Genomic DNA, 125387 nt, shown 5'->3' with positions numbered 1-125387 from the left:
CTTCTATCTGCACTATTTTCAAAGATACATATTTTATGTTCCTGGCAGATTTATACACAAACCGAGTCAAACAAGGGATGAAAAGTGTCAAGGCCAGCAGTAGAGACATTAAGTTTCTCTGTTCGATCCTTTGATGTTAACATCATCCCATTGTATTTGATGTCAGGTATCCCAGGGACTCTCAGGAGATGGTATCCATTTCCATTCATCACATAATGTAGTTGATAACATGTGTTCAGTGAGGTGGTCTGAATGGCTTGCTCTTTTAACTTCATCCCGTAAGCATAACATATTCACGTAGTTTCCTCTCTATGGGCGCAGATGGAATTTATATCTGATATGTTCTCATCAACGGGGGGGGGGGCTACCGGCATCATAGCATCTGGCTCCGAGGATCATCATCCCTTAGAGACGAGGTCCCTCCCCAAACTATTTTAATAAACGTTCATACTTTCATTTAGTCTTTGTTGTTCATTCAGTTAGCCTGTCATTGATTGAAATTATGTTAAACATGTAGAGGTGGGTATTGGATACTGTCTGCTTAGTAGAGGTGAGGGGAATTATTTACTTGTGTTAGGTAGGTCATAATTTACATGTAGTAAATGTTATTCAAGTATTTGTAAGGTGGTAACTGTATAATTGATGCGTGTACATCAGTGGCGTGCCGTGGGCCTGGGGCCTAGGCCTTCAGTGAGGTACTACACAGTCCCACCCGAATTAATCCACCTCTTATTATCATCAATTATGCCATGGCTCTAGACACTATACATTTAGACAGAAACGCAGTATAACCAGGCGTTGCGTCACCTTGAAATTGACAAATTGAAATTTTTGGGTAAACAGTGTTTAACAGACAACTCAAGTTTGCAAAGCCAGTGTGGCTCCAAACACCAAATCGATCACTTGCAAATAATAGGCATTCCCAGCAGTACAGTTTGCAGTGCTTCTCGGAGCCATTGACAGCGCTCGTAGTTGAAACTTTGAAAGTGGCGAGCGAACGAACCCCTTTCCCGCCTGTGACAGGCTTTGTGGCGTCGGGCGACCTCTCCTTACAATGTCTAACTTTTCTTGAAAAGTTCGTCTTGAGAATGGCGTTATAATTATATCCTCGACGAAATCGATATCTTCTCCTCCTTCCGCCATTGTGGGTTCAAAAAACAGCTTAGTTGAGTTTCCTAGATCTGCATAGACCTGCCCATAGGACCTGCCTCTCAATATTGGTAATCCAATCAAAAGACGTGGACGCCCTACGCCTGCTAGCTGGCTCCTGTGTAACACTGGAGCCAGCCAGCAGGCGTACAATAGCCAACTCTAAAGCTGATTGGTTGACACAAAATTTTAATTTCCATTCACTTTAAGCTACAAGCGCCCGCACTGTTGATTCTGAAGGCCTAAGAGCAGATTTTAGACCCCTGGCAACACGTGATGGCTGAATATGATTGGATAAAAGATCTAACATAAAGACCAGCCCTCCAAATCTCAACCTGGGGCTGGAAGCAATGCAACCAAGAGGAAAGCTATGAAATGAAGAGTATAACTCTAACTCTGGGGAATAATTTAATACATATTTGTGGGAAAATATATTTAAAAAAAATATATATTCTGATGATGTTTAGGCCAGCAGAGAAGGCCTTGCAGGCCCTGACGGCCCACCACTGGTGTACATAGCTCTGAAAGGAATGCTGTGAAGTTGTAGGACCTAACCAGGCCAGTGGAAGTCACAGTGCTACTGTGGCTTCTTTAAACATCTGCTTTTACATCTGATTGGTTCCTCAAAATAAATATTTCAAGACACTAAATGCACAGTGCGGAGGTACAGCCTGTCAGAATATGCTAAATGTTTTCTCTCCCCCCTGTTTACCTTACTATCTAACCAAGGAGCCAGTTATTCAATTGTTTTTCCTAGGGAAAAGGAAGATCCCGGTAATTTCTCACTTAATCACTTAACTCACCACCAGTGGTTGAAGGAACACGCACCACAAAACACCTCCCACCCTGCCCCATACAGCTCTGTTTTCATGTTGTGCTGATGAGATCTTTGCTTTGAAGACTGTTGGCTACACAGTATGTGACGAAAGGTGTGATTCATATTGCATCTTCTAGATCAAACTTGTGCTCACCGTGACTACTGGCATATGCTTATGCTGCTGTTTCACTGACAGACTTCAGAGTCTAGTTCCCTAGCAGCTGTAGACATGATCCCCAGAATACGCCTCTATGTTGTGGGGTGGAGTTTGACTCAATTAAAGCTGCTACATCATGACTCCAATTAATTATGTATTGTATTCTGACTGGCACAGGGAAGCATGTAAGTCTTTAATACAGACCCACAGACTAGTAGCAGTGTAATTAGCACTAATGAGAAGACATGATATTTGGCAGGTTGCTCTCAAGTAGCACATCCAGTGACAGCTTGCGGCTCAATCTGAAAATTCTCGGTTGTAGTCCTATCAAAGTAGTGATGTTTACAATTGCAGCTGAAGGAAATACGTTTGAAATGCCATGAACTATGTTGTTATTCAAGGAGCGACGATCTGCGGTATCTGGCACACACACACTTTACAGCGAGGAAGCAGAGACATGGGTCATCTGTACACATTGTTTGGAGCACATCTCTTACTGACTAATGCAGCAATTTAGACCCATTCAGACTCTGAGGGCATAAATGGCAATACTACAGAGAGAATAGTCAAGTTAAACAGTTTGTCTTTCTGATCAATTTACTACACCTACTTTCTGAACTGTTCAGGGAAACCGTTGCATCTTGGGACGTGGGCATTGACTTCTCAATTGAATTGTTTTTCATGGTCTATTTTAGCTTTGATGGAGCTGCTGGCACTCCAGTAGAAGGAAGCAGAAGGGGCCTTGATATCCAATCCTCCTTTTAGCCCAGAAAGGACCAACGAGGGGACCATGGAACAGCTTAATTAATTCTCAGATCAATGAGGAAGAATGGAGACAGATTTCACCAGATGTGCTGCATTGATTATGGGAGAAGTTTGATATTTTTTCCCAGTCCCCAAATGAGGCATCAATGTCATCTGCTTTTTGTTTGAATTTGTCTGACATTTACAGCTTGTATAATACAATCGAGGGAATCTTGAATCTCTCACACCTGGAAGGGATTTCTAGAACAATGTTTCTCGCTTAATTCATATCTTCCTGACTGTGGTCGGATAACTTTGTGCTTTGTGTGCAGCTTCCTCCTGGGGAGGACAATGATAAGTCCAGAAATACATTTCTCAGGCACTTACAGTACACGGATGTATGCCTTGTTGTGTGAGTGGACTTTCAAAGATTTTTTTGACTCTTCCCACTGAACAATGTTGAATCCTGTTGAATGCTGATTGGGTGTAATTGGTGGTTAGTGAGGCATGGTAATTAGTGTGATTACAGTAATCAAGTCCCTGCAGAGATGTCCAAGTGCCCGACACATGTGCCTCTGCACTCTCCCCAGCTTTTTCAATTCCGTTCACTGTAAGAAACTTTTATCAAAAAAGTGTTACATCGGAGTCAAGAGGTAGAGTTGAATAAATAGTGCATATTCGGTAAGAGGTGGATTTTTAATCTGGATTTTCCTTGTTTCTCCTGACAGGTTCTTACTGTCTTGCTTATATCTTACAGTGACGTTTGGACTCCTCTCCACCTCAATCACATGTCAACGTCTCAGAGCCACTCAGAATTGACTTGAGAGCTGAGAGCTGGCTATGCAGCATGTTCAGCTGCATGGTGGTGGCACACATTTCATTTCTGAGTAATAGGGTTGAAGAGATGATCCATTCCTGTACGACTGCCTGCCTGTGAACAGGATCCTAGGTCTATTAGTATTACAACTCAGGAAGGCAGCTGTCCAACCTGCACTGTCACATATGTCTGATACTCTGTGATGCAAGTGGGCCAATTAGAGACGTCCTGTGGGAACACTTGGCAGTGCACACACTCCCACCCCTACCCGCTTTCTCACACATATTTATTTGGATATCTCTTCTGAAGTGCTTCTGCTTCTGACATTCTGTTTGACAGATTGAAGATATTCAGGCGTCTGCTGTTGAACAGACAGGGGATTTCTATGAAGATGTATATAGCCTTTGTAGCCTATAATAGAATGAAAAAAATTGGCATAAACCTTTTAGTTTGCCCTGTATGTATTTTATATTCAGCCTGAGCCATATTGAAAGACCAACCTGCGTCATGGCATGAAAAACAGAAACAAAACACTGTCACACTGACTGTCACAAGTGACAGTCCATACAGTGCAAGTCCCTTATGCAACACCTGTTGCAGTTATGTGTTTCTTGGTGGGGGACTCAGTTCCCCTGGGTCCTATTACCAAGTACCAATTGGGGACTCAGTAGATACAAGACTTCTAATGTGTTTTCTGCGTTCACTGGAGATGACTCACCGTTTCAAAGCAGTCTTCTCAGTCAACACAATCCAATGTCTCTTAGATCATCTTCATAACATCTATTAAGTTGTTTACACTGTATTGTCTGGGCTCCCGAGTGGCGCAGCGGTCTAAGGAACTGGGAGCCCCAAAGGGCTGCGCACAATTGACCCAGCGTTGTCCGGGTTTAGCCGGGGTAGGCTGTCATTGTCAATAAGAATTTCTTCCTAACTGACTTGCCTAGTTAAATAAAATAAAAATGTTTTTGTCTAGTTTGCCTATTTAACGTTCTCGACATGGAGGCACATTGTTTTGTGGATATGTTGCAGTAATTGTTTGAAAAGGTGTCAGCGCGTCAGTGAAAATAGTTCGCCAAAAAGCAAGTGTGTTAACCGTTTCCCCCTGCATACTGGGAAACCTAGATGTACACCGCAGAGATCCCCCGACGCCTATATTAAGGAGCGTGTTGTGTGTGGTGATACGCATGCGTTATCACACCCCGGGAGCCTGCAGAATGCAGCGCTTCGGAGGCGCGCGTCTGTGCCACAGTGCGCTCTCAGCAGCTGAAGCGCAGTGTTACAATGAGCTTCTCCATCCCACCGGCTAATACCCACCCACACTGCCGTCCTCCGATAAGCAGCATCAAAACCGCCAACCACCTCACAACCACCGCCTGGCCCCAGGATGCCCGGGGGAAAGAGAGGGCTTGTGGCACCGCAGAATACTTTTTTGGAAAACATTGTCCGGCGCTCAAGTGGTAAGCAATGTACCTGTTCGTGGGTTTCCATAACAAACAGCTTTAAATAGTTTGGATGATTGCCTTCCTTTTTTTTTTCAAAAGATAATTCTAGTCTATTCATAGTCTAATCATTGTTTTTTATATGACTTGCCTTTATTGTTAAAATTATCTGGTAGTTTGTTTACAAAGTTTAATCGATGACGTCATGCCAAGGCGATTTGGTGTTCATCATGGTAGTGCATAGGCTGCTGAATTTGATATACTGCCAGTCATGTTGCACGGAAATTATATTTCATTGAGGTCAATATAAAATATATTTATTTTCAGATATCATGTAAATTGTTTTAGTGATTATTTGTAAGTTCATTTGTAGGCCATATCAAAAATAGATAACAATAGCTTAATTTGCAATCCATTTAGCAATCATTAGACTACTCTCTTATATTTATTTGGCTATTTGTGGTGTGTGTATATCACTTCTTGGCAAAGTGTTCAGCTATAGGCTTTATACATTTGCAGTAAAAAGAATCAGCATGCAGGATGCAGTAAAATTTATGTCATTACTTAAAGGGGCAATCTGCAATTGCTACATACATTTTGGGATTTATAAATGAATGATTTGTACTCATTGATTCTTGAAGAATATAACTTATAAATGCCGCATGAGCTTAGTTCAACTGTTGTACCCCATCACAACCCAAAATATAAGCTTGTTTTACTCCAATGTTTCTAAACAAAGTAAATGTAAACAAACATTTACAAAGTAAATGTAGCCTCAAAACATGGTTAAAACTATAATTATGAAATCATGGATGATCAGTCCTCGCATGCTTTGCTCTGTCTATAAATTGTTATTTCTCTCCAAGTTTCTGCGTACAGAAACGTGATGATCCATATTGTGCTATTAACAACCTGAGAAATGAATCACTCTCTTGTCTATCAGCGAAACCCCAGTGAAACTGCAGCAGCTGAGGTATAGAATCTCTAATGCAGAGAAGCTGCTGTGGACTTGGCAGCAGAGTTAAGACATATGTGCTGTAAACTCTCCCTCTCTGATTAACTTATGGTTGTTGTTGTGGACGTAGGACAAGCTACTGAGTGTAGTGTCATAATTATATGGACCACAAAAGAGCGAGACATTTGATGGACACGTCATCACTGTGTTAGGCTTCATTGTGTGGGGTCACTCTCATCACGCATCGCCAATGGGTTGTGACAGACCATCTGAGTGTTTGCAGACATTTTACACCAGAGCCATCCCCCTCACCACACACCTGTTTACTTCGACCTTTCCTCACAGAGACCAGCTTCCTCCTGGGGAACGCCCAGATCGTGGGGTGGCCTGTAGTATACAGTAATGATGGATTCTGCAAGCTCTCTGGGTTCCACAGGGCTGAGGTTATGCAAAAGAGCAGCACTTGCAGGTAAGGATGGTTGTTGTATGGTAATATAGTAATTATTTTATTATGCCCCTTTGTATGTGTACTGTATCTGCCGTTATAGATGACCACTAAACCACTGTAGAATACTTTGAAAAGTGCCTTCATTAAAGTGAAGTAAGTCAGTTTATCACCTGAGCTGTCTGAACATCACATTGCAAGAGACTCACTGAATCTGGTGTTCCACTAGTACTGAATGAGTCCATGTACTGCCTGCTGCTTATAGAAAGAGTTTCAAATGGAACAAATGACTGTTGCAAAGGGAAACCAGTCAGTCCCCCCAAGGTGAGGCCATCTTTAAAATACAACTCCAAAAGCTTCACTTGAGGTTTTCCTGGCCTTCGACCAGGGCTAAGGGCTTGTTAAGCCTGGGGCTAAAGTCGTCCTTAACATGTGATTCTATGGGAGTGGAGGAGCATTGGCCTTAAAGGGTAGGTAGCATAAATGTAACCACATGTAACATATGGATTTTCATTAGAATACACATCAAAGGACCTCCCGAGTGGCGCAGTGGTCTAAGGCACTGCTTCACAGTGCTACAGACCCGGTGTCATTCCCGGGCTGTGTCACAACCAGCTGTGATCGGGAGTCCCATAGGGCGGCGCACAATTGGCCCAGCATCATACGGCTTAGGGGAGGGTTTGGTCATTTATTTGGCTCATCGCGCTCTAGCGACTCCTTGTGCCGGGCCGGGCGCCTGCAGGCCGACCATGGTTGTCAGTTGAAAAGTGTTTCCTCCGACACATTGGTGCGGCTGGCTTCCGGGTTAAGCTGCAGGTGTTAAGAAGCGATGTTTGGCGGTTCATGTTTCAGAGGACGCATGACTTGACCTTCGCCTACGATCCTGTTAGGGAGTTGTAGCAATGAGACAAGATCGAAAAAGGGGGTACATTTAAAAAAAGAATAATTTAAAAAAGAATTTGCATCAAAAGTCCCAGCGCAAAGTTACACCTCACTTTTTTTACCCCTTCTAGTTATTACATAAAACTGATCCGAATGATGAAGAATGACGAAATCAGTCTGGAAAAAACATTTGTGGGGTGTGATGTAATATGGAGGTCCTGGCAAGCCAGCCTATTCCCTATAATGTGAACTCCAACATAAATAACTTTGTTTGCACTCTACAGCCAACTTAAAAGCAAATATTGTATGAATACATTGTTACAAGTCAGCTTGTAAGATTTCTAACCAACTAGCCTGCTAACATTAGCCCTACTAGCCTTCTAACGTTATCCCTACCAGCCTCCTAACATTAGCCCTACTAGCCTTCTAACGTTATCCCTACCACCCTGCTAACATTAGCCCTACTAGCTTTCTAACGTTATCCCTACCACCCTGCTAACATTAGCCCTACTAGCCTTCTAACGTTATCCCTACCACCCTGCTAACATTAGCCCTACTAGCCTTCTAACGTTATCCCTACCACCCTGCTAACATTAGCCCTACTAGCTTTCTAACGTTATTCCTACCAGCCTGCTAACGTTACATTAGCACTTCCTGAGTCAGCAAGTTGCTATCAACAACTAGCTCACAGATACATTAAAATAAAACCAATGTTTTTGTAATACATAACCACAGCTAACCAGTTATCAGAGAATTGTAAGGGAGTGTGTACGCTTATTACTATGAAATTATTAACGGGGCTATAAATCAGCATGAAACTGTAAAATAGTTACAATTATAACTACGATCAACTTATGGGCAATTAAGTTCTCAAAATATCAGGCAATGTATTCTTAGAGACAGTAGATATCTTTACAAAACAAAGATATATTTGTTTGCAAGTGCATCGGTCATGTTGTACCGACGGTGACTATTAAAACCTTCCCCAACCAGAAACCATGGATTGATTGAACTGACAGCGTGAACCACTGCTTTTAATCATGGCAAGGTGACCGGAAACATGCCCGAATACAAACAGTGTAGCTATTCACTCCGCAAGGCAATCAAACAAGCTAAGCGTCAATATAGAGAGAAAGTAGAGTCGCAATTCAATGGCTCAGACACGAGACATGTGGCAGGGTCGACAGTCAATCACGGATTACAAAAAGAAAACCAGCCCCATCGCAGACCGATGTCTTGCTCCCAGACAAACTTAACAACTTCTTTGCTCACTTTGAGGACAGTACAGTGCCACTGACACGGCCCGCTGCCAAAACCTGCGGGCTCTCCTTCACCGCAGCCAATGTGAGTAAAACATTTAAACGTGTTAACCCTCGCAAGGCTGCCGGCCCAGACGGCATCCCGAGCCGCGTCCTCAGAGCATGCGCAGACCAGCTGGCTGGTGTGTTTACTGACATATTCAATCAATCCCTATCCCAGTCTGCTGTTCCTACATGCTTCAAGAGGGCCACCATTGTTCCTGTTCCCAAGAAAGCTAAGGTAACTGAGCTAAACGACTATCGCCCCGTAGCACTCACTTCCGTCATCATAAAGTGCTTTGAGAGACTAGTCAAGGATCATATCACCTCCACCCTACCTGACACCCTAGACCCACTCCAATTTGCTTACCGCCCCAATAGGTTCACAAACAACGCAATCGCTATCACGCTGCACTCTGCCCTAACCTGTCTGGACAAGAGGAATTCCAAATGTTCATTGATGACAGCTCAGCATTTAACACCATAGTACCCTCCAAACTCGTCATTAAGCTCGAGATCCTGGGTCTCGACCCTGCCCTGTGCAACTGGGTCCTGGACTTTCTGACGGGCTGCCCCCAGGTGGTGAGTGTAGAAAACAACATCTCCACCCCGCTGATCCTCCGCACTGGAGCTCCACAAGGGTGTGTTCTCAGCCCTCTCCTGTACTCCCTGTTCACTCATGACTGCGTGGCCATGCATGCCTCCAACTCAATCATGAAGTTTGCAGACGACACTACAGTGGTAGGCTTAATTACCATCAACGACGAGACGGCCTACAGGGAGGAGGTGAGGGCCCTCGGAGTGTGGTGTCAGGAAAATAACCTCACAGTCAACGTCAACAAAACAAAGGAAATGATTGTGGACTTCAGGAAACAGCAGAAGGAGCACCCCCCCCCCTATCCACATCGACGGGACAGTAGTGGAGAAGGTGGAAAGTTTTAAACTCCTCGGCGTACACATCACGGACAAACTGAAATGGTCCACCAACACAGACAGCGTGGTGAAGAAGGCGCAACAGCACCTCTTCAACCTCAGGAGGCTGAAGAAATTTGGCTTGTCACCAAAAACACTCACAAACTTTTACAGATGCACAATCGAGAGAATCCTGTCGGGCTGTATCACCGCCTGGTACGGCAACTGCTCCGTCCACAACCGTAAGGCTCTCCAGTGGGTAGTGAGGTCTGCACAACGCATCACCGGGGGCAAACTACCTGCCCTCCAGGACACCTACACCACTTGATGTCACAGGAAGGCCAGAAAGATCATCAAGGACAACAACCACCCGAGCCACTGCCTGTTCACCCCGCTATCATCCAGAAGGCGAGGTCAGTACATATGCATCAAAGCTGGGGCCGAGAGACTGAAAAACAGCTTCTATCTCAAGGCCATCAGACTGTTAAACAGCCATCACTAATATTGAGTGGCTGCTGCCAACATACTGACTCAAATCTCTAGCCACTTTAATAATTAAAAAGTGGATGTAAGAAATATATCACTAGTCACTTTAAACAATGGCACTTTATATTTGGCTCATCGCGCTCCAGCGAGTCCTTGTGGCGGGCCGGGAGCCTGCAGGCTGACTTCGGTTCTTAGTTGAACGGTGTTTCCTTCGACACATTGGTGCAGCTGGCTTCCCGGTTAAGCCAGCGGGTGTTAAGAAGCGCGGCTTGGCGTGTCATGTTTTGGAGGACACATGACTTGACCTTCACCTCTCCCGAGCCAGTTGGGGATTTGCAGCGATGAGACAAGATCAGAAATCACAAAATTGATTACGTTGGATTATGTTGGAGAGGCTTCCATTGTGGGGTATGCATGGATGTCCGAGCTGTTTGCTACTGGTTTAAAAAGACAGCTCGGTGCATTCGGCGTGTCAATACTTCTTACAAAAACAAGTAGTTATGTTCTGTTCTGTTAGACAGGTAACTCTTTATCCACAATATAGCATGGGGATGTAAAGCCATAACACATACTTTTTTCCAGCAGTAGACTATGATCGATAATGTCAAAAGCTGCACTGAAGTCTAACAAAACTGCTCCCACAATCTTTTACTATCAATTTCTCTCAGCCAATCGTCAGTCATTTGTGTTTGTGCCGTGCATTTTGAATGTCCTTCCCTATAAGCATGCTGAAAGTCTGTTGTCAATTTGTTAACTGTAAAATAGCATTGTATCTGGTCAAACACAATTTTTTCAAGAAGTTTACTAAGGTTTGGGACAGGCTGATTGGTCGGCTATTTGATTAACTTAGGCCAGGGCAATTGTTCACACACAGTGCATTCCAAAAGTATTCAGACTTCTAAAAACCTGGTTTTGCTTTGCCATTATTGGGTATTGTGTGTAGATATATGAGGGGGAAAAAACAATTGAATCCATTTTAGAATAAGGCTGTAACAACAAAATGTGGAAAAATTCAAAGGGTCTGAATACTTTCCAAATGCACTGTATTGTGCACATAAATGGAGGGTACTTTGTACACTCTCATAACATCTTCCACTGCATGTGTGAAGATTGTGATCGCACAGATCAAATCAAATCAAAGTTTATTTGTCACGTGGGCCGAATACAACAGGTACAGTGAAATGCTTACTTACAGGCTCTAACCAATAGTGCGGAAAAAAAGGTGTGTGTGTGTGTAGGTAAGTAAAGAAATAAAACAACAGTAAAAATACATTTGAAAATAACAGTAGCAAGGCTATATACAGACACCTGTTAGTCAGGCTTATTGAGGTAGTATGTACATGTAGGTATGGTTAAAGTGACTATGCATATTTGATGAACAGAGAGTAGCAGTAGTGTAAAAAGAGGGGTTGGCGGGTGGTGGGACACAATGCAGATAGCCCGGTTAGCCAATGTGTGGGAGCACTGGTTGGTCGGGCCAATTGAGGTAGTATGTACATGAATGTTTAGTTAAAGTGACTATGTATATATGATAAACAGAGAGTAGCAGCAGCGTAAAAGAGGGGTTGGGGGGGGGGGACACACAATGCAAATAGTACGGGTAACCATTTGGTTACCTGTTCAGGAGTCTTATGGCTTGGGGGTAAAAACTGTTGAGAAGCCTTTTTGTCCTAGACTTGGCACTCCGGTACCGCTTGCCATGCGGTAGTAGAGAGAACAGTCTATGACTGGGGTGGCTGGGGTCTTTGACATTTGACATTTTTAGGGCCTTCCTCTGACACCGCCTGGTGTAGAGGTCCTGGATGGCAGGCAGCTTTGCCCCAGTGATGTACTGGGCCGTACGCACTACCCGCTGAAGTGCCTTGCGGTCGGAGGCCGAGCAATTGCCGTACCAGGCAGTGATGCAACCGGTCAGGATGCTCTCGATGTTGCAGTTGTAGAACCTTTTAAGGATCTCAGGACCATTGCCAAATCTTTTTAGTTTCCTGAGGGGGAATAGGCTTTGTCGTGCCCTCTTCTCGACTGTCTTGGTGTGTTTGGACCATTCTAGTTTGTTGTTGATGTGGACACCAAGGAACTTGAAGCTCTCAACCAGCTCCACTACAGCCCCGTCGATGAGAATGGGGGCGTGCTCGGTGCTCCTTTTCCTGTAGTCCACAATCATCTCCTTAGTCTTGGTTACATTGAGGGATAGGTTGTTATTCTGGCACCACCCGGCCAGGTCTCTGACCTCCTCCCTATAGGCGGTCAGTTGACTGTTGTGTCATCAGGAAACTTAATGATGGTGTTGGAGTCGTGCAGTCATGAGTGAACAGGGAGTACAGGAGGGGACTGAGCAAGCACCCCTGCACACACCCCCGTGTTGAGAATCAACGTGGCGGATGTGTTGTTACCTACCCTTACCACCTGGGGGCAGCCCGTCAGGAAGTCTAGGATCCAGTTGCAGAGGGAGGTGTTTAGTCCCAGGTTCCTTAGCTTAGTGATGAGCTTTGAGGGTACTATGGTGTTGAACGCTGAGCTGTAGTCAATGAATAGCATTCTCACGAAGTGTTCCTTTTGTCCAGGTGGGAAAGGGCAGTGTGGAGTGCAATAGAGATTGCATCATCTGTGGATCTGTTTGGGCGTTATGCAAATTGGAGTGGGTCTAGGGTTTCTGGGATAATGGTGTTGATGTGAGCCATTACCAGCCTTTCAAAGCACTTCATGGCTACGAATGTGAGTGCTACGGGTCTGTAGTCATTTAGGCAGGTTGCCTTTGTGTTCTTGGGCACAGGGACTATGGTGGTCTGCTTGAAACATGTTGGTATTACAGACTCAATCAGGGACATGTTGAAAATGTCAGTGAAGACACCTGCCAGTTGGTCAGCACATGCCCGGAGCACACGTCCTGGTAATCCGTCTGGCCCCGCAGCCTTGTGTATGTTGACCTGTTTAAAGGTCTTACTCACGTCGGCTACGGAGAGCGTGATCACACAGTCGTCCGGAACAGCTGATGCTCTCATGCATGCCTCAGTGTTGCTTGCCTCGAAGCGAGCATAGAAAAGATTTAGCTCGTCTGGTAGGCTCGTGTCACTGGGCAGCTCGCGGCTGTGCTTCCCTTTGTAGTCTGTAATAGTTTGCAAACCCTGCCACATCCGACGAGCGTCAGAGCCGGTGTAGTATGATTCAATCTTAGCCCTGTATTGACGCTTTGCATGTTTGATGGTTCGTCGCAGGGCATAGCTGGATTTCTTGTAAGCTTCCGGGTTAGAGTCCCGCACCTTGAAAGCGGTAGCTCTACCCTTTAGCTCAGTGCGAATGTTGCCTGTAATCCATGGCTTCTGGTTGAGGTATGTACGTACAGTCAGTGTGGGGACGACGTCCTCGATGCACTTATTGATAAAGCCAGTGACTGATGTGGTGTATTCCTCAATGTCATCGTAAGAATCTCGGAACATGTTCCAGTCTGTGATAGCAAAACAGTCCTGTAGTTTAGCATCTGCTTCATCTGACCACTTTTTTATAGACCGAGTCACTGGTGCTTCCTGCTTTAATTTTAGCTTGTAAGCAGGAATCAGGATGATAGAGTTGTGGTCGGATTTACCAAATGGAGGCCGAGGGAGAGCTTTGTATGCGTCTCTGTGTGTGGAGTAGAGGTGATCTAGAATTTTTTCCCCTCTGGTTGCACATTTAACATGTTGATAGAGATTTGGTAGAACTGATTTAAGTTTTCCTGCATTAAAGTCTCCGGCCATTAGGAGCGACGCCTCTGGGTGAGTGGTTTCCTGTTTGCTTATTTCCTTATACAGCTGACTGAGTGTGGTCTTAGTGCCAGCATCTGTTTGTGGTGGTAAATAAATATCCACGAAAAGTATGGCTGAGAACTCTCTAGGCAAGTAGTGTGGCCTGCAATTTATCACAATATACTCTACTTCAGGCGAGCAAAATCTAGAGACTTCCTTAGATTTCGTGGACCAGCTGTTGTTTACAAATATGCACAGACCGCCCCCCCCTCGTCTTACCGGAGTGTGCTGTTCTATCCTGCCGGTGCAGCGTATATCCCGCTAGCTGAATATCCATGTCGTCATTCAGCCACGATTCCGTGAAACATAGAACATTACAGTTTTTGATGTCCCGTTGGTAGGATATTCGTGATCGTACCTCGTCTAATTTATTGTCCACTGATTGCACGTTGGCAAGTAATATTGACGGTAACGGCAGCTTTCCTACTCGCCTTCTGCGGGTCCTGACGAGGCATCCGGCTCTTCGTCCTCTGTACCTGCGTCGCTTCCTCTTGCGAATAACTGGGATGTCGGCCCTGCCGGGTGTTTGGAGAATATCATGTGAGTCTTGCTTGTTGTTGAAAAAATCTTTGTCTAATCCAAGGTGAGTGATCGCTGTCCTGATATCCAGAAGCTCTTTTCTGCCGTAAGATACGGTTGCAGAAACATTATGTTCAAAATAAGTTACAAATAATGCGAAAAACCCCCCACATAATAGCATAATTGGTTGGGCGCCCGTAAAACTGCAGCCATTTCTCCAGCGCCATTTTAGCGATATCAAACAGTATCCTTTTTGTGGATACATTTTTGGTAATAACTGTACACACACATCTCAACATATTTAACCATGTCATTTTCAGTCCGTTTACGCTGTTTGCTTCATCAGAATCCTGCTCTGTCCATGTCTCCAGCAAAAGTTGGAGTGCTCTTTGGTTCAAACCTGCCACCCTTGTTGCTGATAGTAGAAGCTTTGATGAAGACTAGAGGCACAGATAGAACAATGAGACAATGAGATATTTCACCAGATGTATAAATGTGAAGCATCCGCTTGGCGTTTCCACTCACTACCAAATATGGTGGTGAGAAGAAGCCTAGTGGCTGGCAGTTGGAGAAGATGGAATGATATGGATTTTGGTTGACATTCTGCAAATGTTCTCATCGATGAAACATTTGATCTCAATACAGTTTTCTGTTCCCAAAAGTATAATCTATTATGAACAGAGTGGACTACGTTTGGTAGAATTTTTACTCTTTGCCAAAGTTTCCAAAAATTGCTTGTCTAGAAGGAGTACAAGGGCGAATTTAGTTATTGCACACGCTCACTTCAGAGTAGGTGTTCCCTACGGAAATATGCAAATAAATGCTAGAACGTGCCAATAGGATCTCGCTAGCTCGTGCTTAGCTCTGCCCCCCTCCTTGCTTGTTCTGCCCACTATGACCAATTTGTTCCTATTGGAAACGACAGGCTGTGGTCTTTCTTGGGTTAGTTATAAACATCTTTGCTAGAGGTGTGAGATGAGCAAAAGAGGAGAAGGCCGACTCCTGCTGTGAGCTTGCTGAGAGTGGCCCTCCATCTTCCTTTGTTCTCTGGCCAGTGAAGAGAGGGAATCCTTGTGTATTGTTATTGTGGTTGGCATCTGGCCTGGATGTGTTAATTTGACGCTTCTCTACAGAACTGTATATGCAGTTAACGTTATCTTAGCCAGCGAACTAGCCAGCCAGTTAACATTATAAAAATGAAGACCAGCGAGCACAGGCAGTAACCCACAGAACATGACTAAAACAAAACCCGTCAACAGATAAAAAAAAATAAAAAAAAGCTAAGACAGAGTGGAGACTTACATATTGACGGCTGTGGCCCATCATGGCAAGGACTGTAGGCTGAGTTAGCAAAAACAAAGAGAGAGCCAGCGAGAGAGAGGCACTTCTGGTGTGATAAGTCTAGCTAGCTTTTTAGCCAGCTAACTAGTCTTGCCAGCTAGCATATCCCTGCAGAGGAAACTTCCACCAGATATGAAATGTCAAGATGTCTGACAAAAGCAGCGACTCCGAGCATAGCAGGAACTCTGTTTCCCTTGGGCCTGACCATTTTGGAGAACCTGATGAAGATGAGGTGGTGGCAGAGCAGGCAGGGATCACTTTCCTGTTTCGATTTGACCCTGAAGCATGGCACAGAGAGCTTGCTGGTGCTGAACTTGTAGTGCGCGATGCGGCTCCACGTGTAGGGAATGTTGATTGGTAATATGGCTTGCTAGTTTGCTACTGAGAATACACCCTATAATATCACTTATTACGTAACTCCTAGTGGGTGGTATAATGCAACATTCTGGCTTCCCCACAATCTACTTGGATGTCAATGTGCTGCGCACGGCCTACAATACTTATTGGCAGGACCATATGCTGACACCGAGTCCATACTCAACACGAGTTAGCTAATCTTTAAATAAAATCATCAATCGAATGCAATCAAGTAATGTTACACCACTCCCCCTACCAATAGTAATAAACTTTTTCCCTTTATTTTTAGAAAGTTCAGACACAGGCAGTTGATCAGCTGGATTTGGAGCTATCTGGGGCGGCACAACCGTGTGCCACTTCCAGCGTGTGCAGTCAATGGGATAAGAAATAGGTTCACAAAATGAGGAGAACATGTCCTACACAGGCTTCAAGTGCCCCCCACTTGGGGCTCCCGAGTGGTGCAGCAGAAATCAGCTTAGGGCTAGATGCAGGTGTGTTGATGGCAGCGTGACATTAGAAGGCTGATGTTGGACTGAGGTGGTAATCAGTTTCCTAGAGAAAGAGACAGGGAGAAAGACAGAAAATTATTCTGAAGTTACTCAAACATTTAGACTTTGAATCAACTCCACATCAAGTAACTGATGCAAGCAGTAAAATTAGATTTAGAAAAACACCTTATGGAACAGAGGGGACTGTGAAGCAACACAAACATAGGCACAGACACATGCATACAAACACACACACAATAGCATATGTACTATACACATGGATTTAGTACTGTAGATATGTGGTAGTGGTGGAGTAGGGGCCTGAGGGCACAGTGTGTTGTGAAATCTGTGAATGTATTGTAATGTTTTTAACATTGTATAAGCTGCCTTAATATACAAATATTACGACACAGTATTTTACCAATGAGATAACAATACTTGCTGCATGAGTACTGTCTCAAGTCATTCCAGAGCAGGCTGGAGAAGCTGAGGCACGAGGAGAGCCACCCGCATGTAAAAAAAAAGAACCCAAAACATTATATAATCCCTCATTGCCTGGTCCTTCGTGGGATGCTGAAACTGGCTACAGAGTGGTGGAGGTGATTCCAGGATCCTGGTGTCTGACTCGTCCTCCGGGAGTAGGGGGGGACAAACCACAGCTTTCACTATTTTGGCAGCGTAGTCTGTAAATACACAAATAATAACAGGCATTTCAACATTTATATAATTTGACTTAGGTAGTTTTGGTCTTCATTGGCCTAATTGTGTATCCAAAATTCTTGGCCATTGGGAAGGAGAGGGAGTACCTCAGCAGGTTGTCTTTTGTCACTGCCTGCATCCGTCCACTGTTCTCATTTTAACGCAAGGCTGGGGCGGCAGGTAGACTAGTGGTTAGAGCGTTGGACTAGTAACCAAAAAGTTGCAAGATCAAATCCTCGAGCTGACAAGGTGAAAATCTGTCATTCTGCCCCTGAACAAGGCACTGTTCCTAGGGCATCATTGTAAATAAGAATTTGTTCTTAACTGACTTGCCTCGTTAAATAAAGGTTCAAAAAAAGAAAAAAGGCTGCAAGAGCTAAAACAAAAAAGGATAAAAAAAGAAGCACAGGAAACATTTGAGTTGGGTTCCAACTGAGAGACACAAACAATGGAAAGGGTTTTGATACACTTGACTGTAATAATGACAGATTCAGTAGTATTGCTTTACCAACACTGCATGCATTCCCTTGTGGGAGAAGGTAGCGCTTCGACAGGAAGTGTAGCATCAGAGAGTGGTACTCCTCTAGCCCTGATGTCTGGTAGTCAGTGGATAGTTGCGAGATGTCCTTCAGGATCAAGGCCACATGTAGAATTTTCTCCAAACCCATTGAGGTCCCAGAGTCTGGAATTTGATTTAAAAACAGAATGAACTATTATATTGTAAGATCATAAGGTGAATGCAAATGTAAGATTGGCTGTTCTGTAAAAATCCATGTACTACACGTAGGATATGTACACTGACTTAGTTCCAGCCACTCGTTTGTCCGTTCCTCTGCTTGCAGTGGTGTATGATGACACAAAGGCATGAGTGGCATCAGTAGGTTGGTATGCTGGTTCTGAATGTGGTACAGCGTAACGTTTCCATTTTGGCACAATAATTCCCCTGCTTTCTTCAGGAGTCATGACCAGTAGGGGTGGTTGATAGTGGAGTTCCGCCACTGCCCAACATCAGCACACCCTCTCGAGTGGTGTCAATTTTCTTGTATAGAGCTAATCACAGTAGAAAACGGGTAATAAAAATGTACACATGGATGAGTAGAATAGTCATACCCACTTATACAGTATAATGACACAAAGTTAAATATTTCTTACATTTAGCCAAATATCAAAGCGATGCTTTAGGTGCCTTTTTGCAAACTCCAGCGGGCTGTCATGTGCCTTTTACTGAGGAGGGTTTTCCGTCTGGCCACTCTACCATAAAGATCTGATTGGTGGAGTGCTGCAGAGATGGTTGTTCTTCTGGAAGGTTCTCCCATCTCCACAGAGGAAATCTGGAGCGCTTTCAAAGTGACCATCGGGTCACCTCACTGATCAAGGCCCTTCTCCACCAATTGCTCAGTTTGGCTGGGCGGCCAGCTCTAGGAAGAGTCTTGGTTGTTCCAAACTTCTTCCATTTAAGAATATTGGAGGCCACTGTGTTCTTGGGGACCTTCAATGCTGCAGATATACCCTTGACACAATCCTGTGTCTGCGCTCTAAGGACAATTCCTTCCACTTGGTTTGGCTTGGTTTTTGCTCTGACATGCACTGTCAACTGTGGGACCTTATATAGACAGGTGTGTGCCTTTTGAAATTATGTCTAATCAATTGAATTTACCACAGGTGGACTCCAATCAAGTTGTAGAAACATCTCAAGGATGATCAATTGAAACAGGATGCATCTGAGCTCAATTTCGAGTCTCATAGCAAAGGGTTAGAATACTTTTGTAAATAAGGTATTTCTGTTTTTTATATTTAATACATTTGCGAATGTGTCTAAAAACCTGTTTTCGCTTTGCCATTATGGGGTATTGTGCGTAGATTGATGAAGGGGAAACAAAATATTTAATACATTTTAGAATAAGGCTGTAACGTAGCAAAATGTGGAAAAAGTCAAGGGGTCTGAATACTTTCCGAATGCACTGTAAATGTATTAGATTAAAACCTCTTAGGGCTAGGGGGCAGTGTTTGGAAGTTCGGATGAATGATGTGCCCAAAGTAAACTGTCTGTTACTCAGGCCCAGAAGCTAGGATATGCATATAATTGGTAGCATTGGATAGAAAACCCTCTGAAGTTTCTAGAACTGTTAAAATAATGTCTGTGAGTATAAAATAACTGATATGGCAGGCGAAAACCCGAGGAAAATCCATCTGGAATTTTCTTTTTAGGTCTGTCACGTAGAGTAGGCCAGAAGGCTAAACTGGAAAACCTAACCTCTATCAAAATAAAAAGATGGCGGAGCCACAAAGTTCTTCTGTGCAAAGGTGTTAATTTACAAGGTGATTCCGGAACAAAAACAACAGTACTGCCATCAAACGTCTACCTTATGGTACAGCTTAAAAACAATGCTGCCCCATCCACAGCTCGATCCAAAATGCCTCTCCATGAACTGAAAGAGAGGCTCCTTTTGTAGGGCTAGCCCCTCCCCTCAGAACAATTAACACTGATTAATTAAGCAATTAACTATACAAACCTACATTTTCCATGAACTAAACATTCTAAAGGATATACATTGCAACACGGTTTTAAACAATATCACAACATAACATTTACAACATTACATCACTACTGACAGTATCTTTCAATATGCCCATATGCCCATTTACATTAATGAGCCATTTGGGACAGGCACTATAAAGTCAGCCCAATCCCTTAGCTCGGGTCCTTTTCCAGCATACCCGGAAGCTACAGAGATGGAAAGAGAGAGGAACAGAACGAACAAACAAAGCGCTCATCCACAACATTGATAAGTATAATAAATATTGCATATCTTAAATATGAACACTGACAAGTATGAAATGTATGTACCAAGACAGAAGTTAATTTATGTGTCGACCCACATTGTTAACTTATCTTATAACGGAGCAGGGAGGAGTGATGAATGTGTGCGTGCGTTAAAGAACCAAATGCTGCCCGCGGCCAGTGACGGACTTCTACGTCACAAGGTCACAGGCCATTTCAATGCTAGTCTATGGGATACACAAATAAATAGCTCCCAGATTGCAGTTCCTATGGCTTCCACTAGATGTCAACAGTCTTTAGAAAGGGTTTCAGGCTTGTTTTTTGAAAAACGAATGAGTAGTTGTAGTTTTTCCCAAGGTGTCTCTCATTAGAAAAGTAGTCTTGTTGCGCGTGTGATTGAGGTGCGCGCTCTTCGTTATTTAGCTTCCCCGTTGAACATACTATTCTCCGTCTTAAATTTGATCGTTTATTTAAATATTAGAGTACCTGAGGATTAATTAGAAACATCGTTTGACTTGTTTGGATGAACTTTACTGGTAACTTTTTGGATTCGTTTGTATGCATGTTGAACAAGTGGATTACTGAATCAAGCGCGCCAACTAAACGGAAAGTTTTGGGATATGAAGAAGGACTTTATCGAACAGAACGACCATTCATTGTGTAGCTGGGACACTTGTGATTGCAAACAGAGGAAGATCTTCAAACGTAAGTGATTTATTTTATTGCTATTTGGGATTTTGTGACGCCTGTGCTGATTTGAAAAAGTATTTTGATGTGAGGCGCTGTCCTCAGATAATGGCATGGTATGCTTTCGCCGTAAAGCCTTTTTACAAATCTGACAACGCGGTTGGATTAACAAGAAGTTAAGCTTTTAAATGATGTCAGACACTTGTATGTTCATGAATGTTTAATATTACAATTTTGTAATTTGAATTTGGCGCGCTCCAGCTTCACCGGATGTTGTCAATTTTGATCCCGATAGCGGGATCCGTGCGCTAAGAGGTTTTAACAATTTATATATTCAGGATCTTGTTGATTCTCTTTTCAACAGCAGTGAATGTCCCAAACTTTGGAGAGTGGCCAGACTATCACTCCGGGACTATCCCTCCATATGTTGCCAAGAACAGATCTCCACCCATTTCTTTGAGGATTTCGATGGTGCCACTCTGCTCGACATCCCATGTCTTGAAGACTGCTGGCTCAAGGTGGCTATGCTGGTGACAGAAGAATGTGCTGAGATGAATGGTGGCCACTCCCATCATGCAAAGCATTTGGAGGACATTGGTCGGCATACAACTTGACACCAAAATGGCAGCAAAAAGGAGCAGATTGCCTGCTGGCACCCTCCCAATCATAGGCTGGCTGGATCATTCTCTCACATGGTTGCGCGAACTGCAGATCTGTGTGATGTTGAGCGCTGTTCGTCTGGCTGTTGACGTAGTCTCTGGAATCTCCACTCCCAACACAGACTTGGAAAAGCTTCATCAGTTGGGACTGGAACACAAAACAAGTATTTCCTCGTCCAGACTGGCTGAAGCTTTGGGCTCCCTAGAGTGAATAAAATATATGTCAGACCTTATTAGAATGGCAGACATTTTTACAGATGCTGTAGGGCAAACCAAGTTGTGTTCACAATTTACAATATCCACGTCACTACTCACCCAATGATCACATCATCTTCCTCTTCCTCAGCTTTTATTCTAATCAATTGTTAGTATTGACAGCTGGTTCACAATAACTGCCTGGTCATGACGTGAGGTGAGAACTATAAATGTGACATACGAGAAGACAAAACAACATATCAAATCCAAAGTAACTAGGGCAGATATATAAGATGATGACTCACCAATGCTTCTTGTATGTGGCATTACAAATGACACCTGTGTGCCTTTATGACACATTCCAGTTACATGCTAGCATGGCCAGCAGCTAACTGGAACTAGCCTGCTGGAACTAGCTAAGTAGCACCGGTTGTCCATATGACGTTGACAAATAGTGCATTGTGAATAGTTCAGAAGATCTCTTGGAAATAAGTTAAGAAATACAGTTGAAGTCGGAAGTTTCCATACACTTAGGTTGGAGTCATTAAAACTCGTTTTTCAACCACTCCACAAATTTCTTGTTAACAAACTATAGTTTTGGCAAGTTGGTTAGGACATCTACTTTGTGCATGACACAAGTCATTTTTCCAACAATTGTTTACAGACAGATTATTTCACTTATAATTCACTGTATCAGAAGTTTACATACACTAAGTTGACTGTGCCTTTAAACAGCTTGGAAAATTCCAGAAAATAATGTCATGGCTTTAGAAGCTTCTGATAGGCTAATTAACATAATCTGAGTCAATTGGAGGTGTACCTGTGGATGTATTTCAAGGCCTACCTTCAAACTCAGTGCCTCTTTGCTTGACATCATGGAAAAATCTAAAGAAATCAGCCAAGAACTCAGAAATAAAATTGTAGACCTCCACAAGTCTGGTTCATACTTGGGAGCAATTTCCAAACGCCTGACGGTACCACGTTCATCTGTACAAACAATAGTACGCAAGTATAAACACCAGCCGTCATACCGCTCAGGAAGGGGACGCATTCTGTCTTTTAGAGATGAACGTACTTTGGTGCGAAAAGTGCCAATCAATCCCAGAACAACAGCAAAGGACCTTGTGAAGATGCTAGAGGAAACTGGTACAAAAGTATCTATATCCACAGTAAAACAAGTCCTATATCGACATAACCTGAAAGTCCGCTCACCAAGGAAGAAGCCACTGCTCATGGGGACAAAGATCGTACTTTTTGGGAGGAGGCTTCGGGAGGAGGAGGCTTGTCGGGAGGAGGAGGCTTGCAAGCCAAAGAACACCATCCCAACCGTGAAGCACGGGGGTGGCAACATCATATTGTGGGGGTGCTTTGCTGCAGGAGGGACTGGTGCACTTCACAAAATAGATGGCATCATGAGGCAGGAAAATTATGTGGATATATTGAAGCAACATCTCAAGACATCAGTCAGGAAGTTAAAGCTTGGTCACAAATGGGTCTTCCAAATGGACAATGACCCCCAAGCATGCTTCCAAAGTTGTGGCAAAATGGCATAAGGACAACAAAGTCAAGGTATTGGCGTTGCCATCACAAAGCCCTGACCTCAATCCTATAGAGAATTTGTGGGCAGAACTGAAAAAGCGTGTGCAAGCAAGGAGGCCTACAAACCTGACTCAGTTACACCAGCTCTGTCAGGAGGAATGGGCCAAAATTCACCCAACTTATTGTGGGAAGCTTGTGGAAGGCTACCCTAAACATTTGACCCAAGTTGAACAATTTAAAGGCAATGCTACCAAATACTAATTGAGTGTATGTAAACTTCTGACCCACTGGGAATGTGATGAAAGAAATAAAAGCTGAAATAAATCATTCTCTCTACTATTATTCTGATATTTCACATTTCTTAAATAAAATGGTGATCCTAACTGACCTAAACAGGGTATTTTTACTAGGATTAAATGTCAGGAATTGTGAAAAACTTAGCCAAATAAATGTATTTGGCTAAGGTGTATGTAAACTTCCGACTTCAACTGTATGTAAAAATGCTAAACATAACTATGTTTGTAGTTATAGGTAACCAGATCATGACTACAAATAAGTTACTAATTGTTTGACCACACTTTGATGTTACTCTGGTGAGTAAAAACTAATGCCTCCTACCCTTTACCCTCAGGCTATCTAAACTCAGCCTTGATCAGGGAAGGGTAGACTAGTGGTTAGTGGTAAGCTCAGGAACCACAGCAGCAGGTGTTCCAAAGGCACAGTCATTTTCTTAACTGGTCCCACACCAGTATTAGGAATAACATTCAGAGCCTATGAAGAGGAGTAGAGCTTTTATGAGTTAGATCATTAATTGATTAATAACTGTCATAATTGATGCCGTATGACATCTGGCATGTAGACCTGTGGTTAGGATCAAATGACTAATCCTTTTGATTTTATTCGTCACTTTTCTTCCAGTTTTATGTATGGAGAGCTGACGGACAAGAAGACAATAGACAAAGTCAGAGAGACATTTGATAATTATGAGTCCAACTGCTTTGAGGTCTTGCTATACAGGAAGAACAGTGAGTGTTCACATTTAATTGTTCACATTGTATATGTACTGTATATTCTATTCTATTGTATAAAAAGGAAAATGTAAACAAAATGCACCTTATGAGAAAAGCAACTGTTACTACTACATTGTAAAGAATCCATTCTGTCTGCAGGGGCGCCAGTGTGGTTCTATATGCAGGTGGCCCCCATCAGGAATGAGAATGACAAAGTGGTTCTCTTCCTGTGCACCTTCAAAGACATCACTGTCTTCAAGCAGCCCATCGAGGACGAGTCCACTAAGGGTAAGGACGAGTCCACTTCGGGTAAGTCTCTCTGTGGGTCTCGATCATGCTGAACTGTGGCTGTTTGCTTGTTATGAAGAGCCAGTCTATGAATTACTGGAGATAAAAAGGTCTTGTGATTGTTGTGGGCAGAACCTACAGAAGATGTGGATGTTTTTACCCTCTCCTCCTAGATGAGTGATGCACGTTGTCAGGACTTTGCCCTGGGTTCTGTTCTTAGCAGTGTTAAGCGGGTGTGTTTGCCCTTTGACAAGAAGAATGCTGTACCCCTGAGGGACCACTCCCCCCCGCGGTGCAGACTCCCCATCACCATGCCTCGTCAGAGACTTACTTACTGGTGGGAAAACCAAGCTCATGGGATTGGAAGATGACTAACACATGATGATCAACACATGATGATTAATATGGGCTTTACATGCTGTTAATGTTGGGAGCAGGTTGACCAGAAACAATACCATGACAGTCAGGGATATTGTCAAAAGATGACGTTTTGTTGAACATTTTACAGGACATGCAACTTGTTGTTTTTAGTCAAGTTAAGGGACTTTCATCTTTTGTAAAAAAAAACAAAAAAACAAATACGATTCAATTTACATGTATACATTCCATTCATACATTTTACAAATAAAATTATACAGTCTCAATTTACAATGTAACATTAAAAGTTCAGTATGTAAACTACTAACATGAAGCCATTGAAATCCTCCGGGGTGAAATGAGCACCGCATTCAGTGCCCGCGGTTCCCTTAACGTTACTCTAATCCGTTTATATTTTCCACTATTTTGTATTTTATTAGGAGCTTATTAGCATCTGTCCTCTAATTGCTTGTGATGACCTTACCATAGAATGACTGCTGTGTGTCCAGACCTTGTCAAGGGGTCACTGATTAGGAGTGTACCCAGAGCAGAGCTGTAGTGTGGACTGTCCAGTGTTATGGGATGGGATGGCAGACATGGATGGGTCTGAAGGGTATGGAAGCTGAATGCTGACACTATAGAAACACAACCTCCTCATGCTATAGCTCAAGCTGCTCCCACAGCTCAACACCCATTCACATCAGCTGAGGAGGAGACACTCCATCTAGACTGATTAGCCTTTCCACACGTATTCGTCCACGCTTTGAATTCAAAAGTGTTAAGTATTCACTGTCAGTGTTTCCCCTGGGATTTTTGTTCAGTAGTGGTGGCAAGGGTAGCGTGCGGAGGGGGGGGGGGGTTGCATTGCTACTAGTGTTAGGGCAATGACATGCTAGCTGTTCCCATAGACTTCCAGTCATTGAGCCGACGACTATCTCATATTGTTTGCATTGGTGGCAACAATTCAGCAGCCACTGCTGCTAAAGATTTCGAGGGGGTACTCTGACTGTATTTGAGCAGAAATTATTTGATCATCATATGCAGTTTGTTCGGGGGTGATGCTTCGCCACATTGTATTAGGTTGTTCTGGTCGGGTTGTTTTCTTTTTGTTTTCTCGAGGGCTAGCAGAATGCACATTAGCCTTTTTTACAAGGCTATTTTGGGATATTACAGTAAAGATTGGGGGCTCTTTACATGGTCGGTGTGGAGTGCTGCTTTGCCCTGGCGGTATACAATGAGTTACACAACTCCTAACACTCTCTTCATCCGAGGGGAGGTCAGTTGTATCTGTTGCAGTGCCATTTTGAGTAGGCTGCCGCTGTGGCCTGTGTGGGTCTCTGCCACTGGTCTCCTTTCACCTTGCTGCCCTTTGGGAAAAATAGCTGAATTAACCTACTTTTGAAAGGAAGTGAAAGAGGATATGAGGTTAGAGACCCTGGAGCTGAGGGCTATTTCAGATCCCTGTTTCTCTCTGTGGTAATGGCACCTGAAAGGGTTTGACTGGTCTTATATTTCATCCTGTACAGTCCTCACATTATTATGGTTTATACAGCCAGCGTGAGAGTGGGGCTGTAGTTATAATATATGCAATTTAGCAGACACTTTTATCCAAAGCAACTTAGTCATGCGTGCATACTGGGTCCACGGATTCAAACCCACTATCCTGGCGTTGCAAGTGCCATGCTCTACCAATTGAGCTACAGAGGACCCAGACCTTTGCTGTGCATGCCTAGTGCCTACATCATCACTGTGACTTTGAATCCATAGCTGCTGGTTTTACAACAAGATAAAGTCATCTTTAGATGAAGTCATGTATTAATGTATGGTTAACAGTGGATGCTTTCAGTGTTTCTCAAAGTGTATATCATTTATGTACCCTTTCCATATGACCAAGCTGTGCTAACTGTGTCAATGTCTTTTATGTCTGCAGGATGGACCAAGTTTGCACGGCTGACACGGGCACTGACACATAATAACCGTAACACCAGCCACCATACCACACCACAGCAGCTCACTCCTATGAGCAGCCATGAGGTCAGCCAACCCAAGCAATCCCGTCTGGCAGAGGTAAGTGCTGTGTCACATGTAGAGCTGGGAGTAAACCAGGTTAGGGCTGTGGTGTAGGGAGTTAGACAGACAATCATCATCCTGATCACCTCTTCGATCACATTCAGGTCCTGGGCATAATGCAGAGAGAGAGGACAGACTATTAACACACAGGGGCTAAACAGAGAGAAAAACAGAGATGGCCAAAACGTTTTATTTTATTTTATAACAAACAGAAGAGAAGATACAAGAGAGGACGTTTAGGTAGAAAATTGATTGACCTAATGTTCGACTGTACACACATACAAACACACACACATACACACCTCCCCATACATACTGTACGTTCAAGTTTTATTACTCGTATGTATGGGATACTCTTGCTATACACCATAAGCATAACATAAGAAGGCACAATTTATAGTCCAATATTTACATGTGTTTTGAAGAAGAGGGGGATTGCGGGTCAAGTGTTTAAATTGTGAAGTATTTAGCTATTATAATAAGTCTGTTGGCAGCAGTTGTGATGTGTGTGTAGCATAAATGTATATGAGTGGATGTGTGGATGTCTGTGTGGGTGTGTGCGTGAGTGAGTGCGTGTGTGTGTGCTAAGGTGTGGAAAAGAGCAGGTGGTCAGTCCAGTGAAGGGTGTTCCGCAGTCTGATGGTTTGTAGATAGAAACTGGCTCAGAGCCTGTTTGCATCAGACCTCATGCTCCAATACTATCTGCCAGATGGTAAGGAAGTGAACAGCTCATGACTGGGGTGTGGGGGGTCCTTGATAATGCTGCGGGCCTTCCTCAGGCACCATTTTGAGTAGATGTCCTGGATGGGTGAGAGCACGATCCAAGTGAGGTGCTGGGCCTTGCGGTCATGGACGGAGTAATTTCCGTACCAGGCCGTGATGGAACCTGTCAGGACTCTCTCAATGGTGCAGCGGTAGTATTTGGAGAGGAACCGGGGTGCCATGCCAAATTTCTTCAGCCGCCTCAGGAAGTAGAGACGCTGTTGCACATTTTTGACAAGAATGGTGGTGTTGTTGGTCCATGTCAAGTAGTCGGTGATGTAGATGCTAAGGAACTTAAGTCTCTCTACTGCAGTCCCGTTGACAATCAACTCCTTTGTTTTGCTGACATTGAGAGAGAGTTTGTTGTCCTGGCACCACAATGCCAGTTCACTTACCTCCTCCCTATAGGCTGACTCGTTGTTATTGGTTATCAGGCCTACAACTAAGCTGTCGTCAGGAAACTTGATGATGGAGTTGGTGTCGTGCAAAGCCACAGTCGTGGTCGAACAGGGAGTACAGCAGAAAGTTGAGGAAACACCCCTGGGGGACCCCTGTGTTAAGAGAAGGTGTTTTTAAAAAAAAATTCTTTTTTAATTTTCTCCCCTTTTCTCCCCAATTTTCGTGGTATCCAATCGCTAGTAATTACTATCTTGTCTCATCGCTACAACTCCCGTACGGGCTCGGGAGAGACGAAGGTCGAAAGTCATGCGTCCTCCGAAGCACAACCCAACCAAGCCGCACTGCTTCTTAACACAGCGCGCCTCCAACCCGGAAGCCAGCCGCACCAATGTGTCGGAGGAAACACCGTGCACCCGCCCCCCTCGGTTAGCGCGCACTGCGCCCGGCCCGCCACAGGAGTCGCTGGAGCGCGATGAGACAAGGATATCCCTACCGGCCAAACCCTCCCTAACCCGGACGACGCTAAGCCAATTGTGCGTCGCCCCACGGACCTCCCGGTCGCGGCCGGCTGCGACAGAGCCTGGGCGCGAACCCAGACTCTGGTGGCGCAGCATAGCACTGCGATGCAGTGCTCTAGACCACTGCGCCACCCGGGAGGCCCGAGAAGGTGTTGTTGCCAATCCTCACAGCCTGTGGTCAGCCCGTCAGGAAGTACAGAATTCAGTTGCAGAGGCTGGTGTCCAGACCCAGGGCTCTGAGCTTGGTGTTGAGCTTGGAGCGGGCAATAGTCTTGAATGCTGGACTGTAGTCAATGAACAGCATTCTCAGATGTGTTACGGCCGTTTGAGTAGCGATGGAAATGGCATCTTCCGTGGATCTGTTGGAGCAGTAGGCAAATTGGAGTGGGTCCAGTGTGCCTGGCATGCTGGCCTTGATGTGGGCCATGACCAGCTTCTCGAAGCACTTCATGATGACGGGGGTGAGTGGGAAGGCGTGATAGTCATTTGGGCATGTCACCTTATTTTTCTTGGGCACTGGGGTGATGGTGGTTGAAGTAGCCTGGGACAGGTACAGGTTAAAGATGTCAGAGAAGACAGCTGGTCAGCACACACTCTGAGGACGTGGACAGGGATGCCATCTGGGCCGGCGACTTCGTGAGTATTTACTCTTTTGAGAGCTTTCCTCTTGTCAGCCTTGGAAAGCGAAAGCACCTGGTTGTCCGGAGCAGCGAGATTGTTCCTGGATGGCTCGGTATTGTCTGCCTCGAAGCGAGCATAGAATGTGTTAAGCTCGTCTGGAGCATAGAATGTGTTAAGCTCGTCTGGGAGGGAGGCTTCGGTGGGCAACGCACAGCTGGATTTGCCTTTGTAGTCTGTGATAATCTGTAGTCCTTGCTACATGCGTTGCGAGTCTGAGTTGTTAAACATCAATTCAAGTTTAATCCTGCAGTATGGGCTCCCAGCAAGGTACGGATATCTTTGTTCATCCAGGGTTTTTGGTTAGGGTATGTCCGGATTGTTATTGTGGGTACAACATCATCAACACATTTACTAATGAAGCCTGTGACTGACAATGTATATTCCTTAATGTTGATGGATGAGTCCTGGGTGGGGGAATCTTTGAAAATATTCCAATCACTATTCTCAAAACGGTCCTGCAGCATTGAGTCTGCCTTCTCTGTCCTCTGTCGTCCGCGACAATAAAGAATGCTTCCGGATGAGAGGATTCTTGCTGGCTAATGTTCTTGTACAGTTCGCTGTGGGCTGCGGCTGTACTGGGCATCATTAATATTGCATGCATAGCAGCGAGACGGAGGCAGTGTGCCGCAAGCACTTTCACTCTCTCTGTCTGCTGGAAACTCAGATGACTTGTTTTGGGACGAGCCATGTTCAATTTACCTGATCTTTTCCCTAGCTAAGTGACCTTACCTGGCTGGCTAAACATCTATTGATGTTTCAGGGCAGTGGATTATTTGACATAAACCTTAGTGTTGGATTTTCAATCCTGCCCCTTTGGTAAGTAACGATGAACAACATCTACATTGCATTCGGAAAGTATTCAGACCCCTTGACTTTTTCCACCTTTTCTTATGTCACAGGCCTATTCTAAAATTGATTTTAAAAATAAATCTACACACAATACACCATAATGACAAAGCGAAAACAGGTTTTTAGAACTTTTAGCAAATGTATAAAAAAACGAACTGAAATACCTTATTTATATAAGTATTCAGACCCTTTTCTATGAGACTTGAAATTGAGCTCAGGTGCATCCTGTTTCCATTGATCATCCTTGAGATGTTTCGACAACTTGAATTGAGTCCATCTGTGGTAAATTCAATTGATTGGACATGATTTGGAAAGGCACACACCTGTCTGTATAAGGTCCCATAGTTGACAGTGCATGTCAGAGCAAAAACCAAACCATGAGGTTGAAGGAATTGTCCGTAGAGCTCCGAGACAGGATTGTGTTGAGGCACAGATCTGGGGGAGGGTACCAAAACATTTCTGCAGCATTGAAGGTCCCCAAGAACACAGCGGCCTCCATCATTCTTAAATGGAAGAAATTTGGAACCACCAAGACTATTCCTAGAGCTGGCCAAACTGAGCAATCGGGGGAGAAGGGCCTTGGTCAGGGAGGTAGCAGGGACTGAGAAACTAGTCAGGATAGAGGGAAAGATAAACGGAGCAAAGTACAGAAAGTTCCTTGAATGAAACCTGCTCCAGAGCGCTCAGTACCTCAGACTGGGCCGAAGGTTCACCTTCCAACAGGACAACAACCCTAAGCACACAGCCAAGACAATGGACGAGTGGTTTCGGGGCAAGTCTCTGAATGTCCTTGAGTGGCCCAGCCAGAGCCCGGACTTGAACCCGATCTAACATATCTGGAGAGACCTGAAAATAGCTGTGCAGCGACGCTCCCCATCCAACCTGACAGAGCTTGAGAGGATCTGCAGAGATTAATGGGAGAAACTCCCCAAATACAGGTGTGCCAAGCTTGTAGCGTCATACCCAAGAATACTTAACCCTGTAATTGCTGTCAAAGGTGCTTCAACAAAGTACTGAGTAAAGGGTCTGAATACTTATGTAAATGTGATATTTCAGTTGCAAACATTTCCAAAAACGTGTTTTTGTTTGTCATTATGGGGTATTGTGTGTAGATTGATGAGGGGGAAAAACAATTGAATCAATTTCAGAATAAGGCTGTAACGTAACATTTTTGGGAAAAAGTGAAGGGGTCTGAATACTTTCCGAATTAAATTTATCAACATGAAATTATACTTACTGTTAATTCATGCAAAGGGGATTGTGATTTGGATTTTGTGATTTGCTTACCCCTACCGGTCTCTCTCAGACAGAGAGGTAAGACAAAATCAAAACTCAGAAAAGAAGGATGAGTTTTACTATCTCTTCTCATTTACATAACCAATAACAAGATGTCTGAGTGGGTTTGTAATATCTGGGGAACATTCAATAGATTAGGCAGGTGATTCATCTGAAGAGCATCTGATGTCTCATATTGAGTATGCGTAATGTCAGATGTGCTGCTATTTCTCTGAGAAGGTTTTTGTGTGCTTAATTGTTCTCAAGTTCTCATTTTGCACAGCGCTTCTGGTCTTGACTGAGGCCTGTTTGATTGGCACATCTGATGATGAGGATTAGATGAGAATTGTAGCCTCTGTTCATCTTCTCAGCGAGCACCCAACCCGCTTTTATAACATGGAGTCAGGAAGCCCCATTCCTGATATAGTCTGTATAGATGAGAGCAATCAACTTTAACATGGAAAGTGTCTCCTCCTCCTATAACTGTCAGTCAGTCAGTCTCTCTCTCTCTCTCTCTCTCTCTCTCTCTCTCTCTCTCTCTCTCTCTCTCTCTCTCTCTCTCTCTCTCTCTCTCTCTCTCTCTCTCTCTCTCTCTCTCTCTCTCTCACTCTCTCTCTCTCTCTCTCTCTCTCTCTCTCACTCTCTCACTCTCACTCTCTCACTCTCACTCTCACTCACTCACTGTGTCTCTCTCTCTCTCTGTGTGTGCGCTCAGGTTCTCCAGCTAGGCTCAGACATCCTCCCCCAGTACAAACAGGAGGCTCCTAAGACTCCCCCTCACATCATCCTCCACTACTGCACCTTCAAGACCACCTGGGACTGGGTCATCCTCGTCCTCACCTTCTACACGGCCATCATGGTGCCCTACAACGTGTCCTTCAAGACCAAGCAGAACAACATCGTGTGGCTGGTGCTGGACAGTGTGGTGGATGTCATCTTCCTGGTGGACATCGTACTCAACTTCCACACCACCTTCGTGGGGCCCGGTGGGGAGGTCATCTCAGACCCCAAGTTGATCAGGATGAACTACCTGAAGACCTGGTTCGTCATCGACCTGCTGTCCTGCCTGCCCTATGACATAATCAATGCCTTTGAGAATGTGGATGAGGTACGGTTGGCTCGGGGAAGGGGTGGGGTGGGTTTAGGATCTTTGAAATTGTATTTCTTTTTTGTAATTATCTTTTTATTAGAATGTTATTTTCTTTTAATAGGGGTTACATAGACAACCAAACAAAGTGCACCACAGACTAAGTACAATAAAAGGGATAAATAAGGATACAGCAAAACATTATACAAAAAGGCAGTCATAAAATGGAGAGAAAACAATATATACAAACATTACAATTATAACATGGGCATTTATGGGAGGTTTTCTACATAAGACAACAATGGAGACCAAATTTTCCAAAATGTATCAGACCTCTGGTGTAAATCAAATGTACACTTCTCTAGAGGTAGGATAGCAGAAGCTTGAAAGCCACATTCTCGCAGATGGTACTTCAGGTGTGGACCATAATAACAATATACATTTTTTGGCTAAGAAAACAAGGGTATTGAACAGATGTTTAGAGTCAGGGTCAAACATGACGTTACAATCAAAATAGAGCAAATATAACTCCGGTAAAAAAGCTAATTATCTACCCAAGATATTCTGGATGTGTAAGTGAATATCATTCCAACAAGACTGGATTATGCTACAGTACCAAAAAACGCACATGAAGGTGCCAGTATCCTGTTTACATTTGAAACAGAAATGTGATGCATTGGAAAACATTCTGTGAAGGCGGACAGGTGTATAGTAGGTTCTATGCATTTTTTTAAAATGTAGCTCTTGTATGCTTATGGAGGTGCATTTGGGGTAGACCCTTTTGCAGATAGAAGCCCGTTCTTCCTCACCAAATGCATATCCACTGTCTCTCTCCCAAACATGTCTCAACACATCATAGGATGAGGCACTTCTGTTCAATAAAATAGAATATATGTGGAGATTAAATCTCTCCGAACGGTAGGATTCGTAAATAGTTTTTCAACTTCAGTCATTTGAAAACGTAGTTTATCGACTTTCTTCTGACCCTCTATGAAGTGTCTAAGTTGTAGGTATTTGTCAGTTGTACTTCTAACAGTTGCTTCTTATATCGGCTCTGAAATCCAGAAATGTGGGCTTCTGTCAAAACCAGTTTGCCTGATGAGCTCGAGACGATTTTCAGTCCTCCAGGAGAAGCAATTATCAATACTCCTTCAACCCAATCATATAGAACACAATGAATTGGATTTTAAACAGAAAAACTTAAGGACTGTGTTACTGCTTTTCTAGTGTTCAATGATAGGTGCTCCATCACCATCATTTCACTAGTATAGCTCATAAAACACAGTTTTAGGAGAGAGTTAGTGAGTGTGTGTTTGTTTGTGTATCCAGGTCAATGATACTGTACTTTGCTGTGTAGGTTATAAAAAAATACATGTTTAAATAGGTTATATATACTGTAGACAATGTTCCCTCAAATTTGTTCAGCACTGAGTAAATTTCAGGTCTGCTGAGCACAAACTTGAACATTGTGAATGTTCTTTGCAACTTCCGGCGCGTTGTTTACTGTGAATACTGAGGCTGTACCAGTTTTAAGTTACTGTTCTAACAGTGGCCAAGTAGGCTAATGTGGCTACTTTATCGTAATGTAGGCATACCAGAGTGGCCTACCATAAAACATTTGAGAAAATGCATCCCATAACATTTTAACATGAAAATAGCTGTTCCATCGTTCAGCCTACAGTAGGAGCCAATGTGTGGTGTTCAATGTAGGCCTACATTCCATGAGACTTTTGAAAAAAACATGCAGGGCTTCAAATCAAATCAATTTTTATTGGTCACATACACATGGTTAGCAGATGTTAATGTGAGTGTAGTGAAATGCTTGTGCTTCTAGTTCCGACCATGCAGTAATATCTAACAAGTAATCTAACAATTTCACAACAACTACCAACAAGTGTAAAGGAATGAATAAGAATATGTACATATAAATATATGGATGAGCGATGACCGAACGGCATAGGCAAGATGCAGTAGATGGTATAGAGTACAGTATATACATACGAGATGAGTAATGTAGGGTATGTAAACATTATATAAAGTGGCATTGTTTAAAGTGACTAGTGATACATTTATTACATCTCATTTTTAATTATTAAAGTGGCTAGAGATTTGAGTCGGTATGTTGGCAGCAGCCACTCAATGTTAGTGATGGCTGTTTAACAGTCTGATGGACTTGAGATAGAAGCTGTTCTTCAGTCTCTCGGTCCCAGCTTTGATGCACCTGTACTGACCTCGCCTTCTGGATGATAGCGGGGTGAACAGGCAGTGGCTCGGGTGGTTGTTGTCCTTGATGATCTTTCTGGCCTTCCTGTGACATCGGGTGGTGTAGGTGTCCTGGAGGGCAGGTAGTTTGCCCCCGGTGATGTGTTGTGCAGACCTCACTATCCTCTGGAGAGCCTTGGGGTTGTGGGCGGAGCAGTTGTCGTAACAGGCGGTGATACAGCCCGACAGGATTCTCTCGATTGTGCATCTGTAAAAGTTTGTGAGTGTTTTTGGTGACAAGCCGAATTTCTTCAGCCTCCTGAGGTTGAAAAGGCGCTGTTGCGCCTTCTCCACCACGCTGTCTGTGTGGGTGGCCCATTTCAGTTTGTCCGTGATATGTACGCCGAGGAGTTTAAAACTTTCCACCTTTTCCACTACTGTCCCATCGATGTGGATAGGGGGGTGCTCCCTCTGCTGTTTCATCTCCTTTGTTTTGTTGACGTTGAGTGTGAGGTTATTTTCCTGACACCACACTTGATGATTGAGTTGGAGGCGTGCATGGCCATGCAGTCATGGGTGAACAGGGAGTACATGAGAGGGCTGAGAACGCACCATTGTGGGGCCCCAGTGTTGAGGATCAGCGGGGTGGAGATGTTGTTTCCTACCCTCACCACCTGGGGGCATCCAGTCAGAAAGTCCAGGACCCAGTTGCACAGGGCGGGGTCGAGACCCAGGGTCTCGAGCTTAATGACGAGTTTGGAGGGTACTATGGTGTTAAATGCTGAGCTGTAGTTGATGAACAGCATTCTTACATAGGAATTCCTCTTGTCCAGATGGGTTAGGGCAGTGTGCAGTGTGGTTGTGATTGCGTTGTCTGTGGACCTATTGGGTCGGTAAGCAAATTGGAGTGGGTTTAGGGTGTCAGGTAGGGTGGAGGTGATATGATCCTTGACTCGTCTCTCAAAGCACTTCATGATGACGGAAGTGAGTGCTACGGGGCGATAGTCGTTTAGCTCAGTTACCTTAGCTTTCTTGGGAACAGGAACAATGGTGGCCCTCTTGAAGCATATAGGAACAGCAGACTGGGATAGGGATTGATTGAATATGTCCGTAAACACACCAGCCAGCTGGTCAGTGCATGCTCTGAGGATGCGGCTAGGGATGCCGTCTGGGCCGGCAGCCTTGCGAGGTTTAACACGTTTAAATGTTTTACTCACGTTGGCTGCGGTGAAGGAGAGTCCGCAGGTTTTTGCTTGACATACTCCACTTGTCCTTCAGACAAAGATGTAACTGAAAATGTTGTGTTGTTTGATGCAAGAAACCACTTTACAAAATAAAATGTATTATTATTCCCATACCATTATTACAGAGAATCAGAAAAATTATGCTACGCTCTGCCTATTGGCTACTTAGCTGATTCAAGACGTCACAAAATACAACACTTCCCCTTTAAGACATAAAAAAGCTCTTTACCTGACTCGCTTCTCAAAGATGGCTAGAAATGCAAACATTTTGTGCTCTTGTTGGAAGCAACCACTCCCCCATTGTTGCTATAACTGGGCTAATAACTCACTAACTAGCAAAGAATATGAACAATTGTGCACACGTGGCGACCTGCAGCACATGACCACTCATACTGTAGCCTAAACACAGTTCAGTTCAAAGTGAATGGCACAGATCCATATATGCCAATGGCTATTGGCCTACTGCAGCTCTGATTGATTATGGTGCAACTTAAGGGGAAAACTCTAGAAGTTGAGTGAAGTTCAATCTCGTGCTTCTCTGTCCGGGCTGATATTGCATCTGTGCAGCAGCAGTCTGAGGGCAGTTAGAGGGAACATTGACTGTAGGTTATATAAAATACATGTTTTCTGTATTGATGGCTGACATGCCCAGGTTTCTAGAATAAGAGAACTGGTTCCCTGCTGTTATTTGAAGCTGATGTGAAGGCGTGAACTATGTCTTGTATTGGTGTCTGTTCAGGATACAGTAGGTGAATGCTGTATGTCTCCTGCTGTATGTTAGTTCAGGTTTGTGTGTCTCTGTGGGTTTTCTCCGGTGCACCTGATAGTTTCTGAGAGCTCCGTCTGGGATGTGGCTGTGAGGTCCACTTGCTCACAGAGGGAGAGGGGCAGGAGTAGCCATGAGGGGCTGATAGGAAATCAATAGGATTCAAATGCACAACCACAACCACAAAACTCAAAGTGACGATTTGTCTCTGTGTCAAGATGTGAGCTCATATTGAGGGAAAAGGGTAATGTACAGCCCGGGTGTGGTGACCAATGTGCACAGTGTATTGTAGTGTGTTCCCAAGACCTACCGTCACTCTGAAACATGCAGTGTAGAGAGAGAGAACATAGAAAATATAATAGAGGAGCTAGAGAGTGAGAGGTGAGAGAGAGAATGACAGGGAAAGACAAAGAGATGTCAAACAGGAAGACATAATAAGGATAATTTTATTTTATGTCTGGGTTGTTTTTTTGCCCTTTTTTCTCTGGAGGTTTACATTGTGATGACAGTTTTTGCCTTTCAACATTATGGCTTTATAGTTGATTTTAAATCAGGTGCTATGCAGAATATCAAGTGCTTTGCTGCACATTGAAATGTCTTTAGTTGCTGCAGGTGCTTTGATATATGTTGAGCTTTATTCGCTGTACGCTAGTGTTCCCCAAGTGTTAATTTATTTGTCCACCCAAGTTTTCAGAGCAACATTTTCTTTTGCCCATAAAAGACTAAAATCACCAGGAAATCAGCTCAAAGGGATTTTAATTCAGGAAATCCATTTCCATGTATTCTACTGAATCTATACAGTTACATATTGGGATATTAGTTTTGACGATATCGCAATATTAGTTTTGCACTATTCGGCAGTACCTGCACCAAAACGCCAGTATTTTTCATTCATAGCTTGTTCTCCATCTTCTTTTTAAATAGTGAGGCAATTTGTTTTCCTCACATTTATTTCCATGACTGATCAAAACACTTCTCAGGGATCGCTCTTGTTCTTCTGCAGCAGACATATGGTGAGCGATATGTTTGGAACATCGAACCGCAAAAAAATCACAGTATCAAATCGCAAACATTTCGTATCGGCACCTAAGTATCATGTTAATATCGTATCGTGAAGAACCTGGCAATTCCCAGCCATAAAGTATTCCAACGCATAAATAGAGAGAGCTATGTGATCGTATCCAAATGTAATCAAGGTTTCAAATTATTATGTTTTTGTCAAATACTATATATGTTTGGACTTCTTGCAGTCAATGTGCATTGTACAAATTATTTATAACTATGTTCCAGCCCCCTGACCATCTGCTCAAGAAAAGATTGGTCCACAGCTGAATGTAATTGGGGACCCATGATGTACACTATAGTGAGTGGGATGCTTTAAGATTTCATAGAACACAACAGAAGAATCGGCATCCAGATATTTTACGCACAGAATCCCGCTTTTGTATAAGGCATCACAGTCACATTCTAGCAGCAAGGACTGCTGAGGTTCCCTGAGGTCATAGAGGGGAGGAGTGGGCTTGGAGAGGAGGAGGGGGCAGGCAGCCCCCTGTAGTCTGGGCTGCTACCTGCTGGCACAGAGCCCCAGTAAAGTGCACTCAGACGCACTTTTCCTGTCTGCAGGGGCCATGGCAGCACTGGCTAATCCAGCGTGACCTTTTTATGTGCCATGCATGTTGCAATGAACAAAAACAATCTGACAGGCCCAGGGGAGCCTCGCCCTCAGCACTGTGGAGGCTTGGTTTAGCATTATTAGCACTCACTCAAGCTGGCTGTGGAGGTTGGGGGTTAGCAAAAGCCTAGCACTAAGGCTGGCTGTGGGGGTATGGGTAAGCATTAGCCTAACGTTTAGGGCTGTGGGGGTTAGGGTAAGCATTAGCCTAGTGCTAAGGCTGGCTGTGGGGGTATGGGTAAGCATTATCTAAGCACAGCAGTTCGCAAGCTAGGGATCGCAACCCCATGTGTGGTCGCCTGATATGAAAATGGGGTCATGGGAAGAAAAAAAATATATGTACAGTGGGGAGAACAAGTATTTGATACACTGCCGATTTTGCAGGTTTTCCTACTTACAAAGCATGTAGAGGTCTGTAATTTTTATCATAGGTACACTTCAAATGTGAGAGGCGGAATCTAAAACAAAAATCCAGAAAATCACATTGTATGATTTTTAAGTAATTAATTTGCATTTTATTGCATGACATAAGTATTTGATCACCTACCAACCAGTAAGAATTCCGGCTCTCACAGACCTGTTAGTTTTACTTTAAGAAGCCCTCCTGTTCTCCACTCATTACCTGTATTAACTGCACCTGTTTGAACTCATTACCTGTATAAAAGACACCTGTCCACACACTCAATCAAACAGACTCCAACCTCTCCACAATGGCCAAGACCAGAAAGCTGTGTAAGGACATCAGGGATAAAATTGTAGACCTGCACAAGGCTGGGATGGGCTACAGGACAATAGGCAAGCAGCTTGGTGAGAAGGCAACAACTGTTGGCGCAATTATTAGAAAATGGAAGAAGTTCAAGATGACGGTCAATCACCCTCGGTCTGGGGCTCCATGCAAGATCTCACCTCGTGGGGCATCAATCATCATGAGGAAGGTGAGGGATCAGCCCAGAACTACACGACAGGACCTGGTCAATGACCTGAAGAGAGCTGGGACCACAGTCTCAAAGAAAACCATTAGTAACACATTACGCCGTCATGGATTAAAATACTGCAGCGCACGCAAGGTCCCCCTGCTCAAGCCAGCGCATGTCCAGGCCCGTCTGAAGTTTGCCAATGACCATCTGGATGATCCAGAGGAGGAATGGGAGAAGGTCATGTGGTCTGATGAGACAAAAATAGAGCTTTTTGGTCTAAACTCCACTTGCCGTGTTTGGAGGAAGAAGAAGGATGAGTACAGCCCCAAGAACACCATCCCAATCGTGAAGCATGGAGGTGGAAACATCATTCTTTGGGGATGCTTTTCTGCAAAGGGGACAGGACGACTGCACTGTATTGAGGGGAGGATGGATGGGGCCATGTATCGCGAGATCTTGGCCAACAACCTCCTTCCCTCAGTAAGAGCATTGAAGATGGGTCGTGGCTGGGTCTTCCAGCATGACAACGACCCGCAACACACAGCCAGGGCAACTAAGGAGTGGCTCCGTAAGAAGCATCTCAAGGTCCCGGAGTGGCCTAGCCAGTCTCCAGCCCTGAACCCAATAGAAAATCTTTGGAGGGAGCTGAAAGTCCGTATTGCCCAGCGACAGCCCCGAAACCTGAAGGATCTGGAGAAGGTCTGTATGGAGGAGTGGGCCAAAATCCCTGCTGCAGTGTGTGCAAACCTGGTCAAGAACTACAGGAAACGTATGATCTCTGTAATTGCAAACAAAGGTTTCTGTACTAAATATTAAGGTCTGCTTTTCTGATGTATAAAATACTTATGTCATGCAATAAAATGCTAATTAATTACTTAAAAATCATACAATGTGATTTTCTGGATTTTTGTTTTAGATTCCGTCTCTCACAGTTGAAGTGTACCTATGATAAAAATGACAGACCTCTACATGCTTTGTAAGTAGGAAAACCTGCAAAATCGGCAGTGTATCAAATACTTGTTCTCCCCACTGTATATATACACAGTGCCTTGCAAAAGTATTCATCCCCCTTGGCATTTTTCCTATTTTGTTGCATTACAACCTGTAATTTAAATGGATTTTTATTTTAAATTTCATGTAATGGACATACACAAAATAGTCCAAATTGGTGAAGTGAAAATAAATAAATAACTTGTTAAAAAAAAAGGGGGAAAAAAGGAAAGTGGTGCGTGCATATGTATTCACCCCTTTGCTATGAAGCCCCTAAATAAGATATGGTGCAACCTTCAGAAGTCACATAATTTGTTAAATAAAGTCCACTTGTGTGCAATCGAAGTGTCACATGATCTGTCATATGATCTCAGTATATCTGCTCCGAAAGGCCCCAGACTCTGCCACACCACTAAGCAAGGGGCACCACCAAGCAAGCGGCACCATGAAGAACAAGGAGCTCTCCAAACAGGTCAGGGACAAAGTTGTGGAGAAGTACAGATCAGGGTTGGGTTATAAAAAATATCTGAAACTTCGAACATCCCACGGAGCACCATTAAATCCATTATTAAAAAATGGAAAGAATATGGCACCACAACAAACCTGCCAAGAGAGGGCCGCCCACCAAATCTCCTGTACCAGGCAAGGAAGGCATTAATCAGAGAGGCAACAAAGAGACCAAAGATAACCCTGAAGGAACTGCAAAGCTCCACAGCAGAGATTGGAGTATCTGTCCATAGGACCACTTTAAGCTGTACACTCACAGAGTGGGGCTTTATGGAAGAGTGGCCAGAAAAAAACTCATTGCTTAAAGGAAAAAACAAGACAACACGCTTGGTGTTCGCCAAAAGGCATGTAGGAGACTCCCCAAACATATGGAAGAAGGTACTCCGGTCAGATTAGACTAAAATGTAGCTTTTTGGCCATCAAGAAAAACACTATGTCTGGCGCAAACCCAACACCTCTCATCACCCCGAGAACACCATGATGCTGCATGATGCACCATGATGCTGCATAGTAGTGGCAGCATAATGTTGTGGGGATGTTTTTCATCGGCAGGGACTGGGAAACTGGTCAGAATTGAAGGAATGATGGAAGGCGCTAAATAAAGGGAAATTCTTGAGGGAAAACAGTTTGTCTTCCAGAGATTTGAGACTGGGACGGAGATTCACCTTCCAGCAGGACAATGACCCTAATTATACTGCTAAAGCAACACTTGAGTGGTTTAAGGGGAAACATTTACATGTCTTGAAATGGCCTAGTCAAAGCCCAGACCTCAATCCAATTGAGAATCTGTGGTATGACTTAAAGATTGCTGTACACCAGCGGAACCCATCCAACTTGAAGGAGCTGGAGCAGTTTTGCATTGAAGAATGGGCAAAAATTCCAGTGGCTAGATGTGCCAAGCTTATAGAGACACCCCAAGAGACTTGCAGCTGTAATTGCTGCAAAAGGTGGCTCCCGAGTGGCGCAGCGGTCTAAGGCACTGCATCTCAGTGCTACAGGTGTTACAACAGACACACTGGTTCGAATCCAGGCTGTATCACATCCGGCTGTGATTGGGAGTCCATTGGGCGGCGCACAATTGGCCCAGCGTCGTCCGGGTTTGGCTGGGGTAGGCCGTCATTGTAAATAAGAATTTGTTCTTAACTGACTTGCCTAGGTAAATAAAGGTTAAATAAATAAAAATACAAAGTATTGACTTTGGGGGGTGAATAGTTATGCACGCTCAAGTTATCTTTTTTTGTGTTATTTCTTGTTTCTTTCACAATAAAAAATATTTTGCATCTTCAAAGTGGTAGGCATGTTGTGTAAATCAAATGATACAAACCCCCCAAAAATCTACTTTAATTCCAGGTTGTAAGGCAACAAAATAGGTAAAATGCTAAGGGGGGTGAATACCTTCGCAAGCCACTGTGTATATATATATATATACAGTACCAGTCAAAAGTTTAGACACCTACTCATTCAAGGGTTTTTCTTTATTGTTACTATTTTCTACATTGTAGAATAATAGTGAATACATCAAAACACATATGGAATCATTCAGTAACCAAAAAAGTGTTACACAAATCAAAATATATTTTAGATTCTTCAAAGTAGCCACCCTTTGCCTTGATGACAGCTTTGCACACTCTTGTCATTCTCTCTACCAGCTTCACCTGGAATGCTTTTCCAACAGTCTGGCGGGCAAACTCATCCCAAACCATCTCAATTGGGTTGAGGTCAGGTGATTGTGGAGGCCAGGTCATCTGATGCAGCACGCCATCACTCTCCTTATTGGTCAAATATCCCTTACACAGCCTGGAGAAATGTTGGTTAATTGTTCTGTTAAAAAAACAAATGATAGTCACAGTAAGTGCAAACGAGATGGGATGGCATATCGCTTCAGAATGCTGTGGAAGCCATGTTGGTTAAGTGTGCCTTGAATTCTAAATAAATCACAGACAGTGTCACCAGCAAAGCACCCCCACACCGTCACACCTCCTCCTCCATGCTTCACGGTGGGAACCACACACACGGAGATCATACGTTCACCTACTCTGTGTCTCACAAAGACACAGTGGTTAGAACCAAAAATCTCCAATTTGGACTCATCAGACCAAAGAAAACATTTCCACCAGTCTAATGTCCATTGCTCGTGTTTCTTGGCCCAAGCAAGTCTCTTCTTCTTATTGGTGTCCTTTAGTAGTGGTTTCTTTGCAGCAATTCGACCGTGAAGGTATAATTAACGCAGTCTCCTCTGAACAGTTTATGTTGAGATGTGTCTGTTACTTGAACTCGGTGAAGCATTTATTTGGGCTGCAATTTCTGAGGCTGGTAACTCTAATGAACTTATCCTCTGCAGCAGAGGTAACTCTGGGTCTTCCTTTCCTATGGCAGTCCTCATGAGAGCCAGTTTCATTATAGTGCTTGATGGTTTTCCGACTGCACTTGAAGAAGCTTTCAAAGTTATTGAAATTTTCCACATTGACTGACCTTCATGTTTAAAAGTAATGATGGACTGTCGTTTCTCTTTGCTTATTTGAATTGTCTCAAACACATTAAGAAGGAAAGAAATTCCACAAATTAACCTTTAACAAGGCACACATGTTAATTGAAATGCATTCCAGGTGACTACCTCATGAAGCTGGTTGAGAGAATGCCAAGAGTGTGCAAAGCTGTCATCAAGGCAAAGTGTGGCTACTTTAAAGAATCTAAAATATATTTTGATTTGTTTAATACATGATTCGATATTTGTTATTTCATAGTTTTGATGTCTTCACTATTATTCTACAATGTAGAAATTAGTAAAAATAAAGAAAACTCTTGAATGAGTCGGTGTGTCCAAACTTTTGACTGGTACTGTATATAGGGCAGCGCACAATTGGCCCAGTGTCGTCCGGGTTTGGCCGGGGTAGGCCGTCATTGTAAATATGAATTTGTTCTCAACTGACTTGCCTAGTTAAATAAAGGTTAACTAATATATTATAATATTGTCTTTGTATCTCAAAATTATTGTAAAGTGGTTAACCTTAAAAATGTAATTGAAAATTAATCAAATTTCAAAGATACAATTCAACCAGAGAGAGCCCTTAGATCATGGGAAAAGGCTGCACTTGACCGTTGCACTTGTATCATTCCCACGGTGAATGGCTAGGCCCCTACGCTATGAAACCACACACTATTGTAGAGACTTTATTACCGGATGCAATTGATATGGTGAAAACAATGTGTGGGGAAGCAGAGGCATAGAAACTCACATCAATACCTTTGTCAGATAAAACAGATAAATGAAGAATTTGTGCTTTTGCTAGCGATCATGAGGAAACTCTGACTGAACGACTCAAAAACTCCATAGTTTATGCTCTCCAAATCGATGTTAGCTATGAGGGCCGAGATGCTCATGCTTTGACTTATGTTCGCTATATATGTCGGGGCATGTTATTCACAAGGACATATTGTTCTGTCTCACGATTCCGGAGCATGAAACGGCACAGGGGATGTTCAGTGTGCTGAGTGGCTAAATTGATGAAAAACAGATTCCATGGGATCGAATGGTGGGCTTTTGCACAGATGGGGCTACATCTATGGCGGGACGGCAGGCCGGCCTCTGCACTCTTGTTTTTAATATGTCTCCTTCTGCGATATGGATGCATTGTATGATACACCAATAGCAATTGGTGGCAAAAGAGCTGAGCACAGAACTCTGAGATGTACTGCAGCAGGTAACTTTGATTGTAAACTACATCCAACCACATCTACTGTGCACACACCTGTTCGCAAAATATGAGATCAGAGCATGACAATGTTCTATTTCACACCGAGGCTTGGTGGTTATCGAGGGGGATTGTTGGCAAGATTTTTGGGCGCATTGAGAGAGGAACTGTTGTCATTCACAATGGATGTAAAAAAAACAGACTTGGTTGACTTTGTGCCTCCTTACCTGTGTAACAGACATATTAGGGAAACTGAACAAACTGAACGCAAGCATGCAGGGGAAATACAAATCAGTGGACTCAGAGGAAAGAATTCTTATTGGAGAGAGAGTCTTTCAAAAGCTAGCCATGCCCCCTTCCCTCGGCTGTGCATGTTTTTAACGGAAAACCGCAACAGTAAGTGTCCCACACAGGTGACGACTGCTCACCTCCAACGCTTGGAAGAGCACTTTGGGACCTGCTTCCCAATCTGTTTGACTGTGTTCCTTGCTCAGTTGACATGCCGGTAAGTGAAATCGAACAGCTGATTGAGCTGTCATGTGACCAATTGTATTCACAGGTCACTATGGAGGAGTTTTGGTTCCTGACTCAAAGGGAATACCCTGCCATCTCCCTCTGAGCATTAATGCCACGTTCACAACAACTGGGAACTCGGAAATCTCCGACTTCCGACTGTAGTGCGTTTAAAGCAACTGGGAACTCTGAAGAAGATTAGCAAAGACTGAGAAAAATAGTTTGGAACGGTCATCCAACTCGGAATTCCAACTCGGGAACTCAGGTCTCTTTCTAGGACTCTGACTTTCCCAACTGAAGATCACTGAGGTCATGATTTGACCTCCTACTTTTCCAAGGTCCCAGTTGTCTTGAAAGCACAAGAAAAACCAACGATACACTTCGTCGGCTCATACAATATATGTGTGAAGCTGGATTCAGTGCTCTCGTCTACCTTAAAACCAAATATAGATCCAGGTTGGGTGTGATAGCAGAGATGTTATTTTTATTTAACCTTTATTTAACTAGGCAATTCAGTTAAGAACAAATTCTTATTAACGATGACGGCGTACACCGGCCAAACCCGGACGACGCTGGGCCAATTGTTCGCCGACCTATGGGACTCCCAATCACGGCCGATAGTGATGCCTGTAGCACTGAGATGCAGTGCCTTAAACCACTGCACCACTTGGGAGCCCAAAAGGGAAAGAAGGTAGAGACAACAATACATAATGCGAAGCAGCCACAACTGTCTGTAAGAGTGTCCATGATTGAGTCTTTGAATGAAGAGATGGAGATAAAACTGTCCAGTTTGAGTGTTTTTTGCAGCTCGTTCCAATCGCTAGCTGCAGCGAACTGTAAAGAGGAGCGACCCAGGGATGTGTGTGCTTTGGGGACCTTTAACAGAATGAGACTGGCAGAACGGGTGTTGTATGTGGAGGATGAGGGCTGCAGTAGGTATCTCAGATAGGGGGGAGTGAGGCCCAAGAGGGTTTTATAAATAGGCATCAACCAGTGGGTCTTGTGACGAGTATACAAAGATGACCAGTTTACAGAGGAGTATAGAGTGGAGTGATGTGTCCTATAAGGAGAATTGGTGGCAAATCTGATGGCCGAATGGTAAAGAACATCTAGCCGCTCGAGAGCACCCTTACCTGACGATCTATAAATGACGTCTCCGTAATCTAGCATGGGTAGGATGGTCATCTGAATCAGGGTTAGTTTGGCAGCTGGGGTGAAAGAGGAGTGGTTACGATAGAGGAAACCAAGTCTAGATATGTGCTGAGAGAAGAACAGTGAACCGTCTAGCCATACTCCCAAGTTCGTATGAGGTATTTCTATTTATTATGGATCCCCATTAGCCAATGCAGCAGCTACTCTTCCTTGGGTCCAGCAAAACTAAGGCAGTTTATACAATTTTAAAACATTACAGTACATCCACAGACTTCACAACCCACTGTTTGCCCTCAGGCCCATACTCCACCACTACCACATATCTACAGTACTAAATCCATGTGTATGTATAGTGCTTATGTTATCGTGTGTGTGTGTGTGTGTGTGTGTGTGTGTGTGTGTGTGTGTGTGTGTGTGTGTGTGTGTGTGTGTGTGTGTGTGTGTGTGTGTGTGTGTGTGTGTGTGTGTGTGTGTGTGTGTGTGTGTGTGTGTGTGTGTGTCTGTACCAATGTTTGTGTTGCTTCACAGTCCCCGCTGTTCCATAAGGTGTTTTTTTAATCTGTTTTTTAAATCAAATTTTACTGCTTGCGTCAGTTACTTGATGTGGAATATAGTTCCATGTAGTCATGGCTCTATGTGTACCTCCCATAGTCTGTTCTGGACTTGGGGACTGTGAAGAGACCTCTTGTGGTATGTCCTGTGTGGGGTATGCATGGGTGTCCGAGCTGTGTGCCAGTAGTTTAGACAGACAACTCGGTGCATTCAACATGTCAATACCTCTCATAAATAGAAGTAGTGATGAAGTCAATCTCTCCTCCATTTTGAGCCAGGAGAGATTGACATGCATTTTATTAATGTCTCTGTGTACATCCAAGGGCCAGCTGTGCTGCCCTGTTCTGAGTCAATTGCAATTTTCCTAAGTCCTTTTTTGTGGCACCTGACCACACGACTGAACAGTAGTCAAGGTGCGACAAAACTAGGGCCTGTAGGACCTGCCTTGTTGATAGTGTTGTTAAGAAGGCAGAGCATCGCTTTATTATAGACAGACTTCTCCCAATCTTAGCTGCTACTGCATCAATATGTTTTGACCATGACAGTTTACAATCTAGTGTTACTAATTTCCACATTATTTATTACAAGTTTAGTTGAGGTTTAGGGTTTACTGAGTGTTTTGTTCCAAATACAATGCTTTTAGTTTTAGAAATATTTAGGGCTAACTTATTCCTTGCCACCCACTCTGAAACTAACTGCAGCTCTTTGTTGAGTGTTGCAGTCATTTCAGTTGCTGTAGTAGCTGACGTGTATAGCGTTGAGTCATCCGCATACATAGAAACTATGGCTTTACTCAAAGTCAGTGGCATGTCGTCAGTAAAATTTTAAAAAGCAAGGGGCCTAAACAGCTACCCTGGGGAATTCCTGATTCAAACTGGATGATATTTGATAGGCTTCCATTAAAGAACCCCCTCTGTGTTCTGTTAGACAAGTAACTCTTTATCCACATTATAGCAGGGGGTGCAAGTTTTTCCAGCAGCAGACTATGATCAATAATGTCAAAAGCTGCACTGAAATCTAACAAGACAGCTCCCACAATCATTTTATCATAAATTTTTCTCAGCCATTCATCAGTCATTTGTGTAAGTGCTGTGCTTGTTGAGTGTCCTTTCCTATAAGCATGCTGAAATTCTGTTGTCAATATGTTTACTGTAAAATAGCATTGTATCTGGTCAAACACAATTTTCCCCAGAAGTTTACTAAGGGTTGGTAACAGGCTGATTGGTTGGCTATTTGAGCCAGTAAAGAGGGCTTTACCATTCTTGGGTAGCAGAATGACTTTAGCTTCCCTCCAGGCCTGAGGGCACATTTAGGCTTAGGCTATTAGGCTTAAATGAATGATGTGGCAAATATGAGTGGCAATATCATCTGCTATTATCCTCAGTAATTTTCCATCTAGGTTGTCAGACCCTGGTGGCTTGTCATTGTTGACAGACAACAATAATTTTTTCAACTCTTCCACACTGACTTCGCGGAATTCTAAAGTACAATTCTTGTCTTTCACAATTTGGTCCGATATACTTGGATGTGTCGGGTCAGTGTTTGTTGCTGGCATGTCATCCCTAAGTTTGCTTATCTTGCAAATGAAAAAGCCATTAAAGTTGTTTGCTTTGTGATGAATGAGCCATCTGATTCAATAACAGTAACGCAGAGTTGGCGTTTTTTCCCAAAATTTCATTTAAGGTGCCCCAAAACTTTTTACTACCATTCTTTATATAATTTGTCTTTGTTTCATAGTGTAGTTTCTTTTTCTTATTTAGTTTAGTCACATGATTTCTTAATTTGCAGTATGTTTGCCAATCAGTTGGGCTGCCAGACTTAATTGCCATACCTTTTGCCTCATCCCTCTCAACCATACAATTTTTAAATTCCTCATAAATCCAAGGGGATTCAACAGTTTTTACAGTAATTTTCTTAATGGGTACAATAAGTAGTTTCATAAATGCGTCAAGTGCAGCATCTGGTTGCTCCTCATTACACACCACAGACCAGCAAATATTCTTCACATCATCAACATATGAATCACTACAAAACTTCTTGTATGACCTCTTATACACTATATTAGGCCCAGCCTTTGGAACTTTGGTTTCTCTAGATATGGCTATTATATTGTGATCACTACATCCTATGGATTTGGATACTGCTTTAAAGCAAATATCTGTAGCGTTAGTAAAACTATGATCAATACATGTTGATGATTTAATTCCTGTGCTGTTTGTAACTACCCTGGTAGGTTGACTGACAACCTGATCCAGGTTGCAGACACTGGTTACAGTTGGAAGTGTTTTCCTGAGTGGGCAGCTTGATGATAGCCAGTCAATATTTAAATCACCCATAAAATATACTTCTCTATTGATATCACATACATTATCAAGCATTTCACACATATTATCCAGATACGGACTGTTAGCACTTGGTGGTCTATAGCAGCTTCCCACAAGAATGGGCTTCAGGTGAGGCAGATGAACCTGTAGCCATATTACTTCAACAGTATTTAACATTAGATCGTCTCTAAGCTTTACAGGAATGTGGTTCTGAATATTGACCACAACACCGCCTCTGTTGACATTTCTGTATTTTCGGTAGATGTTATAACCATTTATTGCTACCACTGTATCATCAAAGGTATTATCTAAGTGAGTTTCAAAGATAATCAGAATATGAATGTCATCTGTTACAAGCAAGTTATTGACTTCATGGACCTTGTTTTTTGGGCTGCATATGTTAATATGGGCTATTTTTAGCACTTTTCTGGGTGGCTTGATTGTTTTTAATGCTTTACTGGGAAGCTTATCAGAGGTAGACTTACTCATGCTATTTACATTGGAGCTGATAGTGCAGGGTGAGCTTCATAAAGTGGTCTTCCTACTATTGCACACCGCCTCAGTGCTAACAGTGTATCTCTGGTTTATAGGCTCATGATTACTGCTTACAATAGCTATAGGATAAACAGATGTATTCGGTGCAATTAGGGGTACATAAATTAAATTACTTACATTGTGTTTGCCAATGCCCCTAAGATCATGTACATTTGATGCAGAATTATGACGACTCATTGTCACAATGGTAGGGATTAACTGAGCTGGTCTTGGATCATTTACCAGTCATTGTTTCAACGCAGCCTTGAAAAGCGTGGACAGAGTCCAGGAGCCAAGATGATTTGGATGGACTCCGTCATTCCTGTAGAGCATCTTCTGTTCCCAGAAGGTGTCAAAGTTATCAATAAAAGTGACTCCGGCAGAGCTTCAGTAGTCTTAGCCAGATGTGTAATGCCAGCAGTCTGCTGAATCTTTCACACCCGCGGCCCAACGATGGTACTGGACCTGAAATTATTGGCTGTTTTTTGAAGTCTTTTAATGCTAAAATCAGTTCTTTAAAATCCTTTTTCAAATGTTCCCGAGCCAGCCCTCCTGATGTCGTTTGACCCCACATGGACAATGACAGTGTCAGCTCCCAGCATCTGTGGTAGAACAGTCTGAAGCAGCCAGCGCTAAACCCACAGAGGTAGTTATCACACCGGAGGGGAGAGGGGCATTCTTCTTACCAAACCACATGACCTTTGTTTTGGAGGTGTTCAGAACAAGGTTAAGGGCAGAGAAAGCTCGTTGGACACTAAGAAAGCTTTGTTGTAGAGCGTTTAACACAAAATCCGGGGTGGGGCCAGCTGAGTTTAAGACTGCATTATCTGCATATAAATGGATGAGAGAGCTTCCTACTGCCTGAGCTATGTTGTTGGTGTAAATTGAGAAGAGCGTGGGGCCTAGGATCGAGCCTTGGGGTACTCCCTTGGTGACAGGCACTGGCTGAGACAGCAGATGTTCTGACTTTACACACTGCACTCTTTGAGAGATGTTGTTAGCAAAACAGGCCAAAGATCCCTCAGAGACACCAATACTCCTTAGCCAGCCCACAAGAATAGAATGGTCTACCGTAACAAAATCTTTGGCCAAGTCAATAAAAATAGCAGCACAACATTGCTTAGAATCAAGGGAAATGGTGACATCATTTAGGACCTTTAAGGTTGCAGTGACACATCCATAACCTGAGCGGACACCAGATTGCATACCAGAGAATACTGTAGACATCAAGAAAGCTAGTCGATTGATTATTGACAAGTTTTTACAACACTTTTGATAAACAGGGCAACATAGAAATTGACCTATAACAGTTAGGATCAGCTTGATCTCCTCCTTTAAATAAAGGATGCACCGCCGTGGCTGCCTTCCAAGCAATGGGAACCTCCCTAGAAAGGAGAGACAGGTTAAAAAGGTCAGAGATAAGCTTGGCAATGATAGGGGCAGCAACCTTAAAGAAGAAAGGGTCTAAACCATCTGACCCAGATGTTTTTTGGGGGATCAAGTTTCACCTCTCTGGGATATGTGGGATGGTAGCGTCCCACCTGGCCAACATCCAGTGAAAATGCAGAGTGCCAAATTCAAATAAATTACTATAAAAATGTAACTTTCATGAAATCACACATTCAATATACCAAATTAACTTCTCTACGCTACAGATCCCTTTTACGGGATCACTTTCCTAAACAACCGCTAGAATTGCAGGGCGCCAAATGCAAAAATATTACTAAAAATATTTATAATCATGCAATCACAAGTGAAATATACCAAAACACAGCTTAGCTTGTTGTTAATCCACCTATCGTGTCAGATTTTGAAAATATATTTTACAGCGAAAGAAATCCAAGCTTTTGTGAGTGTAGCTTTCAATGCTACAACAGCTAGCCCCAAAATAGCATGGTCACGAAAGTCAGAAAAGCAATAAAATTAATCGCTTACCTTAGATAATTTTCGGATGTTTGCACTCACGAGACTCCCAGTTACACAATAAATGTTCTTTTGTTTGATAAATATTACTTTTATAACAAAAAAACGCCATTTGGGTTGCGCCTTATGTTGAGAAAACTACAGCCTCGTTCCGGTCCTGAAAGGAAGATGAAGATTTCCAAACGTATCAGATTAAAAGATATTACTAAAAATATTTATAATCATGCAATCACAAGTGAAATATAACAAAACACAGCTTAGCTTGTTGTTAATCCACCTATTGTGACAGATTTTGAAATATATACTTTACAGCGAAAGAAATCCAAGCTTTTTGTGAGTGTAGCTTTCAATGCTACAACAGCTAGCCTTATATTAGCTTGGTTAGCTTGGTCACGAAAGTCAGAAAAGCAATCAAATTAATCGCTTACCTTTGATAATCTTCGGATGTTTCCACTCACGAGACTCCCAGTTACACAACAAATGTTATTTTTGTTCGATAAATATTACTTTTATCACAAAAAAACGCCATTTGGGTTGCACATTATGTTGAGAAAACCAAAGCCGTGTCCCGTTCGACAAATTCCAAAAAGTTTCCGTAATGGTCGTAGAAACATGTCAAATGTTTTTTATAATCAATCCTCAGGTTGTTTTTAACAAACATAATCGATAATATTTCAACCGGACCATAACCTATTCATTAAGAGACAAACGGAAAATGGAGAGCTCCTCTCGCACGCGCAGGAACTATTCGGAGGACATCTGACTAGTTATGAAAGATCTCGTTCATTTTTCAAAATAAAAGCCTGAAACTATGTCTAAAGCCTGGTCACAGCCTGAGGAAGCCATTGGAAAATGAATCTGGTTGATACCCCTTTAAATGGAAGAAAGACGGTCCAGGAAACACAGTTAAAAATATATATATATCACGTCCGGGTTATATTTTCTCAGGTTTTCGTCTGCAGAATACGTTTTGTTATACTCACAGACAATATTTTGACAGTTTTGGAAACTTTGGAGTGTTTTCTATCCTAATCTGTAAATTATATGCATATTCTACGATCTGGGCCAGAGAAAATGTCCATTTACCTTGGGAACGATATTTTAAGAAAAAAACAATTCTGACCCCTAGCGTCGCTACACCTGTTGTGATTCCAGCCAACGTGTCAGATTTCAAAAATGCTTTACGGCGAAAGCAAAAAATGCTATTATCTGAGGATAACAACCAAGCAAACAAACACAGACATATTTCAACCCTCCCGGCACGACACAAAACGCAGAAATAAAGATATAATTCATGCCTTACCTTTGACGAGCTTCTTCTGTTGGCACTCCAATATGTCCCATAAACATCACAAATGGTCCTTTTGTTCGATTAATTCCGTCGATATATATCCAAAATGTCAATTTATTTGGCGCGTTTGATCCAGAAAAACAACGGTTCCAACTTGAACAACGTGACTACAAAATATCACAAAAGTTACCTGTAAGCTTTTTCCAAACATTTCAAACTACTTTTGTAATACAACTTTAGGTATTTTTTTACGTAAATAATCGATAAAATTGAAGACGGGATGATCTGTGTTCAATACCGGAGGAAAACAATGTGTAGCATGCTTTCTGGTCACGTGCCTCTAACAAACAGTACACTTCACTGGAGCCTCATTCTGAACATGGCTACTTCTTAATTTCTCAAAGGAAAAACCTCAACCAATTTCTAAAGACTGTTGACATCCAGTGGAAGCGATAGGAACTGCAGGAAGGTCCCTTAGAAATCTGGATTCCCAATGAAAACACATTGAAAAGAGAGTGACCTCAAAAAAAAAAAAGAATGGTTTGTCCTCTGGGTTTTGCCTGCCAAATAAGTTCTGTTATAGTCACAGACATGATTCAAACAGTTTTAGAAACTTCAGAGTGTTTTCTATCCAATACTACTAATAATATGCATATATTAGCATCTGGGACTGAGTAGGAGGCAGTTTACTCTGGGCACGCTTTTCATCCAAACGTGAAAATGCTGCCCCCTATTCTAGAGAAGTTAAGGAGCTCCTTTAGCACCTCGGACTCAGTGACCGCCTGCAGGGAGAAACTTTGTAGCGGGGCAGGGAAAAAAGAGGGAGGATCATCGGGGCTTGTTGCATTAAAAGGGGTGGGAGATGAGGAAATGTTGGAAGGGCAAGGAGGCATGGCTGAGTCAAATAGGAATCCTGATCCAACAATCCAGGCTGTATCAGGCTGTATCACATCCGGCCGTGATTAGGAGTCCCATAGGGCGGCGCACAATTAACTCAGTGTCGTCCGGGTTTGGCCGGGGTAGGCCGTCATTATAACTAAGAATTTGTTCTTAACTGACCTGCCTAGTTAAATAAAGATTATATAAAAAAATCAACAAGGAGCTATTTGAAAGTTTAATGCTTAAAAAAACATCAAATTAAATTGTTTGGGGACAGACTTGGTGGAGACAACCGAGCACCGAAGGTGTTCCTTGGTAAAGATTGCCACTCCACCACCTTTGGAAGATCTGTCTTGCCGAAAAAGGTCATAACCAGAAAGGTTAACATCAGTGTTCAAAACACTCTTTCTTAACCACGTCTCAGTAATGACTAACACGTCTGGATTGAAGCTGTGAACCCACACTTTTGATCAATTTTAGGTAATAAGCTTCTAGTGTTAAACGGCAGAAAACCCAGGCTTTTATGAGAGCATAAATCAGTGAAGCAGATAACAGGGCACAAGTCAGAATTGTGGCTATCAATAGTAGATGGGCCAGGGTGTAAGGGCTGTCGCTCTCCTCATCCTCGGACGAGGAGAGGAGAGAAGGATCAGTGGACCAATACGCAGCATTAGGGAAATAAGCCATCTTTTTATTTGAAACGATGGCAACACAAAAACAAACACTTACAAAAATTACAAAACAAGAAAACGACGTAGACGAAACCTGAACAATAATTAAACTAACTAAACGTAGAACTCACGGACAGGAACAGACTACATCAACACGAACGAACAGCCAAACAGTCCCGTATGGTACATACATTGACGACACAGGAGACAATCACCCACAAACAAACAGTGAGAACACCCTACCTAAATATGACTCTTAATTAGAGGAAAACGCAAAACACCTGCCTCTAATTAAGAGCCATACCAGGCAACCAAAACCAACATAGAAACAGAAAACATAGACTGCCCACCCAAAACTCACGCCCTGACCATATACACATACAAAAACAACATAAAACAGGTCAGGAACGTTACAGAACCCCCCCCTCAAGGTGCGAACGCCGGGCGCACCAGCACAAAGTCCAGGGGAGGGTCTGGGTGGGCAGTTGACCACGGTGGTGGCTCAGGCTCTGGACGCTGTCCCCACACCACCATAGTCACTCCCCGCTTCTGTCTTCCCCTCCCAATGACCACCCTCAAACTAACATCCCCTAAATGAACAGCCAACACCGGGATAAGGGGCAGCACCGGGAGAAGGGGCAGCACCGGGACAAGGGGCAGCACCGGGACAAGGGGCAGCACCGGGACAAGGGGCAGCACCGGGACAAGGGACAGCACCGGGATAAGGGGCAGCACCGGGACAAGGGGCAGCACCGGGACAAGGGGCAGCACCGGGACAAGGGGCAGCACCGGGATAAGGGGCAGCACCGGGATAAGGGGCAGCACCGGGACAAGGGGCAGCACCGGGATAAGGGGCGGCAGGTCCCGGCTGAGAGACTCTGGCAGATCCTGGCTGAGGGACTCTGGCAGGTCCTGGCTGAGGGACTCTGGCAGGTCCTGGCTGAGGGACTCTGGCAGGTCCTGGCTGAGGGACTCTGGCAGGTCCTGGCTGAGGGACTCTGGCAGGTCCTGGCTGAGGGACTCTGGCAGGTCCTGGCTGAGGGACTCTGGCAGGTCCTGGCTGAGGGACTCTGGCAGGTCCTGGCTGAGGAACCCTGGCAGGTCCTGGCTGGACGGCTCTGGCAGGTCCTGGCTGGACGGCTCTGGCAGGTCCTGGCTGGACGGCTCTGGCAGGTCCTGGCTGGACGGCTCTGGCAGATCCGGTCTGGCGGAAGGCTCTGGCTGATCCGGTCTGGCGGAAGGCTCTGGCTGATCCGGTCTGGCGGAAGGCTCTGGCTGATCCGGTCTGGCGGAAGGCTCTGGCTGATCCGGTCTGGCGGAAGGCTCTGGCTGATCCGGTCTGGCGGAAGGCTCTGGCTGATCCGGTCTGGCGGAAGGCTCTGGCTGATCCGGTCTGGCGGAAGGCTCTGTAGGCTCTTGGCAGACGGGCGGCTTTGCAGGCTCATGGCAGACGGGCAGCTTTGCAGGCTCATGGCAGACGGGCAGTTCAGGCGCCGCTGGGCAGACGGGCAGTTCTGTAGGGAGGAGACGGAGAGACAGCCTGGTGCGTGGTATAGGCACTGGCTGCGCTGGAGAGGAGGAAAGCTCTGACAGCGCTGGACAGGTGGGAGCAGCTGGAGAGAGAACCCGGAGAGACAGCCTGGTGCGGGGGGCTGCCACCGGTGGACTGGTACTTGGAGGTGGCACCGGGTATACCGGACCGTGAAGGAGGACACGTGCTCTTGAGCACCAAGCCTCCCCAACCTTACCAGGTTGAATGGTCCCCGTAGCCCTGCCAGTGCGGCGAGGTGGAATAACCCGCACTGGGCTATGCAGGCGAACCGGGGACACCACCTGTAAGGCTGGTGCCATGTACGCCGGCCCGAGGAGACGTACTGGAGGCCAGATACGTTGGGCCGGCTTCATGACATCCGGCTCGATGCCCAACCTAGCCCTCCCAGTGCGGCAAGGTGGAATAGCCCGCACTGGGCTAAGCACGCGTACTGGGGACACCGTGCGCTTTACCGCATAACACGGTGTCTGACCAGTACAACGCCCTCTCACTCCACGGTAAGCACGGGGAGTTGGCTCGGGTATCCTACCCGGCTTTGCCACACTCCTCGTGTGCCCCCCCCCAAGAAATTTTTGGGTCTGACTCACGGGCTCCCAACCGCGTCGACGCGCTGCCTCCTCATACCAGCGCCTCTCAGCCTTCGCTGCTTCCAACTCCTCCTTGGGACGGCGATATTCCCCTGGCTGAGCCCAAGGTCCTCTACCATCCAGGATCTCCTCCCAAGTCCAGGAGTCCTTGTTGCTCAGTTGAGCTTTCCCTTGCCGCTTGGTCCTAGTTTGGTGGGTGATTCTGTAAGGGCTGTCGCTCTCCTCATCCTCGGACGAGGAGAGGAGAGAAGGATCAGTGGACCAATACGCAGCATTAGGGAAATAAGCCATCTTTTTATTTGAAACGATGGCAACACAAAAACAAACACTTACAAAAATTACAAAACAAGAAAACGACGTAGACGAAACCTGAACAATAATTAAACTAACTAAACGTAGAACTCACGGACAGGAACAGACTACATCAACACGAACGAACAGCCAAACAGTCCCGTATGGTACATACATTGACGACACAGGAGACAATCACCCACAAACAAACAGTGAGAACACCCTACCTAAATATGACTCTTAATTAGAGGAAAACGCAAAACACCTGCCTCTAATTAAGAGCCATACCAGGCAACCAAAACCAACATAGAAACAGAAAACATAGACTGCCCACCCAAAACTCACGCCCTGACCATATACACATACAAAAACAACATAAAACAGGTCAGGAACGTTACACAGGGTGTACATGCACATTTCCAGATATCATTAGCAGTAATAAAATCAGGGCACGGCTGAGGACAGGGAGAGCTCTGCAATGTTGATTTATGACAATTGAATGTGCATTAGATGGCAACAAGATCATATTGTACAGCAATTTCATTAGGTAACATGACTACAAAGCCGGTGAGAGATGGTTAGAATAGGATGGTAGGCCAAGAGTCCGTGTAACCAGTAGAGTCAGAGTCCCGAGTGTGGGAACAAACAGTCTGTCCCACGGTTGGGTAAACAAGCAAGTTCATAGTCAACAAAGCATGCAGGAGTCATGAGGCAAATAGCATAAAGCACAATAAAAAAATATAACGACTTGGGGCTAGCCATTGTAAGTTCAGAGTCACAAAGATGAGATGTGCACTGTTGACCAGGCCCCCTGACTTTGAGAATCTCTGACGCGACATGCATCAAGCACACCCATCTCATTAGTGGTGGTGAGAATGTCGGACTAATTTGCAATTGACTGCCATAGCCCAAAATAAAAAAGTAAACATTGGTTGTTAATTCCATAATTTTTGGGGTAAGCATTAGCCTAGCGCTAAGGCTGGTTGTGGGGGTTTGGGTAAGCATTAGCCAAGCACTTAGGGCTGTGGGGGTTTGGGTAAGCATTAGCCTAGCGCCAAGTCTGACTGTGGGGGTTTGGGTTAGCATAAGGCCAATTTAGCGCTCAGGTATAATATTATAATGCAACCTGCTGTCTTGGAGTAGGAAAACTAGGGGGAAACAAATGCATTAAACCCTCCCAAGGGAGAAGAAGCATGTTACCTGGTAAACAGGGTACTCCATCCCTATTAGCTGCCTTATTGGCTTGGATAGTCAATGCCTCAGGATGAAAACCTCTCTGGACTCTACAGGAGCTTTGAATCTTAATCGAATGATCAAGATCATGGTGGCAATTTGCTATCAATTTGATTAACTGCACACTATGTCCCAGAATAATTATTTTATTCAATCTATTTACTCTTCTTCTCCTCAATCTAATATTGCTCCTATTTTGTATTTGTATTTATTAGGGATCCCCATCTGTTGCCAAGGCAGCAGCTACTCGTCCTAGTGTCAAAACACATTAAGGCACTTACATTACATATAAAACAAAAGATTAAACAGTAGGGGCATACATACCCTAGGCCCAGGGGTACACTACCCTCCATTTCTCACGTTCATGCATGACTGCTCCCTATACATGACTTAACAAGGCTGATCTGTAATAAACAGGTGCTTACCAGCAGTAATCATTCATCATCATGTGTTGCTGCTTTTTACGACCCATGCTGTTATCTTTTCATCTGATTGCCCTATAGGTGAGGATAGTTATATGCTCCTCATTTACATATGAGCTTAGCTGAGGTCTCCGGGGAGGCCTTTGATGCTGTGGGAGGAAGAGAGGAGAGGGGAGGGGCCGAGGGGAAGCGATAATGGGACGGTACAGCTCCTCCGCTGACTGTTTTTGCCTTTTATGTGCTTTTATGTTGCTGCAATACTTCACCTGATAAAAGCAGTGTATTGAGATTCATGTTTGTAAACATTACACTATCTATGGATGTTGTTTTGTTGTTGCCTTGTGGAGACTCCCCTGCCTGCCTACCACCCGTTCCTCAATGTCTACACAAATAAAGTGGATACAGTAGCACAATAAACATGCTCCGGTCTACTGAAGGTTTTTCCGTCTTTACCATATAAGCAAAATCCTTTTGTTTGTTGTCTGCTTGTTTTCTCAGCCAATTACTTCTGTGTCCTTTCTCTGGGAAAGTTGTGTTATTACAGAGACAGTACAAAGGCACTTTGGAGAACGTGTCACTTATGTCAGAAGAGATAAAATGCTGAACAAGCTGTTAGATTGGGATATAACAGAATGTTTGTGTGAAGTGAGATATGGAACCTAAACTACAGCTGCATTCTGTTTTTATGAGGCATTGTATTGTGTTTTATATGTTTTGGCTGGCTAGTGGGAAAGCTGCAGTTCTGCCTACTTTTGTTCTATTTAGCTCCACTCATAGAACAACTTTGTTTAGCTTTATTCAGATGACATTCGCCGAGATGGAAATGAATCCGTTGTTGTACCCCAGGTCCAGTTGGGTTGATTACATCATGCTAATTTGAGGGCCGAGGGGTTAGTGCTACATGTCAGCACATACCATATAGTTTTGCACAATGACCCTGACCCTAACAAAACCTTTACCATGTCCCCTTCTTCTCTGTGTCTCCTCCAGGGTATTAGCAGTCTGTTCAGCTCTCTGAAGGTGGTGCGTCTGCTGCGTCTGGGCCGGGTGGCCCGTAAACTGGACCACTATCTGGAATATGGAGCAGCTGTATTGGTCCTACTGGTGTGTGTGTTTGGCCTGGTGGCCCACTGGCTGGCCTGCATCTGGTACAGCATTGGCGACTACGAGGTCATTGACGAGGTCACCAACACTATCAAGACGGACAGCTGGCTCTACCAGTTAGCTATCAACCTCGGCTCGCCGTATTGCTTCAATGCCAGCGGCTCAGGCCAATGGGAGGGTGGCCCCGGGAAAGACTCTCTGTACATCACGTCTCTTTACTTCACCATGACCAGCCTGACCACCATCGGGTTCGGCAACATTGCCCCCACCACGGATGGAGAGAAGATCTTCTCTGTGGCCATGATGATGGTGGGCTGTAAGTAATGGGCTTGGTTGTTTTCCCTTCTCCATGATGATGGTGGGCTGTAAGTAATGGGCTTGGTTGTTTTCCCTTCTCCATGATGATGGTGGGCTGTAAGTAATGGGCTTGGTTGTTTTCCCTTCTCCATGATGATGGTGGGCTGTAAGTAATGGGCTTGGTTGTTTTCCCTTCTCCATGGTGTTGGATGGTTGGATGGCTAGCTGGTTGATTGGTTAGATGGTTGGATGGCTAGCTGGTTGATTGGTTAGATAGTTGGATGGCTAGCTGGTTGGTTGGTTGGTTGGATGGCTAGCTGGTTGGTTTGTTGGTTGGTTGGATGGATGGATGGTTGTTTGGCTGGTTAGTTGATTAGTTGGCTGGGTGGGCAGCAGTTCCAGGGAGATTGCTGATAGTACAGAGTGATGATGGAGAGAATAGATCTTCACGATTACGATAGCGAGCAATGATGACACGTTGATGATTAATGACACAATACTCCCAATCGTCTGTCAGCATAATCTTGGGTGGCAATCTGAGCAACAAAGAGAGAGATGAGGATAGGCTACTCTCAGATAGAGCGAGAGAAACATACTGTAGAGAATGCTTTATTCCACTGCTGTAAACAGATCTGATGGTATTTGGGTCTCCTCTATCTGCCAGCTCTGCAAGTCCTCTGGGCTGTCCTGTCCTGTCCTGTCCTGTCCTGTCCTGTCCTGTGATAGTCAGGGGCTCACACTGTGTCAGTATGATTCTGTAGACTGTCAGAGCCAGGCTAGCCAATAAACAACAGAGCAAAATGATCTGTTTCCCTCTGAGTTGTCTGGGCATAGCTGATAGTGTTGGCATGGCGTGCCACTGTGCCACAGCCACCTAGCACACAAAACAGACAACACTGTGTCGTTTGTGTTTTGGACCCATGCGAGTGTGAGTAGTGGAGCTGAACAGAGATAAGATTGGTTCAGCAGCCCCAGTCAGAGGAGCTCACTCAGTGAAGTGATCACAGGCTTATTAATTGGCACATTTTCCCATTACTCTGGATAAGGCCATTCTTACCTCCTGCTCATCCCCCTCCCACCTCTTTCTCTGGCTGTCAGAAATCACTTTTAGATTAATGATCCACTTAGCTATCAGGAGCTGATAGGAGGGTGAGTTGTACAAATTGTATTAACATGCATGTACACGCCCACACTTACAATACATACAATGCACATGTTAGCACCTACATACACTTTTGCAAACATTATGCCATTACTCATATACTGTATGCACATGAAAAGTTTATTTCCAAAATGCTATATCCAACCATTTTTTAAATTTGTAATTTCTCATCAGAAATGAGAAATGAGAACACACCTTAATGTGTGATTTTTTTATTAATGGATTTTAAATGTGTTCTTTTGCAAAACACTATATATATCCATTGTTTAGCTGGAATGTAATGTTTGTATCCTGTATTTTTGACTGATATGTGGTTAGCTCACCTAGCTATCTTAAGACGAATGCACTTACTGTAAGTAACTATGGATAAGAGAATCTGCTAAATTGCAAAAATGTCAAATGTAAATATTTTACATACAGATTTCATATTACTGTATTGACTTATATGACTGTGTAAAACCTCTCAGTACTACTTATTTCTCTGAGAGTGAGGCGGATATATAGCATTTAGCAAAAAAACATGATTATTTGTCTCTCTGAAATGAAATCATCAAGTGATTTTAAATAAATACATGTCTGTCATTGAACAACCCCATGCCATGATTGGATAGTGAAAAAGCACACCAATCTCTTTCATAATTATTCCTCACAAGTCCAAAAACGAACAGCTTAATTAAATAGTACCCCCAAAACACCAGTCTCGTCAACAGTGAAGAGGCGACTCCAGGATGCTGGCCTCCTAGGCAGAATTGCAAAGAAAAAGCCATATCTCAGACTGGCCAATAAAAAGAAAAGATTAAGACGGGCAAAATAACACAGACACTGGACCGATGAACTCTCCCTAGAAGGCCAGCATCCTGGAGTCGCCTCTTCACTGTTGACATTGAGACTGGTGATTTGCGTGTACTATTTAATGAAGCTGCCAGTCGAGGACTTGTGAGGCATCTGTTTCTCAAACTAGACACTCTAATGTACTTGTCCTCTTGCTCAGTTGTGCACCGGGGCCTCCCACTCCTCTTTCTATTCTGTTTAGAGCCAGTTTACGCTGTTCTGTGACGGGAGTAGTACACAGCGTTGTACGAGATCTTCAGTTTCTTGGCAATTTCTCGCGTGGAATAGCCTTCATTTCTCAGAACAAGAATACACTGACGATTTTTAGAAGAAAGTTCTTTGTTTCTGGCCATTTTGAGCCTGTAAATGAACCCACAAATGCTGATGCTCCAGATACTCAACTAGTCTAAAGAAAGCCAGTTTTATTGCATCTTTAATCAGCACATCCATAATTGCAAAAGGGTTTTCTAATGATAAATTTGCCTTTTAAAATGATAAACTTGGATTTGCTAACACAACGTGCCATTAGAACACAGGAGTGATGGTTGCTGATAATGGGCCTCTGTACGCCTATGTAGATATTCCATTAAAAATCAGCCATTTTGAGATACAATAGTCATCTACATCATTAACAATGTCTACACTGTATTTCTGATCAATTTGATGTTATTGTAAGGGACAAAAATATTTGCTTTTCTTTCAATAACAAGGACATTTCTAAGTGTATATAATTGCCTCTACATCATCTTGAATACATGCCAGTACAACTATAAATGCACACACTTATATGCATTTGTCGGTTCATGCCCACAGGCACATGCATACACACACATGCATGCACGCGCACACAAATACAGTACAGTTGTGACTACATAAGTTGTAATAAAAGTAGAGAAATTAAAGCACATTCCAACCTCACTGCTGTCTGTGTTTCTGTGAGGTTGAGGTTTTATTATGAGAGGTAAATCAAAGACATGGATTATTAGTCGACCCTATCCCAGTCACTGGGAATTACCTGAGCTCAGCTCGTCAGCAGGCGGATGGCAAGGGCGCTGGGCGGAAGGATGGAGTAAAGGACGGGTTTTGCCTGAGGAGCCTGCGCTTGATGGCCGAGTCTGTAAAACAGTAGAGACTTCTTCTCCCCAGTGAGTGAGGGAATGAGAGAGGAGACAAGAGAGGCAGAGCAGTGAACTATAGAGCGGTTTTATTTGAGCAGAATCGCTTCGGCGGATGTAAAAGTGTATTGAAAACCATAACACATGATTGGGGTTGTGTAAGGATCAGGATTAATTCCATCAGTTGCAAAGAGGAAGCTTCAATATCTACTGTTTCTGTGCCATGATGTCCATAGATCTCACCAAGCAGATTGGCATTTATGTTTTCCCCCAGTCCCCCTCCCCATTTGAGGACTCATTACCCAGTGATCAGCCCAGAGTCAGGCCTGAGAAACAGTGATGGGGCGTGGGTGGAGGAGGTCTGAGGGCGTTGACAGAGAAGCAGCTCGGAGTGTCTCTCCCCCTTGGGCTTTTTAGCTCCCATGCCCTGATTAATGGAAAGAGAGAGGGGGAAGAAGGATAGAGATTTCAAGGGACAGACACAGAAGCATAAAAATATACACAGTAGGTTGAAGAACAAGTGATGACAAAGAGAGAGAGGGAGGGAGCTGTGTTGTCCTGCCTGCCCTGATCCATCCTGCAGTGGAATTGGAGAGCTTTGCTTTCTCTGGCTGCTCTGTCTGCAGGGCGATTAGTCTAATCCATAAAGGGGTGTCGTTCTCTGCACTCTCTGCTCTCTCTCTCTCCAGGAGTCCTCTAAACTGACTCATCCGGGTCACTGCTAATCCCACATCAAGTGGCCCAAATCAGGGGAGGCTCAGCCCAAAACCAGCTCCTTTACTCTGGAGGTGACTGCTGCCTCTGTGTCTGTATCCTGTGAGTGGGTGCCTGGCTGCTTCCATATCACGGGCGTGCACGTGTGTGTGCACACATGCATGTTCGGGTGTGCGAGAGTGTGTGTAGAGGTTCTGTGTGTGGTTGGGTGAGTTTGTTTAGTTTAGTTGATTAGGATCCACATTATACAATGCAGTCGGAAAGTATTCAGACCCCTTGACTTTTTCCACATATTGTTACGTTACAGCCTTATTCTAAAATGGATTCAATAGTTTTTTTCTCTCATCAATCTACACACAATATCCCATAATGACAATGCATATAATTTTTTTGCAAATGTATAAAAAAACAAGTATTTACATAAGAATTCAGACCCTTTACTCAGTACTTTGTTGACACACCTTTGGTAGCGATTATAGACTCGAGTCTTCTTGGGTATGATGCTACAAGCTTGGCACACTGATATTTGGGGACTTTCTCATATTCTTCTCTGCAGATCTTCTGAAGCTCTGTCAGGTTGGCTGCACAGCTACTTTCAGGTATCTCCAGAGATGTTCGATCGGGTTCAAGTCCGGGCTCTGGATGGGCCACTCAAGGACATTCAGAGACTTGTCCCAAAGCCACTCCTGCGTTGTCTTGGCTGTGTGCTTAGGGTCGTTGTTCTGTTGGAAGGTGAACCTTCTGAACCCCAGTCGGAGATCCTGCACGCTCTGGAGCAGGTTTTCATCAAGGTTTTCATCAGACCAGAGAATCTTGTTTCTCATGGTCTGAGAGTCCTTTAGGTGCCTTTTGGCAAACTCCAAGTGGGCTGTCATGTGCCTTTTACTGAGGAGTGGATTCTATCTGGCCACTCTACCATAAAGGCCTGATTGGTGGAGTGCTGCAGAGATGGTTGTCCTTCTGGAAGGTTCTCCCATCTCCACTGAGGAACTCTAGAGCTCTGTCAGAGTGACCATCGGAATTTTGGTCACCTTCCTGATCAAGCCCCTTCTCCCCTGATTGCTCAGTTTGGCCGGGCGGCCAGCTCTAGGAAGAGTCTTGGCGGTTCCAAACTTCTTCCAATTAAGAATGATGTAGGCCACTGTGTTCTTGGGGACCTTCAGTGCTGCAGCAATGTGTTGATACTCTTCCCTAGATCTGTGCCTCAAAAAAATCCTGTCCTGGAGCTCTACGGACAATTCCTTTAACCTCATGGCTTGGTTTTTTTCTCTGACATGCACTGTCAACTGCGGGACCTTATATAGACAGGTGTGTGCCTTTCCAAATCATGTCCAATCAATTTAATTTACCACAAGTTGACTCCAATCAAGTTGTAGAAACATCAAGGATGATCAATGGAAACAGGATGGACCTGAGCTCAATTTCGAGGCTCATAGCAAAGTGTCTGAATACTTATGTAAATATGACCTTCTAGGCAGAGTTGCAAAGAAAAAGCCATATGTCAGACTGGCCAATAAAAAGAAAATATTAAGATGGGCAAAAGATCACAGACACTGGACAGAGGAACTCTGCCAAGAAGGCCAGCATCCTGGAGTCGCCTCTTCACTGTTGACGTTGAGACTGGTGTTTTGCGGGTACTATTTAATGAAGCTGCCAGTTGAGGACTTGTGAGGCGTCTGTTTCTCAAACTAGACACTCTAATGTACTTGTCCTCTTGCTCAGTTGTGCACCGGGGCCTCCCACTCTTTCTATTCTGGTTAGAGACCGTTTGCACTGTTCTGTGAGGGGAGTAGTACACAGCGTTGTACGAGATCTTTAGTTTCTTGGCAATTTCTCGCATGGAACAGCCTTTATTTCTCAGAACAAGAATAGACTGATGAGTTTCAGAAGAAAGTTCTTTGTTTCTGGCTATTTTGAGCCTGTAATTGAACCCACAAATGCTGATGATCCAGGTACTCAACTAGTCTAAAGAAGGCCAGTTTTATTACTTCTATAATCAGGACAACAGTTTTCAGCTGTGTTAAAATAATTGCAAAAGGGTTTTCTAATGATAAATTTGCCTTTTAAAATGATAAACTTGGATTTGCTAACACAACGTGCCATTGGAACACAAGCGTGATGGTTGCTGATAATGGGCATCTGTACGCCTATGTAGATAATCCATAAAAAATCTGCCGTTTCCAGCTACAATAGTCATTTACAACATTAACAATGTCTACACTGTATTTCTGATCAATTTGATGTTATTTTAATGGTCAAACAATGTGCTTTTCTTTCAAAACAACGACATTTTAAGTGACCCCAAACTTTTGAACGGTAGTGTATATAAATATTTACAGTTTGAAAGCGTATTTTACACACACCTTAGCCAAATACATTTAAACTCAGTTTTTCAAAACTCCTGACATTTAATCCTTGTAAAAATTCCCTGTCTTAGGTCAGATAGGATCACCACTTTATTTTAAGAATGTGAAATGTCAGAATAATAGTGTATTATTTATTTCAGCTTTTATTTCTTTCATCACATTCCCAGTGGGTCAGAAGTTTACATACACTCAATTAGTATTTGGTAGCATTGCCTTTATATTGTTTAACTTGGCTAAAACATTTCGGGTAGCCTTCCCCAAGCTTCCCACAATAAGTTGGGTTAATATTGGCCCATTCCTCCTGACAGAGCTGGTGTAACTGAATCAGGTTTGTAGGCCTCCTTGCTCGCACATGCTTTTTCAGTTCTGCCCACACATTTTCTATGGGATTGAGGTCAGGGCTTTGTGATGGCCACTCCAATACCTTTTGTTAACTTTGTTGTCCTTAAGCCATTTTGCCACAACTTTGGAAGTATGCTTGGGGTCATTGTCCATTTGGAAGATCCATTTGCGACCAAGTTTAACTTCCTGACTAATGTCTTCATGTTGCTTCAATATATCCACATAATTTTCCTGCCTCATGATGCCATCAATTCTGTGAAGTGCTGCACCAGTCCCTCCTGCAGCAAAACACCCCCACAACATGATGCTGCCACCCTCGTGCTTCACAGTTGGGATGGTGTTCTTCAGCTTGCAAGCTTCCCCCTTTTCCTCCAAACATAACGATGGTCATTATTGCCAAACAGCTATATTTCTGTTTCATCAGACCAGAGGACATTCCTCCATGTGCAGTTGCAAACCGTAGTCTGGCTTTTTTATGGCGGTTTTGGAGCAGTGGCTTCTTCCTTGCTGAGCGGCCTTTCAGGTTATGTCGCTATAGGGCTCGTTTTACTGTGGATATAGATACTTTTGTACCGGTTTCCTCCAGCATCTTCACAAGGTCCATTGCTGATGTTCTGGGATTGATTTTCACTTTTCGCACCAAAGTACATTCATCTCTAGGAGACAAACCGCGTCTCCTTCCTGAGCGGTATGATGGCTGCATGATCCCATGGTGTTTATACTTGCGTACAATTTTTTGTACAGATGAACGTGGTACCTTCAGGCGTTTGGAATTTGCTCCCAAGGATGAACCAGACTTGTGGAGTTCTACAATTTTATTTCTGAGGTCTTGGCTGATTTCTTTTGATTTTGCCATGATGCCAAGGATAGAGGCACTGAGTATGAAGGTAGGCCTTGAAATACATCCACAGGTACACCTCCAATTGACTCAAATGATGTCAATTAGCCTATCAGAAGCTTCTAAAGCCATGACATCATTTTCTGGAATTTTCCAAGCTGTTTAAAGGCACAGTCAACTTAGTGTATGTAAACTTCTGACCCACTGGAATTGTGAATTATAAGTGAAATAATCTGTCTGTAAACAATTGTTGGAAAAATTACTTGTGTCATGCACGAAGTAGATGTCCTAACCGACTTGCCAAAAATATAGTTTATTAACAAGAAATTTGTGGAGTGGTTGAAAAATTAGTTTTAACAACCTAAGTGTATGTAAACTTCCGACTTCAACTGTATATGTATATATTCAGTACCAATCAAAAGTTTGGACACACCTACTCATTCAAGTTTTTTAATTAAAAAAAAATATATTTTCTACATTGTAGAATAATAGTGAGACATCAAAAATATGAAATATCAAATATAGAATCATGTAGTAACCAAAAAAGTGTTAAACAAAGCAAAATATATTTTATATTTGAGATTCTTCAAAGTAGCCACCCTTTGCCTTGATGACAGCTTTGCACACTCTTGGCATTCTCTCAACCAGCTTCATTAGGTAGTCACCAGGAATGCATTTCAATTAACAGGTGTGCCTTGTTAAAAGTAAATTTGTGGAATTTCTTTCCTTCTTAATTAATGCGTTTGAGCCAATCAGTTGTGTTGTGACAAGGTAGGGGTGGTATACAGAAGATAGCCCTATTTGGTAAAAGACCAAGTCCATATTATGGCAAGAACAGCTCAAATAAGCAAAGAGGAACGACAGTCCATCATTACTTTAAGACATAAAGGACGATCAATCCAGAGAATTTCAAGAACTTTGAAAGTTTCTTCAAGTGCAGTCGCAAAAACCATCAAGCACTGTGATGAAAATGGCTCTCATGAGGACCGCTACAGGAAAGGAAGACCCAGGTTACCTCTGCTGCAGAGGATAAGTTCATTAGAGTTACCAGCCTCAGAAATTGCAACTCAAATAAATGCTTCACAGAGTTCAAGTAATGGACACATTTCAACATCAACTGTTCAGAGGAGACTGGGTGAATTAGGCCTTCATGGTTGAATTGCTGCAAAGAAACCACTACCAAAGGACACCATTAAGAAGAAGAGACTTTCTTGGGCCAAGAAACACGAGCAATGGACATTAAACTGGTGGAGATCTGTCCTTTGGTCTGATGAGTCCAAATTTTAGATTTTTGGTTTCAACCGCCGTGTCTTTGTGAGACGCAGAGTAGGTGAACGGATGATCTCCGCATGTGTGGTTCCCACCGTGAAGCATGGTGGAGGAAGTGTGGGGGTGCTTTGCTGGTGACACTGTATGTGATTTATTTAGAATTCAAGGGACACTTAACCAGCATTGCTCCGACAGCATTCTGCAGCGATACCCATCCCATGTGGTTTGGTGGGACTATCATTTGTTTTTCAACAGGACAATGACCCAACACATCTCCAGGCTGTGTAAGGGCTATTATTTCATCGTTTTGATGTCTTCACTATTATTCTACAATGTGGAAAATAAAAACCCTTGAATGAGTAGGTGTGTCCAAACTTTTGACTGGTACTGTACATATACACTAATTGTACAAAACATTAAGAACACCTTCTCTTTCCATGACAGTCTGACCAGGTGAATCCAGGTGAAAGCTATGATCCCTTATTGATGTCACCTATTAAATCAACTGCAATCAGTGTAGATGAAGGGACAGGTTAAAGAAGGATTTTTAATTCTTGAGACAATTGAGACATGGATTGTGTATGCATACCATTCAGAGCGTGAATGGGCAAGACAAAATATTTAATTGCCCTTGAATGGGGTATGGTAGTAGGTGACAGGCACACTGTTTTGTGTCAAGAACTACAACGCTGCTGTGTTTTTAACGCTCAACAGTTTCCCATGTGTATCAAGAATGGTCCACCACCCAAAAGACCTCCAGCCAACTTGACACAACTGTGGGAAGCATTGGAGTCAACATGGGCAGGCATCCCTGTGGAATGCTTTCAACACCTTGTAGAGTCTCTGCCACGACGAATTAAGGCTGTTCTGAGGGCAAAAGGGGGGTTGCAACTCAATATTAGAAAGGTGTCCTTAATGTTTTGTACACTCTGTGTATATATACATCGAAATCCTGATGTGGCCCTCGAGCTAAAAACTCTGTCCGGCCCTGAGTTAGAAGGCCTACTTCTCTGCTCTTGAGAGGAGCTGGCTACTGTACCTGTAGACTTTTAGCAATTGTGCTAAGCTAACGATGTGCTAATTTACATTATCTCCAAACTGCACACAGAGACATAAATATGGTATCCATGAGGTCATCTGACTCTGGGTAAGTAGGAAAATGACCTAAATTTAAAGATCTCACAGTTTCCCTTTAATCCCACTGGCATGGTGACCTTGCACTTTCTCTCTAAATGTTTGGGAATATTTGTCACGTTCGTCGTAATGTGGAAGACAGGAGGACCAAGGCGCAGCGTGATATAAATACATTCTTCTCTTTTAATGAAACGAAGAACACTTAAACAAACTTACAAAACAACGTGCCACTATATAATAAACAAGTGCAGACACAGGCAACTTACACATAGACAATAACCCACCAAATACCCAATGGAATATGGCTGCCTAAATATGGTTCCCAATCAGAGACAACGATAAACAGCTGCCTCTAATTGAGAACCAATCTAGGCAACCATAGACATACAAACACCTAGACAAGTGAACACCCCATAAACATACAAAACCCCTAGACAAGACAAAACACATACATCCCCCATGTCACACCCTGACCTAACCAAAATAATAAAGAAAACAAAGATAACTAAGGTCAGGGCGTGACAATATTTCTAGCTGAGGTTTTGCGTCAGAGTTTAGGCTCTCCCTCCTTTTGGAGCACAGCATGTAGACCGTGGTTGGGGGGACTTCCTCTATGACTCTTACATCGCAGGGCTAAGAAGGGGGTTCCACTGTCATTATGACCTGCCTCATTTGACACGTTGGCATGCCAACGGGTCAGGGGGACTTAGCTCAAGTGTTTGAGTGTGCAAGGGTTATGCAAGTGTTTCGTAAAATAGTTGATCCTCTACTAAACAAAATCACCAGTCTTGCATTACAGTATTATGCAATCCTTAATCAGTAACTCATGAATACTAGTTTCATATTTGCACTCTCCATGCAAATTACCCAAGGGTTGCATTTGTACTGATTCTGACACCATTTCCATAATTATCACCGTTCTAATTGTCCCTGTGGGCTATCTCCCTGACTCATTCATTTGTGATTCTCATTTTCCATCGACCCAATCTTCCCATGTGAAAAGTCCTGAAACACGGGAAATCAATTTTTTATTATAATTATTTCATTTCTCACAGCGATTTATGCAGGGCTGAACGGGTAGAGTCTGCAGTCTGACTTGCAGTGGGGGATAACTGAATCCAGCAGGTGCCAGGCGTGATGGATTGGACCTCTTAAGTGTAATTGCAGACAGTGTGAGTTGGGGTCTGGCTGCACGTGTCATGAACGTTTATTCATAGCACTGATACAGGATGAACCTGCTCACCTGCTCTTCTTTAAGGGTTCCTTTATTCAAGGAGCTGTGAATAATGCCTTTAGAAGTAGGAGCCTTTAGAAGATGTCCTTCTCAGTTTACACAGCCTACAAAACCCCTCCCAGTCCCTCAGACACCTAACCTGACCTGGAGTTAAATGAAACCTGAATTAATGTCCATGTCTGTAGCTACACTATCTGATGCTACCAGAATGTAGCCTTGTGCACAGTAAAGCCATCAAATAAATGGGGTGTTACTTCAGCTTACGTTGCTAGTTTCCGCTCGTTACAGTATATACCTGCTGGTGTGATCCATGTGTGAGTGATGAGGGTGAGTGGTCCCAGTGTTTACCTGGCCAGGTGGTTCTCTGAGTGGTCCTCCATGACTTCATTATGGTTCTCCCCTAAGCCTCTGACGGAGACCCCCTATGGCCTTGTTACCTTCAACAGCAGACCCACAGGACTGGTTATATTTGTTTCGCAGCTTAATTCAATCCCCCAGGTGTGCTGCCACTGTTAAATTCTTCTCACAACACGCAGTGTGATTAGCACTCCTGCAACATTCATGCAACAAATACAGCAAGGTGGTCGCTCGTGGTCATCAGTCTGGTTATTATTTGAATCATGATCAATGAATGGAATTAAAGGATTGAATGAGGCGATTTATCTTTGTTCATAACTATTTATTTATTGGCAGTGTCTGTGTGTTCTAATGGAAATTCCTCTCAAATTCACAATTTTTTCAGTGAGAGAAAAATTTACATAACCATTTATGATATCAGTCATTGTTCAGTATGACTGATATAAATGACTGTTATGAAAAAGCGCTCTACTTTTGATGTGTTGTGTTATGAATGTTCCCCTCTGTGTATGTTTACTGTGCCAGTGTAACTAGTAAAGAGCAGATGTTCTACTACAGATCAGAACTCCCCCTCCCCCCTCGGCCTCTACAAAAGCCATTATCTTCTCTAAATAGCATCAAATTGACTATTAAGTTGACCTAATGAAAAATAAACCCCACAATGTCAACGCTAAATAATATTTCTTTACTCAATGAGAATTCTGATGATAGAAATGATAGTTCCCTCTTGGGGGTGAGAGTATGACTTATGCATGCTGCCTCTGCACATTGTTCAGTCAATTATTACTTAGAGACACTGCAAGAATGTTTACTTAGAAAGGGAAGGCCTGATACACAATTACACCTTGTCAAAATAGATTTACACGGTTGTGGTACTTTTGGAAAGAAAAGTAGTTTCAATTGGCTGTTAGTGCCAGTGATTGGCTGCTTGACCATTGCGTCATAGACATTTATTGGACATTAATGTGTTGAGTTGTGGTTTTGGACCAGGCTCTGCAATGTAGTCTCAAGGCAATTCGTATTATTCTGTTAAATAAATCTGTGACACTCCATTTAGTATGATATGTTATGTTACGTTAGGTTACATTATGAATGGAATAGTGGTCGTACAATATCATACGAATTAGAGGACGTATAGTATCATACATCTTACCAGGTCATACAATAGCATACGAATTGGATGATGTAAGTTATCATTTATTTTATTAGATTTATTTAACCTTTATTTAACTATGTTCGTAAGTCATCATACCTATTGGAGGATGTATAGTTTTGGAGTCTTTCTCTGAGTCCAGGTTGCTTGTAACAACAAAGGAGAATTATGAGAATAATTTATGTGAAAGGTTAGGGGAACTAAAACGACAATGTAGCATGTTGGTGATTTGGGTTAGAATAAGGGTTAGGGGGAAGGCTTAGCTAAAATGCTACAGTTGTCCCCGACGCAACCTCGAACACGCAACCTTTGGATTGCTAGACGGTCGCAGATTACACCCACCCACCCATGCTTCCCAACCAACCTCCCTACTTTCGTTTCTGTCTAAAGTAACTAAACCATTGTTTGGTATCATATGTCTTAGAGGTGCTCAGAAATATGTCAAGTATGTTTCGTTTGGCTCTGAGGCCAGGCTGGCAAGCACAGAGCTAAGGCCATGCCCTCTGACTTGGTCTTTGACTTGAAGAGATAAGGTAGAATGCCAATGGTATCTTCAATTTGTGTTTTTGAGTTACATTAACACGTATCCAAATACCTGGATTTATTTCCAGAGGTATTTTAGATTTAGAAACTAGACTTTTAATCTGAAATGTACAAGTTGGTATTGTCACCCTGCGGTCTGTTGAAGTTGACTTAACAACACTGTCAGCAGTCGTTCACAGGTGCATTGATGTCAGGTGTGAGGTGCAGCTGTTTGAATCTGTCTGCATTGAGAGGAGAGTAGTTATTAATAATTCCACAGGGAAGGAAGGAACATGTGCCCTTCCTGCCTGCTGAATCATTCTCAACAGCCAGCCTGCCAGCCTCTTTTCTCTGGATCATGTGCCAGCGCGGATCCCTCCCCATTGTTAAGTCTTTAAAGTTGTTATTTCTTGTCTTTTATTGTCTTTTTATTGGCTGGGAGAAGAAGACAGAACTATTTTTGGGTAAGGTCTCTATGGTAACAGTGAGCTAGGTTACAATCACAGCGTTGGAGGCTGTCAGTAAGCCTTGTGGAGCGCTAGTGGTTCTGGAACTCTCCCCCTTCTTTCTCCTATGGAGTACATGAACACCATTATATACACAATCTGTCACCTGTCATTACCACTCACTTCAGCTCATTTCATTTTATGACAACTGTATTTGAAAGATAATTTCCCTTTCTTCTCCAGCTCTCCTGTACGCCACCATCTTTGGAAATGTGACCACCATCTTCCAGCAGATGTACGCCAACACCAACCGCTACCACGAGATGCTGAACAACGTGAGGGACTTCCTCAAGCTCTACCAGGTGCCCAATGGGCTGAGTGAGAGGGTGATGGACTACATTGTCTCTACATGGTCCATGTCCAAGGGCATCGACACTGAGAAGGTAAGCCATGCCCCTGAGCTTGGACCCAGGAGAGATAGGCCTAACAACACCAGGGCTGCCTGCGGTTACAGGACAGGAAGGATGGGATCTAACAACACCAGGGCTGGGGTTAGAGCATAGATGCAGTAGTAGTATGGTTATGAGATAACTGCAGAAGTCTTGTAGAACACATTGGATTCTAATGAATGGGACTACACAATACCGCAATGGCTCAGTACAATGGTGAAACCCATACTATACCACAAGAATTTCGCTACACCCTCAGTAACATCTGCTAAACATGTGTATGTGACAATACAATTTGATTTGATTTGAAAGTAATACAAACAACCTGAAAGCCTGATGGACAGGTGTCTGTCTGTCCTCTCTCCAGGTGCTGTCTATCTGTCCTAAAGACATGCGAGCAGACATCTGTGTTCACCTGAACCGGAAGGTGTTCAATGAGCACCCTGCGTTCCGCCTGGCCAGTGACGGCTGCCTGCGCTCGCTAGCCGGGGAGTTCCAGACCATCCACTGCGCCCCCGGGGACCTCATCTTCCATGCTGGGGAGAGCGTCGACACACTCTGCTTTGTGGTGTCAGGGTCACTGGAGGTCATCCAGGACGATGAGGTCATCGCTATTCTAGGTGAGCAGCAAAATGCATCATGGCATCTTTCTCTAGTTTCCACACCAACTTACTGGTGAGTTCTTGAGTTTGTCTGTGGATTAGTGGTGTGCGGGTCAGCTGTTTGTTCACCTGCAACAGCCCGCAATTGCTAAAAACTCATCCGCAACCACCAACTTTAATGTGAAAATCTGAGGCCCGCACCCAACCTTTGACAGCGTGTGCAGGATTTTGTTTTGCCTTATTTAGATATGTTTCTGCTTATAATGTCTATAGTTAGATACATGCAGTGGCGATTTTAGCATGTAAATCTTGGTGGGGCAAACTATAAACAATGCATGCCAGCAAAGCCACAACACAACACTAAACAATACATTAATTGCACTATAACGGTGACAAACGGGGTCCACAAACTGTTAGGACCTACATAAAGCTGTCCCAACAGCACTCCCAGCACCTTACCACTGCTACACTTGGCTATCAGCTGAGCCTTGTCTGGCAGTGAAACAGTTCATTCAGTTTCATTTACTGCATTTAAAAAAAAACATAGCTGATATGGCTGACTTGTTTAAACAAATGTGGTTTCTACTGACAATTGAGATGTACAAACTATGGCATAAGGGGACGACGAGTGGATAAGAGGGAATCCGTCATTCCGATTAAGATATTAATGAGCAAGCTAGGACAGACGGAGTCAATATAAATTTGTTCAGCACTTTTGAAATGTACAGCGACAGAATTCCGAACATGGGCCGTTCTTACAGTATTCTCCCTATACAAGTCAGAACCATAGGATAAATAAAGGGGGCATATAAGTAGACAATGAAAGCTCTCTACAATATTCAATGATTACATTTCTCTAAAACAGGCTATAGGCTACATGTGCACCACCAAGTCAGAACAGTAGGTGAAATTAAGAGCTGAAAAGGAACCAAATTATTAGGGTGAGGAACATGGGCTACTAACAGCTTACTACACAACATACTGTACACTTAGTATTACTTTCTTTGCTACAGTATATATATCTCCCTGGCATATTACATAATTTATGCAGCAGCATACAATACTTTTTTGGACTCACCTTGTTGTGCTGTGCTCACTTGAACAAGAACATGGCATGGCGGTTCTTCGTGGGCAAATTTTGTCATCAAACTTTGTAATCAAAGTCTGCCATTTTCTGGATTTATGGTGCTTTGAATACAACTGGGAACTCTGAAAAAACAAGGTTGAATCATGATGACGTCAGTGATCTTCATGTCGGAGCTCTAGAAAGAGGCCCGAGTTCCGGACTTGCAATTCCGAGTTGGATGACCGTTCAAAACGTATTTTCCAAGTTTTTTTCCAAGTTTCTCGTTGTCTTGAACTCACTTAAGTCAGACTGCCTAGTTTTGAGTTTCCAGTTGTTTTGAGCGTGGCAGAAGTCATGCTGGATTGACAGTATGGCCAATGTTAAATGTTTATCCTTTTAAGTTTTGCAATGCTTGCAGTTATCCACTGATTCCTTCCAAACCTCTCATTGTTGAATTTGCGATTTCCAACTTGTGTGTAATGTTTATGTCCAATGGCCGTTGAGCACCGATACGTTTTATCTATAATTTCTCTTCATTATTTATCTTCATATGACAAGGATTAAAAATCATTTGACAGTAGATTGTCGACTTGATTCATGATGATGACTGCTAGCTTGCTAGCTAAGATTTTGAAAGTATGATGTTGATATGATAAGTGCAATCAAAGCTAATGTAGAAAAAACGATGTCAAATATTGTTATATCTGTGGCCAATGACCTTGAGCCTTCTTGGATGGGCACTTTTAATGTAACTTTATGGCAGCACCCAAGGTGCTTGAATTTTCGAGCTCTACCCTTAGATTGGGCGGTGATGTAGTGTCCCCATGAGTGACAGAACACTGAGCCAAGAACAGGCGCAACTAGAGACCATTAACCAATCACGGCACAACTAGAGAACATTACCAACCTACAGTCCTGTATTTTCTGCTTGCTGCCCCACCACCACATAAATCACTGAGCTAGGCTGAAACACCTGCATTTTGGAGATGCCTTATTCAAGAAAGCAAAAGAGAGACCAAGTTTGTATGCGGCTTTATTTACTCAATTATTATTTATTTTTTTTACATTGTTTGCGAACTGATATTTGACACGTATTAAGGTGTAAAAATAACATGCAAAGCAGGCAACCCCTAGGTGGGGCTCAAAAAAGGTGGGGCAGTGGCCGCCACTGGATACATATAGCTCCTCTTTTGTCATTATATGTTGACCTAGAAGAATAAATAAAACCTTGCTCAACAGAATATTGTAATCGATCGATAGAATGAATGCTTCAAACTAGGTGACATCGGTAAAGTTTTCTTGTCATATTTCGCGGAGCAAAGATGTTTAGGTACTTGGGAGAAAGTACAATAAAGCAATAACAAACGGGAAAGATTTTCTGTACAAAGAGTCCAAATGACATCAGTTCGACCAGTTGTAAGGAAAAAGAAAGCTGTGAAAACGACCCGATGTGTTCTGATAAGATTTCAGTTTGGCTTCGATACATATTTTATATGGTCAGCTTCTATCAGCTTTTATGATGCTTTTATGATGAATACAGCACCTCTACAGATCGTATCTAACATTTTACTACAATAAATGCTTAATTCCGCAGTAGTTATTATTAAGCCTGTAGCCCTATTCGAGAACGTGTATTTATTCCAGAGGGCGATTCGGACGGGATAAGTTTTTTTCCGATACGTTTTTTTCCAAACTGCCCCCTGTAACTCTTTTTTTAAATTTATACATTGACAGTTATGACGGAAGCCTGAAAGTGTGAAGATATTTCAAAAAGTCCAGGCGATAACAGGCTACACTGATAACTCGAGTTTCTAAACCATACCAAATCATCTTTGGTATAGTGTCGACAACATTTGAATTGAGGAAGTGTGATCATAATCATTAGGATATTTTAGCGATCCGCATTCTATATGTGGGGGCAGCCTTCAGATGTGAGCTAAACTTGCACCTGATATGAGTTGTTAGGCTATGGATGAGAAAGTGAACTTGTTCCAAACGTTTAGCTCAGTTGTATGCTGCTTTGCGATCTAATAACAGCAAGGGTTGCATTAAATAGGCGCAATATTTTTTTATGATGCATTTGACAGAGTTCAATTCAATCGCGCAAAATAAAATAAAATATTATTTGTCACATGTGCCGAAATACTACAGGTGTAGACCTTACAGTGAAATGCTTACTTACAAGCCCTTAACCAACAATGCAGTTTTCCTATAAACAAAAGCATTCAGACATTCCTCTCAAAGCACAGGAATGTCGATTCGCTCGTGAGTAGTATTATCAGAGGACTTTGGAGTTTGCCAAAAAACAGTAGGTTATATTCTGGTTAATCAATGTCCAGATTTCAGTTTCTATTTAACCGATCTAACAGTAGGCTACAGTTTCCTTGAAATGCCATAGGCCTATTTGAAGTCTTGTGACTGTCGAATTTGTATAGTTTCTCACATTAATCACACAATAACATAGCCGGCACTGCTATCATCTTTTTTTTACCACTTCACCAAATATTTTCAAAACATTACTTTTTTTGGCCTTCCCTTCTCTTAATTTTTAACTCTCCTTTCGCGGCTTTTGTCTTATTGAATTTAAGTTCGACAATGTAATTTTTGCCTCCGTGATTGATGTTAACTTTTTCTGCCAGTTCCCAAAAGTATGCAATTTGGCGCGCGTACAGTTAGACCCTAAAGTTTAGGCTTATGCACTAATACCAGATAACCTAAAAGAATGAAAGAAAAAAGGCAATGTAAACTATATAAATTACGCAATAATTATGCATTAATGGATTTTTTTATGGTATTGTTTCTCTTAATTCAACCCGCCCTTCAGCCACACAATATTTAATGACACTAAACTCGTCCACCCCGCGATAACCGCAGGGACTATCACTATTGTGGATGATGTTGTTTCTGGGGTTTGGCTGATGCCTTGTCAACTCAAACAACAACAAAAAAATAGGCATATACAATAGAAAGGAAGAGAGAAGCGAAAGATAAAGACAGAGTTGGACACCAGCAGAGCTGTAGTGCCAGCGGGTGTTTTCGCAGGCTATTTTATTGCTTTTCCACTTTAACTTCATTAGGAGCTAGAGTAGGGCTGTAGTTAGAGCTTCATAAAAAGTATATTAGCCACAGATGAATTGCCTCACAACATGGAGGACATTAATCAGCAGCTCAAATGGACACCGACGTGAGGCGTCTGTCTTGCCACCACAGGCGGTCCCGGGATCACATTTACAGACTTCGTAGGGGGCATGGATGGTTTGGGGGGGGGGGTGCATGCATGCCTGGTGCTGCTGTGATGATTTAGAGCAGATCGACACTGCAGGAGACCCACGGTGGGGGAGCCGTGGGGGGGCGCAGCACGAGAGGAAGAAGGCACATTAGTGTAACATCCTCCTGAGAGCATTAACTCTCTCTGCACAATGGTAGTCTGTACGTTTGTTCTATCATGTTTAATATTGTTGATGGTAAGTTATGAGCACTACTCATCTGTCACGCCTCATTTGGTGCCAGATATGTTGCTATTCACCCTGCTCAATTCCACTTTACTGTAGGTATGTGATTCTAGTCATAGACTGGTTGCAAAACTTGACAATACTATGGTGGCAGGGTTAGCTGACTGCTGTATGTCTCGTGGGCAAACAGTGAACACCTCCCTTTAGCCTTGGCCAACTCTGTGCCTGGCTCCCCCTGGAGGTAGAGGTGCTAACAGGCAAGAGAAATAGCTGGGGCTCATAGCTGACGAGGGAGAGAGACAGATACAGAGCGAGACAGAAAGAGAGACCCCTCTGATTTCCCCTGGCAATCACTAAGCTAACTCTTAGCTGTGGATCCTTTCTCTCTTCTTCATTAGCAGCCCACTAGCAGAGGAGAGGAGCTGCCTTCAACACTCCCACTGTAACACGCCTATACTTGGACAACCTGCAGAATCACATACCTTTAATAATCCATTCCACTGGCCACAGGGCTACAGCAACTTTCCATCAAACAATATTCCATCGGCCTTATCAGTTTATGATTTTCTCCTCTGTTCTGGCTTAGTTGTGTTTCGCAAAACGATGATTGGACTAATTTCGCAATCTATTATTCATGCTGCTTTATGAGAAAGGGAATTTTAGTGGGGAAAATTATTCACACAGCAATATGTTCTGGCCCAGTGAACTGATTGGATATGCAGTAAACGGAGGGAGATGAGACTGTATCAGTCCGCCTCAGCACTGTGCTCTAGTCACAGAAATCTGCTAGCTTACATAGAGCTCTAGTTGTCACCATGACCACCATTGATCACACAAACATGAAACACTGAATTCACTCCCATCCACCTCCACAAAGGATGATTGTAGTGTGAGAGTAGCGCTGCATTGATCTCCAACCACAGACAGTAAGACACCTCTTCTCAGGTTGATGCTGACCTCTAACTCCTCTAGAGCCACCAGGCTGATCTCTCTGACCTTCTCCATATCGGCTCCAATAATTGGTGGCGTGCTGTGCCTCTAAGGGAGGGCTTCCAGCACCGAGCATCCAGCACTACAGGACTCTTTAGTTGGATGGTTCCTCAGACCCAATAGGGAAATGGTATTCACACACAAGATTCACACATCCTGTCTGTGTTGTGGTTCTGATGTTTGGGTTCTCTGCTGTATGGTAGACTGGTTGGACTGAGTTTCATTGGTTTTCATTTGGTGATACTAGTGCAATCCCTTCAAGTGAACCATTGATTTGATATTCAACTGACAGTTTATGATAATTTTAGATGGTTGAAATGAGAATAATATGTTTTTATTGGTCTTTACTGGCTGTAGAGTAAATCAGCTTGTAACATTTTACTGTGCTCTGAGTAATGAGTATCTTTGGTTGCTAAGGTCTCAGCCAGATAACCTCGTTGCTAAGGAAACCTTGAAACCTCAGATCTCAAAATATCCATAACATCTGTGACTGGTGATTTCACTGAGAAAATACTAAATATTGTACTATTTTGTCTCCCACACAAATCTCTCAATTTATCTTTCCCCTCTCAGGTAAAGGAGATGTGTTTGGAGATGTGTTCTGGAAAGAGACCACTCTTGCACACGCGTGTGCTAACGTGCGGGCGCTGACGTACTGCGACCTGCACGTCATCAAGAGAGAGGCACTGCACAAGGTTCTGGAGTTCTACACAGCCTTTGCGAACTCCTTCTCACGCAACCTTATCCTCACCTGCAACCTACGCAAGCGGGTATGAGTTACGCAGTGACACGCACAACACACCACACACACACACACTCACACTCACTGACAACCACATGTCAGTCTTCCTCCTTTTTCCTCCCTCTTCTGTATCCTATTTTCTCATCTAAAACTTTTGCAGAGCGCTTTTGTTGCCTTTCTCCTTGACTGCAGATAGTTAGTTCTCCGATCACTAGTGCTGAGCATTAACTGAAATTTCAGTTTTATTTGAATTCCTTTTCTTTCTTTTTTCTTTTTCGGTGAGCTCAATGTGCACATTGCACAGTTTCTCTAGAGATAAATCATATCAAGCCTGAACTGTGCGATGTTGTAGTTTCCAACAGGCCAATATTCTATATAGTTTAGAGCAGAAAATGTGGTAATTAACTACAATCACCATAATCCATTGTATGCCTACTTGTCCGGTCTGTTTTTTATTTTATTTACTTCTGCTACATTAGATCAGTGTGGGACAGACACTGAGCGAGAGAAGAATGCGTGATCGAGAGAGATAGAGAGCAGTGTCTTCTCTTGGTATCTCTACCTGAAAATAGATGATCTAAGTGACTGATAGTTGGTATTCAGTATCCATAAAAGTATGTCTAATTAACTTTGAAGCATTACTAAAATAATGATTTTGTCAGACAGCATAGGCAGCAGCTCTATAGAGATGAGATGATGACTTGGTAATCAAATAAAACAAATGTAATATACACAACTGAAATATTTTATTAAATATATTAATGTGAATAAATTATGGTTAGTAAGTGATAAGCCGTTATGGGCAGTCACTACCATCATGGGACTTTTATTAATTGTTTTATTCAGTGTTGTTTGGGACTGCTCGTTCAACTCAATGTGTCCCTTGTACTGTAAAATAAATTAAACACCCTCCCCCCTCATAGAATTAACTCAAAACCATGTTTACAACCACAAATAGCATTAACTGTAGTGAGTATCTATCTACTTTGCTTTTGTGGCACAATCGATGCCACGTAGTGCTACGGGTCAGAAGGTTGAGGGTTCGCTGACCATCACAGGGGAGCTCACTCTCTCTGCCTGTTTCATTACTTCACAATCAGAGCTGGCTGCAGACAATGATCAGCTAGGGGGAAGGTAGATTTTCAGCATTTTGATGCCATCTTTATACTTAAATAAAATACTGTATATGCAGTTCATTTTTCACCATCAGGTTTCTGTGCCAATGTACCACATAACCAATAAAGAAAAAAAAACATACTGACGTGGTTTGCGTTTTCAACACCACAATAAATAGATGTCAATCTCGACAAACAGAAAACAAATCCCTCCTTACCTTGTAGCCTTACCCAGTATCGAAGGCTTGGCTTGACGATCTCTGAATGTTTTTAAACTTTTTTGATTTGATTCATCAATGGCCTCTGCACAGTTTGGATTGATTGATTGATTGATTTTATTATAAAAATACATACAGTATATACACAAATCATTTTAAAAGTTACCATGATTGCACAATAAAGTCGGGGACTTATTTCCATTGTGGTCCCTACATTTTCTGCAGCATATGCTACAGTAATATAAGGACTGAACGCACATCTAATGTACACATCTCTGGCTTTTGGGGTCACCTTATTTTTTAACATAGCTACAGTACATCTATGGGCTTTTATGTTTTTCTGTCATGTGTAATGTGTGGTAGCCTTTCATAGGCTGTCTATTGGATAACGGCACAATCATTTTGGGTTTTTTGGGCTTGGGCTCATAAAATGTCATTAATGTAGGGCTCATAAAATGTATTTAATGTATGGCTTATCAGGCTCAGGTAGCATCAGGCTTGAATTTTCATGCTGACCAAAGCTCTAATCAAATCAAGACATATTAGAATACTTCTGTTTTGGGAGGGAAATACCGGCTTACCTGAGAGAAAAGTGATTATTCTTGGATGGAACATTTGTAAAATAATGAGAAAATATTCAACCCTAGTCTGGAGCTTATTCTTTAGATGTTTGGGGCTGCTGGGGAACCATGATGTGCAGGCATAATCAAAGTGACACTGGACTAGCGCACTTGCCAGAGTCTTTAGGGTGTCTATAAGTTCCCATCCAATTGGCGATAGATTTTAATGCAAATTTTCTGAAATCTGCATAAAACAATATTCACATTTTGGGGTTTACTTTAGGAGAATTTGGCGCCGCACAGCGTGACCGGGAAGATTTTAATTTACCAGACATTTGAGAAATTTACCAGATCCGAATTGGCTCAGCCAGCACCATCAAAAAACAAAGTATATTGGCCAAATGAGCCACACTTACGTGTCCTTAAAAACAGCCTATAACAAATGACAAAAACACTATTCCTTATCTTTCTATATATAGTATATGCAAAACTTTATAGACATTTTAAAAAAAAATAGTTTTTTAGGCTACTTTCCTAAAACAATAATTGTCCACCTCACAGTCCAGCTGTCAGAGATTTGAGCACTAAATGCATCAGGGCATTGCATGTATAGGCTTAGGGTCCACTGTGTGATATTAATATTTAACAACAAGCTTAGGCCTAGCCCCAGAGAGATAGAGAGAGAGATAGTCGCTTTGGATAAAAGCGTCTGCTACAGTAAATGGCATATATTATTCTATATTATAGAGATATGCTGGCGGCTTGCTACGGTACCGACATGCATGTCTTTATGTCAGATGGCATACGAGCAGGCTATTATGCTGCGGCAAAAACAGCATTACAGTTGGAACAATTAGGCCAAAGAAAATGGCATAACAGAATGAAGCAAAACACTTGCAAACTGGTTTAAACCTTCACAGGATATATCACAGCAATTACCAACAAAGGCAAGTGCCTACCATACCCAACAAATGACAGAAATAGGCTCTTATAACCTACAGTATCTTAAAATAAATACGGAGTACACAATTAAAAAGACAGATCAAATTTAATTTGTCCAATGAAAATGTCTCAACAGAATTAAACAAAATAGGTTCAGCATATTTACAGAACTGGTTTCGATTAATAAATAGCCTTACAATGATATACAATAATAATAATAATAATGATAAAACAAATGATTTTAAATACATTTAAGTTCCAATATTGCATCCTACCTGAATAGGGAGTTGCACAGTAACCTACATTCTTCTCATCTTAGTCCACTACCATATTAAAACTTAAATTAAATTACCCTTGAAGGCTTTTCACTATAGGCATACTCTTTTTCCTCTAACTTTTGTTTTACACAATCAACAGTAGCCTAAGCCAAGGCTCCTCTGTTTTTCTCTCCCCTCAGCAGCAGGCGCACCTGTGCATAAGGCGAGAGAGAATGGTGCTTAAGCCAAATTGTTATTAACTTTTCTTTTTTTAACTGTCAAATCCTGGAGCATTTTCCCATCAGAGTTGTGTTTTCATCAAATTGACTTGTTACAGATAAAAGTCTCTGTGTAAATACATAAAAAATACAAGTTCAATGGATTTCCATTGCTTCTTCAACTCTAGGCAAGCTGATGGTTTTGTCACTAAGCATGTTGCGTACAGTAGGTGTAGGGAATGTGCCCACTCTGCTATTGGCACGTGCGCTCTAGCCAACAGCTTGCAGATACAGTGCCTTCGGAAAGTACTCAGACCCCCTGACTTTTTCCGCATTGTGTTACGTTAAAGCAATTTACACACAATACACGATAATGACAAAGTGAAAACAGATTTTTCAAAATGTTGCTAATTTATAAATAAAAACAGAAAAACCTTATTTACATAAGTATTCAGACCTTTTGCTATGATACTCGAAATTGAGCTCAGGTGCAACCTGTTTCCATTGATCATCCTTGAGATGTTTCTACAACTTGATTGGAGTCCACCTGTGTTAAATTCAATTGATTGGACATGATTTGGAAAGGCACACACCTGTCTATATAAAAGGTCCCACAGTTGACAGTTCATGTCAGAACAAAAACCAAGTCATGAGGTCGAAGGAATTGTACGTATAACTCAGAGACAGGATTGTGTCAAGGCACAGATCTGGGGAAGGGTAGCAAAAAATGTCTGCAGCATTGAAGGTTCCCAAGAACACAGTGGCCTCCATCATTCTTAAATGGAAGAAGTTTGGAACCACCAAGACTCTTCCTAGAGCTGGCCGCCCGGCCAATCTGAGCAATCGGGGGAGAAGGGCCTTGGTCAGGGAGGTGACCATGAACCCGATGGTCACTCTGACAGAGCTCTAGAGTACCTCTGTAGAGATGGGAGAACCTTCAGGAAGGAACCATCTCTGCAGCACTACACCAATCAGGACTTTATGGTAGAGTGACCAGACGGAAGCCACTCCTCAGTAAAAGGCACATGACAGCCCACTTGGAGTTTGCCAAAGGCACCTAAGACTCTCAGACCATGAGCAACAAGAGTCTCTGGTCTGATGAAACCGAGATTGAACTCTTTGGCCTGAATGCCATGCATTACGTCTGGAGGAAACCTGGCACCATCCCTACGGTGGAGCATGGTGGTGGCAGCAGCATGCTAAGGGGATGTTTTTCAGAGGCAGGGACTCGGGGACTAGTCAGGATCAAGACAAAGATGACCAGAGCAAAATAGAGAGAGATAGAGATCCTTAATGAAAACCTGCTCAGGATCTCAAACTGGGGGTGAAGGTTCACCTTCCAACAAGACAATGCCCCTAAGCACACAGCCAAGACAACGCAGGAGTGGCTTCGGGACATGTCTCTGAATATCCTTGAGTGGCCCAGCCAGAGCCCGGACTTTAACACGATCTAAGAGACCTGAAAATAGCTGTGCAGCAACGCTCCCCATCCAACCTGACAGAGCCTGAGAGGATCTGCAGAGAAGAATGGGAGAAACTCCCCAACAACAGGTGTGCCAAGTTTGTAGCGTCGCACCCAAGAAGACTTGAGGTTGTAATCGCTGCTAAAGAAGCTTCAACAAAGTACTGAGTAAAGGATCTGAATACTTATGTAAATGTGATATAAAAAAATTGGTCAAGGGGCCTGAATTCTTTCCGAATGCACTGTATGATTGCTAGTTAGCCTATTACAGATGCGGACAAAGGATCCACCTACCACTATTGTCACTATGAATGGTGGATAGAGGGCAGGACAGACCGTTAGACTGATAGACTATACTGACCTGTGGCATAGTATAAGTTAGCACACGGAAAAGCGTAGGTCATAAGGGAAGTACCAAAACACCTTGATACAGGGGAGGAGCATGCAAGCAGATGAGGAAATTTGTCTATATGGAAGAAATAATAGAGTAAATCCTGCAATAGAGCGAATTTACTCCATGGAAAAAACACACTACCCTCCTCTTTGCCCAATAAAAAACCCCACAAACCTCCCCAAAGCAACAAAAACTAGTTTGACAACCCTCCCCTATTTTGGACCACCCCTCCCCCCAGTAAATTGTGATCTGTCCATTACAGCATTCAACCCACATAATACATAGTGTATTTAATGTTTAAAAAATAACCGCGATTCATTTTTATAAATGGAACCGAAACCGAACCGACCTCAAAAAACACTAATTGTTCAGCACTTCCTATCACTCTTGAGGGAACTCTGGAATGTAATTCTCACATTATTAGGTTATTAATCCTAAAGGTATTTACCATGTTTATTCTCTCTACACCCAATAGGTATTTTGTCAGAGCCATTTTCACATAATGAATTATATATTAAATACTAATAGACTCCTTACTTACTGTGGCCTTTTAGCAGTTAACAGACCGCCAACATGTCTGTGGGTGTTATCTCTCAGTGAGAAATAGCAGAGGTAGCCTTTACCCTCAGAGCTGATACTCTGTTTATGCATGTGTGTGTGTGTGTGTGTGTGTGTGTTGAACTGCGGCTATATTAAATCAATCAAATGCATCAGCCGATGTCACAAAGTGCTATACAGAAACGCAGCCTAAAACTCCAAACAGCAAGCAATGCAGTTGTAGCAGCACGTGGCTAGGAAAAACTCCCTAGAAAGGCGGGAACCTAGGAAGAAACCTATAGAGGAACCAGTCTCTGAGGGGTGGCCTGTCCTCTTCTGGCTGTGCCGGGTGGAGATTATAACAGTACATGGCCAAGATGTTCAAATGTTCATAGATGACCAGCAGGGTCAAATAATAATAATCACAGTGGTTGTAGAGGGTGCAACAAGTCAGCACCTCAGGAGTAAATGTCAGTTGGTTTTTCATAGCCAAGAATTTAGAGTTCGAGACAGCAGGTGCGGTAGAGAGAGAGAGTCGAAAACCGCAGGTCCAGGAAAAGGTAGCACGTCCGGTGAACAGGTCAGGGTTCCATAGCCGCAGGCAGAACAATTGAAACTGGAGCAGCAGCACGACCAGGTGGACATGAGGCCAGGTAGTCCCGAGGCATGGTCCCATGGGAGGGAGAGAGAATTAGAGGGAGCATACTTACATTCACACAGGACACCAGATAAGACAGGAGAATTACACCAGATATAACAGACTGACCCTAGCCCCCTGACACAAGCTATTGCAGCATAGATACTGGAGGCTGAGACAGGAGGGGTTCGGAGACACTGTGGCCCCGTCCGACAATACCCCCGGACAGGGCCAACCAGGCAGAATATGACCCCACCCATTTTGCCAAAGCACAGCCCCTCCACCACTATAGGGATATCTGCAAACCACCAACTTACTACCCTGAGACAAGGCTGAGTATAGCCCATGAAGATCTCCCCCACAGCACGAACCCAAGGGGGCGCCAACCCGAACAGGAAGATCACGTCAGTGACTCAACCTACTCAAGTGACACACCCCTCCTAGGGACGGCATGGAAGAGCACCAGTAAGCCAGTGACTCAGCCCCCGTAATAGGGTCAGAGGCAGAGAATCCCAGTGGAGAGATGGGAAGCGGCCAGTCAGAGACAGCAATGCCTGGTCTCTGTTTTGAGTTTGTGAGCTGGTACCATGGCTGGTGCTTGAGAGTGTGTGTAATGAATTGGTCTGATGGAGCACTGATTGAGTTCCATCTCCATGACTCATTATCTTATTAGTCACAATGCAGTGTGAGAGATGTCACACAGCCATCAGGCACATGACGACGGCTATTTGGGTCAGCCCTGGACCTGTACTGAGGCAGGCCTGCTTGCTATTCTGCACCTGGAGTTCGTGACATACTGTATGTCTGTCATTCAGTCCATTAGTGACTATGGCTGGTGTAAATAAGTGTGGAAGGTGTTTTTCTAGCATTTCAGCATACACAGTGTACTTTCATAACGAACAGAACTTTTGTCTTTCTCAAATAATCTCATAAATGCATACTTTGTGGGTATGCAGAAACAAATACTCAAACTGTTGATCCTTTTGATTATAAAAACATTGAATTCATGTATTTTAAGTTGTTCCTTCACCTGATCCAATTATTTCATACAACACTTGACAAATGATTTCAAAAGACAAAGTTGAATGCTCACGTTAAAAATGGGGCCCTGTGAATTTTCAACACAAAGCACCTTTCTCTCTCTTTCTTAGTCTGAGCGATTGCTTCTATCTTGGTAAGATGAGCATTAAGTTACCTAACCATTTTCTCATTTAAGAAAACACTTCAGGGCTTTTAGACTCTTTACCTGACTAAAGAGAGCTATATTGCTTTAAAAAACACATGCAAATCTGCTCTTTTTCTTTTGCCTAAAGGGGCCACTGCACATTGTTAAGCAAAATCTATACTGTACTTCTGCAGCGCTTTAAGGTTCTGGTTTTAAAATGATCCGTTTTGAATATTTTCACAGTGCGTGCTGTCGAATACTAGGCTACCAATACTTTTCAGAGAATTCTAGATCTCTGGAGTATTCCTCTTATACATTTAGGTTGAAAGCCTAAGAAGCGAACATCCACAGAGTGCACCAAATATTTACAGAATATCTGTGTCGTTAGGGGCTCTTTTCTATGGTTTATTTTTGTTAGCTGGGACAGCTTGTGGGCTTGGAGGACAATGGTATGAGACGCCTGACCCTGCAGACAAGGATACTTTTACCAGCCGACTGATGTATTAGTAATGAGAGTTTCCACAAAAAACCCAGACCAAAAAAATACCATGATTTTGGGGATTTTCACAAAATGTAATCAATCCATAGAATAGTCTTTTGGAGGAATGATTGTTGACATATTTAACATTTGTATCTAAAAGCATAATTGAGAAATAATGAATCAAAGCATAGTTATTACATTTTGCCCTTACCCATTAAGACTCCTTAATGTTTTATCTGTAGAGGCTGTAAAGGAAAAATCGGTGTCATATGAGTTGTAATATGAGTAGTATTTTGATTTCAATAAAAACATTTTAAATTAATTTATGAATATTGAAAAATATAAACATGAATATTGAAAATATTGTCTGAAAATATGTTTATTTGTTCATTTTCAACACACTGATACAGCCTAACTGATAAAACTGCACAGTTTTGATTTGTGATTTTCAAATAGAGCAGTGGTCACCAACCTTTTTTGAATCAAGATCACTTTCTGAGTCAAAATGCAAGCCGAAATCTACCGCTGTGATTTTTTTGGAACATGACTTAACATTAACCTATTAAAAACAGTACTGTGAGGTTTGTGCAGTAGGCTATAGGCCCAATACATTATCACCGCATATAGGCTTTTCTTGAATTGCCCTGCCAATGCATTGGTGTTCGGACCATTTTTAGGTAGGCTATATGATCACACCGGTAAGAGCATACATTTAAATAATTTGCTTTTTATTTTTATTTTACTGGGCTGATGATCCCTGCATCTGATGGTCAGTCTCAGCGGAAGGAGAGAGCAGTAGACAGAGGTTTCGTCTCTCAACATCCCTCTGCTCTCCCTTTCCTCCGCTGACACTGACCAAAAAGGGACACACCGTCTTCCAGCTGATGGGGGAACTCGAGTCGCACTGCATTATTTCTGCCTCATGCACAAATTCATGTTGTTACTCCTATGAAGTGAGAAAGTGAAATATTCCTTGATACTAAAAAAGACCCAAGCTGCTAATAATAACAATGCAAGCCTATTGATACACTTTCCTACTCATTCATTACAGTTGCAGTGCTGGTTGTAGCGTGAGTTGAAGTAGGAAGAACACATATTTCATGGATTATAAAAGTTTTGAACAAAAAGTGTGGACAGTGCTGAGTGAGAACTTAAACATAAACTCACTCATAAAAACAGCAGCTCTGCTGTATTCGTTGACAGTCTCTCTCTAGTCGTGGTTTTAAACTTTTTGAAATCTCACAATATCAACTTTGCTGTAGCTTCCTTTTACACCTGCTACATTACTCCAGACACGGTAATCTGAGCCATCCGATTGGCCACAGGTAGGACTATAGTGTACCAGATTAGCTCTCCGGGCCCCCTCCTGGACAGCTGAATCGGGTGCACCTACAGTCAAAAGCGCGAGATAAAAAAATTGGAACGCAAGGCCTTATTTTTTATTTTTTTTACAGAAACGGTTGGAGATCAACTAGAAATGACTTGGAGATCGACCAGTTGCTCGAGATCGACTGGTTGGTGACCACTGAAATAGAGTACAGTCTTGACATCACGATATATCGTCTTGTATTTCACGATATATCGTCAATGTCAAATATAACCCTAGTAAGCAATGTAACCAATCACAGCCCTCCTTTTACACATCCTCCAAATCACCAGCAGATGGTGACCATTTTTTAAATCAATTTTCATATTCACTTAGTTGGTAATGCTTACAAATACCACTAAAAGTAGCAGAGATCCCACTCCCAAACTTTTCATAGACCCTTCAAACATTCAGCTTCCAGCTGCGTACCCCTTCCAGCACCAGGGTCAGCGCACTCTCAAATGTTGTTTTTTGCCATCATTGTAAGCCTGCCACACACACACACACACACACAATACGATACATTTATTTAACATAAGAATGAGTGTGAGTTTTTGTCACAACCCGGCTCGTGGGAAATGACAAAGAGCTCTTATAGGACCAGGGCACAAATAATAATATAATAATAATCAATAATTTAGCCATCTTACATATTAAACCTTATTTGTTCATCAAAAATGGTGAATAACTCACCACAGGTTAATGAGAAGGGTGTGCTTGAAAGGATGCACATAACTCTGCAGTGTTGGGTTGTATTGGAGTGAGTCTCAGTCTTAAATCATTTTCCACACACAGTCTGTGCCTGTATTTAGTTTTCATGCTAGTGAGGGCCGAGAATCCACTATCACATAAGTACGTGGTTGCAAAGGGAATCAGTGTCTTAACAACGCAATTTACCAAGGCATGATACTCTGAGCGCAGCCCTATCCAGAAATCTGGCAGTGGCTTCTGATTAAATAAAATGTTCACAGAAGAGGATGTCAATATTGCAGAAGAGGATATCTTCCTTAATTAACCCCCATAAACGTAACGGACATATACCAGGAGCTGTGCCAGGCCCGCCACGTCTGACCTGCGGTTTTCGACTCATCCAGCTGTAACGCCTAGGATTCACTGGCTTGTATGCGAAGCAGTAATTGTTTCAAAACATTTCCTGCCATGTCACTGATGCGTTGTGAAACAATGTTGTTTGATGAAGACATTGTCTGTATAGTTTTTTGGGCCTTTTCCCCCAGCATTGCCCCAGCCATATCCGCGGCAGCAGGAAGAATTAAGTCCTCCACAATAGTATGGGGCTTGCCTGTCCTAGCCACTCGGTAGCTCACAATATAAGACGCTTCTAGCCCCTTCTTATTAATGGTATCTGTTGCTTCTATACATGTCATACTACTCAAAAGACGTCTTAATTCTCACTCCAAAAACTCATTTTTCAAATTGGCATGTTTCGTTTCTAAATGTCTGCGCAAGAGTGAAGGTTTCATTGAGTTGTGAGACAGTACTTTTGCACATATAACACACTGTGGCTGAGGAAAGGCACTACTCTCAATATAAGTGAACCCCAAATCAATGTAGTTCTCATCATATTTGTGCCTCTTCGATGGTCCAACGTCCCTGTCTGTTGTTCGGTGCTTTCCCGGGTAAGGGGGCAGTAGCTCTTCAGCTGCATCAGATTCACAAATCAAATCAAAGTTTATTTGTCACGTGCGCCGAATACAACAGGTGTAGACCTTACAGTGAAATGCTTACTTACAGGCTCTAACCAACAGTGCAAAAAAGGTATTAGGTGAACAATAGGTAAGTAAAGAAATAAAAACAACAGTAAAAAAGACAGTGAAAAATAACAGTAGCGAGGCTCTATACAGGCACTGGTTAGTTGGGCTGATTGAGGTAGTATGTACATGTAGATATGGTTAAAGTGACTATGCATATATGATAAACGGAGAGTAGCAGTAGCGTAAAAGAGGGGGTGGCGGGTGGTGGGTGGCGGGACACAGTGCAGATAGCCCGGTTAGCCAATGTGCGGTGGCACTGGTTGGTCGGGCCAATTGAGGTAGTATGTACATGAATGTATAGTTAAAGTGACTATGTATATATGATAAACAGAGAGTAACAGCAGCGTAAAAGAGGGGTTGGGGGGGGGGCACAATGCAAATAGTCCGGGTAGCCATTTAATTACCTGTTCAGGAGTCTTAAGGCTTGGGGGTAAAAACTGTTGGGAAGCCTTTTTGTCCTAGACTTGGCACTCCGGTACCGCTTGCCATGCAGTAGTAGAGAGAACAGTCTATGACTGGGGTGGCTGGGGTCTTTGACAATTTTTAGGGCCTTCCTCTTCCTCACCTGGTGTAGAGGTCCAGGATGGCAGGCAGCTTAGCCAAAGTGATGTACTGGGCCGTATGCACTACCTTCTGTAGTGCCTTGCGGTCAGAGGCCGAGCAATTGCCGTACCAGGCAGTGATGCAACCGGTCAGGATGCTCTCGATGTTGCAGTTGTAGAACCTTTTGAGGATCTCGGGACCATTGCGAAATCTTTTTAGTTTCCTGAGGGGGAATAGACTTTGTCGTGCCCTCTTCACAACTGTCTTGGTGTGTTTGGACCATTCTAGTTTGTTGGTGATGTGGACACCAAGGAATTTGAAGCTCTCAGCCTGCTCCACTACAGCCCCGTCGATGAGAATGGGGACGTGCTCGGTCCTCCTTTTCCTGTAGTCCACAATCATCTCCTTGTCTTGGTTACGTTGAGGGATAGGTTGTTATTCTGGCACCACCCGGCCAGGCCTCTGACCTCCTCTCTATAGGCTGTCTCGTCGCTGTCGGTGTTGTCTGCAAACTTAATGATGGTGTTGGAGTCGTGCCTGGCCCTGCAGTCGTGGGTGAACAGGGAGTACAGGAGCGGACTGAGCAAGCACCCCTGAGGGGCTCCAGTGCTGAGGATCAGTGTGGCAGATGTGTTGCTACCTACCCTCACCACCTGGGGGCAGCCCGTCAGGAAGTCTAGGATCCAGTTGCAGAGGGAGGTGTTTAGTCCTAGGATCCTTAGCTTAGTGATGAGCTTTGAGGGTACTATGATGGTGAACGCTGAGCTGTAGTCAATGAATAGCATTCTCACGTAAGTGTTCCTTTTGTCCAGGTGGGAAAGGGCAGTGTGGAGTGCAATAGAGATTGCATCATCTGTGGATCTGTTTGGGCGTTATGCAAATTGGAGTGGGTCTAGGGTTTCTGGGATAATGGTGTTGATGTGAGCCATTACCAGCCTTTCAAAGCACTTCATGGCTACAGACGTGAGTGCTACAGGTCTGTAGTCATTTAGGCAGGTTGCCTTCGTGTTCTTGGGCACAGGGACTATGGTGGTCTGCTTGAAACATGTTGGTATTACAGACTCAATCAGGGACATGTTGAAAATGTCGGTGAAGACACCTGCCAGTTGGTCAGAACATCCTGGTAATCCGTCTGGCCCCGCAGCCTTGTGAATGTTGACCTGTTTAAAGGTCCTACTCACATTGGCTATGGAGAGCGTGATCACACAGTCGTCCGGAACAGCTGATGCTCTCATGCATGCCTCAGTGTTGCTTGCCTCGAAGCGAGCATAGAAGTGATTTAGATCATCTGGTAGGCTCATGTCACTGGGCAGCTCGCGGCTGGGCTTCCCTTTGTAGTCTGTAATAGTTTGCAAGCCCTGTCACATAAGACAAGCGTCGGAGCCAGTGTAGTATGATTCAATCTCAGCCCTGTATTGACGCTTTGCCTGTTTGATGGTTCGGTTCGTCGGAGGGCATAGCAGGATTTCTTGTAAGCTTCCGGGTTAGAGTCCAGCACCTTGAAAGCGGCAGCTCTACCTTTTAGCTCAGTGCGAATGTTGCCTGTAATCCATGGCTTCTGGTTGGGGTATGTACGTACAGTCACTGTGGGGACGACGTCCTCGATGCACTTATTGATAAAGCCAGTGACTGATGTGGTGTATTCCTCAATGTCATCGGAAGAATCCATGAACATGTTCCAGTCTGTGATAGCAAAACAGTCCTGTCGTTTAGCATCTGCTTCACCTGGCCACTTTTTTATAGACCGAGTCACTGTTGCTTCCTGCTTTAATTGTTGCTTGTAAGCAAGAATCAGGAGGATAGAATTGTGGTCGGATTTACCAAATGGAGGGCGAGGGAGAGCTTTGTACGCGTCTCTGTGTGTGGAGTACAGGTGATCTAGAATTTTTTTTCCTCTGGTTGCAAATTTAACATGTTGGTAGAACTGATTTAAGTTTCCCTGCATTAAAGTCTCCGGCCACTAGGAGTGCCGCCTCTGGGTGAGCGGTTTCCTGTTTGCTTATTTCAGTGTCCATGCTAGCTGGGCTAACCACAAATATAGAATTTGATATAGCATTGGATGTGCTCGTGGATGCAGAACAACTTGTGTCGTCGACACAGGACACAGGTGCAGGTGTAGTACTGCTGGTAGTAGCAGTACTACCAGTAGAGCTGGTATGTGTCTCTATGGACACGGGCCTTACTTTTTTTTAACCATTTATCAATTTTCGAGCAAACGGAATGAGCAGCAGCTACGTTTGGCTACATATGGACCGTTTGTGGAATTCCCGCGGGAGAGTAACGGTTAATGTGATTGGATGTTCATTATTTGACTAGTACCTGTATTTGACATTGTGTTGTTTTTCGCTGAACACTAGATGGTTTATTTTATTTTTGGCAGTGCAACGAGGCTACTTAACCCTTACCCTAGCCCTAACTCTAACCTTTACAAAGGGTTGTGAGACATCACCCAAATGTATAGCCCCGTTGGAAAATCGAAATGGACTGTTTGAAAATGTGAATCACATTTTTATTTGGCGTACCTCCGACGGCATTACCCCAGTTTGGGAATAGCCGCCATAGAGTATATTTTGTTAGACAATATATTGAAAAATTGGTCACACTTTATTTGGGTAGTCCATCTGCAGATGCACTACAGATGGTCATGCTATCAACATTTATCTGTTGATAAGCATCTGACTATCTGTTGATAAGCAGCTGCTTGCTAGGGTTACGGTAAGGGCTAGGGTAAGTTTTAGAATAAGTGTTAGGATAAGGGTTAAGGTTAGGGTTAGGAGATCGCTTATTGAAATTACAGATAGTCCACCTGTAGATGCTCCACAGACTATCCAAATAAAGTGTTACAGAAAAATGTGCCAAATCATAAATGGTATATTTTCAATATTCATGTTTATATTTGTCAATATTCATAAATTAATGTAAAAAATTACTAAATACTTCACATATTACAGAGCAAACGTTAAAGCTTCATATGACACCAATGTTTGCTCTGTAGCACCTACACAGATGAAACACTATGGAGTCTTAAAGGAGGCCTTGGTCATGCCAAAAGGTCATAAATATGCCAAATGATTTCTCAATTATGCTTTTAGATACAAATGTTAAATATATGTCAACAATTCTTCCGCCAAAGAACTATTCTATGGATGACATTTTGTGAAAATACTCAAAATCATTATATATTTTTTGTCTGGGTTTCATGAGGAATCACTGTGACTATGGAGAAGTGTGCGTGTGAGTGTGTGAGAGAGAGAGGATATGCTGGGGTAGGGAGTTTAATACAGAAAAGTGAAGTCCAGGCTGAAGTCCAGAATGGTGATTTGTTGTAAGTGTTTTCCTGATTTCAGCAAGAGAACAGCAGGTCTATGTGTGTGTGGAAGGCAATGCAGTGATCAGGTGAGATGGAGAGAGCTGAGCAGGAGGAGGAGGAGGGGAGATGAGGAAGTCATCCATGCAGAGAGTCTCATTTTCTCTGTTCTGTCTGGTAAATAATGAATTGCTCAACTTAAGAAGAAAATTGACCCACTTTTTTATGTGGAGTAGAAGAAGCCAGAGCTAGAGAGCTACATTAAGAGAGACAGGGTAGATTATCTCTGCAGTCTCTACATCAGAACAGAAAAACATAGACACTTTGAAATGTTCAAGCGGCCATGGACACTCCATGTACTGCTCTCTAATCCACTCTGCTTTTTAAGATGCTTCTTCACCACACAAGTCTAGATTGAGCTCCTATTGCAATATCTCCTAGCAATATCTCCTAGCCTCCGTTATGACTCACCTTAAGGCCTGTGTGTGTGTAGGTATGTGTGTGTGCCACATGTGCGTGTGTGTCTCCGTGCATGTGCGTACATGTGCTTTCCAGTGTGTGTGTGTGCTTCCTCGTATACGTGTGTGCTTGTGTGTGGCCCTTCCCCCTCCCCTAGCATGTATATTTGTGACCGGAGTGGGAGGAGGATGACAGGCTGGATCACCTAGGGAGCAGTGATGTGTCATCCATTCGCCTACAGAGACGCTTCCCAGAGGGGGAGTACAAGTCCCTTTCTCTCCCTTTCTCTCCTGCCCCCACTCCCAGGGCCTGTGTGATTCGGCTGCCCAGAGACAGAGAGAAGGCGGTATGGAGAAATGGACAAGCATCTCTCCTCATATTCCAGGAAAACGTGACAGAATGACAGAGTTTGGTCTGGAGTTCTGACTGTGCCTCCACAGCTCTGCATCATCTATCCCTCTTCAATATATGAATGTGGGATTTCAGCCTCACATCCAAGTTAGCAATACATTTTGATTATGAGTTTGAACCGAAGGGTTGGCATGCGGTGCGGGAGTCAGGGGTACAATTTGGATCCTGTATTCATTCTGATTTTGTGATTGTGCGAGTATTGTTAGAGAGCCAACAGAGTATCTATCACATACCCCATGCTCCAGGAACATCCACTCTCTAGCTTACTGGGATAAATATAACTCTGTAAGATAACTCTAAATCTAATCAAGAGGAGAGATGAGACCACCTACACACCCCCAGACCATCCAGCTACCAGGATTAGCTTCCCTGACCAATATCTCCTCCCAGGAATTACACAATTACAGTACCTCCCACTCCCTGGCCCTGCATTCTCCTGCAGGCTTGGGACGTTTTTGAAATAGGGGGTGTACTTGGAGAAGTGTTTCACTGCAGTTATATCATGTTTTATTACTCTGAGTGCTTTGCATAATTTATATTAGTAGAAGGTCTGCATGCTGGCAGCTGTATATTTAAGTGCTTGGACCTTTTTCAGTCAGCGTGCTGACTAGGCTTGGCTCTGCCACTGGAGCACTGCTGATTAGATACATTTTTACCTCAGCACCTGAAAGTGGAGAAATTAACTAGGCTTTTGATTATCATCTCTGTCATAATGAGTCGGGGGAGAGGAGTGACTTGTGACAATGTGACATAGCTCAGCAGCACGCATCTCAGCCATCTCAGTAATTGGCAGCACATCCTACAGTGTTTTCCTACAATACTGCATGGAGGCAGGTTTTGATAGTGTTGTGGTGGCAACGTGTGACCTATGACGTCAGTGGTACACTACCTTTCTAACAGGCTTGTTTGTCATTGGCACAGTGCTGCACACTGTAGCCTATCAGGTTTATCAGGCTTACCAAGACCACAACCGCAACAATGAATGAGCCTGACTGGACAATTCCCAGTGCACTATCATTAATAAATGAAGATATCATGTTGATAGGGATGTCAGGAGAGGGAGAGGGAGAGATACAGAAAGAGAGAGGGATAAATGCAGAGAGAGAGAGAGAGAGAGAGAGGGGGCGAGAGAAAGCGAGGATAGGAGAAAAGAGACATCAAGTGTGAGAAAGCAGAAAGGGGGTGGTGTGTTGGAATTGAGAGGGAGATAGATAGAGGCAGGGTTAATCATGGCCCTCAGTACAAGGCAACCAATTCCTCATGGGCCCTATTTGATATTGAGTTTTGGAGATAAGACAACAATCGTTGTTTCTCGATTTCTTTCTGTCTCTGTCCCCTCTCCCTCTTTTTCTCCACACTCTGTTTCTAGCACTCCCTCCATCACTTCTTTCTCTTGAGCCAGAGGTAGATTATTACAACGGAGCCTCAGAGAAGAAAAAGACAGTTCAAAGGCAGACCAAACACACCCTTGTAGTGAGCGGTTCATAAGGACCTTGAACCCTTTCTCCCCCTCTGGCCCAAATATTACTTCATCCACTGTGTAAACATAGGATTGTACTATTTTTATTTCTACTTTGAACCAGGGTAGGAGTTTATTGATTTGAGGTTCATTGTATTTCTGTTTTTCAAAGAGCTTTGAAGTCTGCTCCAAAAATAGAGCCTACGCAATGCTGCTTGGAATAATTTCCCCCTCAGTCTGCCGAACTGTCTGCAAGAAAAATGCTTGTTGATATACATAGACTGTATAGTATAGTATATTCTAGAATAGGCCGCAAGGGGCTGTGTATTTCTAAGTTATTCTTTCTTTCTTTACATATTTTAGAGATTTCAGTGGCAGCCGTTCTTCTAGTTTAAAAAATAAAAACTTCTAATGGGGTTAGAAAGGTTGGATTTGTATTAACAACAAACTTATTAGAGTTGAGAGAATCAGGTCATCCTGGTGTGTTTGTATTTTCTCCATCTTGGTCAGGTTGTTATTGTAAAAGAGAATGTTTTCTCAATTACTTACCTAGTTAAATAAAGGCAAAATAAATCAAATATGTTTGTGGAAGTTAGTTTTTGTTTCCTGCGATAAGTCTCTGTAGGGTAGAACAGGTGTAGTCGGTCTGTTTTCAGGCTTCAATTATCAACTCACCCTTACTGCCCCTCTCTAAAAAAACTTTAAAGTACTCCAGGCCCTCTTTTCATCTGAATAATTAATCTGTCTGTTTGTGTCTGTGTCCGTGTTTCTTGTTGTTTTATGTTTGATGGCTATTTTATGTTCTGTACCGTCTTGTGGGGTGAGCTCATAGCTGCTCCCCTTCCGGCTACACTGCTAATTCTCCTCCCCATTACCATACACATTACGACATCTGCATACTGTCCTGTCTCTCTAGGAGCTCAAAGCCCCTCTCTCAGAGGAAGGCAGGATGAACTTGGAGGGGACGATGCCTAAATGCACATCCATTTTGTCTCCCATACATGTTTCGACAAATAATGCTTGTGTATTCCTGATATCATTAACTTATCGTTCCCTTAACTGATATCCCCAATTTTATGTTTGAATGATATGACTTGAGTTCCCACATAGGTGGAAAGCTGCCGTATCTGAGAATAACTCAGGCAGAATGACTGTAATGTGGTCAGATATTGTGAAGAGTACTCCTCGGTAAACCGTAATGAATAGGCCATTCATCCCTATTGATAGCGATGGTATGTCATTTGTCCTGCTCTACCATATGGATGTAAAATAAAGTAAAAAGTTCCATAACAGACAGATGGAGAGAATAATTGGGTCAGTGAAATTAGGTTGAATAATGAAAATAAGTCAAGCCACTTGTCTGAGAGCCGTGTGGTCAAAGTATGTGTCTTGAGTTTTAGCTTCCCAAGGATGCCATCCATACTACCATGACAACCTTGTTTCTTTTCCAAGCCTAATTGCCTCTCACTCAAGAGGTCCATGCAAATCGGTATAGCACTTAACCTGTCAATCAAAGTTGAGACCTTTTTCCCCCCTTAACTTTATTCAAATCTACCCACCTACTCAAGCTGCCCAAGTCATGGTCTCTAGAGAATCTCTGTTTGACAGAGAGAAAAGCTAACCTGTTATGCTGTAATTAAAAGAAGTGGGAAACACTATTGTCTTGTGTAGAAAAATGGACACAATTTTGCTGTCCCTGCACTGGATGAACCAAGACAGTGACTCATCACATAAATGTAGACTACATTTCAGAAAAAGCTTTAGTTGTCTTGTAATGAATAGTCACTGCCTCCCAATTAAGCCTACAGTACATACTATCTGCAGGTGATGTGATTGACAAGTCCTTTCTTTCCCCTTCCTTGTCCCTACACTAGCCCACTGACCCAGCAGGGGGCTTGATACAATGACATTAAGTGACATTATGCAGCCACTTCCAACAGAGGTGCCGGGTACAGCGAGGAGGGGACTTGTCCTGACAAGGCTGAGAGAAAGAATGTGAGGGAATAATATAATAATATATTCCGGCCATGCTGAAGAGCCACATGCCTGGACTGTCAGCTGCAGAGGGACCATTATTATTTTAACCAAGAATAATACTTCAGTCTACTGGCTGGCTGAGGTCCCTGTCATTCCCAATTTAATTAGTATCTAAGCGACGGGCAAAGCAGGTTGAATAATAGAGTGAGGCACAGTCAGGAGTGCAGATGGATATTTTCATAGAGATCCCTTCTAAAGCCAGACTTGACTGCACTGCGCTGTCAATGGGACACGTGATGAATGGATAGCCAGATAGGCAGACAGACAGGTGCTCTTTATCAGTTTGCATATAAATCCCTCTGGTTCCTTTGTTGTTTTCAGAGTCATATACAGTGCATTCGGAAAGTATTCAGACTCTTTTCCATATTTTCTTACAATACAGCCATGTTCTAAAATTGATAGTTTAAAATAGTTTTTTCCCCTCATCAATCTACACACATTACCCAATAATAACAAAGCAAAAACAGGTTTAGACATTTTCACAAATGTATAAAAAAACTACTGAAATATCAAATTTACATAAGTATTCAGACCCTTTACTCAGTACTTTGTTGAAGCACCTTTGGCAGTGATTTAAGCCTTGAGTCTTGGGTATTTAACCTTTATTTAACTAGGCAAGTCAGTTAAGAACAAATTCTTATTTACAATGATGGCCTACACCGGCCAAACCCTAACCCGGACGACGCTGGGCCAATTGTGCACTGCCCTATGGGACTCCCAATCACGGCCAGTTGTGATACAGCCTGGAATTGAACCAGGGTCTGTAGTGATGCCTCTAGCACTGATATACAGTGCCTAAGACCGCTGCGCCACTCGGGAGCCCACTCAGGGGTATGACGCTACAAGCTTGACACATCTGTATTTGGGGAGTTTTTCCGTTCTTCTCTGCAGATCCTCTCAAGCTCTGTCAGGTTTGATGGGGAGCATCGCTGCACAGCTATTTTCAGGTCTCTCAAGAGATGTTCGATCAGTTTCAAGTCGAGGCTCTGGCTGGGCCATTCAAGGACATTCAGAGACTTGTCCCGAAGCCACTCCTGCGTTGTCTTGGATGTGTGCTTAGGGTCATTGTCCTGTTGGAAGGTGAACCTTCGCCCCAGTCTGAGGTCCTGAGTGCTCTGGAGCAGGTTTTCATCAAGAATCTCTCTGTACTTTGCTCCGTTCATCTTTCCCTCGATCCTGACTAGTTTGGCTTGGCGGCCAGCTCTAGGAAGAGTCTTGGTGGTTCCAAACTTCTTCCATTTAAGAATGATGGAGGCCACTCTGTTCTTGGGGACCTTCAATGCTGCAGAATTGTTTTCGTACCCTTCCCCAGATCTGTGCCTCGACACAGTTCTGTCTCGACAGGTGTGTGCCTTTCCAAATCATGTCCAATCAATTGAGTTTACCACAGGTGGACTCCAATCAAATTTCAAATAACCTGTTTTCGCTTTGTCATCATGGGGTATTGTGTGTAGATTGATGAGGGGAAAAAATTATTTAATCAATTTTAGAATAAGGCTGTAAGAAAATGTGGAAAAAGTCAAGGGGTCTGAAAACTTTCCAAATGCACTGTATACAGAATAATGTATTACTTTTCATTCATAAATAATGTATAAAAATGTGAAATGACTCTTCCGTTTTTTGTACTCTGCAGGTAATTTTTCGTAAGATCAGTGACGTGAAGAAGGAGGAGGAGGAGCGCCAGCGTCAGAAGAACGAGGTTCAGCTCACCATCCCCCAGGACCATCCAGTCAGGAAGCTTTTCCAGAAGTTCAAGCAGCAGAAGGAGCTGCAGAGGAATCAGGGGGCGTCCTCCCAGCTGGACCTGGAGAAGAACCAGCTCCAAGTGGAGCACCACCTTCACCCCATCCCCCACAGCCTGCAGCTGTCCCACTCCAGCCTGCAGCACTCCCTGCCACTCAACATCCAGCGGCCCGGGCCCAACTCCTCCCTGCAGGGGCTCCAGAACGGGGCTCCCCCTACGGGCTGCAGCAGCAGTGTGCTCACCGTGTCCCAGGTCACGCCCATGCATTCTAGTCCTGCCATGGGGGAGCCGCCTCCAGTCCGGCTCAAGTTGAGCAGCAGCCCTGCTCTGGTAAAGCCTCCTGCTGCCAGGGGCTGGGGGCGCCTCAAAAACGTGGCTGCCCCACCTCCCGTGGTCAGGAAGGAGGGACTGAACAATGTAGCTAAAGCCGTTTCTGTGGAGATGCTATCTCAGAAGGGCAGGGGTCAGGAGGCGGGGCTCAGAGGAGGAGAGGGAGAGGACAACCGCCTCCATAAGACAGACTCCTGCGACAGTGGCATCACTAAGAGTGAGCTGCGTATAGACAGGGCCGGGGAGGCCCCCCTGCCACACCCGTTCGGCCCCATCCCAGAGCAGGCCCTGCAGGCTGTGCTGCAGGAGACCCGGCTGGAGCTCCGGGGGGACCTCCAGATTCTGGGGGGCCGGCTGGGGGCCCTGGAGAAACAGGTGGCTCAGATCTTCAAACTGCTGACCTCTACAGAGAAGAGGAGGCCGTCTCTACCTCTGGCCGCCACCCCCAAAACCAAAACCAAACGTCAGGACATCTTCACTGTCTCCAGACCCGTTTCTCCTGACTTAGTGGACGATGACGGGCACATCTGAAGAGGACATAACACCACTGTTCGACGTACCTTAACATTTGCACACAAACTTTTAACTCATGTCCATCATGAGACCTTTCTTGATTGTAAATATTTCTCTATGCATGTCCAGCTGGATTCTGGCTTGCCAAAGAAACTAACAGTCTATTCAGGGGCGCAACTTTGGTTTTAGAAGTGGGGGGGACATAACCTGGCAGTGGGTCTGGGAGTACCTCTGAATTTTGGGGGGCATCTAAAGCTCATTTCCTGCATTTCTACTAGGGCTGTTCCCGATAACAAACAAATATTGGTCGATCAAGAGTAGTCTTTTATTTCGACCAATCAATTGGTTGAAATGTTTAAACATGTATTTTTACGCATATAGACTCACCCTATGTGTTCTAATAAAATCAACTAGGCTATAAGTACTGAAATTGTCTGATACTTTGAGCTGTTTGATTAAATAATTACGACACGCAAATGACTCAACAGGGAGCCAGAGATTAAGATAGCCTAACCAGAAGAAAAAATAATTTTTCCGACCCTCTTCTCGTTGCTGCTGGCCTTCGCAAATTCTGCCTTTATAGTCCTGAAGTTGCTGGTAATAGGCTACACCAGCGGTCGGCAACCTTTTCCATTTGAAGTGCAAGTTTATGATACCATTTCTACCAATCCGCGTGACTGTTATGATTTTTATATGCACATTTTCGTGGAACAGTTTCATTTAATTTATAATAGGCTTTGTATCTCAAAATCTTTGTCTGTGGTTAATCTACAGTCTATCTAAATCTAAATGAAAATGATACATATCTAAAAGTAACTTTTATTGCCATTGCCAACTATGTAAAAATAGCCTATTTAAAGCCAACACATAAAAACATTGCAGCCTGCAGGTAGAAAATATCCTGATAAAAATAAATATCCTATAAATCACATTGGCTACGCATGGCCTGTCTATCAACTGGGTCGCCTGAAACTCGCACTAGCAAACTTGAAACATTGTGTAAAATATTCTGGGCCCTCAGATTTTCCAGTGCCAGTGAGCTCGGGACAGACACAGCTGTACGCTATTTGTGCAAGGGATAAGAAGTAATTTTTTTATGTTTCCACTGGACCAGAGCATTACATTTTTCCTTTTCATGCTGAGAAAGGGAGAGAGCTGGAAATATTGTTCAAATACTTAGAGGAACTATTGTCATTATCAGTTGATTCTAAAAACAGACTTTGTTTACTTGCTGTTTGTTTGTGGTGAAGAAAAATGACTTTGAGAATCTCCACAGCCCATTAGTGGTGGTGAATTAAGAGAATCAGAAATACTATCAGACATCCCCAAGTGGGCGCATTTATAGGCCTACATTTGCTCGCAGGCCAGGTGGGTCAGAAGTTTACATACACTCAATTAGTATTTGGTAGCATTGCCTTTAAATTGTTTAACTTGGGGCAAACGTTTCGGGTAGCCTTCCACAAGTTTCCACAATAAGTTGGCTGAATTTTGGTCCATTCCTCCTGACAGAGCTGGTGTAACTGAGTCAGGTTTGTATGCCTCCTTGCTTGCACATGCTTTTTCAGTTCTGCCCACAAATTTTCTATAGGATTGAGGTCAGAGCTTTGTGATGGCCACTCCAACACCTTGACTTTGTTGTCCTTAAGCCATTTTGCCACAACTTTGGAAGTATGCTTGGGGTCATTGTCCATTTGGAAGACCCATTTGCGACCAAGCTTTAGCTTCCTGACTGATGTCTTGAGATGTTGCTTCAATATATCCACATAATTTTCCTACCTCATGATGCCATCTATTTTGTTAAGTGCACCAGTCCCTCCTGCAGCAAAGCACCCCTACAACATGATGCTGCCACCCTCGTGCTTTACAGTTGGGGTGGTGTTCTTCGGCTTGCAAGCCTCCCCCTTTTTCCTCCAAACATAACGATGGTCATTATGGCCAAACAGTTCTATTTTTGTTTCATCAGACCAGAGGACACAGAAAGTACGATCTTTGTCCCCATGTGCAGTTGCAAACCGTGGTCTGGCTTTTTTATGGCGGTTTTGGAGCAGTGGCTTCTTCCTTGCTGAGCGGCCTTTCAGGTCATGTCGATATAGGACTTGTTTTACTGTGGATATAGATACTTTTGTACCTGTTTCCTCCAGCATCTTCACAAGGTCCTTTGCTGTTGTTCTGGGATTGATTTGCACCTTCTCTCCAAAGTACGTTCATCTTTAGGAGACAGAACCCGTCTCCTTCCTGAGCGGTATGACGGCTGCATGGTCCCATGGTGTTTATAGTGGCGTACTATTGTTTGTACAGATGAACGTGGTACCATCAGGCGTTTGGAAATTGCTCCCAAGGATGAACCAGACTTGTGGAGGTCTACAATTTTTTTTCCTGAGGTCTTGGCTAATTTCTTTAGATTTTCCCATGATGTCAAGCAAGGAGGCACTGAGTTCGAAGGTAGGCCTTGAAATACATCCACAGGTACACCTCCAATTGATTCAAATTATGTCAATTAGCCTATCCGAAGCTTCTAAAGCCATGACATCATTTTCTGGAATTTTCCAAGCTGTTTAAAGGCACAGTCAATTTAGTGTATGTAAACTTCTGACCCACTGGAATTGTGATACAGTGAAATAATCTGTCTGTAAACAATTGTTGGAACAATTACTTGTGTCATGTACAAAGTAGATGTCCTAACCGACTAGCCAAAACTATAGTTTGTTAACAAGAAATTTGTGGAGTGGTTGAAAAACGAGTTTTAATGACTCCAACCTAAGTGTATGTAAACTTCCGACTTCCGACTTCAAATGTATAATGGGGAACTGAGAGACACAGCAAACAATGCACACAAAGTTATGAAACATTGAATACCCACGAAAGGGCGGGAGAGAATGCATTCTGGAGAAAGACGTGCCTTGTGCATCAGAGCCACAATCCCCATATTGTTGGACCGTATAATCCCTGCGGCCTCCTTAATGGATTAGTCCACTTGACAGGCGCAAATCAGACACGTGTCTTGTGTGCCATAATCTATTTGCTACTGCTGGACTAAAAAAAATCTCATGTTTTCAATACAGACCCCCTTTGTCATACAGTATTTCATATAAGACACCCAGACTTTATGAAAGTTGCACAGTATACACTTAATCTTGTAAGAAATCAAATATATTGATACATAACTTGACATTTCTGTCATCCATTGTGACATTGTGGGAGGATAACCAACCTTCCAATTAATGGCAATGCATTTCTTCGCTGCTATAAATGCTGAGTTTCACAGTTTCTTCTGATAACATTCTCCAGTATCAACATTTCCAAGCAAACAAAAACAGGGAGACGGGTGAATCTGTAGACATGCTGAGATAAAATAACATTCTCTGACAGAATTCAGCCAGCCTTCACAAGATCATAACATAACAAATATGTTCCCTTTTGTGTTTTACACATCCAGCAGAGGAATTACATTTCTGAGTGCTTGATATTCAGTTTCACTGGCATATCGTATGTTCTATGGATGGTCTTAAACTGCAGTTATTTATGTCTGAGATTATATGAACATGATTGGGCATTCAAACATATCTGTATCCATTCATCATCATCAATAGTGTTTCCCAGGTCTCCCTCACATTTTTGTTTTGTGTCATCAGGAAAAGCCTCTATCAAACTTTGATACAGTTTGGAAATAAACTTGAAGTTTGTCAGACTGCCTTAAAATAGTTTAAATCTTTGAAGCTTCTGGATTGTCCAGTGTTTGCTGCACAGAGAGAATAAAGTGTTGTATCTGCAAAAGTTCACATGAGCGCCGTCACAAACTGGACTTCCCTAGTTGCCTGACACAGCTGAGACCCCTGTCATCATCTGATCCTGCTAAGATGAGGCATGACAAAGAATTACCTTTGTGTACATTAATACATGATATTATCCAAGAATAGAATCAATGGTTCAATAATTTAAATGACCATTATTCCCAGATCTCAGACTGTAGTCTACCCATCAAATCAAGATGGAACTTTGTATCCATTCACTGATTGTTATAATATACTGCAAAATTCACCTGAGCTCCGTTGACTGGTCTTCCCTGGCTGTCTGATCCTGCTAAAACATGATGAGCATAGTATTGTGTAATGACTGTGCACCATGACAGTGTAGCCTGTAGTTCTGTTTATACCATGTCAGTGTGAAAAGTAGGGAATTAGCTAGGAAAACTGACAGATCAATAATGTTACATTGCTATACTGAGTCTAATAAGAACTCACATCGCACTGTCAAAAACATCAGAATATCAGTTTTCAGTTGTTTGTGTTATGCTGGTGAATGAGGACCCAAAAGCGACTTAATAGAAACAGAGTCTTTATTCCAGTCTTAAACAAAAACCGATACTCCTGGATATTATCTTAGGTAAATCCAAAACAGGAAAACTGAAATCCTCTCGTCAGTAGAGAGGAACGACTGGAGACGCGGCCACAGACTGCAGGTCGCTTCGGGAAGGCACAGGCCGTAGCTGACATAGACACCTGCTCACACGCAGCATCTGAAGAAGGCAAAAACACGACAGGGCGGAACAAGGACACAGAACAGCAAACATCAAACAAGGATCCGACAAGGACAGAAGCGGAAAACAGAGGGAGAAATAGGGACTCTAATCAGAGGGCAAAATAGGGGACAGGTGTGAAAGAGTAAATGAGGTAGTTAGGAGAATGAGGAACAGCTGGGAGCAGGAACGGAACGATAGAGAGAGAGAGCGAGAGAGGGAGAGAGGGAGGGGGAGAGAGAGGGATAGAAAGAGGGAAAGAACCTAATAAGACCAGCAGAGGGAAACGAATAGAAGGGAAGCACAGGGACAAGACATGATAATCAATGACAAAACATGACAGTACCCCCCCACTCACCGAGCGCCTCCTGGCGCACTCGAGGAGGAACCCTGGCGGCAACGGAGGAAATCATCAATCAACGAACGGTCCAGCACGTCCCGAGATGGAACCCAACTCCTCTCCTCAGGACCGTAACCCTCCCAATCCACTAAGTACTGGTGACCACGTCCCCGAGAACGCATGTCCATGATCTTCCGTACCTTGTAAATAGGTGCGCCCTCGACAAGGACGGGGGGGGGGGAGGGAAGACGAACGGGGGCGCGAAGAAAAGGTTTGACACAGGAGACATGGAAGACAGGGTGGACGCGACGAAGATGTCGCGGAAGAAGCAGTCGCACAGCGACAGGATTGACGACCTGAGAGACACGGAACGGACCAATGAACCGCGGAGTCAACTTGCGAGAAGCTGTCGTAAGGGGAAGGTTACGAGTGGAAAGCCACACTCTCTGACCGCGACAATACCTAGGACTCTTAATCCTACGTTTATTGGCGGCTCTCACAGTCTGCGCCCTGTAACGGCAAAGTGCAGACCTGACCCTCCTCCAGGTGCGCTCACAACGTTGGACAAAAGCCTGAGCGGAGGGAACGCTGGACTCGGCGAGCTGGGACGAGAACAGAGGAGGCTGGTACCCAAGACTACTCTGAAACGGAGATAGCCCGGTAGCAGACGAAGGAAGCGAGTTGTGAGCGTATTCTGCCCAGGGGAGCTGTTCTGCCCAAGACGCAGGGTTTCGAAAAGAAAGGCTGCGTAATATGCGACCAATCGACTGATTGGCCCTTTCTGCTTGACCGTTAGACTGGGGATGAAACCCGGAAGAGAGACTGACGGAAGCACCAATCAAACGACAGAACTCCCTCCAAAACTGTGACGTGAATTGCGGGCCTCTGTCTGAAACGGCGTCTAACGGGAGGCCATGAATTCTGAACACATTCTCAATGATGATTTGTGCCGTCTCCTTAGCGGAAGGAAGCTTAGCGAGGGGAATGAAATGTGCCGCCTTAGAGAACCTATCGACAACCGTAAGAATCACAGTCTTCCCCGCAGACGAAGGCAGACCGGTAATAAAGTCTAAGGCGATGTGAGACCATGGTCGAGAAGGAATGGGAAGCGGTCTGAGACGACCGGCAGGAGGAGAGTTACCTGACTTAGTCTGCGCGCAGTCCGAACAAGCAGCCACGAAACGGCGCGTGTCACGCTCCTGAGTAGGCCACCAAAACCGCTGGCGAATAGAAGCAAGCGTACCCCGAACGCCGGGGTGGCCAGCTAACTTGGCAGAGTGAGCCCACTGAAGAACAGCCAGACGAGTAGAGACAGGAACGAACAGAAGGTTACTAGGACAAGCGCGCGGCGACGCAGTGTGAGTGAGTGCTTGCTTTACCTGTCTCTCAATTCCCCAGACAGTCAACCCGACAACACGCCCTTCAGGGAGAATCCCCTCGGGGTCGGTAGAAGCCACAGAAGAACTAAAGAGACGGGATAAGGCATCAGGCTTGGTGTTCTTATTTCCCGGGCGATAAGAAATCACGAACTCGAAACGAGCGAAAAACAACGCCCAACGAGCTTGACGTGCATTAAGTCGTTTGGCAGAACGGATGTACTCAAGGTTCTTATGGTCAGTCCAAACGACAAAAGGAACGGTCGCCCCCTCCAACCACTGTCGCCATTCGCCTATGGCTAAGCGGATGGCGAGCAGTTCGCGGTTACCCACATCATAGTTGCGTTCCGATGGCGACAGGCGATGAGAAAAATAAGCGCAAGGATGGACCTTATCGTCAGAATGGAAGCGCTGGGACAGAATGGCTCCCACGCCCACCTCTGAAGCGTCAACCTCGACAATGAATTGTTTAGTGACGTCAGGAGTAACAAGGATAGGAGCGGATGTAAAACGCTTCTTGAGGAGATCAAAAGCTCCCTGGGCGGAACCGGACCACTTAAAGCACGTCTTGACAGAAGTCAGAGCTGTGAGAGGGGCAGCCACTTGACCGAAATTACGAATGAAACGCCGATAGAAATTAGCGAAACCGAGAAAGCGCTGCAACTCGACACGTGACTTAGGAACGGGCCAATCGCTGACAGCCTGGACCTTAGCGGGATCCATCTGAATGCCCTCAGCGGAAATAACAGAACCGAGAAATGTGACAGAGGAGACATGAAAGGCGCACTTCTCAGCCTTCACGTAGAGACAATTCTCTAAAAGGCGCTGGAGTACACGTCGAACGTGCTGAACATGAATCTCGAGTGACGGTGAAAAAATCAGGATATCGTCAAGGTAAACGAAAACAAAGATGTTCAGCATGTCTCTCAGTACATCATTAACTAATGCCTGAAAGACAGCTGGAGCATTAGCGAGACCGAACGGCAGAACCCGGTATTCAAAATGCCCTAACGGAGTGTTAAACGCCGTTTTCCACTCGTCCCCCTCTCTGATGCGCACGAGATGGTAAGCGTTACGAAGGTCCAACTTAGTAAAGAACCTGGCTCCCTGCAGAATCTCGAAGGCTGACGACATAAGGGGAAGCGGATAACGATTCTTAACCGTTATGTCATTCAGCCCTCGATAATCCACGCAGGGGCGCAGAGTACCGTCCTTCTTCTTAACAAAAAAAAACCCCGCTCCGGCGGGAGAGGAAGAAGGCACCACGGTACCGGCGTCGAGAGAAACAGACAGATAATCCTCGAGAGCCTTACGTTCGGGAGCCGACAGAGAGTATAGTCTACCCCGAGGGGGAGTGGTCCCCGGAAGGAGATCAATACAACAATCATACGACCGGTGAGGAGGAAGAGAGTTGGCTCTGGACCGACTGAAGACCGTGCGCAGATCATGATATTCCTCCGGCACTCCTGTCAAATCACCAGGTTCCTCCTGAGAAGAGGGGACAGAAGAAACAGGAGGGATAGCAGACATTAAACACTTCACATGACAAGAAACGTTCCAGGATAGGATAGAATTACTAGACCAATTAATAGAAGGATTATGACATACTAGCCAGGGATGACCCAAAACAACAGGTGTAAAAGGTGAACGAAAAATCAAAAAGGAAATGGTCTCACTGTGGTTACCAGATACTGTGAGGGTTAAAGGTAGTGTCTCACATCTGATACTGGGGAGAAGACTACCATCTAAGGCGAACATGGGCGTGGGCTTCCCTAACTGTCTGAGAGGAATGTCATGTTTCCGAGCCCATGCTTCGTCCATAAAACAACCCTCAGCCCCAGAGTCTATCAAGGCACTGCAGGAAGCAGCCGAACCGGTCCAGCGTAGATGGACCGACAAGGTAGTACAGGATCTTGATGGAGAGACCTGAGTAGTAGCGCTCACCAGTAGCCCTCCGCTTACTGATGAGCTCTGGCTTTTACTGGACATGACATGACAAAATGTCCAGCAGAACCGCAATAGAGGCAAAGGCGGTTGGTGATTCTCCGTTCCCTCTCCTTAGTCGAGATGCGAATACCTCCCAGCTGCATGGGCTCAGTCTCTGAGCCGGTGGGAGGAGATGGTTGAGATGCGGAGAGGGGGAACACCGTTAACGCGAGCTCTCTTCCACGAGCTCGGTGACGAAGATCTACCCGTCGTTCTATGCGGATGGCGAGTGCAATCAAAGAGTCCACGCTGGAAGGAACCTCCCGGGAGAGAATCTCATCCTTAACCTCAGCGTGGAGTCCCTCCAGAAAACGAGCGAGCAACGCCGGCTCGTTCCAGTCACTGGAGGCAGCAAGAGTGCGAAACTCTATAGAGTAATCCGTTATGGATCGATCACCTTGACATAGGGAAGCCAGGGCCCTGGAAGCCTCCTTCCCAAAAACTGAACGATCAAAAACCCGTATCATCTCCTCTTTAAAGTTCTGATAATCGTTAGAACACTCAGCCCTTGCCTCCCAGATAGCTGTGCCCCACTCCCGAGCCCGACCAGTAAGGAGTGATATGACGTAAGCGATCCGAGCTCTCTCTCTTGAGTATGTGTTGGGCTGGAGAGAGAACACAATATCACACTGGGTGAGAAAGGAGCGACACTCAGTGGGCTGCCCAGAGTAACATGGTGGGTTATTAACCCTAGGTTCCGGAGACTCGGAAGACCAGGAAGTAGCTGGTGGCACGAGACGAAGACTCTGAAACTGTCCTGAGAGGTCGGAGACCTGAGCGGCCAGGGTCTCAACGGCATGACGAGCAGCAGACAATTCCTGCTCGTGTCTGCCGAGCATTGCTCCCTGGAACTCGACGGCAGTGTTGCGAGAATCCGTAGTCGCTGGGTCCATTCTGGGTCGGATCCTTCTGTTATGCTGGTGAATGAGGACCCAAAAGCGACTTAATAGAAACAGAGTCTTTATTCCAGTCTTAAACAAAAACCGATACTCCTGGATATTATCTTAGGTAAATCCAAAACAGGAAAACTGAAATCCTCTCGTCAGTAGAGAGGAACGACTGGAGACGCGGCCACAGACTGCAGGTCGCTTCGGGAAGGCACAGGCCGTAGCTGACATAGACACCTGCTCACACGCAGCATCTGAAGAAGGCAAAAACACGACAGGGCGGAACAAGGACACAGAACAGCAAACATCAAACAAGGATCCGACAAGGACAGAAGCGGAAAACAGAGGGAGAAATAGGGACTCTAATCAGAGGGCAAAATAGGGGACAGGTGTGAAAGAGTAAATGAGGTAGTTAGGAGAATGAGGAACAGCTGGGAGCAGGAACAGAACGATAGAGAGAGAGAGCGAGAGAGGGAGAGAGGGAGGGGGAGAGAGAGGGATAGAAAGAGGGAAAGAACCTAATAAGACCAGCAGAGGGAAACGAATAGAAGGGAAGCACAGGGACAAGACATGATAATCAATGACAAAACATGACAGTTTGGCCGCTGGTTTCATCATTTGATTTAGGTCTAGTGTGATTGAGGCATAAGTAATAGCTAAAGTTAGTGAGCTATCCAGCTAACGTTAGCCAACGTTAGAAGAAAACTAGCAAAGTTAATTTACTTCTGTTGAAACGGGACAAAAAGGCTACAAAACAATTCATACACATAACAGCTGTTAGATATAGTAACCTGACACATAGCTAGAGACTAGAGCTTAACTGGCTGTGGTAGCTACTAGCTAGCTGGTTCATTCTCTTCAGACAGAACTTAAGTCGAGAGGGGATTAAATATTACTGTAGCCTACGTTACAGGTCAGTTACACTACTAGCTCAGCACTGGTAATATAAGTCAAACAGCAGTTACCTTGCCAGCTACATCAGTCAAATAAAGAGTAGCCAGTTTCTCCTCTGCTTGCTTTTACGACTTGGAGAAAAATTGCAACACACACAGAGACAGCAGCTGCAGACAGCAGCACCGTGCCTTTCAGAAGCTTTCCCGTCCGCATGGTCTTTGGTAAAACTGGGGGGGGGGGGGCAGGGCGTGGGGGGGGGGGGGGGGGACGACAAAAATGCCATTTCAGAATGTAGGGGTCGTGTCACCAGTGAAAGTTGCGCCCCTGACTTTATTTACTTCTTGCCTGTATATTATGCAGTTGACTGCATGCAAATGTGTTGAAAGAGAACCAAGATTTTATTGATCTACTCTATATATAAATATTTTTTAATTATTGACAATTTCCAATGTTGACATTCAGGGTATGTATAGAGGTAGCACTATTAACCATGACTTACCAATGGTTTCTGAAACACTGCATTGATACTTGGCGAATGGGGAAGTCAATAAGGTTAATGCTTTTCCCACATAAAGAAAGTCCAGTAGCTATAGGCTAAACTTATCTGGTCGTTCTGGATGATATGAGTGCCAATGCAAGTGATAAACTGATATTAATGATTGAGTGTCAATTATTGAGCACCGTCATGATTTTTCTCTTTCAAGCCTTGGTCTGTTCCAGGAAGTTGTTGCTACATGCTGTACATTGATTTATATTTTTGATGATTGACATATACAATCCTGCTTAAAAGTATGTGAACCCTTTGTGCAATGACAGATTTTTTTTGTTTTTACCATGAAATCTTAATTTAATCAGAACCAGCCTTTTGATCTGACATAACAGGTTTATATTTACCAATACCATATGTTGGTGTAGAGGAAATCATGCGTGTAGTAGAAAAACAAAATTAAAAAGGGATTAGAGCAGGTGCAAAAATAAGTGAACCCCAAGTTGCATTGGTTAAATCAAGTAGGTAAGTAGAATCAGGTGGGTAAATAATTGGGTACCAAATTAACCAATCAAAGGAAAGATCATTTGGAAAGAGTTTGGGCGGGACTCTGATAAATAGACATAAGACACCTGGTCAGTTTGGTGTTACCCATTCAGGTGAATGCAAAGCACACCATGCCGAGAGGAAAAGAGCTCTCAGAGGACATCGGGATGAGGGTAGTGAGAGGACATCAGTCTGGGAAAGGCTATACAATTATCTCAAAAAGATTTGAGCTCCATCAGGCCACTGTGAGGCAAATCATTTACAAATGGAGAGCATTTAACATGACAGCAACTCAGCCTAGAAGTGGAAGCCCTTCCAAAATATCCTCAAGAGCCACAAGAACAATAATAAATCATGTAAAAGCCAACCTAACCATAACATCTAGAGATTTGCAGACCTCCCTTGCTCAGGTAACTGTGTATGGTTCAACAATAAGACGAACACTGAATCGAAAGAAGCCTCTGCTATCAAAAAAGAACCAAACTGCCCGTCTTAACCAGAGACCACCTGGACAAACTTGAAGGTTTCTGGAAGTCTATTCTCTAGACCCATGAGTCCAAAATGGACCTTTTTGGTCACACCGCTATGTTTGGCGAAAACCCAACACTACCTACCACCAAAAGAACCTTATCCCAACAGTCAAGCATGGTGGTGGGAATGTTAAGATCTGGGGCTGCTTTTCCTCTGGACCTGGACGACTCCACATCATTAAGGGAACCATGAATTCTGAGGTATACCAGGAGATTCTTGAACGTCAGGCCATCAGTCAAGGAGCTAAAGCTGGGCTGAAAATGGGTCTTACAACAAGACAACGACCCAAAGCATTCAAGCAAATCTACCAAAGAATGGCTCAGGAGAAAGAAGATTTGTGTTTTGGTTTGGCCAAGTCAAAATCCTGACCTAAATCCAATCGAGATGCTGTGGCAGGACCTGAAGCGGGCAGTTCATGCCAGACACCCCTCAAACCTCACTACAATTGGCTGAGTAGTGTAATCAGAGTCTGATTACTGGCTATAGGAGACGTTTACTCCAAGTTATCGCTGCTAATGGAGGTTCCACAAGCTATTGACTGAAGGGGTTCACATATTTTTGCACACATAAAATCTGAGTTTCTGTTAAATAAACCACTTTTGTTTAAAAAAAACAATGAAAATATATAATATTTTTTTGTTTCTGTCATTTACTTGGAATGTCTATTACACATTTTTTATATTTTATAACAAAATAATGACTAGCCTTATAGGGTTCGCATACTTTCAAGCAGCACTGTACAGTATATCCCCTATCACTGTCTGATTTCCTGTAGAGAGAGAGAGATTTTTTTCAGAAGTATTTTAGCATTAATAGCATAACAGTTACTTCTCGTGTCTATGCATCATTTAGGTACATGTTATGTACCGACCGTATGTTGCCATGATGTATAAATAAGGCTTTTTAAGTTCACCCTGCTGCATGAACTAGATGTGCAGACTGACTGCAATGTGGTAAATAAAGTAGGGACGTCTGAGACAGACTGACAGCATGGCTTCTGGCACATAAAGTTTAATGCACACGAAAGTCCACTCCCATCCAGTGACACACAGTTCCACGGTCCCTACACATGACACGAGACAGCCTCCACACAGTGACACGGTGTGTCACAAAGCCTGAACCAAGTTCTATTATTGAAGATGAGTTTGTTGAGAGCACCGTCACCACTAAAGGCTCATCTCAATAAAAATATGAAATACATTTATGAAAATGCATTTGTAAATCTGCAGCCTGAGGAGCAGTTTTATGACCCAGGGTACTGTAACTGCTGTATACACATATGCAACACTTGATCTCTTGATCTGGGTCTGATTTCCCAAGATGGTTTCTCCACAGAGGCAGATCAGTTGCCCTGGCTGCCAGAACATCAAGCAGACAGAGCATGGGAGGCTTTAGTTCTCCTGTGGTGGGTGCCTGCCTGCCTCTCAGCCTCTCCCCAACTCAACTGCACTGCAGCACTGGGCTGGCTTCTGTTTAAAACTCACCTCTTCTCAGCTAGCCTAGCCTGCTGCAACATGCTCCCTCTGTGGCACAGCTATTCCAACAGAGATACCTACCTGGGGTGTTTAGTACCAATGGGGATGTCTTTTGTCCATTTTACCACCACGTTCATGGTTATGAAGACGCATTGAATATCGCAAGCTGTGATTTTCTGGGGTTGAGAACAGATTTTTTCTCAATGGCACTCGTAAGCTCACAGCAGAGTCTTATATAAAGTATGCATGTGTATGGTTCTTGCTCTAAGTCCACTGATGAATGCCTGTCTGCTAGTCCTAGTACTATGTAATAGTACAGAGATACATTAGGATGCAGTGGTTGCATTCAGTCGAGGGATTTGTGCATATAAGTCATTCATACTGTAACACTCTTGTATACATCACATGTCATTTGAAAGTTTCTCTCAAATGACTTAAACTGACTTGATTTTCATGAAGAGACACAGGGAGGAGGAGCAGTGGGAAGGAGAGAGTTTCTCCTGGTTCTTCCTTTAGTCTTGATTTGACTTGTGACTGAAAAAAAAGAGCCCGGCCAGTCTTCCCTTCATCACAGGGAGAGAACACATCACATCTCAGTCTCAGACGCCTGAATGTATAGCTGCACCCGCCACCCCTCTCTCAGCTGACACTGCTCTCTCCTCTCTTCTATCTCTCCTTCTCACACCTCACACTGGTCGCTCGCTTTCTCTCAATCCCTATCCTTTTCTCCTTCTCTCTCTCTCTCTCTGTCCCCCTCTTCTTTCTCTCTCCTCTCTCTGAAGAACTTCTAGTGAAACTCACTGATTGTGTCTTGAGCATGCTAATATCTAGCGTCTCTCTCTCTCTCTCTGTTTGTGGTGACTGGATACCTCTCCATATGGGGACAGGACTGGTATGACTGGGAAGCATCTGGTCACACCTGGACTATAATTTCCAATTAATTTCTACTGGAATGTTACTGTTGTCTATCATTTGTTAAAGCAATGGCATTAATAAGTGGCACTGATGATTCCCACTATGGCTCATGTATTGTTTTACAGTTGCACACCTTAACTGTAGCGTCAGCTAAATAAACTACTGTCTGGGGCTTTCTAGTCTATTTGTCAACTTTAAAATGTGCTTCTCTACAGGGAAGGAAATGTATTATTACTGGGAAATCTACAGAATGTCAGAATCACTCGTTCAATGTATTCCCTCTTTATACTTTCAGATGGCTAAGCAGACAACGATTTACCCACTGATTTATGTATACACTAGATGAGATGGCTAAGCAGACAAATATTTACCCACTGATTTATGTATACACTAGATGAGATGGCTAAGCAGACAAAGATTTACCCACTGATTTATGTATACACTAGATGAGATGGCTAAGCAGACAAATATTTACCCACTGATTTATGTATACACTAGATGAGGCTTAGAGGGTGCTGTGTTGAAGCCAATGTGTCTCCATCATGGCACTACCCCACCTTTGTAAAAAAAATATTTTGGAATAGAAATGTATGCCACATTTATTATACTACAGACACCTTATTAATGCATACTTTTAAATTATATTATGTGAGCTAAACATAAAAAAACAAAATATACAGTATTTAAAAACATTTTCCTTAAAGTATACTTTTTTGAGATTACTAATGTTACTAATGTCCCTACTACAACAACAAAAACTACTTAAATACAGTACATGCACTTTTGTCCTTGAAACATTTTATTAAAATACTGTAGAATTCCATTAATTCCTATAAAGGACTGTTCTGACTGGGGAGTGCTAATATGGCTGAACAGTGGTTTCAAAGCCTCTCAATGGCCAATACATGGCATCAGCAATCCAGGGTTTATATACATCATTGGTTTTACTGCAAAGTCCAATCTGTGACACCATATAGTAGTCAAATCTGAACTCCCAGAAATTAGATTTGCCAAGCTGATACTGTCTGTGTGTTATTAGTTATTTCTGTGTTGCGTGTGTGATTTGAATACTACTGGTCGGATACAGGGTTCTGATTCTAAGAGGAATCCGTGTAATCTGCTGCAATCTTCTAGACCGAAACAGTCCAATTTAACCCATTTAAATTAATTAACATAAATTGCATTGAGGTACCTCAAACCTTTTTTGTTTTTATGTTTTTTAGAAAACGTTTTGAGATACTTTGTCAGGCTTGATTTGGCAAGAGGTCTGCATTCCAATAATCTGTCCAATCAACTCCTGTGTTGTGATAAATCGTGTTGACTCTAGTAAGCTCATTAACGCTGGAGCTACAGTCCTTGTTCAGGCACAGGTAGGGTGCAATGAAGGGTTCTAATCGGAACCGGCAATTAAAACTGAGCAGGTTGACAGGAATTATCATGGTTAATTTACCACCATTTGTGTGTATTGACACCAAGCCGAAGAGAAACAGTCAAGAGAAATTAGCTTCTCAAGAGCTACTAAAAATAAAGCTGCAATTGATGACTCCTGTGGGAGTGTGAAAAAGTAAGATGTAATGACTATTTTCTGTAATAGTTTTTGGTCACAGAGTCTGAACCCATTACCCTTGGTTAAGTGCTCTTAAAAACTGAGCCGGTCTTCTTCCTCTGAAACTGACATTCATCAATATACTGTAGGAGCATCATGCCATTGAATTCTCTTGAAATATTATTGATTGTGGCTAAATTTACTAATTTAAAGCATTTTAGGTGTACCTTCTCTTTGGTGTACTCTAAGTAAAGACATTGATTATCAGACCTAAGATCGACAAAGAAAAAGACCAAGCTCCCTTTCCACTCAGTAAGGACCACTATAGATCATCCACTAAAACCACCAAATACAGTATGTGGTAATTCTTTTACAGCGGTCAGTTAAAGGTGGATTTGGGTTCAGCATGGCTTTTGCGAAGGCTATCAATGTTCATGTTTTTGTTCGAATTTTCCTTCTGAGTGAAAATCTTATCACAGAATCTCAGCAGAGGAGGGGTTCACTGATGTAACTGAGGTCTGAATGACAAAGTTGTTGTCATCATCTTCGCCATCATAATCAACATCATCACCTTCATCCTTATCATCGTCATAATCATCATCTGTTTCTTCCTCTCAGATCCTGCCTCCTCTTTTTCCATTAGGACATTGCAGTGTGGTGTGTTGTACCAGTGCCCCCCACCCCCCCCACACCTCCCCCTTCAGTCCTCCTGCCAGGAGCTGTTACAGGTCCCCCGTCCACCCTCCTCTCCTCCCCTCTCCCCCTCCCTCCCCCAGCCAGAGGAGGAAGCGACGGTAATGTCAGAAACGATTAGAAAGACAGGGGCCGTTACAGCAGCTCTCGACAGGGCCACAGAACTGTGCTGTCTTGAGACACACAGCCAGGTCTTCTAATCTCGCCTATTTATGTTGTGTTTGACAGTGCTGTAGATTGTCAGTGTGTTTGATTAGGAGACCCAGGAGACATGGCCAGCTGACACAGAGGCACAGGTCTGTTCACTGTTCCAGGTTAGGTGCACTGGGTCAAACATTTTGGCACTATGTCTTTTTTACCTTGTCCAGATTTACAGATGTGACGTGGAGTCAAACAAGGATTAAAGATGGTAGAACTGTTGGTGTTTTTTCCATGATCATGTATAACAGAGACCTCTTCATTTCCTCTCAATGATATTTTCCATTCTAAGATGGTGGAACTCTGTTGATCCCTTAATGTGGCCTTTTGGATGATCCTGGTGCCACAACATGAAAGCCCAAAAGCAATAATCACAGAGAGACTGTACTATTAATATTAATATCTGGGGGAAGAGGGTGATAATGTCTGTGTTTATGTTACGAGTCTTGAAGATTTTGTGATGAACCCAAGAGGCACTCTAAATGAGTCTGACACCCCTGACACCATAGGGTGTGTGTGTGTGTGTGTGTGTGTGTGTGTGTGTGTGTGTGTGTGTGTGTGTGTGTGTGTGTGTGTGTGTGTGTGTGTGTGTGTGTGTGTGTGTGTGTGTGTGTGTGTGTGTGTATTTTTTTTTATTCGGATCCCCATTGGCTGTTGCCAAAGCAGCAGCTACTCTTCTTGGGGTCTTTCTTTGTGAGTGTGAGTGTGTGACACTGTGAGCGAGGGTGTGTGTGATGCTGTGAGTGTGTTTGACTGTCTAGGGAGTGCTCCACAGCCTCCTAAACCCCACCCACACAGTGAAGATGCTCCAAGCATGAGAGCTCAAACACAGCCCTGAAGCACCTTAGTGACACCGGTTATATAATGCTCCTTCTCATGCATATTCATAATGCTTAGAAAAACAAGTTTCTATCCTCTTTATGAATGATTTCAAGTTCATTATCAACCACTATGCTTTGAATTTCTTGACTCGTCTTATTCTTTTCGTCTGCTTTTTCAGTAAAGAGAGCTGAGTGAGCTATATCTTATTGAAATAAACTATTCCGAATCAGATTACATAATGTATTAACATGTTTCAAGTTTTTCCAAGTTGTATAATGACTTGAAAAAGAAATAGAAAGGCGATTTCCATTCTCTCCATAGAATAAATGTCCAGCGCTGCTCTCCCTGTCCAGTACTAGTGATGGCAGCAGTCAGACATAGGTGATACACTCAGTGGTGCTGGTCAGACACACTCCACAGTGGTGGTGTAAAGTACTTAAGTAAAAATATTTTAAACTACTGCTTAAGTCGTTTTTGGGGGTATCTGTACTTTACTATTTATATTTTTGACTACTTTTACTTCACTACATTGCTAAAGAAAATAATGTACTTTTTTACTCCATACATTTTCCCTGACACCCAAAAGTACTCGTTACATTTTGAATGCATAGCAGAACGGGAAAATGGTCCATTCACACACTTATCAAGATAACATCCCTGGTCATCCCTACTGCCTCTGATCTGGTGGAATCACTAAACACACATGCTTCGTTTGTGAATTATTTCTGAGTGTTGAAGTGTGCCCCTGGCTATCCATAAATTTAAAATACAAGAAAATTGTGCTGTCGGGTTTGCATAATATAAGGAATTTGAAATGATTTATACTTTTACTTTTGATACTTAAGTATATTTTAGCAATTACATTTACTTTTGATACTTAAGTATATTTAAAAACAAATACTTTTAGACTTTTACTCAAGAAGTAATTTTCTGGGTGACTTTTACTTGAGTCATTTTCTATTAAGGTATCTTTACTTTTACTCAAGTATGACAAGTAGGTACTTTTTCCACCACTGCTCCACAGTCACACCTCAGGGCTACAGGGTAGGTATACATGGGGTCCATGTTGGCTGAGCAGTTAGGCAGCTGCACCGTCACCAGGTGTGTCTTGTTGCAGGTACACACACGATGGTAGGACTATGTAGGGAGGGTCCAGGACAGGCTTCTGAAGAGACACACACAGAGACAAGGTTCATTTCGATTAACATGTTCGTTCATTCAACAAGCTCCACAATTACGCTACTCCATTGGAAGTACAGTTTATGATAAATTAGTTTATAATAAATTAGTTTATTACTTACTTTATTTTGTCACTGTTCGATTTAGCCTCTAGCCGGGATACAGTGATGCGTTGTTCTACAATAATCATCATACTGTAGTTTAGTACTCATAATTAAAATGTTTACAGAGTTTGCTGACATCTACTGATTTGTAACCGTTATCTGCAGTCTGACTGCATAGGACTCTCTCCTGCTCTCCGTCCTCACGTCCCAGGTCTCACAGCGCCCCCAGCAGGTGTCCGTGGTGATGTGCAGCCCGCCACAGCCTGGTTTCCTGGCCTGGAAAGTAAACTCCGGACAGCACAGCCAATGAAGCGGGGCAGGTTGACGGATGAAGCCTGGATTGGTGTAATGCCATGACTACAGCACTGTACAGCACAGCAGCACATAACACAACCTGCACAGACACCACACCACAGGGTTATCTCTATTGCCTAACATTACACTCTCTCTATATCTCTATATCTTTTATCGAAGTCTTCAAATAGTTTGTGTATAGCAAGTTAATGTGGTGAGTATTTTTGTACTTTATTGTTGGTATTTTAATGAAAAATGTAAAAAACTATTAAGCAAAATCTTAAAAAATTAAATATTCCAGAGATCTCTGTGATTGCTGACCCTAACTCCATAAAGAGTAAGTGTGCCTGATCTAACTAAAGTGTTATAACTCACCACTGAGCACCTCTCCTCTGGGTCATCTGGGCTCACAACTGGTCTCACTGCAGTAGATCTCCACTGAAGAGGACTACCACTGAACCTCTGAATCAGGAGCTGCAGTAACTCAGGTAGCTGTGATGTCTCTGACAGCACCTGCTAATGGATCCCAGGGAGGAACTTCCAGCTATTTATCCCAGCATGTCATGTCAATCAGGAGCCAGTCAGGAATTAGTAACCTGACTGGCTCTTGCCAGAGAGTCAGGCTCCTGTCTGATCCCCCTTAGGCCTTTCTACCTCATCAGCCCAGTCACCTGTAAACTACAGGCCATTAGCCTGATTAGGGACTGTGGCTGCTTCTTTGTTCATAGCTATCCAAATGGAAGAGGGGGGAAACACAATCATACATGTAGATCTACACTCAGGCTAATTTAGCTGATGGACCTCAGGAGCTGTTCTTACAGGTGAGATCCTTTCCCTGGACCTGCTAACTAACCTGTGTTTTCTTATCCATTTCAGTACAAGTCTGTAAATGTAATTACATTTTGTAAATATTAATTTATATTTTCACAGAGCACTTACTGTAGCTCTAATTTGGATGTTTAGTGTGTGGAGCCCATGGAGACAGGAGTATTTTACGGTCTGGTCTGATATGTGTCAGCCACAGTAACGGAGATGAGAGCAGGGAGAGAGACGAGAAGACCTGAGGGTTTATTTGGATGAGTAAATACTTCGCTCATCATGAAATGACCGTCTCCCTCAGGATAATGGGGATTGGAGCAGAAGAACTCAAGTACTTTACGAAATGAACCTCAACCTCCACCCAATTATAGTTAGATTAGAGTAGCAGGGAGGGAGGATGAGTCAGGGATGACTCCACCTGATCTCAGTCATCTAAGCCCCTCCTCCCTTCCTGGACATCACATATTACCTGGCATTTTCTAAAGAGTTCTAAAGTTCAAGCCATGTTTTAAAGCTCAAATCAGGTTTTCTAATACCTGTATATCTCTGGCTCTGGTTAAGATGATAATACAGTAGTGACCTCTTGTTCCTGTTGGCAGGACTGACTATACCCACAAATCAAAGGACCTCATCCAACCATGGATGTTTAGTTAATGATACTGTATGACTTGTGGGGTGGAAAAAAATTTGCAATTCTCAAAAACTATACAATGATAATGGACTGGCTGCCTTTGCTGTTGTCAATAACTGTACAAAAGCCCAGGTGTATATTATGTTTATTTATTTTCTAAATTAAATCTGCAATAAATACTAATTTCATTACATGGCCCCAGCAGACAGCAGGTCTTAAACTGGTGAGACAGTTTAACTTTTCACTCTGTTCCACGCATACAGCAATTGATATGTAACACTGACACTCTGTAGTCAGCTATAGACCCACTGGAGGAGAAGGAGTGGAGTGTTTATTTGCTGGTGTGACATTATTACGATTCCATCCAAGCCGCTAGTCTGGCTGGCAATAGTGTTGCTGAAGTATATGCCAGATCTGAAAGGACACTCTAAGCCTACCTATCCATAAGATCTAAAAGGACACTCTAAGCCTACCTATCCATGAGATCTAAAAGGACACTCTAAGCCTACCTATCCATCCAGATCTAAAAGTCACTCTAAGCCTACCTATTCATAAGATCTAAAAGGACACTCTAAGCCTACCTATCCATCCAGATCTAAAAGGACACTCTAAGCCTACCTATCCATAAGATCTAAAAGGACACTCTAAGCCTACCTATCCATCCAGATCTAAAAGGACACTCTAAGCCTACCTATCCATAAGATCTAAAAGGACACTCTAAGCCTACCTATCCATCCAGATCTAAAAGACACTCTAAGCCTACCTATTCATAAGATCTAAAAGGACACTCTAAGCCTACCTATCCATCCAGATCTAAAAGACACTCTAAGCCTACCTATCCATAAGATCTAAAAGGACACTCTAAGCCTACCTATCCATCCAGATCTAAAAGGACACTCTAAGCCTACCTATCCATCCAGATCTAAAAGGACACTCTAAGCCTACCTATCCATAAGATCTAAAAGGACACTCTAAGCCTACCTATTCATAAGATCTAAAAGGACACTCTAAGCCTACCTATCCATCCAGATCTAAAAGACACTCTAAGCCTACCTATCCATAAGATCTAAAAGGACACTCTAAGCCTACCTATCCATCCAGATCTAAAAGGACACTCTAAGCCTACCTATCCATCCAGATCTAAAAGGACACTCTAAGCCTACCTATCCATCCAGATCTAAAAGACACTCTAAGCCTACCTATTCATAAGATCTAAAAGGACACTCTAAGCCTACCTATCCATCCAGATCTAAAAGGACACTCTAAGCCTACCTATCCATCCAGATCTAAAAGGACACTCTAAGCCTACCTATCCATAAGATCTAAAAGGACACTCTAAGCCTACCTATCCATCCAGATCTAAAAGGACACTCTAAGCCTACCTATCCATCCAGATCTAAAAGACACTCTAAGCCTACCTATCCATGAGATCTAAAAGGACACTCTAAGCCTACCTATCCATCCAGATCTAAAAGTCACTCTAAGCCTACCTATCCATCCAGATCTAAAAGGACACTCTAAGCCTACCTATCCATAAGATCTAAAAGGACACTCTAAGCCTACCTATCCATGAGATCTAAAAGGACACTCTAAGCCTACCTATCCATCCAGATCTAAAAGTCACTCTAAGCCTACCTATCCATCCAGATCTAAAAGGACACTCTAAGCCTACCTATCCATAAGATCTAAAAGACACTCTAAGCCTACCTATTCATAAGATCTAAAAGGACACTCTAAGCCTACCTATCCATCCAGATCTAAAAGGACACTCTAAGCCTACCTATCCATCCAGATCTAAAAGGACACTCTAAGCCTACCTATCCATAAGATCTAAAAGGACACTCTAAGCCTACCTATCCATCCAGATCTAAAAGGACACTCTAAGCCTACCTATCCATCCAGATCTAAAAGGACACTCTAAGCCTACCTATCCATAAGATCTAAAAGGACACTCTAAGCCTACCTATCCATCCAGATCTAAAAGACACTCTAAGCCTACCTATTCATAAGATCTAAAAGGACACTCTAAGCCTACCTATCCATCCAGATCTAAAAGACACTCTAAGCCTACCTATCCATAAGATCTAAAAGGACACTCTAAGCCTACCTATCCATCCAGATCTAAAAGGACACTCTAAGCCTACCTATCCATCCAGATCTAAAAGGACACTCTAAGCCTACCTATCCATAAGATCTAAAAGGACACTCTAAGCCTACCTATTCATAAGATCTAAAAGGACACTCTAAGCCTACCTATCCATCCAGATCTAAAAGACACTCTAAGCCTACCTATCCATAAGATCTAAAAGGACACTCTAAGCCTACCTATCCATCCAGATCTAAAAGGACACTCTAAGCCTACCTATCCATCCAGATCTAAAAGGACACTCTAAGCCTACCTATCCATCCAGATCTAAAAGACACTCTAAGCCTACCTATTCATAAGATCTAAAAGGACACTCTAAGCCTACCTATCCATCCAGATCTAAAAGGACACTCTAAGCCTACCTATCCATCCAGATCTAAAAGGACACTCTAAGCCTACCTATCCATAAGATCTAAAAGGACACTCTAAGCCTACCTATCCATCCAGATCTAAAAGGACACTCTAAGCCTACCTATCCATCCAGATCTAAAAGACACTCTAAGCCTACCTATCCATGAGATCTAAAAGGAC

General features: G+C 43.4%; 1 protein-coding gene and 1 pseudogene across 1 annotated transcript; one reads left to right on the top strand and one right to left on the bottom strand.

Annotated features, from left to right (window-relative positions):
- Nucleotides 1–4938: 4938 nt before the first annotated feature.
- Nucleotides 4939–106944, top strand: kcnh5b (potassium voltage-gated channel, subfamily H (eag-related), member 5b). The gene is made up of 11 exons (XM_071365885.1): nt 4939–5141; nt 6424–6547; nt 24068–24174; nt 24319–24447; nt 26735–26871; nt 32074–32466; nt 59350–59779; nt 73487–73686; nt 74060–74312; nt 80376–80572; nt 101518–106944. Exons 1-11 carry the CDS (start codon nt 5069–5071, stop codon nt 102487–102489), a joined length of 3015 nt encoding a protein of 1004 aa, XP_071221986.1. The 5' UTR covers nt 4939–5068; the 3' UTR covers nt 102490–106944.
- A 13110-nt stretch (nt 106945–120054) lies between these two features.
- On the bottom strand, nt 120055–122131 carry LOC139553050 (glycoprotein hormone beta-5-like; annotated as a pseudogene).
- Between the last annotated feature and the right edge of the window lie 3256 nt (nt 122132–125387).

Source organism: Salvelinus alpinus, chromosome 25 (genome assembly GCF_045679555.1).
Source record: "Salvelinus alpinus chromosome 25, SLU_Salpinus.1, whole genome shotgun sequence".
NCBI classification, from domain to species: Eukaryota; Metazoa; Chordata; class Actinopteri; order Salmoniformes; family Salmonidae; genus Salvelinus; species Salvelinus alpinus.
This window is presented reverse-complemented; position numbering and strand designations above follow the sequence as displayed.

Bases quoted from the DNA above. Each gene is read 5' to 3' on its own strand.
- kcnh5b (XM_071365885.1), top strand. From the start codon at position 5,069: ATGCCCGGGGGAAAGAGAGGGCTTGTGGCACCGCAGAATACTTTTTTG. The intron at 24,448-26,734 runs GTAAGGACGAGT...TTATGTCTGCAG, and splicing joins CGAGGACGAGTCCACTAAGG to GATGGACCAAGTTTGCACGG. The intron at 32,467-59,349 runs GTACGGTTGGCT...TGTCTCCTCCAG, and splicing joins CCTTTGAGAATGTGGATGAG to GGTATTAGCAGTCTGTTCAG.